This window comes from Ursus arctos, unplaced genomic scaffold, assembly GCF_023065955.2.
Source record: "Ursus arctos isolate Adak ecotype North America unplaced genomic scaffold, UrsArc2.0 scaffold_5, whole genome shotgun sequence".
In the NCBI taxonomy this organism is placed as follows: Eukaryota; Metazoa; Chordata; class Mammalia; order Carnivora; family Ursidae; genus Ursus; species Ursus arctos.
In genome coordinates this window covers 5,962,449-6,106,485 of record NW_026623067.1, presented here as the reverse complement: position 1 = coordinate 6,106,485, position 144,037 = coordinate 5,962,449, and the positions used below count along the sequence as shown (strand labels likewise).

General features: G+C 36.3%; 1 protein-coding gene across 1 annotated transcript; it reads left to right on the top strand.

Annotated features, from left to right (window-relative positions):
* Window positions 1-35,296: 35,296 nt before the first annotated feature.
* Window positions 35,297-97,858, top strand: LOC113261861 (butyrophilin subfamily 1 member A1-like). Its single transcript, XM_057307357.1, has 12 exons — window positions 35,297-35,508; window positions 56,138-56,485; window positions 62,688-62,969; window positions 65,308-65,421; window positions 75,318-75,338; window positions 82,987-83,007; window positions 84,154-84,174; window positions 86,805-86,825; window positions 95,136-95,156; window positions 95,234-95,260; window positions 95,392-95,418; window positions 97,125-97,858. The coding sequence occupies exons 1-12, from the start codon at window positions 35,394-35,396 to the stop codon at window positions 97,697-97,699; spliced, it is 1,593 nt and encodes a 530-aa protein (XP_057163340.1). The 5' UTR covers window positions 35,297-35,393; the 3' UTR covers window positions 97,700-97,858.
* Window positions 97,859-144,037: the final 46,179 nt, after the last annotated feature.

Sequence of the window (144,037 nt, the reverse complement as noted above, 5' to 3'; positions counted from 1 at the left end):
AACAGAAGAGATGTAGAAGTTATCAGACTAGGAATCAAAAACAAAGTTGATAGTATAAAGTTTCTAATTGAAAATAAATGTAAAACATACAAAAAGAAATGGGAAATGTAAGCAGAGAGATGGAAAATGCTAAGAAAGAACAGAAGAGATGCTAGAAACAAAAAGCACTGTAACACAAATGAAAAATCCCCCCACTAGGATCATCGGTAAATGTGGCATGGCAGAGGAAACACCAGTGAGTTTGACAAAAGGTCAATAGAAACTGTGAAAACTGAAAATTAATTATAAAACATATGAGTATTTAAGACCTGTGAGACAAATACAAAAGGTGTTCCATACATGTGATAGAATACAAAAAGGAAAAGAAAGACGTCTGAAGGTATATAAGAAAGATTTGAAGAAATAATGGCTGAGAATTTACCCAAATTTATGGCAGACACCAAACCGCAGATAAAAGAATCCCAGAGAATAATAAATAAGAGAAATAACTTAGAAATTACAGCTAGGTATATGATATTCAAACTGATGAAATCAAAGACAAATTAAGGAAGGAAGGAAGGAAGGAAGGAAGGAAGGAAGGAAGGAGAAAGAAAGAAAGAAAGAAAGAAAGAAAGAAAGAAAGAAAGAAAGAAAGAAAGAAAGAAAGAAAGAAAGAAAGAAAGAAAAGAAAGAAAGAAAAAGAGAACTTAAAGAAGCCAGCAGGGGGGAAAATGAGTTTATTTTTTATTTACTTTTTTTTTTCTTTTAGAGGATAAAGGTAAGAATTATATTGGACATCTGTTCATGAATCATTCAAGCAAGAAAGATTGCATTAAAAGATTTAAATTGTTGGAAAATAAAAATACCTAGTATTCCCTATCAGTGGAATAATCTTTCAAAATGAAAGGTAATTAATGACTCCCATGGACAAAAACTGATTCTCATGCAAGAAATGGAAAAAAAAATCCAGAAAGAATAAAAATTCCATTGGTCAAAATACGGAAATGAATAATTACTTAAATATTTATACTGCAAACTCTAATTAAACCAGTAGAAAAAAATGAAAATAAACTATTATCCTAATTCAAAAGAGAAAACGGAATCTTGTAAGACACCCAATTAAAATCGAACCAAGTAGGAAAAAACCTGAAAGACAAAGAATGAACATGAACAATGAGTAGAAAACAGTAACAAATGTGGGAGTATTAATCTAACTGTATAAAAAATTATGTTATATATCTCAGAGTTCTAAATACATTAATTAAAATGTAGAGACTGTTGGAGTATATAAAAAGGCAAGATCAGATTCTATATTGTCTTCAATAAACCCACTTTAACTATAAATTCATGAAAGTAAAAAGATGAAGAGCAATAAGTCATATTAACTTCCATCCAAAGAGTGTTGGAGTAGCTATATTAATTTCAGATAAAACAGACATAAAAGCAAGGAAAATCACTAGTGTTAAAGAAAAAAGTATTACATAATGATAAAGAGTTATTCTCTAGGAAGATATAGCCATATTTTGTGTGTATGTGTCTAACAAGAGTGACAAAATATGTAAGGTGAAAATGAATAGTACAGCAAAAAGCAATGGATTAATCTACCATTATCATTGTAAACTTCAATACTCCTCTATCAGTATTTGTTAGATCCAACAGACAGAAAATCAGTAAGCACATAGTTGAATAGAAGTGCACCATCAGTCAACTCCATCTAACTGATATTTGCACAATCCAACGAAAACAGGAAACACATTCTTCTCAAGCTCATATAGAACATTCACCAAATACATCACATTCTCTACTATAAAACCCACCATAACAAACTTAGAGGAATATAAATCACATAAAGTATGTTTTCCAACTGCAGTGAAATTAACAGGGAAATAAAGAGAATGATAACTTGAAAACCTTAAAATACTTGGAAACCAAACAACAGGCTTGTACATAACACATATACCATGGAAGAAGTCTCCAAATATCTCAAAACAATTTTGAAGTAAATAAAAAGAAAATACAATCTATCAAAATTTGTGGAATACAGCAATAACAGTGATTAGAAGGAATTTTATAACACTGAAAAAACATATTAGAAAAGAGGAAAAACTAAGATTGATAATCTACCCACCCTCTAGAAAAAGAGAAGCATATTAAGTTTAAATAAGGAGAATAAAGTAAATCATAAAAATTACAGTAGAAATCAATATAATTGAAATCAGGATATAAACTGAGAAAACTAACAAAAACAAGAGTTGGATAATTGAAATAATCAATAAAAATGACAAAAACTCTAGCGTGAAAAAAAAGTTACAGATCATTAATATTAGAAATTAATATAAGAAAAAAGGATGTTTGATGAAGTCCCACAAGTTCATTTTTTTCTTTTCTTTCTCTTGCCTTTGGAGATGTGTCATGAAAAAAGTTGCTGTGGCCAATGTCAAAGAGATTACAGCCTGTGTTCTCCTCTAGGATTTTGATGGATTCCTGTCTCACATCGAGGTCTTCCATCCATTTGGACTTTATCTTTGTGTATGGTGTGAGAGGGTGGTCAAGTTTCATTCTTTTGCATGTAGCTGTCCAATTTTCCCAGCACCATTTATTGAAGAGACTGTCTTCTTTTCCACTGGATGTTTTTTCCTGCTTTGTCAAAGATTAGTTGCCCAAAGAGCCGGGGGTCCATTTCTGGGTTCTCTATTCTGTTCCATTGGTAAAAGCTTCTGCGCAGGCAAGGAAACAGTAAAAAAAACTAAGATGCAGCCCATGGAATGGGAGAAGATATTTGCAAATGACACTACAGATAAAAGACTGGTATCCAAGATCTACAAAGAACTTCTCAAACTCAGCACACAAGAAACAAATAAACAAATCAAAAAATGGGCAGAAGATATGAACAGATATTTTTCCAATGAAGACATACAAATGGCTAACAGACACATGAAAAAATGTTCAAAATCATTAGTCATCAGGGAAATTCAAGTCAAAACCATATTGAGATACCACCTTACCCCAGTTAGAATGGCAAAAATGGACAAGGCAAGAAACAACAAAAGTTGGAGAGGATGTGGAGAAAGGGGATCCCTCCTACATTGTTGGTGGGAATGCAATTTGGTACAGCCACTTTGGAAAACAGTGTGGAGGTCCCTTAAAAAGTTAAAAATTGAGGTACCCTATGTTCCAGCAATTGCACTACTGGGTATTTACCCCAAAGATACAGATGTAGTGAAGAGTAGGGCCATATGAACCCAATGTTCATAGCAGCATTGTCCACAATAGCTAAATCATGGTAGGAGCTGAGATGCCCTTCAACAGATGACTGGATTAAGAAGCTGTGGTCCATATATACAATGGAATATTACTCAGCCATCAAAAAGCATGATTTCTCAACATTTGCAGCAACATGGATGGGACTGGAAGAGATAATGCTAAGTGAAATAAGTCAAGCAGAGAAAGACAATTATCATATGGTTTCACTCATTTATGGAACATAAGAACTAGGAAGATCAGTTGGGGAAGAAAGAGATAAAGAAAGGGGGGTAATCAGAAGGGGGAGTGAAGCATGAGAGACTATGGACTCTGAGAAACAAACTGAGGGCTTCAGAGGGGAGGGGGTGGTGAAATGGGGTAGGTTGGTGATGGGTATTAAGGAGGGTGTGTATTGCATGGTGCACTGGGTGTTATACGCAAGTAATAAATCATGGAACTTTGCATCAAAAACTAGGGATGGACTGTATGGTGACTAACATAATATAATTAAAAATAAAAAAAAGAAAAAAGTAAAAAGGATGCTATCACTCAATCCAAACAGTTAAATGATATTAAGATGTTAGTAAAGGAATATAATTTTTCCTCCAAGTTTTTTAATAAAATTTGTTAACATAGAGTGTGATATTAGTTTCAGGTGTAGAATTTAGTGATTCATCACTTATATACAACACTGCAGTGCTCATCACAATAAGTGTGATCCTTAATCCATTTAACCCATCCCCCCTGTTTTCTTCCCCTCCAGTTACCCTGTTTGCTCTCTATAGTTAACAGTGTATTTCCTGGTTTGCATGCTATTGTCCCCCTATGTTCATCAGTTTTATTTCTTAAATGCTACATATCAGTGATATCATACTGTATTTGTCTTTTCTGACTCATGTAATTCACAGAGTATATTACTTCCTAGCTAAATTCACATCCTTGCAAATGGCAAGATCTCATTCCTCTTGATGGCTAAGTTATATATCTAGATCTAGATGTATCTATCTATCATCTATCTATCTATCTATCATCTATATCTATCTATATCTACCATAATCTATCTCTCTACTATCATCTATTTATCTATTTATTATCTATCTATAGTTTCTTCTTTATTCATCCATCAATTGATGGACATTTGGGCTATTTCCATAAATTGGTTATTGTTGATAATGTGAGTATATAGTGTAAACGTTGGGGTACATGAGCCACTTTAAATCAGTATTTTTGTATCCTTTTGGTAAATACCTAGCAGTACAATTGCTGGATGGTAGTTGGTAGTTCTATTTTTAACTTTTATAGCAACCTACTTACTGTTTTCCACAGTGGCTTCTACAGTTTTCACTCCCACCAACAGTGCAACAGGGTTCCCCTTTCTCCACATCCTTGCTAGCATCTATTGTTTCCTGTGTTGTTAATTTTAGCTATTCTGAATGTTGTGAGGTGATAATCTCATTGTACTTTTTACTTCCCTTAGACATCCATATGTCCTCTTCAGAAAAAGGTATATGTCCATTTTTTATTATGTTCAGTTAGCTAACATATATCATTAGTTTCAGATGTAGTGTTCAATGATTCTTTAGTTGCTTATAACACCAGTGTTCATCACAACACATGCCTTCCTTAATACCCATCACCTGGTTACCCCATTGCCCCAACCCCTCCCATCTGTGATCCTCAGTTTGTTTCTGAGTCCAGAATCTCTCATAATTTGTCTCTGGCTTTGATTTCTTCCCATTCAAGTTTCCCTATCTTCCCCTATGGTTCTCTGTGCTATTCCTTATATTCCACATATGAGTGAAACCTTATGATAATTACATTTCTCTGCTTGACTTATTTCACTTAGCACAATCCCCTCCAATTCCATCCATGTCAGTGCAAATGGTGGGTGTTCTCCTTTCTGATGGCTGAAAAATATTTCATTGCATGTATGAAACAGATTTCTTTATCCATTCATGTGTTGAGGGCATCTCAGCTCGTTCCACATTTTGGCTATTGTGAACATTGCTGCTACAAACATTGGGGTGCATGTATCGCTTCTTTTCACTAGATCTGTATCTTTGTGGTATATACGCAGTAGTGCAATTGCTGGGTCATAGGAAAGCTCTATTTTTAAAAAAATATATATATTTTATTTATTTATTTGAGAGAGAATGAGAGAGAGAGAACATGAGTGGGGAGGGTCAAAGGGAGAAACAGACTCCCCACTGAGCAGGGAGCTCAGTGCAGGACTCAATCCCAGAACTTCAGGGTATGACCTGAGCCAAAGGCAGTTGCCCAACTGACTGAGCCACCAAGATGCCCAGGGTTGTTCTATTTTTTTAACATCCTGAGGAACCTCCATACTGTTTCCAGAGTGGATGTACCAGCTTGCATTCCCAGCAACAGTGTAAGAGGGTCCCCCTTCTCCATATCCTTGCCAACATTTGTTGTTTCTTGTCTTGATAATTTTTGTCATTCTAACTGGCACAAGGTGGTATCTCAATGTTGTTTTGATTTGTATTTCCCTCATGGCCAGTGATGATGAACATTTTTTCATGTCTGTTAGACATTTTTGTGTCTTCTTTGGAGAAGTGTATGTTCATGTCTTCTGGCCATTTCTTGACTGCAATATTTGTTTTTTGGGTGTTGAGTTTGATAAGCTCTTTATAGACCATGGATACCAGCCCTTTATCTATCACATCATTTGAAAATATTTTCTCCCATTCCATGGCTTGCCTCTTAGTTTTACTGACTATTTCCTTTGCTGTGCAGAAACTTTTTATCTTGATGAAGTCTCAATAGTCCAGTTTTGCATTTATTTCCCTTGCCTTTGGAGATGTGTCTCAAAAGAAGTTGCTGTGGCCAATGGCAAAGAAGTTACTGCCTATGTTCTTCCCTAGGATTTTGATGGATTCCTGTCACACATTGATGTCTTTCATCCATTTTGATTTGATCTTTGTGTATGGTGTAAGAGAATGGTCCAGCTTCATTTTTCTGCATGTGGCTGTCCAATTCTTCTGTATATAGCTGTCCAAATTTCCCAGCATCATTTATTGAAAAGATTTTTTTCCATTGGATATTCTTTCCTGTTTTGTCAAGATTAGTTGGACATAGTGTTGAGGGTCCATTTCTGGGTTTTCTATTCTGGTCCATTGATCTATGTGTCTGTTTTTGTGCCAGTACTATACTATCTTGATGATCAAAGCTTTATAATTTAACTTGAATTCAGGCATTGTGATGCTCCCATCTTTGTTTTCTAACTGGATTATTTGTTTTCTGGGTGTTGAATTTGATAAATTCTTTATAGATTTTGGATTAAACCCATCATTTAACTGGATTATTTGTTTCTTTGGGTGTTGAGTTTGATAAGCTCTTTTTTTTAATTTCTTTATTTATTTTAGAGATAAAGAGAGGTCAGGGAGAGGGGCAGAGGGAGAGGGAGAGAAAAACTTAAGCAGACTCTGTAGTGAACGCAAACCAGACATGGCACTGGATCTCATGACCCTGAGATCATGGCTTCAGCCAAAACCAGGATTTGGGTGCTTAACTGACTGCATCACCCAGGCACCCCGAGTTTTTCTAATTTCTTTGTGGATTTTAGATACTGACCTTTTATCAGATATGTCATTTTCACATATCTCCTTTCATTCTGAAGGTTGCCTTTCAGTTTTGTTGATCACTTCCTTCCTGTGCAGAAGCATTTTATCTTGATGAGGTCCCAATAGTTTATTTTTGTTTTGTTTTCCTTGTCTCAGAAGACATATTTAATAATAATTTTCTGTGGCCAATGTCAAGAAGGTTACTTCCTGTGTTCCTTTCTAGGATTTTGATGGTATCCTGTATCACATTTTGGTGTTTTACACATTTTAAATTTATTTTTCTGTATGGTGTAAGAAAGTGATCTATTTTCATTCTTTGGCATGTTGCTGTCCAGTTTCCCCAACACCATTTGTGAAAGACTTTGTTTTTTTGCACTGGCTATCCTTTCCTACTTTGTCGAAGATTAGTTGACCATGTGTTTGTGGGTTCATTTCTGGGTTTTCTATTCTGTTCCATTGAACTATGTGTCTAGTTTTTGTTGTTGTTGTTGTTGTTGTTGTTTTTATTGTTGTTTGTTTTTGTGCCAGTGCCATACTGTCTTGATCACTTCAGCTTTGTAATATAACTTGAACTCTGGAATTGTGATGTCTACTGCTTTGCTTTTCTTTTTCAGGATGCTTTGGATACTCAGGGTTTTCTGTGGTTCCATACAAATATTGGAATCGATTGTTCTAGCTCTGTGAAAAATGGTTGTGGTTTTTTCATAGGGATTACATTAAATGTGTAGATTACATTGGGCAGTATAGAGATTTAAAATTAAAAATATTTGTTCTTCCAGTCCATGAGCATGGATTTTTCCTTCCATTACTTCATGTCATCTTCAATTACTTTCATCAATGTTGTATAGTTTTTAGAATACAGACTTTTTTTAACCTCTTAAGTGAGGTTTATTCCTAAGTATCCTATGTTTTTTGGTGCAATTGTAAATGACTATGATGCCTTGATTTTTTCTTACTTCTCCTTCATTATTGGTTTATAGATTTTTGTGTATTGATTTTGTATCTCATGACTTCACTGAATTTGTCTGTCAGTTCTAGCAATTTTTCAGTGGAGTCCTTTAGGTTTTCCATGCAGAGTATCCTGTCATCTGCAAATAGAGAACGTCTGACTTATTTCTTGCCATTTTGGATTTCCTTTTCTTTTTTCTTTTCTTTTTCTTCTCTTCTCTTTTCTTTTCTTTTTTTCTTTCCTTTCCTTTCCTTTCCTTTCCTTTCCTTTCCTTTCCTTTCTTTTTTTTTTTTCTTTCGGCCTGACTGCCGAGGCTAGGACATGTACTATGTTAAACAGTACTATGTTAAATAATATTGGAGAAAGTAGACATCCTTGTCTTTTTCCTGAGCTTAGAGCAAAAGCTCTCAGTTTTTGCCTATTGGGTTGACATTAGCTGTGTGTTTTTCATATGTGGCTTTTATGATGTTCAGGTATGTTCCTACTAGCCCTACTTTGTTGAGGGCTTTTATCACGAGTGGAGGTTTTACTTTCTCAAATGCTTTTTCTGATCTATTTAAAGGATCACATGATTCTGACTTCTTTTCTTTTATTAATGTGTTATATCAGGTAGATTGCTTTGCAAATATTAAACCACACTTGTAGCCCAGGAGTAATCCCACTTGATCTTTGTGAATGATTCCTTTAATGTAGTGTTAGATTCAATTTGCACTGATCTTGTTGAAAATTGAGCTACTGTATGACCCAGCCATTGCACTACTGGGTATTTACCCCAAAGATACAGATGTAGTGAAGAGAAGGGCCACATGCACCCCAATGTTCATAGCAGCATTGTCCACAAGAGCTAAATCTTGGAAGGAGCCGAGATGCCCTTCAACAGATGACTGGATTAAGAAGCTGTGGTCCATATATACAATGGAATATTACTCAGCTATCAGAAAGAACAAGTTCTCAACATTTGCTGTAACATGGATGGCACCGGAGGAGATAATGCTAAGTGAAATAAGTCATGGAAGGAACCGAGATGCCCTTCAACACCTGCCCTCCTTAATACCCATCACCCAGTTTCCCCATTGTCAAACCCCACTCCCATCTGTGACCCTCAGTTTGTTTCTCTGAGTCCAGAGTCTCTCATGGTTGGTCTCCCTCTCTGATTCCCCCATTATATTTCACTCACTCCCCCTATGGTACTCCGTGCTATTCTTTATGTTCCACATATGAGTGAAACCATATGATAATTATCTTTCTCTGATTGACTTATTTCACACAACATAATCCCCTCCAGTTCCATCCATGTCAATGCAAATGGCAGGTAGTCATTCTTTCTGATGGCTGAGTAATATTCTATTGTATATAGGCACCACATCTTCCTTATCCATTCATCTGTTGAAGGGCATCTCAGCTCCTTCCACAGTTTGGCTATTGTGGACATTGCTGCTATGAACATTGGGGTGCATGTGTCCCTTCTTTTCACTACATCTGTATCTATGGGTAAATACCTACTAGTACAATTGCTGGGTTGTAGGATAGATAGATCTATTTCGAACTTTTTGAGGAACCTCCATACAGTTTTCCAGACTGGCTGTATCAGCCTGCATTGCCGCCAAGAGTCTAAGAAGGTTCTCCTTTCTCCACATGCTCACCAACATTTGTTGTTTCTTGTCTTGTTAATTTTTGCCATTATAACTGGTGCAAGGTGGTATCTCATTGTGGTTTTGATTTGAATTTTCCTGATGGTTATTCATGTTGTGCATTTTTTCATGTGTCTGTTAGCCATTTGTATGTCTTCTTTGGAGAAGTGTCTATTCATTTTTTCTGTCCATTTTTTGACTGGATTGTTTCTTTTTTGGGTGTTGAACTTGATAGGCTCTTTATAGATCTTGGATACCAGCCCATTATTTCTCACATCATTTGCAAATATTTTCTCCCATTCTGTGGGTTGCCTCTTAGTTTTGTTGACAGTTTGTTTTGTTGTGCAGAAGCTTTTTATGTTCATGAAGTCCCAATAGTCCAGTTTTGGTTTTGTTTCCCTTGCCTTTGGAGATGTGTCTTGAAAGAAGTTGCTGTCACCAATGTCAAAGAAGTTACTGCCTATGTTCTCCTACAGGATTTTGATGGATTCCTGTCTCACATTGAGGTCTTTCATCCATTTCGAGTTTATCTTTGTGTATGGTGTAATAGAATGGTCTGGCTTCATTCTTCTGCATGTGGTTGTCCAAATTTCCCAGCAGCTTTTATTGAAGGGACTGTCTTTTTTCCATTAGATATTTATTGCTGAGTAGTCAAAGTTTAGTAGACCATAGAGTTAAGCGTCCATTTCTGGGTTTTCTATTTTGTTTCTTTGACCTATGTGTCTGTTTTTGTGCCTATACCATGCTGTCTTGTTGGTCACAACTTTGTAATATAGTTTGAAGTCAAATAATATGATGCCCCTAGATTTATTTCTTTTTCAACTACTTCAATGGCAATCTGAGGTCTTTTCTGGTTCCATATGAATTTTAGAATTGTTTTATTCCAGCTCTGTGGAAAATGTTGATGTTATTTTGATAGGGATGGCATTGAAAGTATAAATTGCTCTGGGCAGCATAAACATTTTCACAACATTTATTCTTCCAATCCATGAGCATGGAATGCTTTTCCATTTCTTTGTGTCTTCCTCAATTTCTTTCATAAGTGGTCTGTAGTTTCTAGAGTATGGATTTTTTACTTCACTGGTTAGGTTGATTCTTACCTATCTAATGTTTTTTTTTTTTTTTTTTTGGTTCTATTGTGAATGGAATTGATTCCTTAATTTCTATTCCGACAGTTACATTGTTAGCGTATACAGAAACAACTGATTTCTCTGCATTTGTTTTGTATCCTGCCACATTATTGAATTGCTGTATGATTTCTAGTAATTTGGGGATGGAGTCTCTTGGATTTTCCACATAAAGTATCATGTCATTTGTGAAAAGAGAGTCTGACTTCTTCATTGACAATTTGAATGTGTTTTATTTCTTTTGCTTGTCTGATTGCTCAGGCTAGGACTTCTAGTACTATGTTGAACAATAGTGGTGACAGTGGGCATGCTGTATTTTTCCTGATCTTAAGGGGAAAGCTTTCATTTTTTCCCATTGAGAATGATATTCTCTACAGCCTTTCTGTAGATGGCTTTTATGATATTGAGGTATGTTCCCTCCTTTCCTACATTGTGGAGAGTTTTAATCAGGAAAGGATGCTGTATTTTGTCAAATGCTTTTTCTATATCTTTTCAGAGGATCATACGGTTCTTGTTCTTTCTTTCATTAATGTGATCTATCATGTTGTTTGATTTGCGAAATGTTGAACCACCCTTGCATCCCAGATATAAACCCCACCTGGTCGTGGTGAATAATCCTTTTAATGTACTGTGGATCCTATTGGCTAGGATTTGTTTAGTATGTTGGCATCCATGTTCTTCAGGGATAATGGTCTTTAATTCTCCTTTTGGAAGGGGTCTTTGCCTGGTTTCAGGATCAAGATAATCCTGGCCTCATAGAATGAATTTGGAAGTTTTCCTTCTGTTTATATATTTTTTTGAAACAGCTTCAGTAGGATAGGTATGATTTCTTTTTTTAATGTTTTGGATAATTCCCCTCAGAAACTATCTGGCCATGGACTCTTGTTTTTTGGGAGGTTTTTGATTACTGCTTAAACTTTGTTAGGGGTTATTGTTCTATTCAGATTATCTATTTCTTCCTGTGTATGTCTTGTTAGTTTATAAGTTTTCAGGAAGACATCCATTTCTTCCAGGTTGCTTAATTTTTTAGCATATACTGGCTGAATGCATTTTCTAATAATTGTTTCTATTTCCCTTGGCGTTTGTCATGATCTCTTCCCTCTCATTCATGACTTTATTGATTTGCAATACCTTTTCTTTTGGATAAGTCTGGACAGAGGTTTATCAATCTTATTAATTCTTTCAAAGAATCACCTATTTTTGTCGATCCATTCTAGTTTTTCTGGTTTCTACTTCATTGTTTTCTGCCATAATCTCTATTATTTGTCTTCTCCTGCTTGATTTATGTTTTACTTGCTGTTCTTTCTCCAACTCTTTCAGGTGTAAGGTTAGCTTGTGCATTTGGGATGCTTCTAATATTTTGAGAGAGGCTTGGATGACTATGTATTTCCCCCTTAGGACTGCCTTGGCACTATTGCATAGGTTTTGAACCAATGTTTTTCCATTCTTATTAATTTCCATGAATGGTTAAATTTTTTCTTTAATTTTCTGTTTCACCCAATCAGTCTTTAACAGGATGCTCTTAAACTTCCAAGTGTTTCAGTTCCTTCCAAATTTCTTCTTGTGATTGAGTTTCAGTTTATATCATTGTCATCTGAAAACATGAAGGGAATAATCTCAATATTTTAGTATTGGTAGAGAACTGATATGTGACCCAGTATTTTGTCTATTCTGGAGAAAGTTCTGTGTGCACTCAAGAAGAATGAATATTTCATTGTTTTAGGGAGGAATGTTATGGATATGGACCAAATTCCATCTGGTCTAATGTGTCATTCAAAGAACTTGTTTTTTTGTTGATCTTCTGCTTAGATGATCTGTACATTGCTGACAGTGGAGTGTTGAGGTCTCCTACTATTAATGTATTATTATCAATATTATTCTTTATTTTGGGTAACAGTTGCTTTATGTAGTTGGCTGCTCCCTTGTGGGGGGCATAGATATTTACAATTATTAGATTTTCTTGTTGATAGACCCTTTAAGTATGATATAGTGTCCCTCTACATCTCTTACTACAGTCTTTGGTTTAAAATCTAATTTGTCTGATATGAGAATTGCTACCCCAGCTTTCTGTTGAGGTCCATTAGCATGATAAATTCTTCTCCATCCCCTCAGTTTCAATCTGGAGGTGTCTTTAGGTTCAAAATGAGTCTCTTGTAGACAGCATATGGATGGGTCCTGTCTTTGTATCCAATCTGCAACCCTGCAGCATTTCACGGGAGCATTTAGGCTGTTCACATTGAGACTAACTATTGAAAGATATGAATTTACTGTTGTCATATTGCCTGCAAAGTCCCTTTTTCTATATATTTTCTTTGTAAAATTCTGGTCTATTTTACTCTAGGGGACTTTCTTTTTTTATAGAATCCCCCTTAATATTTCTTACAGGGCTGGCTTGGTGGTCACGTATTCTTTCAGTTTCTGCTGATCCTGGAAGCTCTTTTTCTCTCTATCCATTCTGAATGATAGCTTTGCCAATTAATGTATTCTTGGGTGCATGTACTTCTCCTTTAATACTCTAAATATGTCTTGCCAGCCCTTTCTGGTTTGCCACGTCTTTGTGCACAGGTCTGATATTCTGATGTTCCTCCCTCTGTATAAAAGAAATCTTTTCCCCCTAGCTGCTCTCAGGATAGTTTCCTTGCCTCTAAGATTTGCTCGTTTTACCATTATATGCTGGGGTGTTGGTCTATTTTTATTGATCTTGGGAGGGGTTCTCTCTGCCTCTTGAACATGGGTGCTTGTTTCCTTCTCCATATTAGGGGAAGTCTCAGGTATGACATGTTCCAATATACCTCTAGTCCTCTCTCTCTCCACCCACTCAGGGATCCCAATAATTCTGGCATTGGAATGTTTCATGCCATCATTGATCTCTCTAAATCTGTTCATGGGCTTCTAGCTTCCTATCCCTATCCTCCTCAGCTTCCTTCCTTTCTATCAGCTTATCTTCTAGAACACTATTTTGTTCTTCTGTCTCATTTAACCTGGCTGTAAGAATATCTAGTTTAGACTACATATCATTAATAGCATTTTTAAGTTTGGCCTGATTAGATCTTGTTTCACCCTTTAGAGATTCTATATTGTTGCTAATACTTTTTTCAAGCTTAGCTATTTACTTCATAAATGCTACCCTGAAGTCTATCTGTGACTTTTTGCTTATATCCATATCCATTATGTCTTCTGCAAAGGCCATTGTCTCTGGTTCTTTTCTTCATTAGGAATTCCTCGTCCTAGTGATTCTGTTGAGGGATGGTCGAGGGAATGTACAGAGTCCAAAATATATCAACAAGGACCCAAGCAAGATGCACCCTAAGTAAATCTGGAGAGGTCGGAAGCCACCACTGAAAGAAACAAGTCAAAATGAAGCAAAAGAATAGAATTTATAAAATCCATTTAAAATAAATAGTTTTTTTTAAAAGGTGCTGGGGTGAAGGGGTCTATAATCTCAGTGTGGACAAAGTAGTGAATTTCAGTTTTTCCTGGGTGTATTTTGTTCTGTTTGTTAGAGGAAACTACTTCCCAGAATTTAAAGGAAAGTAAATCTTGTATACATATAAAGGCCATATTGAATAGGTAAAAAAGAACCACAATGAAGCATATATCCAATAAAAAAAAAATAGGTGTGAAATAGTTCAAGCTATAAAGCTACTATGAAATATAGGTTGATATTATAACATCTAGTTGAAATGAAAAAAAGATAAAAAGAAAAAAAAGAAGAAGCATTAGAGAAAGAATAAAAAGGAAAAGAGAGTTGTATCTGAAAAAACAAACAAGCCATGACACAATGCCTGGAGCTCAATATACTAGTTTTCCCCTGGTGTTGTGATTTTACAGTCTTATGGGGACCATAGGGTTGCCATCCTCTTGTTCTTCCAACCTGTCTTCTGGGGTAGGGGCCTGCTGTGCTGTTTCCTAGGCAACCCTGGTTGGGCGGAGTTGCCCTGCCCCTGTCAGGCTGATGGGCTCCTTGGGAACCAGTTTTTTGAACTTTGTTCTCTGGAGGCTTTCTGCACCTCTTCTGAGGTTCAGAGCAAAAATGATTGCACCAAAACCTCTGGCCCAAAGCAGATAAATTGCAGTCTTCTCTTTTCACTAAACCCTCCAGGACAGTCTCCATTTCTGTTTGCACCACTGAAAACTGCAGGCTTCCTAGGTGCCCACCCACAGTGACTCTCTCACAGGTTGTACCAGGGGCCCGAGCATGTCCCAGCACTTTGCGCTTCAAAACTGGGAGTGGCCTTGGGCCATAAGTGCACCTGGAGCTCCTGGACCCTGTCTGGGTGCTTCTCCAAAGCCCTTTCCCAGGTGCTACTACTCTGTGAGTTTTTGCCCAGTCCCCAGTGCAGGATGCTTTTGCACACTGGTGTTATCTCACATCCCAGGAGCTGCGTTATGGGGGCTCCTGCTCCCTCCTGTTTATCTTCCAATATTCCCAGCAGATTCACTATTCTGCCCTTCCTACTTTGCAACAGGCAGCACTTTTCTGCTTGTAGAGATCCAGATATATATTCTTACATCTCAGGTTGATTTCGTGGGTGTTCAGAATGGTTTGATAGATATCCAACTAGATTCAGGGGACTGGTTGAAAGGGGGTCAGTCCTCTACTCCTCCACCATCTTGCCTCCTGTGAAATCTCAAGTCACCCATTGGCTGATATAAGAGTCAGAAATAAAATCAATTATTCTCCAAAATTTGTAGATTACAGCATTAGCTTTCTTCTCTCCTCATGGCATCCCTGACCACCTTCTGCATTTTTCCAGGATCCTGTCTTCAGTTTCCAGAGCAGGGGGATTTCATCCTGGTCATCCAGACACAATAGAAGAGCCCTTAAAAGAATTAATAAAATTGATAAAGCCCTATCCAGACTTTTCAAAAAGAAAAGAGAAAGACATCAAATAAATAAAATCATAAATGAAAGAGGAGAGCTCACAACCAACACTGAAGGAATACAAATAATAATAAGAGAATATTATGAGCAATTATGTGCCAACACATTAGGCAATATGGAAGAAATGGATAAATTACTAAAAACATATAAACTACCAAGACTGAAAGAGGAAGAAATAGAAAACCTAAGCAGATAAATAACCAGTAAAGAAATTGAAGCACTGATAAAAGTGTCCCAAAAAATAAGAGCCCAGGACCCAATGCCTTCTAAAGGGAATTTTATCAACCCTTTAAAAAACAGGGGCACTTGGGTGCTTCAGTCAGTTCAGTGTCTGTCTTTGGCTCAGGTCATGATCCCAGGCTCCTGGGATGGGGTCCCACATTGGGATCCCAGGGAGCCTGCTTTTCCCTCTTCCTCTGCCTTTCTCTCTCTCATGAATAAATAAAACAAAATCTTTAAAAAAAATAATTAATACCTATTCTTTTTTTGTTTGTTTGTTTTGTAAATTTCTTTTGACACAATCTTGTCATTCTTAAAAAACAGACCATTCTAGGATGGATGTGGAAGAGAGAGGAAGTGACCTGAGAACAGACATTTTAACTGAAAGGAAAAAAAAAAGCTTAAGAATGTAGAGAAAGTACTAAAGTCCTAGCCTTTGTGGAGGATGAGGAAAGAAAATTACATTCAGGTTTTCTTACTAGAATTAACTCTGCCTATAGGAGATTCAAAATCTCCATTTTATTCTAGCCCTTAAGTACGAAGTTTATTTGAAAATAACTAAATAATAATCAAAGCCCACTATTAATGTTGTAATGTTTATCTCATTTCTTAAGAACAGACTTGAGTCAGATGGCATTACTATTAAAAACATTTTTTTAACTTAGCCCTGGGTTTAAAAACAAAATAAAACAAACAAAACAAAACAAAACAAAACAAAACCATGTATAAGTAGTTGTTACTTCTGCAGAAGGACTATTCTATACCTGGGCTTCCCTGACAATAAGTAAGACCCTGCCTCCCATTATTCAGACCCAACCCAATCCCCACAGCAATCTCATCCCTCCCTTCTTGGGAGTCGAATCCAAATTCCTGGCTTCTGTTCAGCCATTGTCAAAGGCTCTGTGGCCTAGGGCAAGTGGCTTTCCTTTTCTGAGAGCAATGTTCTTCCTCTGTAAAATGAGATGACTGGGCAGGATGGGCCTAGGGTCCTTCCTCGAAGGATCCGGTATTGTCCGTGACATGTCTTGGTGGAACAAAATCACATCTAGAAACTTGCTGATGGTTCCAACAGAAAAACAAAATAAGGCCATGGGGTTCAAACGACTCACCAAAATATCAATGTTTCACCCACCTGGGAAGTACAGGTTATAAAAAGAATAAGAAAAGCCAGAATATTTCCAATTTCCTCATGGGCAACCTAAAACAAATGTAAGAAACACAAAAGGAATATTCAGATGAATGGAAACACTAGGACATGAAGCTCCTCACACCTCATTTGCTCTGGTACGGTTGATAACACAAAATCCCTGGCTGGGGGAGACAAAAGTCTCTGTTTATTTACCAGAACAAGGGTCAGCATGCAACTGTTTTCAACAGCCTGGACACCCCAAGTGCCCTCATGTCCCTGTGCATCTGTGCTAAGCCCCCAAGCTGGACTGCCCCCAAACACCACTACCACTCAAAATCCTATTCATCTGTCAGTACTCAGCTTTCCCTAACTCTGCCCACCCCCAGGAACCGCCTACCTCCTTAGTGATATCACCACACTCTACTTTACCATCTTGTTGGCCAGGAACCTTTTCTAGTGTGTACATATGTGTGGCCAGTATATGGGTGTGAATAATCATAAAAAATAAGAGTGGGAGCCACAGAACACGTTGGCTAAAGACAGGATGTGGTGACAGGTGGTCACTGCTACCACTCCACACAGGTCAACCTACATTAGTCCCCTGAGACTCAGCCTCAGCTGTGCTTTGGACTTGGGCTACCACAGTCATGGCTGTGAGCGTTATGGCTCTATTTTTAAAAGTAGTATCTCTCTGCTTATGCCCACAATGATTCTGTACTTTTTATAAGTGTTTTAAATACTTGAAAACAGCTTGCTTCTCAGAGTCCACAGTCTCTCATGCTTCATTCCCCCTTCTGATTATCCCCCCTTTCTTTATCCCTTTCTTCCCCTACCGATCTTCCTAGTTCTTATGTTCCATAGATGAGAGAAATCATATAATAATTGTCCTTCTCTGCTTGACTCATTTCACTCAGCTTTATCTCCTCCAGTGCCATCCATGTTGCAGCAAATGTTGAGAACTTGTTCTTTTTGATAGCTGAGTAATATTCCATCATACATACGGAAAACAACTTCTTAATCCAGTCATCTGTTCAAGGGCATCTCGGTTCCTTCCATGATTTAGCTATTGTGGACAATGCTGCTATGGACATTGGGGTGCATATGGCCCTTCTCTTCACTACGTCTAATACCTATTCTTCTGAAACTGCCCCTTCCCAGAAAAAGGAATAGAAAGAAAATTTCCAAATGCATTCTTTAAGCCCAGCATTACCTTAATCTCAAGCAAATAAAAAGGAAATTTAATAATTTAATAATTTCCCAATAAAAAAGGAAAATTACAGACCAAGCAAATATTTGTACCACCATATTAGCTAATAGGTTCCATCAGCACATTAAAAGGATTATTCACCCTGACCAAGTGGGATTTATTCCTGGACTGCAGGGGTGGTTCAACATCCATAAATCATTCAACAGCACATTAATAAAAGAATGGTTAAGAACCAGATAATCCTCTCAATTATCGGTAGGCGGTTTCTGGGGGTGGGCAGAGTTAGGGAAAGCTGAGTACTGACAGATGAATAGGATTTTGAGTGGTAGTGGTGTTTGGGGGCAGTCCAGCTTGGGGGCTTAGCACAGATGCACAGGGACATGAGGGCACTTGGGGTGTCCAGGCTGTTGAAAACAGTTGCATGCACACAAACACACAAAAAAAGAAAGACAAACTACAGCATCCTCTCTTGATAAAAACCCTCCCCAATGCAGGGGTAGAGGGAAAATACATCAACATTATGATAGCCATTTGTGAAAGACCCACAGTTGATATCCTCAATGGAGAAAACGTCAGAGCTTTTCCCCTAAGGTCAAGAACATGACAGGGATATCCCCATCTCCACTATTGTTCAACATAATATTGGAAGTCCTAGCTTCATCAATCAGACAAAAAAAAGAAATAAAACACATCCAAATTAGCAAAGATTTCAAACATTCATTATTTTCAGATGACATGATACTCTATGTAACAAACCCATAGACAAGGGGCGCCTGGGTGGCACAGCGGTTAAGCGTCTGCCTTCGGCTCAGGGCGTGATCCTGGTGTTATGGGATCGAGTCCCACATCAGGCTCCTCCGCTATGAGCCTGCTTCTTCCTCTCCCACTCCCCTTGCTTGTGTTCCTTCTCTCGCTGGCTGTCTCTCTCTCTGTCGAATAAATAAATAAAATCTTTAAAAAAAAAAAAAAAAACCCATAGACACAACCAAAAAATTACTGGAACTGATACCAGAATTCCTCAAATTTGAAGGATATAAAATTAATACACAGAAGTCTGTTGCATTTCTATACACTAGAAATGAAGCAACAGAAAGATAAATCAAATAATTGATTACATTTACAATTGAACCAAAAACCATAAGATATCTAGGAATAAGCCTAACCAAAGAGGTAAAGGATCTGTTCTCTAACAACTAGAGAACACCTATGAAAGAAATTGAGGAAAACACAAAAAATGGAAAAACATTCTATGCTCATGGATTCTAAGAAAAAAATGTTTTTAAAATGTCTATGCTACCCAAAGCAATTTACATATTTATTGCAAAGTCTATCAAAATACCATCAGCAGTTTTCATAGAGCTGGAACAAACTATCTTAAAATTCATATGGAAACAGAAAAGACCCTGAATCGCCAAAGGAATGTTGAAAATTAAAACCAAAGTGGGTGGCATCACAATTCCAACTTCAAGCTGTATTTCAAAGCTGTAATCATCAAGAAAGTATGATACTGGCAGAGAAACAGATGCATAGATTAATGAAACAGAATGAAAAACCCAGAAATTGACCGACAACTGTATGGTCAAGTAATCTTCCACAAAGAAGGAAAATATACCCAAAGGTAAAAAGGCTGTCTCTTCAACAAATGGTATTGGGAAAGCTAGACATATCATGAAGAAGAATGATACTGGACCACTCTCGTACACAATACACAAAAATAAATTCAAAATGGATGATGATACTAAAAGTAAGACAAAAACCATCACAGTCCTAGAGGAGAGAACAGGCAATAAACGTTTTGATCTCTGTCATAGAACCTATTCCTAGACACATCATTGGAAGCAAAGGAAACAAAAGCAATAATGAACTATTGGGACTTAATCAAGATAAAATCCTCTGCACAGCAAAGGAAACAGTCAACAGAACTAAAATGGAGCCTACAGAATGGGAGAAGATATTTGCAAATGATATATCTGATAAAGCTTGAGTATCAAAAATGTACAAAGAACTTAGCAAACTCAACATCCAAAAAACAAATAACCCAGTTAAGAAATGGGCAGAAGACATTAATAGACACTTTTACAAAGAAGACATCCAGATGGCTAACAGACACATGAAAAGATGATCAACATCACTCATCATCAGGGAAATACAAATCAAAACCACAATCATATAGCTTCTCACACCTGTCATGATGGCTAAAATTAACAATTGAAGAAACAATAAGTATTGTTTCTTCTCTCACAATAAGTGTGAGGATGCAGTGAGAGGAGAACCTTTTGCCCTGTTGTTGGGAATGCAAACTGGTGCAGCCTTTCTGGAGAACAATACGGAGGTTCATTGAAAATTTGAAAATAAAACTAACCTATGTCCCAGCAATTGCACTCTTAGGTATTTACCCAAAGTATACAATAATACAGATTCAAAGTGGCACATGCACCCTGATATCTCCTAACAAACAAGAGTCAAGGGCCCAATGCCTTCTAAGGGGAATTGTATCAACAATAGCCAAACTATGCATAGAGCTCAAGTGCAAGTGCCTATCAACTGATGAATGGATATAGAAGGAATGGTATATGATTATATATATATATATATATATATATATATATATATATATATATATATTAGCAAAATAAATCAGTCAGAGAAAGATATCACATGATTTCACTCATATTTGGAATTTAAGAAACAGAACAGATGAACATATGGGGAGGAAAAAAAATAAGTGAGAGATAGAGAGGGAATAAAACCATAAGTCTCTTAAGGACAGAAAGCAAACTGCATGTTCATCGATGGAGGTGGATAGGGGATGGGCTAAATGGGGGAATGCGTATTAAGGTGGGCACTTATTTTATGATGAGCACTGAGTCTTGCCTGTAAGTGATGAATGACTAAATTCTACTCCTGAAAACAATATTACCATATATGTTCACAATCTAGAATCTAAATAAATAGTTGAAAAATTTAAAAAAAGAGTTACAGATGTCAAATAATTATATGCAGATATTCAATGTTATTACATTCTTATATGCCATTAGACAATTCTAATGTTATTATATGTCATTAGACAATTCCCAATAAACGAACATGAGATCACACGAACACTTCCTAAAATGGTGGAAGTCTAAATAGGGAAAGCACGAAATACCTGCAGAGATGTGGAGCAACTGGAACTCTCGTGTTTCTGGAAGGAATATAAAATGACACAGCCACTTTGGAAGATAGTTTCACAGTTTATACAAAACTAAACCTACTCTTTTTTTGCAATACAGCATCACATTCTTTTGTATTTACCCATATGAGTTGAAAACCTTGTCTACAGAAAAAAAAAAAAAACTGCACACAGATATTAAAATAGCTTTATTCATGGGGCGCCTGGGTGGTGCAGTCGTTAAGCATCTGCCTTTGGCTCAGGGAGTGATCCCGGCGTTCCGCTGGGAGCCTGCTTCTTCCTCTCCCACTCCCCTGCGGTGTTCCCTCTCTCACTGGCTGTCTCTCTGTCACATAAATTTAAAAAATAGCTTTATTCGTAATTGCCCAAATTTGGAAATAGCTATGATGTTTTTCAGTAGGCAAATGGAAAATAAACTCTAGTACCTCGTACAATGAAAAATTATTTAGCACTATAAAGAAATGACTTATCAAGTCATGAAAAGATATGGAAAAAAACTAAATGAATATTAGTAAGTGAAAGAAGTCAATGTGAAAAAGCTATATTCTAAATGATTCACACTACAAGATATCCTGGAAAGAAGAAACAAATCTATAAAGAGGGCACAAAGATAAATTTTTGTGGTGGAATGGGGGGTTTCATAGTTGAATAGGAAGAACATAGTGGATGTTTAGGGCAGTGAGGCTATTCTGTATACTATAATGGTGGCTATACATCATGATGCATTTGCCAATCCCAAAAAGGAAACTATGAACTTTGGTGACCATAATGTGTCATGGTAGGTTTATGCATTATAACAAACGTACCACTCGAGGCAGGATGTGGACAGTGGAAAATTGTTATGTGTGTGTAGAGGCAGAGTTATATCAGAACTCCCTGTATCCTCTGTTTGATATTGTTAAACCCAAAACCTTCTGCAAAAAATAGTCTATTTTTTTTAAAGTGTTGGTTAAAAAACAGTCAGCCATGCTATATCTCTTTGAGGGATGGGGTTGTGATCAGGATAAGAAGGGAAATTTTGTTTCTAGTTTTTTAAGGGGGTCATACAAGGGTATTTAATTTTGATATTCATTGAACTCTGAATTCTGTGTGTATTACTTTAGCAAAATGTTATTTAATAAAATAGTCTAGTAGGGGCACCTGTGTGGCTCAGTCATTAAGCCTTTGGCTTGGGTCATGATCCCAGTGTCCTGCGATTGAGCCCCACATTGGGCTCCCTGTTCAGTGGGGAGTCTGCTTCTCCCTCTCCCTCTGTGCGCTCTCTCTCTCAAATAAATGCATAAAATCTTTAAAAAAACATTAAAACATGAAAAGCTCCAGTAAAGTAATAAATTGGTTGGAGTTGATTTACTCAAGTTTGTCATAAAGGGGAACATATCCAGGAAGTACAAATACAGCTGCTATGGACTTCTATGGAGAGTGTTTTTGAGAAGATATGTCCAGAGAACACCTCCAGAAATATGACAGCTCTGAGCTATGTATCTGAGCCTCTGGACCCCCTGAAGACCAGCCTATTTTTATCCCCAGACTGACTTCAATTTGATAGAAAGGATTGAATGGGGATCAACCACCCTGGTTGCCCTCCTGCTCCCTTCTCTTTCATCTTCCCTTAGTTTTATTCAGTTGAAAGGGCAGGATTCTTTCTGCGGGTACTAAGGTCATGAGTAATCTAATTCCCAGGGTGGAGCAGATTTAATGGTCAACAAAGAAATGTGTGTTGTCACTGCATAAAATAAAGAAAAATAAACTATCTGAATGTGAAATTAGTTTATCAGAGATAATTCAAAGCACAGAAACCTCTATTTTTAAACAAGGGGCAAATTGGAAATGACTTAATTCAGACTTACTCCTTTACTATAGATTTTGACCCCCTTGTGGTACCAGACTTCTCCTTCCCTGTATAGACCCACTGGAAAAGTTCACCTGAGAACATGGGGATTGTGAGGAGAGTGTGAAGGCAGACAGAACTTTCTTACCACAAGAGGAATCTGTTTCTCACATTCTCTGATGCTGCAGTTATATCACTTGACTGGAAGTTTCCATGAGATTGCCTGGGTCAGCCATTTTCTGCAGTTAATATCTACCATATAGAAACTGATGAATATTATCTAGGAAAAGATTTTGATATCCACTCTTTTCTATCTAGACTATAAAACAAACAAACAAAACAAAACAAACAAATAAAAAACAAAACAAAACAAAAACAACAATAAAAAAAAACTCTGTAAACTAAAGTTCATGTTTTTGTCACAGAATTGTTGAGGAAGAAAAGCCCGTCAATGGGAGAAATCCTATCAATTTTTTAGGGCCAGTAAAATTTATAGATCATAGAAGGCACTGGATTAATGTTTCACTGAATTACTTATCTGGACCAAATCCTTCACTTTACAGGTGAGGAATCCGAGACCTACTTGTATTTATAGAACAATGAGCATCATGCTGACAGAGCAGAGATGGAGACCCTGAACACCTGAGTCCCCGTCTTGCACTCTACTGTTCTGCTACTGTATCAGTCCCAGACAAGCTAGTCCTTATTTTAAAAAGCTTTGTTGATAGTATTTATGTTGAACAATGACCTATTAAGGAAAACTCCCTTCCATGATCTACATGAATATTTCCTCAAATGCTTTGATATTATCCTAATCTCCCATCCTTCTCATCCAAATGCACCTTCTGTGGACTCATATACTTCAAAGTCCTAATTAGGTTACTCAGGCTGACAGGTAGGAAACAGGTAAATTCCTACACAAAACTCAGCCTGGGGGGTATGGCTTATCCGTGTTGATCATTGCCAAACAAAAAAGATATCATTTATTTCAATTTACCAATATGGCTACACAATTCATTAGTAACCAAATTTTATTACATACTTTGGAATACGAACAGGAATAAGGAGTGATCTTTTTTCAATTTAAATTCAATTAGAAAACATAGTATATCATTGGTTTCAGATGCAGTATTCAACAATTCATCAATTCTGTATAACACCAAGTGCTCATCACATCACCTGCCTCCTGAATGCCCATCACCCAGTTACCCAATCCCCCACCCATTTCCCCTTAACTTTGTTTCCCATAGGTAAGAATCTCTCATAATTTGTCTCTCTCTCTGATTTCTTCCCATTGAGTTTTCCCTCCTTTCTGTTACAGTCCTCTGGAATGTTTCTCATATTCCACATATGAGTGAAACCATAAGATAACTGTCTTTCTCTGATTGACTTATTTCACTTAGCATAAATACACGCAGGTCCAGCCAGCCCAATATAAATGGTGGGTATTCATCCTTTCTGATGGATGAGTAATATGCCATTGTGTATATACAAAAATATAACACATCTTTATACATTCATTTGTCAAAGGACATCTCAGCTCCTTCAACAGTTTGGCTACTGTGGTCATTGTTGCTATGAACTCTGGGGTGCAGGTGTCCCTTCTTATCATCACATCTTTGTGGTTAAGTATCTTTGGGGTAAATACCCAGTAGTGCAATTTCTGGTTCATAGGGTAGCTCCATTTTTAATTTCCTGAGGAAAGTCCACACTGTTTTCCAGAGTGGCTGTACCAGCTTGCATCCCCACCAATAGTGTAAGAGTGTTCCCTTTTCTCCATGTCTTCCCCATATTTGTTGTTTCATTCCTTGTTAATTATAGCCATTCTGCTGCTGTAAGGTGGTATCTCATTGTGGTTTTGATTAGAATTTCCCTGATGGCTAATGATGTTGAACATTTGTTCATCTGTTTGTTGACCATTTGTATGTCTTCTTTGGGGAAATGATGGTTCATGTCTTCTAACCATTTCTTGACGGGATTATCTGCTTTTTTGGGTGCTGAGTTTGATAAGCTCATTATAGATTGTGGATACCAGCCCTTTATCTGTTATGTCATTTGCAAATATCTTCTCCCATTTCATAGGTTGCTTTTCACTTTCGTTGACTGTTCCCTTTGCTTTGCAAAAGTTTTTATCTTGATGAAATCCCAATAGTTCATTTTTGTTTTTATTTCCCTTGCCTTTAGAGATGTGACTTGAAAGAAGCTGCTGTGACCAAGATTAAAGTGGTTACTGCTGTGATCTCCTCTAGGATTTTGTTGGATTCTTGTCTCACATTTAAGTCTTTCTCCATTTGGGGTTTATCTTTTTGTATGGTATAAGAGAATGGTCCAGTTTCATTCTTCTGCATGTGGCTGTCCAATTATCCCAGCACTATTTATTGAAGAGATTGTCTTTTTTCCATTGGATATTCTTTTCTTCTTTGTCGAAGATTAGTTTAACATAGAGTTGAAGATCCATTTCTGGGCCCTCTATTCTGTTCCTTTGACCTATGTGTCTTTTTTTGTGCAAAACCATGCTGTCTTGATGATCACAACTTTGTAATACAGCTTGAATCAGGGATTGTGATGCTGCCAACTTTGGTTTCCTTTTTCGACATGCCCCTGGTGATTTGGGTTCTTTTCTGGTTCCACACAAAGTTTAGGATTGTTTGTTCCAGCTCTTTGAAAAATGTCAGTGATATTTTGATAGGGATTGCACTGAAAGTGTAGATTGCTCTGGGCAGCATAGATGTTTTAACAATTTTTATTCTTCCAATCTATGAGTGTGGAATGTTTTTCCATTTCTGTGTCTTCTTCAATTTCTTTCATAATTGTTCTGCAGTTTCTAGAGTGTAGATTTTTTACCTCTTTTGTTAAGTTTCTTCCTAGGTATCTTATGGTTTTTGGTGAAATTGTAAATGGGATCAATTCCTTAATTTCTCTTTCTTCAGTCAAATTGTTAGTGTAAAGAAATGCAACTGACTCTGTGCTTTGATTTTATATCCTGCCACATTGCCGAATTTCTGTATAAGTTCTAGTAATTTGGGGGTGAAGTATTTTCAGTTTTCTACATAAAGTATCATGTCTGTGAAGAGAGAGAGTTTTAACTTCTTTGACAATTTGAATGCCTTTTATTTCTTTTGGTTGTCTGATTGCTGAAGCTAGGACTTCTAGTACTATGTTGAACAATAGTGTGAGAGTGGGCATCTCTGTTGTATTCCTGATACTAGGGAAAAGTTCTCAGTCTGTCCCCATTGAGAATGATATTCACTGTGGGCTTATCCTAGATGGCTTTTATGATATTGAGGCATGTTCCCTCTATCCCTATACTTAGAAGAGTTATAATCAAGAAAGGATATTGCATTTTGTCAAATGCTTTTTCTGCATTAGTTGAGAGGATCATATGTTTCTTGTCCCTGATTTTATTACTGTGCTCTATCATGTTGATCTATTTGTGATTGTTGAACAACTTTTGTGTCCCAGGAATAAATCCCACCTGTTTTTGGTAAATAATCCTTTTAATGTAATGTTGGGTCCTATTGATTAGAATCTTGTTGATTATTTTGGCATCCATGTACATCAAGGTTTCAGTCTGTAATTTTCCTCTTTGTAGGGGTCTTTGATTTTGAGGTCAGGATAAAGCTGGCCTCATAGAATGAGTTAGGAAGTTTTCCTTCCATTTCTGTTTTTCTAATAGCTTCAGTAGAATAGATATCATTTCTTCTTTAAATGTTTGGTAAATTCCCCTGGGAAGCCATCTGGGCATGGACTCTTATTTTTTTAAAGATTTTATTTATTTATTCCAGAGAGAGAGAGCACAAGCAGGAAGAGCAGAAGGCAGAGGTAGAGGGAGAAGCAGACTCCCTGCTGAGCAAGGGGCCTGATGTGGGGCTCAATCCCAGGACCCTGGAATCATGACCCAAGGTAATAACAGATACTTAACTGACTGAGCAACCCAGGCACCCCCAAATTCTTATTTTGGGGGGAGGTTGTTGATTACTGCTTCAATACCCTTGTTGGTTTTTGGTGTGCTCAGATTGTCTATGTTTCCTGAGTCAGTCTTGGTACTATATAAGTTTCTAGGAATGCATCCATTTCTTCCAGATTGCTTAATTTTTTTGGCATATAGTTATTTATAATAAGTTCTAATAATTATCTCTATTTCCTTGGTATTACTCATGTTCGGTCCCCTTTCACTCATTATTTTATTAATTTGGGTCCTTTCTCTTTTGTTTTAGATATGTATGACCAGAGTTTGATTAATCCTATTAATTCTTACAAAGAAGCACCTTCTGGTTTCATTGATCTGTTCTACTCTTTTTCTGGTTTCTACTTCATTGGTTTGTGCTCTAATCTTTATTATTTCTCTTATCCTGCTTGGTTTATGCTTTACCTACTGTACTTTCTCCAGGTCCTTTAGATGTAAGGATAGTTTGTGGATTTGGGATTTTTATATTTTTTGACAGAGGATTTCATGGCTATGTACTTGCATCTAATGACCACCTTTGCAGTAGCCCATAGGTTTTGAACTGATGTGTTTTCATTTTCGTTGGCTTCAATGAATTGTTTAAGTTCTTTTTCAATTTCCTGATTGACCCATTCATTTTTAGGAGGATGCACTTTCATCTCCACATGTTTCAGTTCTTTCCAAATTTCTTCTTGTGATCGAGTTCCAGTTTCAAAGCTTTGTGGTCTGAAAATGTGCAGGGAATAATCTCAAACTTCTGGTATCAGTTAAGACCTGATTTGTGACCCAGTATGTGTTCTATTCTGGAGAACGTTTCAAGTGCACTCAAGAATGAGTATTCTGTTGTTTTAGGATGGAATATTCTGTATATATCCATGAGTCCATCTGGTCCAATATATCCTTCAAAGCTCTTCTTTCTTTGTTGATCTTCTGCCTAGATGATCCTTGCATTGCTGTGAGTGGAGTGTTGAAGTCTCCTACTATGAATGCATTATTAACAATATGTTTCTTTATTCTGGTTATTAATTGGTTTATGTAATTGGCAGCTCCCATGTTGGGGGCATAGATATATACAACTGTTAGATCTTCTTGTTGAATAGACCCTTTAAGTATGATATAGTGTATCTCTATATCTCTTACTACAGTGTTTGGTTTAAAATTTAATATCTCTGGCATGAAGACTGCTACCCCAGCTTTCTTTTGAGGTCTATTAGCATGAAAAATTGTTCTCTATCTCTCACTTTCACTCTGTAGGTTTATTTAGGTTTAAAATGAGTCTCTTATAGACAGCATATGTATGGGTTCTGTTTGTTGTTGTTGTTGTTTTTCTTTGTTTTTTTATTGTTTGTTTGTTTGTTTGTTTGTTTTATCCAATCTGATCCCCTGTGTCTTTTGACTGGAGCATTCACCCATTAACACTCAGAGTAACTACTGAAAGTTATGAATTTAGTGCCATCATATTGCCTGTAAAGTCCCTGTTTCTGTATACTGTCTCTGTTACTTCCTGGTCTATAGTACTTTTGCAGTCTATCTTCTCTTTCAGGTTCCCCCTTAATAGTTCTTCCAGAGCTTGCTTGGTGGTCACATATTCTTTTAGATTCTGCCTGTCTTGGAAGCTCTTTATCTCTCCAACCATTCTGAATGACAGCCTTGATGGATAAAGTATTTTTGGCTGCATGTTTTTCTTATTTAGTACCTCGAATATGTCTTGCCAGCCCTTTCTGGCTTTATAGGTTTCTGTAGATAGGTCTCATTTTATTCTGATATTCTTCTCTCCATACATAAGGAAATTCTTCTCCTTAGCTTCTCTCAGGATAGCTTCTTTGGCTCTAAGGTTTGCAATCTTCACTATTATATGTCAAGGTGTTGATCTTTTTTTTTTGATTTTGGGAGGGGTCCTCTCTGCCTTTTGGACATAACTTCCCAGATTAGGGAAATTTTCAGGAATGAAAATAGCCCTCTCTCTCTCTCTTTCTCTCTCTCTACCCCCTCAGGGATCCCAATAATTCTGACATTGGTACATTTCATGACATCATTATTCCTCCAAGCTTTTTTCCACTAACTATTTGTTGTCTTTCTCTCTTTTCCTCAACTTACTTCCTTTCTATAAGCTTATCTTCAAGATCACTTATTCTCTCTTCTGTCTCACTGACCCTAACTGTTAGAGTATCCAGTTCAATTTTTTGAAAGATTTTATTTATTTGAGAGAGAGACAGAGATAGCAAGAAAAAGCATGAGCAGGGAGGAGAGGGAGAAGCAGGCTCCCCATTGAGCAGGGAGCCCAATGTGGGGCTCGATCCCAGGACCCCAGGATTATGACCCAAGCTGAAGGCAGAGGCCTAACTTACTGAGCCACACAGGCACCCCTACAGTATCCAGTTTACACTGCATCTCATTCATAGCATTTTTATGTTCAGCCTGATTAGATCTCATTTCCTCCCTTAGAGATTCTACACTGTCATTTATCTTTTTTTTCAAGACTATTAACCTTATGATTGTTATCCTGAATCCTATCTCTGACAACTTACTTATGTCCATATCAATAGCTCTGTGGCAGAGAACACTGCCTCTGGTTCTTTCCCTGTGTGTGTGTGTGTGTGTGTGTGTGTGTGTGTGTGTGTGCAAGTTCCTCCTTATAGTCATTCTGCTCAAAGAACAATGGCTGGGCAAATAAACAGAGTCCAAAATATCAACCACAACCCAAGCAAGATGCATCCTAGAAAAATCTAGAGTTGTTGGAAGCCACCACAGAAAAACACGTGTGAAAATGGAACAAGAATAAAATATAATTAAAAGTGATTATGAAATATAGGTTGGTATAATAAGCATCTAGTTGAAATGGGACAGAGGTAAAAAAGAAAAGAGAGAGAGATAGAAAGAAAGCATAAGAGAAAGGGAAAAAAAAGAAAAGAAAAGGAGAATTTTGTCTGAAAAAATAAATGAGTTGTGAGGCAACACCTGGAGCTCAACACACTATTTTCCCCTGGTGCTGGAATTTTACCATCTTGTGAGATCCATAGGCTTGTCATCCACCTGTTTTTCTAGTCTGTCTTCTGAGGGAAGGGCCTGCAGTGCTGTTTCTCAGATAGCCCTGCCTGGACAGAGTTGTCCCACCCCTTCTCAGGGGAATAGGTTCAGTGCAAACTGGTCCTCTGCGTGGCTTTTGTTCCCTGGAAGATTTCCTTGCCTCTTAAGAGGATCAGAGCAAAAATGGCCATAGCCAAAACTCTGACCCAGAGCAGAAAGATTGCAGTCTGCCCTCTTTAATAAACCCTCTGGAACAACATTCTCCACTTCTGTATATGTCAAAAAGACAAAAACAAAAAAAAAATACAGCCTCCCACGTTGTGCCCACTGAAGCTCTCTCAGAGGTAGTCCCAGGGGTCCAGGAGTACTACTGTCCTTTGTGGTGCAAAAACCCCAAACAGCTGTGGGCTCTTGCGATCATCCGAAGCTCCTGGATCCTGTCTGAATGCTGCCCTAAAATCCTTTCTGGCCAGCCACCACCCTGTGAACTTTTTCCCAGTCTGGGCACAGTTGTTTCACCAAGATTCCAGTCCTTTACAGGCTCCTCAGGAAAAGAGTGATTGCTACCCTGCCTAGCTTGCAGTATATTGGTGAGCTGAGTTAGAGGATCCCCTCCTGGGCTCCCTGAACATAGCCTGCTTCCCTGTTCCACTGTTCATGCACTCTATCAGTTCAGGGACCCCTGTTTGCTCTGTGACTCAGATTCAAAGACCACATGCCCCACCTAGAATTCTGCCTTTTCATTTCCAGAGCCCCTTTCAAAGAGGGATGTCTCTCCTTAAAGCAGATTTCTAAGGGTTCTGATTTTGCTCTCTGGTATTATATCACTTTACAGGAGTCAGCTTATGGATGCTCCCTCCCCATTCTGTTTATCTTCTGATATCTCCCTGCAGATTCATGACTCCACACATCCTACCTTGCAAAAAGCAGTTGCTTTTCTGCTTGCAGAGATCCAGATATACATTCTTAAATCTCAGGCTGATTTTGTGGGTGTTTAAAATGGTTTGATAGATATCTAGCTAAATTCAAGGGACCGGATGAAACAGGGTCCCCTACTCTTCTGCCATCTTGCCTGCTCCTAGATGTTATTTTAAATCAATGTTATTTGTCAGATCAATTATGAAGTAAAAGAGAAGATTTTATTTAAATTTCATTCATACCTTTTCTAATATTCTTCCTATCTTTACTAATTTCCATGTTTTCACCTATGGAATTTTTCTTCTTTCTGGAAATTTTTTTTTTAATTTCTTGCAAGAAACTATCAATTTTTGCTTCATTGTGAAAGTCCTTTGAGGATAAGCCATTTAGGAAATTTATGTTCTGGAAGTATTTTAAGATGCCAACTTTTCTCCTCTTTCTGATGGTTGTTTGAAATTTTTCTCCAAACTTCACCATGACAATCTAGAAGAGCTCCTGGAGGTAAAGTTTTTGAAAGTGAATGTGTCCACCTAAGGAAGACTCACTTTTAAGTTTGTAACTCAAGATTATCCATCCCAACCACCCAGCACTCAGCTATTACAGATTAATTTTTTCTCCTTAGTTCTATGAGTGGTTCCTACTATGTGGTAAACTGTGATTCTCTGTATCTGCCTGATGGTCTCTCTAATTTGGGGGCAGCTGTTTTCCCTGTGATATCAACTTTCTGATAAACCTAAAGAGAGTTGTTTGTTTTTAGTTTCTTCATTTTTTTTTTCCTTTTCTTGTTGTGAGAATGGGAGTGAGGACATCCAAGCTCCTTACATATCATACCATATCGGTGTAACTTAAGGATTTAGAAATGAATTGCCATACTAAGTAAAATGTTCAGTTAATAAATCAAGAGTGTCTTCAAATTTCCAAATAACCTTTAAGAGCAAAGGGTTTTTGAAATTAGAAAACAATCTTTAAAAAAAAACGTGATTATACTAATGCTTTGTAGGTTTATACCTGCCCACATTAATACGTGTGATTTTCCTATGAAATCTGGTATCATGCCTTCCAGTTGTCTATCCTAAACAATCATGTGTTTAATTTCAGTGAACTTTTTGGTTTTTTTTATTCATTTAAATTCAAATAGCCAACATATAGTACATTAGTTTCAGAAGTAGTGTTCAGTAACTCATCAGTTGCATATAAAACCCAGTGCTCATCATATCATGTGCCCTCCTTAATTCCCATCACCCAGTTACCCCATGTCTCCACTCGCCTCCTGTTGTGCTACCCTGTTTATTTCCCAGAGTCAAGAGTCTCTCATGGTTTGTTTCTCTCTCTGATTTCTTCCCATTCAGTTTTCCCTCCCTTCCCCTATGATCCTTGTGCTATTTCCTTTACTCCACATATGAGTAAAACCATATGATAATTGACTTTCTTCACCTGACTTTTTCACTTAGCATTATACCCTACAGTTCCATCCATGTCAGTGCAAATGGTGGGTATTAATCCTTTTTGATGGCTGTGTAAATTTCCAATGCATGTATGAAACACATCTCTATCCATTCATCTGTTGAAGAACACTTCAGCTCCTTCCACAGTTAGGTTATTGTAGACACTGTTATTATGACCATTGGGGTGCAGATGCCCTTTCTTTTCACTACATCTGTATCTTTGGGGTAAATACTCAGTAGTGCAATTGCTGGGTCATAGGATAGCTCTATTTTCAACATCCTGAAGAACCTCCATACTGTTTTCCAGAGTGGCTGTACCAGCTTGCATTGCCAACAACAGTGGAAGAGGGTTTTCCTTTCTCCACATCCTTGCCTACATTTTTTGTTTCTTGTTAATTTTAGCCATTCTACATGGTGTAAGGTGATATCTTATTGTGGTTTTGATTTGTATTGCTCTGATGACAAATGATGTGGAACATTTTCTCATGTGTCTGTTGGCCATTTGCATGTTTTCTTATTTTAATGATAACTTCTATTTTGTTTTATTTTAAATAATTCAATTAAAATAATTCATTGTTTCACACCAGACATTATACTGTATCCAATCCTATAACAATCATTTTCTACATAAAAAGTCACCCTATTATCATTTAGTATCACTGATTTTTCTATGACCTTGACTTTCTTAATTTTACATTTTTTTTAAAGATTTGATTTATTTATTTGCGAGAGTGAGTGAGGGAGAGCATGAGCAGGGGGAGGGGGCAGAGAGAAAGGCAGAAGCAGACTCCCTGCTGAGCAAAGAGCATAACACAGGGCTCAATCCCAGGACCCCAAGATCAGCAGACACTTAACTGACTGAGTGAGCCTGGGGTCTCTATTTTACATTTTATTTATTTTTCTTTTTTAATTTGAAATGATTATAGACTTCTGAAAAGTAGCAAATTTGGTACAGAGAAGTCCCTTCCACAGTTTCTTTCAGTGGTAATATTTTGTATAACCCCAGCATAATGTCATAATCAGAAAATTGGATTGACTAGAATCCACAGAAATTGATCAGATGTTAGTACTTTTAAATGTGCTCATTGAATATGTGTTTGTGGGGGGGGAGGGTAGTTTATGTAATTTTATATCATGTGTAAATGTGGGTGACAACCTTAACCAAAAAACAGAAAATTAAAAGGAGCCAAGATGCCCTTCAACAGATGACTGGATTAAGAAGATGTGGTCCATATACACAATGGAATATTACTCAGCTATCAAAAAGAATGATTTCTCAACATTTGCTGCATGATGGATGGCACTGGAGGAGATAATGCTAAGTGAAATAAGTCAAGCAGAGAAAGACAATTATCATATAGTTTCACTCATTTATGGAACATAAGAAATAGGAGGATCGGTAGGAGAAGGAAGGGAAGAATGAAGGGGGGGGTAAACAGAAGGGGGAATGAACCATGAGAGACTGTGGCCACTGGGAAACAAACTGAGGGCTTCAGAGGGGAGGGGGGTGGGGGATTGGGATAGGCCGGTGATGGGTATTAAAGAGGGCACATATTGCACGGTGCACTGGGTGTTATATGCAAGTAATGAATCATGGAACATTGCATCATGAACTGGGGATGTACTCTATGGTGACTAATATAACAAAATAAATAATATTTAAAAAAAGAAAATTTAAATGACCAGAAACATCTCTTGTGTTACCCCATTATAGTCACTTTTTCTTCCATCCCTCACCTTGACCCCATCCCCAGTCCCTAACCTTTGTGAACCACTTATCTATTGTAATTCTGTACTTTAAAGTACATTTTATGAACAGACTCATGCAGTATGTAATCTTTGTCATTGCTTTCTTCCACAGTGTAATTCCAGTTTTTTCACGTGTAATCCCACACGTTGATTTTTGCACCAACAGTTTTTTTGTTTTGTTTTTTTTAAATTGATGAGCAGTATACCATATTACAGATGTGCCATGGTTTAACTACTCACCCAGTGGAGGACATTTGGATTACTTCAAAATTCTGTGTTGGTATAGTGAAAAGCATAGATGCCTTTCAAAATTTTGACTATTACAACTTAAGGTATTATGAACACTTGTGTATATTATTAATATACACTGTGAATATTGCCAAAAATTGCAGTTTTAGTGTCATGTGGCATTTGGATATTTACGTTCATTTGAAAGTACAATCTTTTTCAGGGTGTCTGTACCATTTTACATTCTAATTAGCAATGGCTGATTGATCCAGTTTACCTATGCATTTCCCAGAATTTGCATTGCCATTTAGAAAAAGTTTTGTTTTTTACAATGTTTAGGATATTTCATCAGGTTTTTATTTCATATTTTCTTTATAGTTAAGGATGTTCTACATATTTTCATGTAAGTATTTATATACCTATGCATGCTTTATGGATAACATGGAGTAACCATAAACCATGCCTGTTTATGTTGTTTGGCACATTTTTATAATTAGGTTTTTTTTCCATTTTTACTCTTGATTTGTGATGTTTGATTATATATTATAGCTAAAATATGCAGCACAGCTTCTCCCATGCTTGCTCCAAAAATGTAGGATCAAAGAAGGAGAAGACTCACTCTACTAAAACACATTGCTGAAACACCCTCTCCTGGGATTGGAGGTCTAGGCAATCTTTCCAACCTCTGTACTTCTGCACAGGAGCTTCCACCTGCACTATGTGACACTGTTCATTTGCTTTGTTCCAAATAAGAAAATTTGATTGTCTCTAATTTCATTTGCCTTGCAATAGTAAAAGAGTGTTTTTTAATTCTAATTCAGAAAACCTATCTTGATACTACACTGAAGATAGGGTCAAAGTTTTCTTCATTCTGTAAGGTGTTTGTTTCATCCTGTGATTGATAACCATGCTTTAACATTCTTCCTTATTGGGCCCTTTAATGTAAAAAAAAAAAAAAAAAAAAAAAAAAAGATGAGTCAGTTAGTTCAGAGTTTACTTCCTGCTTTCACTTTCCCATATATGAGTGGGCTAAGAAGCCAGTTTTCTGCTTGGGAGTCATGTTCACAGTGTTTTAGAAACAGTATGAATATAAGCGAACCAGACCTCAGGACTGGGATCCACAATAGCTCATGGGAGGGCAGCAGTCTGACCTTCAAGCCCTAGGACCACCAGCTGGGACGAAGCCTTTATGTGTGAGCATCAGGACCCTTCTTCTCTTCGTTCTGCTTCCCTGGCCAGGTGCAGGTGAGTAAGATGGAGGAACAGGTGGGTTTTTCTTTACCATGGAACTTAGCTCAGAGGTCATTTTGTTCCATAACACTTTGCCAGGGCTCTACTCTTTTCCTATTACCTAGACCTGAAGATCTCAGATTGGCTCCTCTTTCAGTCATTCCCCTCCCCCCCGTCTTCCCATGCACCTCTCTTTTTCTATGTTTTTTTTAGGATAAAATATAATTATGCAAAGGTGATTTGTAGACTGCAAATAATATAAGAGAAAGATCTCAAAACACTCTGGTATTTGTTTTGCCTAGTTGATGGAAACACGTTTTCTAAGCGAGATTAAAAAAAGAAAAGTCAATTTGCTTCCCTGGGGAATCTTCTCTGCCCACTGCTGTCAACCTAGAGTCAGAAACTTTGAGATCACATGGTCAGGTTGCACCCATCTAGCTGCATGGCAGTTGGCAGGGTATTGAATATTTTTGGCTCTAATAAATGCCCTTATGTTCACAAGACTGCATTTGAACCAAGACTGAATACCACTCGCAGTATGGAAATGTTATATTTTCATAGGCATGTAAGGAAATTGGTCCAACTGAGAAGACCTGTCCTTACCACACAACAGGTTAGTTGAAAGAAATACAAAATATTCTATTTCATTGCAAAAGTAAACACTGAAATATCAACTCATTTTGATAAAGAATATTCATGTTGATTTTAATGAACAACATGCTGTTGAACAGTCAGATATAGATAAGTTTCCAACAGATAAAGGAGATAACTTTAAATTCTAAAACTGTATCTCATTCCAGTTCCTCAGAAACATCATCTATTAAAATACAAAAAAGCAATTAGTACATTATAAAATAAGTTGTAATAAATAATGAACAAATAAATTTGTAACAAAACTCAAAAAAAAAACCAAAGTATATCTTGGAAGTTTTCTTTTTAAAATTGGCTTTATTAATGGATAGTTGATATACAAGTATGTGCGTATTTAATATATACAGTTTTGTTTTTGGACATTTGGTAATCTGTTTTCTTTTATATGTTATCAATCAGATTCAGACACAACAATGGGGATGCAAGGGACATTCAGGAAAACAAACTTTATTTTTCTCACATGTTCTAGAGAAATCATCATATTCCTTACAGGGGGTTACATCGATAAAGACAAGGAAGTGCCAGATGAGGGGGTCAGCTAAGCAGTTTGGGAAGGGGGTCAGCTAAAGATTGGGAAGGCTCATGGGCAAGTATCTTCACTGGGGTGAAGGTGGGACATAAAAATAAAAAGCAAAAATAAATTTCTGCATTTCAATATTGCTAGGTCCTCATCTGAGGAGGGTAAGAAGGGAAACTTGAGGCAACGTCCAGCCTTATCACAGTGGTGCATGTGGTCACCTGGGCAAAGGGCTCCCAACCCTGTTTATGGACATACTGAGTTAGCAGGAAAAAGTGCAGTATAAAAATTTACAATGCAAATGAAAATGCCTATTTAACAATCACCGCAATCGAGTTATTCAAAATATGTATATACTCCAATAAGTTTACTCCTGTGATGCTGTTTTAATTTTTAAAATCATTTTAAAATTCTTTATTTGAATTCAATTTAGCTAACATATAGTGTGTTATTAGTTTTAGGAGTAGAATTTATTGATTCATACATTGCATATAACACCCAGTACTCATTATATCAAGTGCCCTCCTTAATACCCATCACCCAGTTACCACATCCCCCACCCACTTACACTCCAGAAACCCTCTGTTTCTTCCCCACAGTTAAGAGTTTCTTGTTTTGCCTCCCTCTCTGTTTTTATCCTATTTTATTTTTCCCTCCCTTCACCTATGTTCGTCTACTTTGTTTCTTAAATTACACATATGAGATAAGTCATATATTATTCGGCTTTTTTTGACTGAGTTATTTTGTTTAGGATACTACCCTCTAGTTCCATCCACTTTGTGGCAAACGACAAGATTTCATTCGTTTTGATGGCTTTATTTATTTACTTACTTACTTATTATTTCCTGAGTTGTTAATTTTAGCCATTCTGATTGGTGTGAGGTAGTATCTCATTTGGGATTTGATTTGTATTTCCCTGATGTGAGCGTTTTTCCATGTCTGTTAACCATTTGTATGTCTTCTTTGGAGAAATGTCTGTTCATGTCTTCTTCCATTTCTTGACTGGATTTTGTTTGTTTGTTTTGAGTTTGATAAGTTATTTAGGGATTTGGATACTAGCCCTTTATCTGATATGTCATTTGCGAATATCCTCAATTCCATAGGTTGCTTTTTAGTTTGTTGACTGTTTCATTTGTTATGCAAAAGCTTTTTATCTTGATGAAGTCCCAATAGTTCATTTTTGCTTTTGTTTCCCTTGTCTTTGTGTCTAACAAAGTTGCTGCAGCTGTCATCAAAACCATTGCTGCCACTGTTCTCTAGAATTGTATGGGTTCCTGTCTCACATTTAGGTGTTTCATCCATCTTGAATTTATTTGTGTGTATGATGTAAGAAAGTGATCCAGTTTCATTCTTCTGCATGTGGCTGTCCAATTTTCCCAAAAATACTTTTTAAAGAGACTTTTTTTCCCTTTTGATATTCTTTCCTGTTTTGCCAAAGATTAGTTGACCACAGACTTGAGGGTCCATTTATGGGTTCTGTATCCTGTTCCACTGATTTATTTGTCTGTTTTTGTGCCAGTACTATACTGTCTTCAGGATTACAACTTTGTAATAGAGTTTGAAGTCTGGAATCGTGTTGCCTCCAATTTTGGTTTTCTTTTTCAACATTACTTTGGCTATTCAGGGTCTTTTCTGGTCCCATCCAAATTTTAGGATTCTTTGTTCCAACTCTATGAAAAATGCTGATGGTATTTTGATACATATTGTTCTGGATGTTTAGATTGTTTTGGGTAGCATAGATATTTTAACAATATTTGTCCTTCTAGTCCATGTGCATGGAATGCTTTGTTTTGTTTTTCCATTTTTTGTGTCTTCCTCAATTTCTTTCAAAAGTGTTCTATAGTTTTCATGGTACAGATCCTTTCAGCAAGATATTAGCTAATAGGATCCAACAGTACATTAATAGGTTTATTAACTTTACTTTTTTTTTAATGTGTGTGTGTTTTAAGAATATTGAAGGTTAGTTATACCTTCTTAATTTTTGTCAAGTGCACAATAAAATATTGTTAAGTATATGTCCAATGTTGTATCAGATCTCTGTAACTTATTAATCTTGCCACCTATGAAGTCCTCTTTACTTTAAAATAAAGGTGAAGTGGGATGCAGTTTTTGTTAATGGATTTGGTAAAAAAAAAAAAACTTTCATGTTAAGAATGCTTCATGAACTTCAATGCTCTGGCTGCCTATGCACCATGACTATTGTGCGGTAAGGGAAAGGAAAATGGAAGCATAATATGGAGAAATCTGGAAGATGTCATCAATCATCAAAAGCTTATGGTTAGGAGGGAGTTAAGATGGGGAGGAGTAAGGGACCCCTTTTTCAGCCAGTCCCCTGAATCGAGTTGGATAGGTACCAGACCAGCCTGAATATCAATGGAATCAGCCTGAGATGGACAAAGATACAACTGGATCTCTACAAATGAACGTCTCCAGTGCTGAGTATTGAGGTACAAAGCGGGGAACCGTGAAACCGCGCACAGACATAGGAAGATAAACAGAAGGGTGACGGAGCCACCATGTTAGGATGCTGGGAAGCAGTAGCCACCTGCATGGGGGAGCGGGCAGACTCACGGACCGGCACCCGTGAGAGAGTAGACTGAGACCATGAGCTGGGGAATGTGCACCACCAGACTGAAACAGAACTCCGGTGTGCTCACTGGAACCAGACTGACACCGGGAGCTCCGGGACCACACGGGGGCAGCTGGCGGTGTTAGAAACACAAAGGACAGAGATGTGCCGGCCCTGGAAGTGAGGGCTGGGACACCGGGTGTGGGGCGCACATCCCAGGATGCTGCAGGGTTGAGCAGCACCAACAGAAACAGAGTTAAAGTGCCCAGAACATCAGTGGAGAAGTGTCCGTGACCCCTCTGTTCTGAGACAGAGGCTGAGATTTGGCCACTGTTGCTTTGACTCTCAGAAGAGGCACAGCAAACCACCAGGGAAAGCCACCAGAGAACAAAAGCCTGAAAATATCGGCTCACAGTGTGCCCATCCCCATCTCCCCTTGCGGGGGACACAGAGACTCTACCCAAACACGGTTCCCTGAGTATCGGCGTGGCAGGCCCCTCCCCCAGAAGGCAGGTTGAAAAATCAAGAAGCCCCCATCCCTAAGATCCCTATAAAACAAGGGCGCACAGCCTAAGTCCCAGTCAATAATTTGGGCTCTGGACAACCCTGCAACCTCTCCTCATTAGAATGACAAGAGGGAGAAATCCCCCCCCAACAAAGAAAAGACAATGAGTCTGTGGCCTCTGCCACAGAACTAATGGATATGGATATAAACAAATTATCAGAAATGGAATTCAGAGTAACAATGGTCAAGATGATGTGTAGACTTGAAAAAAGTATTAATGAAAATGTTAATGAGAATATAGAATCTCTAAGGGTGGAAATGAGAGAGAATCTGGCAGTAATTAAAAATTCTATGAGCCAAATGCAGCCAAAACTAGAGGCTCTGATGACCAGGGTGAATGAGGCAGAAGTACGTATCAGTGAATTGGAGGATGGGTTAGTAGAAGAAAAATCTAAAATGGAATCTGGACTCAAAAACATCCATGCTGAGTAATGTAGGTTACAGGAGATTACTGACTCAATGAAACATTCCAATGTCAGAATCATTGACATCCCCGAGGGGGTGGAGAAAAACAGAGGTCTAGAAGAGATATTTGAACAAACTGTAGCTGAAAACTTCCCTAATCTAGCAAGGGAAACAAACATTCATGTCCAAGAGGCAGAGAGGACCCCTCCCAAGCTCAACCACGACAAACCTGCTCCACTTCACGTCATAGTGCATTTCGCAAATATTAGATCCAAGGATACAGTATTGAAAGCGGCCAGGGCAAAGAAATTTCTCACGTACCAAGGCAAAGGTATCAGAATTACGTCAGACCTGTCTACACAGACCTGGAATGAGAGAAAGGGTTGGGGGGCCATTTTTAAACCTCTTTCAGTGAAAAACATGCAGCCAAGGATCCTTTACCCAGCAAGGCTGTCATTCAGAATTATTGGAGAAATAAAGACTTTCCAGAATCACCAGTCATTGACCTATTTCGTAACCACAAAATCAGCCCTACAGGAGATTTTAAGGGTGGATCTATAAAAGTGGAAAGGCCCCAAGAGTGATACAGAACAGAAAGTCACAATCTGTAGAAACAAAAACTTTACTGGCAACATTGTATCATTAAAATCATATCTCTCAATAATCAGTCTCAATGTAAATGGCCTAAATGCACCCATAAATGACACAGGGTTGCAGATTAGATAAAAAGACATGACCCATCCATTTGCTGTCTACAAGAGACTAATTTTGAAACTAAAGCTACATTCAGACTGAAAGTAAAGGGATGGAATTCCATCTTTCACACCAGTGGACCTCAAAAGAAAGCTGGGGTAGCAATTCTCATATCAGACAGATTGGATTTTAAACTAAAGAATATAGTTAGAGACACAGAGGGCACTATATTATTCTTAAAGGATGTATCCAACAGGTGCATATGACAATTATAAATATATATGCCCCCAACAGTGGAGCAGCAAGATACACAAAACAACTTGTAACCAAAATAAAGGGACATATAGATAAAAATACACTAATAGTAGGAGACCACAACACTCCACTATCAGCAATAGACAGATCACCTAAGCAAGAAATCAGCAAAGAAACAAAAGCTTTGAATGCCATATTCAACGAGTTGGACCTCATATATATATATATATAGAACACTACACCCCAGAACCAGAGAATACTCATTCTATTCTAATGCCTATGGAACATTCTCAAGAATGGACCATGTTCTGGGTCACAAAACAGGTCTCAACTGATACCAAAAGACTGAAGTTATTCCCTGCATATTCTCAGACCACAACACTTTGAAATTGGAACTCAAACAAAAGGAAAAATTTGGAAGAAACTCAAACACTTGGAGACTAAGAACCATTCTGCTCAGGAATGATTCGATAATCCAGGAAATCAAAAATCAAATTAAACAATTTATGGAGACAAATGAGAATGAAAACACAATGGCCCAAAACCTATGGAATACTGCAAATGCAGTCCTAAGGGGGAAATACATAGCCATCCAAGCCAAACTCAAAAGAATAGAAAAATCTAAAATGCAGTTTTTATATTCTCACCTCAAGAAGCTGAAACAGCAACAGAGGAACAGGCCTAATCCACACACGAGGAAGCAATTGACCAAGATTAGAGCAGAAATCAATGAATTAGAAACCAGGAATACAGTAGAGCAGATCAACAGAACTAGAAGCTGGTTCTTTGATAGAATCAATAAAATTGACAGACCACTGGCAAGACTTATCCAAAAGAATAGAGAAAGGACCCAAATTAATAAAATTAAGAATGAAAAAGGAGAGGTCACAACCAACACCAGTGAAATCGGAAGGATTATTAGAAGTGTTTATCAACAGCTTTATGCCAATAAATTAAGCAATCTGGAAGAGATGGAGGCCTTTCTGGAAACCTATAAACTACAAAGACTGAAACAGGAAGAGATTGATTTTTTTAAACAGGCCAATTAATTATGAAGAGATTGAGTCAGTGATAAACAACCTTCCAAAAAACAAAACTCCAGACCCGGATGGTTTTCTTGGGGAATTCTACCAAACGTTCAAAGAAGAAATAATATCTATTCTCCTAAAGCTATTTCAAAAAATAAAAACAGAAGGAAATCTACCAAACTCATTCTATAAGGCCAAATAACCTTGATCCCCAAACCAGGCAAAGACCCATCAAAAAGGAGAATTACAGAACAATTTCCCTAAGGAATATGGACGCCAAAATCCTCAAAAGATCGTGGCTAATAGAATCCAACAGTACATTAAAAGGATTATCCATCATGACCAAGTGGGATTCATCCCTGGGATGCAAAGGTGATTCAACATTCACAAATCGATCAGCGTGATACATCATATCAACAAGAAAATACTCAGGAACCATATGGTCCTCTCAACTGATGCAGAAAAATCCCTTGCCAAAATACAGCATCCTTTTCTGATTAAAACCCTTCAGAGTTAGTGATTGAGGGTATATTCCTCAATCTAATAAAAACCATCTATGAAAAGCCTACAGCAAATATCATTATCAATGGGGAAAAGCTGGAAGCCTTTTCCTTAAGATCAGGAACACGACAAGGATGCCCACTCTCACCACTATTATTCAACATAGTACTAGAATGCCTTGCAGCAGCAATCAGTAAACAAAAAGTGATAAAAGGTATCCAAATCGGCAGAGAAGAAGTCAAAATGTCTCTCTTCACAGATGACATGATACTCTATGTGGAAAATCCAAAAGAATCCACTCCCAAACTATTAGAAGTTATAGAACAATTCAGTAATGTGGCGGGATACAAAATCAATGCTCAGAATTCAGTTGCATATCTATACATGAATAATGAGACTGAATAAAGAAAATTAGGGAATCCATCCCATTTACAATAGCACCAAAAACCATACGTTATCGTGGAATTAACTTAACCAGAGACGTAAAGGACCTATATTCTAGAAACCATAAATCACTCTTGAAAGACATTGAGGAAGACAAAAAAGAAGGAAAAATATTCCATGCTCATGGATCAGAAGAATTAACATAGTTAAAATATCCATGCTACCCAGAGCAATCTACACTTTCAATGCTATCCCGATCAAAATACCGATGACATTTTTCAAAGAACTGGAACAAATAGTTCTTAAATTTGTATGGAACCAGAAAAGGCCTCGAATCCCCAAGGAACTTTTGAAAAGGAAATACAAAGCTGGGGGCATCACAATGCCAGATTTCGAGCTTGTAAGATTTCTCTTGCCGCAAATAAAATGGAGACTGCACATGCAAATGTGGTCCAGAGGGTGAGCTTTATTGCAAGCTCCCTTGGGCGAGGTTCCATGACTCAGGAAAGAGCGTTTAGTTGGGGATGTCGCGTCCAGGGCAGGGCAGCGAGGGTGTCCTTTAGGAGGAACTTTACTGTGTGCACCCTCAGGCGAGGTTCCGCGACTCTGGAGGGGGGAGTGTGGGAAGTCGTGCCCAGGACAGGGCAGAGAGGGTTTTTATTGGGCACCACTGGGGGGAAGGTGAGGAGGTAGGAGAACTGATAGAATTTTCCTTTTTTGGTAACTATGCCTGGTTGTGAGTAGCCCATTGGTCAGCTAGAGTCCTGGGCAGAGAGTTTCGGTTTCCCGCTTAGGTTTCGGTTTACTGGGGTTGACGTGGCTGCTGCGGGAGTTCTGGCAGGAGATTCGGCCATCTTGGGTGTCCGCCATTTTGAGTGGCCCTCTTTCTCATCCAGCCCAACAGAGCTGTACTACAAAGCTGTGATCACAAAGACAGCATGGAACTGGCACAAAAACAGACACATAGACCAATGGAACAGAATAGAGAAGCCATAAATGGACCCTTGGATCTTTGGGCAACTAATCTTTGATAAAGCAGGAAAAAACATCTGGTGGAAAAAAGACAGTCTCTTCAATAAATGGTGCTGGGAAAATTGGACAGCTACATGCAAAACAATGAAACATGACCACTCTCTCACACCATACACAAAGATAAACTCCAAATGGACGAAAGACCTCGATGTGAGACAGGAATCCATCAAAATCCTAGAGAAGAACATAGGCATCACCCTCTACAGCATCAGCCAAAGCAACCTTTTTCATGACACATCTCCAAAGGCAAGAGAAACAAAAGATAAAATGAACTTGTGGGACTTCATCAAGATAAAAAGTTTCTGCACAACCAAGGAAACAGTCAAAACAACTAAGAGGCAGCCCATGGAATGGGAGAATATATTTGCAAATGATGCTACAGATAAAAGACTGGTATCCAAGATCTACAAAGAACTTCTCAAACGCAATACGTGAGAAACAAATAAACAAATCATAAAATGGGCAGAAGATATGAACTGACACTTTTCCAATGAAGACATACAAATGGCTAACAGATACATGAAAAAATGTTCAAAATCATCAGCCATCAGGGAAATTCAAATCAAAACCACACTGAGATACCACCTTACACTAGTTAGAATGGCAAAAATAGACAAGGCAAGAAACAACAATTGTTGGAGAGGATGTGGAGAAAGGGGATCCCTCCTACATTGTTGGTGGGAATGCAAGTTGGTACAGCCACTCTGGAAAACAGTGTGGAGGTCCCTTAAAAATTAAAAATGGAGCTACCCTCTGAGCCAGACATTGCACTCCAGGGTATTTACCCCAAAGATATGGATGTAGTGAAGAGAAGGGCCATATGCACCCCAATGTTCATAGCAGCATTGTCCACAATAGCTAAATCGTGGAAGGAACCGAGAGGCCCTTCAACAGATGACTGGATTAAGAAGTTGTTTTCCATATGTACAATGGAATATTACTCAGCTATCAGAAAGAACGAGTTCTCAACATTTGCAGCAACATGGACGGCACTGGAGGAGATAATGCTAAGTGAAATAAGTGAAGCAGAGTAAGACAATTATCATATGGTTTCTCTCATCTATGGAACATAAGAACTAGGAAGATTGGTAGGAGATGAAAGGGATAAAGAAAGGGGGGTAATCAGAAAGGGGAATGAAGCATGAGAGACTATGGACTCTGAGAAACAAACTGAGGGCTTCAGAGGGGAGGGGGGTTGGGGAATGGGATAGGCTGGTGATGGGTAGTAGGGAGGGCATGTATTGCACGGTGCACTGGGTGTTATACGCAACTAATGAATCATGGAACTTTACATCAGAAACCAGGGATGTACTGTATGGTGACTAATATAATATTATAAAAAAATATTATTATAAGAAAAAAAGTTTAGATAATGTCATCTTAGAAAAGATCTGTTTAAAACTTATTATAAAAACTAGATAAACAATTTGGTACATTGAATGAAAATACCATAAAAGGGAACTTTTAAGTTTTACCTAACATTACAGCAGCTACTACAATGAAATGTGGGTAACAGAAACCAATCTTTCCTCTTGGAACTGCTCTTGCTGCATCCTCTATGTTTTGGTATCATGTATTTTCACTTTCATTTTCCTCAGTTTTTTTTTTAATTTCTTTTTTGATTTCCTCTTTGAACCACTGGTTTTTCAATAACATGTTGCTTAATCTACACATATTTGTAAATTTTCTTTCTTTCTTCTTTTAATTGATTATGATTTTCATGCCATCTTAATTTGAAAAGATGCTTGATAAGATTAAAATTTTCTTTTTTTATAATAATATTTTTATTATATTATGTTAGTCACCATACAGTACATCCCTGGTTGTAAAGTTGCTGTAAAGTTCCATGATTCATTAGTTGCGTATAATACCCAGTGCAACATGCAATATGTGCCCTCTTTAAATTTATTAAGAACTGTTTTGTGGCCTAATATATGACCCATTTTAGAGAATTTCCCATGTCCACCTGAGAAGACTGTGTATTCTTTTGCTTTTGCAGGGAATGTTATGTACGTCTGTTAAGTGCATCTTGTCTAAAGTGTCATTTAAGGCTAATGATTCCTTATTGATTTTCTGTTTGGATGATCTACCCATTGATGGATTTGGGGTATTGATGTCCCCTACTATTAGTGTATTGCTGTATATTTCTTCCATTAGGTCTGTTTATATACCATGATATATTAGGTAGCCCTATATTAGGTGCATAAATATTTACAAGTATTATATTGTCTTGTTACATTAACTCATTAATCATTATATAATGACCTATTTGTCTCTTATTATAGTATTGTCTTAAAGTATTTGTTTGCTTTGTTTTTGTCTGTATACCATTTTAACATGACTCTCAATATTCTTTTTATTTCCATTTTTACAGAATATATATTCCTCTTCAGTCTTGACTGTGGGGTAGGTGAGTCCTTGTGAACAATTTAAGAACTATTTCTCACTTTGCTATAGGCTATGGGTCTTGTGGATGCAAACCACATTGACTTCCAAAGCTAGATGTTTTAAGGGCTTATCTCTCAGGTATTGGTCTTAATAGTTGGGTCACCAGATGTGGAGATCAAATTATTTGCTCATTAGACAAAAGCTCATCATTGTGAGTCCCCTCCTAATTATAGGTTACTGTGCTGGGGGTAGGTTTATGGTGAGATTATGTCTCAGCCTCCCCTCTTTACTTCAGTATGGGATTTTTCCCCACTCACTTGATGTGTAGGTGTTGCTCAGTTATTTTTCCCCCAGAGAATATTCTTCCTTATGTAGCTGGAGACTTATTGTTTCTATGAGAGGAGTGACTTTATCTTCCTCCTACATCACTATCTTAAACTAAAACCCATTAAATTAGTATTCTTTTCATTAATTCTGTTTAGTTTAACATGACCCTTCTTCTAAAACTGAGCCTAGAGGATAAAACAAACAAACAAACAAACAACAAACAAACAAAGTTCTGTGGCCCTATGAAGCAAGTTCTGCTCACTGCTGTCAGGACATGATTTAGAACTCTGGGATCCCTGGGCCCTGCTATACCTAGCCCTCTGCAGGATCTTTGGCAATGTGTTTAAATTATTTTGGCTTTAACAGAAGTCCTTATGTTAAAATAAGTGTGTTTATAGTGTTCAAATGCAATGTCACTTCCAATATGAAAATTTTGGATATGTATCAACATTGATCGAATTGAGGATTCATTTAGTTGTCAGCCAATGGTTTAATAGAAATGAGCACAAAATACGCTATTCAAATGAAAAATGTTAGTGCAGAAAAGAGGTATTAATGCATCTTAACAGAGATGATAAACATTTATATTTATTTTAATGAAAGACATGTTATTGAGCAGTGAGATAAATATACCTCCCCCCCCTAAAAAAAGAGAGAAACAAAGAAAGAGAGGTAAGTTTAAACTCTGAAAGTATGGCTCAGTCCTCTACTTCAGAACATATTGTTTACAAAAACATGAGAAATAAATTGAGTAAAAATCTGTAAATTAGAAAAGGAACTTGTAGAAAATTGAAAAACATAACCTGTGAAGTCAAGCTTTTAATACAAATTCAATTAAAATATTGTCAAAGAACTAGACATAATTTTCCACAAAAATAAAGCATTCAAATAACGTCAGAAAGTAGATGAAAATATTCCATCTTCAGTCAAAAGTATGAATTCAAATTAGATGCCTGTTGTTTTCAAAGGACTTGATAAAACTTCCTAGTGTTAAAAAGAAGCAAGCAAACAGCTAAATGTGTCCAGATACATTGGCCTAGTAATTCTTTTTGATGAAGTTTTCCCAAGAAAATATTCAGAAAGACACAGATAAAATTAATTTTTGAAGTTACCAAATATAAACTAAAAAAATAAAAAAGTAAAATCAATCTGTAAAGGAAACAAAAATTATCAATAGTTTTTCTACAGTAATAGATAGCCAAGTATGGTGAATTAATTTGCTGTTATTATAAAAACTGAATCACCAATTATAAATTCTGGGTGCAGTATTTATTATGATTTTATAAATTAATTTTCAAAAAATGATAATTCTCCTATACTATGCCTATAATTAAGGTTTACCCACATCTGCTATATGGTGGTTCCAGGATCCATAATCATCTCTGAAATCCTAACAATATGGAAAGTATTTTAATTTCCTTTAATTTCCTTTTTCTTTATTATTTTAATATCTTTTTACATTTATTTGTTTTATTTTTTTTTGAGAAAGAGAGAGCACAAGCAGAGGGGAAGGGACAGAAGGAGAAGGAGAGAAAGAGTTTTAAGCAGGCTCCATGCTCACCTTGGAGCCCCATTCAGGGCTCGATCTCAGGACCCTGAAACATGACCTGAGCCAAAATCAAGAGTTGGACACTTAATTGACTGAGCCACCCAGGTGCCCCTAGTTCTCTTACCTTTAAAGCAACATTTTTAAAAAGTAAAACAATACTAAAAAATACTTCCAAATCAGGAATTTTGCCTAAATTTTGGAACTAATCACTGTTGACTTTTCTGGCTTGTTGCCTCTGATGTTTCTGTATTCTTAAATATGGTATTTCTTGTTTCATTATTTATAATTTTCCAATATGATCTTTCAAGCATGAAAGATAATTACTTAATTACCCCACACTGTGTTCTTCTCCACCTCCTTTCTTCATAAGGTTAATAGAGTCATGTTGAATATTTAGATCAAACCCACCTTAAGTTATTGTGTCAACTTGACAATGCAAATGTCCTTTCCTACTAATTCAGTAGCGCATCCTGTCATGTACTTTCATTTTTCCTGAAGTTGACAATAACCTCCATTCTCTCACTTGCATATGTTTAATCATCTCTACTTCTAGAAGTCTCATCTATGTTCCTTTTTTATGTAATATGTTTTCCATATATTTAAAATCAATATTTTCATTGTATTCAATGAGGTCTGTTTCTGTTATATCTTCATCTCAGGCATAAACTTGGAAGTTCCAGTTTCTGGTATTTCTGTTGAATTCCCTATATGCTGTGTTTTTTTTTCTTGGTTTGTTATTGTGTTTTACTCAATCACATCTCCTTATAATTTTCAAAATTGCATATAGCTGAGTAATATTCCATTGTATATATGAAATGAGATGTCCCTCAACAGATGAATGGATAAAGAATATGTTTCTTATATACAATGGAATATTACTCAGCTATCATAAATGATGAATACCCACCATTTGCATTGACATGGATGGAACTGGAGGGGATTATGCTAAGTGAAATAAGTGAAGCAGAGAAAGGCAATTATCATATGGTTTCACTCATTTATGGAACATAAGAAGTAGGAAGATTGGTAGGAGAAGAAAGGGAAGAAGAAAGGGGGGGTAAACAGAAGGGGGAATGAACCATGAGAGACTACGGACTCTGGGAAACAAACTGAGGGCTTCAGAGGGGAGGGGGGTGAGGGATTGGGATAGGCCGGTGATGGGTATTAAAAAAGGGCAGGTATTGCATGGTGTACCGAGTGTTATACGCAAGTAATGAATCATGGAACTTTACATCAAAAACTAGGGGTGTACTATATGGTGACTAACATAATATAATAAAAAATATTAATTAAAAATTAATGATGTGTTATATGTTGACTAATTGATCTTAATAAAAATAATAAATATATAAAAATGATTATAGCAAAGGTAAATATTTTTCTAATTTTTTGAGTGAGGTTTGGATTGCTATGGACTTCCCTCTTAGGACTGCCTTTACAGTATCCCATAGATTTTCAACCGATGTGTTTTCATTCTCATTAGTTTGCATGAATTGTTTAAGTTCTTAAATTTCCTAGTTGACCCATTCATTCTTTAGCAGGATGTTCTTTAACCTCCAAGTGCTTGGTGTCCTTCCAAATTTCTTCTTGTGATTGAGTTCCTGTTTCAAAGCACTGTGGTCTGAAATATGCAGGGAATAATTTCAAACTTCTGGTATTGGTTGAGGCGTGATTTGTGACCTGGTATGTGATCTATTCTGGAGAAAGTTCCATGCACACTCGAGAAGAATGAGTATTCTGTTGTTTGAGGATGGAATGTTCTGTATGTATCTTTGAAGTCCATCTGGTCCAGTGAGTTATTCAAAGCCTTTCTTTCTTTGTTGATCTTCTGCTTAGATGATCTGTCCATTGCTTTGAGTAAGGTGTTGAAATCCCATACTGTTGATGTATTACAATCAATGTATTTCTTTAATTAGGGTATTAATTGGTTTATAGAATTGGCTGCTCCCACATTGAAGGCATAAATATTTACAGTTGTTAGCTCTTCTTGCTGGATAGAACCTTAAAATGTGATATAATATCCCTCTACATCTCTTACAACAGTCTTTGGTTTAAAGTCTAATTTTTCTGATATGAGGATTGCTACCCCAGCTTTCTTTTGATGCCCATTAGTGTGTAAATTCCACTCCCTCATTTTCAATCTGGAGGTGTCTTTAGGTCTAAAATGAGTCTTCTGTAGACAGCATATGAACGGTTCTTGCTTTTTTATCCAATCTGATACCCTGTGTCTTTTGGTTGGAGCATTCAACACATTTACATTCAGAGTAGCTATTGAAAGATAAAAAATTAGTACCATTGTATTGCCTGTAAACTCCTGTTTCTGTAGATTATCTCTGTTACTTTCTATGTTACTCTTGGGTTCTCTCTTCATTTACAGTATCCCCTTTAATATTTCTTGCAAGGCTGGCTTGGTTGTTACATATTCTTTCAGTTTCTGCCTGTCCTGGAAATTCTTTCTCTCTCCTTCCATTCTGAATGATAGCCTTGCTGGATAAAGTATTTTTGGCTGCATGGTTTTCTCATTTAGTACCCTGAATATGTCATGCCAGCACTTTCTGGCTTGTGAGGTTTCTGTGTATAGGTCTGATGTTATTCTGATGATCCCCCCCTCCATATGTAAGGAACCTTATCTCCCTAGCTGCTTCTTTCACTCTAAGATTTGGAAACTTCACTATTATATGTCAGTGTGTTGATTTATTTTTATTGATTTTATTTTATTGATTTCATTGATTTTTATTGATTTTAACCATGCCTTCTTGGGCATGGATGCCTTCTTCCCTCCCTAGATTAGGGAAGTTCTCAGCTATGATTCACTCAAATATATCTTCTGGCCCTCTCTCTCTCTCCACCCCCTTGGGCACTCCAATAAATCTGACATTGGTTCCTTTCATAGCATCATCAATTGATCTAAGACTTTCTTCATGGGTTATTGGTTGTCTTTCTTTTCCTCCACTTCCTTCCTTTCCATCAGCCTGTCCTCTAGATCACTTATTGTCTCTTCTGCCTCACTGACCCTAGCTGTTAGACCAATTTAGCTTACAACTCATTCATAGCATTTTTAATTTCAGCCTGATTAGATTTCATTTCCAACCTTAGAGATTTGGTATTGTCATTTATGGTTTTTTTTTCAACCCTATCCATTAACTTTATTATTGTTATCCTGAATTCCATCTCTGACAACTTACTTATAACCATATTGATTAGCTCTGTGGCTGAGAACATTGCCTCTGCTTTTTTGTTGTGACTTCCTCCTTCCAGTTATTCTGCTCATGGAAGGATAGGTAAGCTTATGAACCTAGTCCAAAATATCAATCATGATCCAAGAAAATACACACTAGTAAAATCCAAAGTGGTCAGAAGCCACAACATAAAAGCACACAAAGCACAAATGCAACAAAACTATATATTAAAAAACTGTGTGTGGGGGGGGAGACTATAATCTCAAAGGTAGACAAAGCAGTGTGGTCCTCTTATTCTTGATTTAATTTTGGTCTCTGTGTTAGAAGACACTACATCACAAAATTGCAAGAAAGCAACATTTATATTTATATAAAATAAAATTGAATATAGAGAAAAAAGAACTAGACTGAAGCATATATCTTTAAAATGTAGATGTGAAAAAATAAAAGTTAAAAGGCAACTTAAATGCATAAGCTGGTAAAATAAGAATCTAATTGAAATAAAAAAGGGTAAAGAAAAAAATGGAAAATTTTAAATTGAAGGATAAACAAATCATGAGGAAATGCGTGGAGCTCAATATACTATTTTCCCTGGTGCTGGATTGTTAGTCTTGTGGGATCCATAAGCTTATCATTCACCTCTTCTTCCAGTCTGTCTGGGGGGGGGTGGTTTTTTCACTGCTTTTCTGATATCTTTGCCTGGGTGGAGTCTGCCACCCCTTTTCAGGGGGGATGAGCCTAATGTAAGCTGGCCCTTCATGTGGCTTTTGTTCCTTGGCAGCTTTCTGCCCCTCTTCAAAGGGTTAGAGCAAAAATGGCCATGACCGGCTCACCAGAACAGAATCACAAGATCAGGATCCCCCTTCTTCAATAAACTCTATGGGTCAAACCGTCTCCACTTCTGTGTGCACCATGCCCCACAGAAACCCATAGGTCAAGTCCACTGCAATTCTCCTGGGGGGATTTCCAGGGACCCATGAGCATCTCTGCCTTTTGTGTCTTTGGGACTGGGAGTATTTGTGGACTCACACACACACACCTTGCTCTGCTCCTTCAAGTCCATGGCTGGGTGTCACCCTAACTGTCCTTTCTGGGGCTGCTACCACCCTGAGAACTTTTGCCCAGTGATCAGCACACCTGCTTTATCCCCACCAGGGGATGGTAAACAGCCCACACATTCTAGTCTTTTACCTGGTGTTCAGGCAAAGAGCAGTCTCCTTACCATCCTGGCTGTGGTTTACAGAGACCAGAGCTAAGAGTACCTCCTGGGATTGCCGACTATAACCAGTTTTCTTGCCTAGCTCTTTGGGCACTCTATCAGTTCAGGCAACTTGGTTCTTTCTGTGTCTCCTGGGATCCTGAGACCACAGTGACCTACCTAGAATTTTGCCTTTTCCATCCCCTGAGCCCTTTCCAGAAAGGGATGTCTCTACCTGGAGCAGATTTCTAAGGCTTCCAATTTTGCTATCCAGTATAATATCACTTTCCAGTAGACAGCTTATGGAGGCTTCCTCACCTCTCCATTATCTTCTGATATTTTCCTGCAGATTCATGACTCCACACCTCCTACCTTGCAAAGCGCAGTCATTTTTCTACTTGTAGATATCCACATATATTTTCTTCCCTCTCAGGCTGAATTTGTGGGTGTTTAGAATGATTTGATAGATATCCAACTAAATTCCAGGGACAAAATGAAGTGAGGTCCCCTACTCTTACACCATCTTGTCTGCCTCCCTCTTGATATCATTCTTAATGATATTTTTTAAAATTTTTATTTATTTATTTGACAGAGAGAGGCACAGCCAGTGTGAGAGAGAACACAAGCAGGGGGAATGGAGAAGAAGCAGGCTCCCAGTGGAGCAGGGAGCCCCATGCGGAGCTCAATCCCAGAAGCCTGGGATCACTCCTTGGGCCGAAGGCAGACGCTTAACAACTGAGCCACCCAGGCACCCTGACGTTTTTTTTAATACATCTACTCAACCTAGGATAACAAAACAAAAATAAATAAATAAATAAATAAATGTAATTATTAATAATTGAGTGTAATAAGCAACTAGTGAATAATAAATAAGTAATAATTGTAATTATTAATAATTGAGTGTAATATGCAACTAATGAATCATTGAACACTACATCAATAACTAATGATGTAGCATATGTTGGCTAACTGAACATAAAGAAAGAAAGAAAGAAAGAAAGAAAGAAAGAAAGAAAGAAGACCACAGTATATTAAAAAGGTGTTTCACAGAAAAGGAAACACAAAACAAAAGTAAAAAACAACAAAACAAGAATAACAACAAAATTGAACAAAGAGACAAACCACTGAATTGGAGAAGATATTCTTAAATGATATATCCAATAACGAATCCAAATACATCCAAATATATGAAAACTCATGTTAGCCAAACACATGGGAAAAATAGGAATCAGAAATGTGCAGAGAACCTAGATAGATATTTTCCAAAGAAGATGTACGGATGGACTACAGGCACATGAAAAGATGCTACGTTTTACTAAGTATCAGGGAAATACAAGTCAAAACCATAACGACACACCACTTCATACCTGTCAGAATAGCTAGTATCAAAAAGACAAGGAATAACTAGTGTGATGAGGAGGGAGTAAAGGGAATCCATATGCACTGTAGGTGGGAATGCAAATTGCTGCATATTCTATGGAAATTAGTATGGATGTTTCTAAAAAAAATAGACAACCATACAATTCGGTAGTCTACTTCTAAGTATTTGGAAAACAAAAACATTAATTTGAAAAGACACATGCATTCCAAAATATTTGCAGCATTTTTTTACAATTGCCGGGACATGGAAACAACCTAATCTGTGAATCAGTAAATAGATAAAGAAGGAAATTACACACACACATGCACACACAAACACACACACACATACACACTGGACTCATATTCAGCCTTAAGAAAGAATAAAATCTTGCCATTCATGAAAACATGAATTGTGATAAAACATATAAGTGATACAAATAAACACAAATACCATATAATTTCACTTACATGTGGAATCTAAAAACAAAACAAATGAACAACCCAGAAACAAAATCATAGAAACAGAGAACAAACTGATGGTTGCCAGAGGTCAGGGAATGATGGATGGATGGATGGAAGAGAAATGAAGGGGATTAAGAGGTACCATCTTCCAGTTATAAAATAAGACATTGGGATGTCTTATAGGGAATATAGTCAATAATATTTTAACAGCATTGTATGAGATGGTGAACGTTTTTTATTGTATCACTATAGTGTACATCTGGAATGAATACAATATGGAATGTCAATTATTCTTCAATAAAAGTGAAATGAATTGTTTCATGAATAATAAGGACCAAACCAGATTGTAATGCCCACTGTAAGCAATTTGCTAATGAAATTGATCATGTAACAATCAGTGAGACTGCAAGAGAGAAAGAAATCTCACCCACTTTTCCAGTCAAGTTAGTTCAATCTAGTACATGCATTTCTCAGAATATACAATAAAAATTGTCCTTAACTGAAATAGTTTAGCACACTTTTTGCTACACATCATTTTAAGTTCATCTAGTAGTTGGGGGGGGTGCTGTGTTAGTTCATTGCTTCTATCCAAAAGAAAAATAGAACTTTCCTGACATATATGAGAAGCAAGCAGTTATAACTTGGAACCATGTGTGTCTAGGTTAAATATGCACAGTGACAGAGAGATGGGAATGCTATCATTTTTGATGTTTACATTTCAAAACGATACCCCTAGATCCTTAAGAAAGAGATATTTAAATGTTAATATTGGAACAAAAGATTATGTAGCTGTTTAAAAGATTTAAACCAGGCAAAATTTATTTTTTTTTAAGATTTGCATTTAACCTATGGTTTCTAATTATGCCTATACTATTGTAATACTATAGAAAATTTATGTTGTATAAAGGATCTTACACTTATTTTCTAAAATGAAAAAATATAAATAGTGTTGTATTTTTTCTTAACACAAAAATTTCATTTTAAATGTTTCACATTATATTTCATTTAAGTTTTATAATATTAGGTAATATATGTTTTAAAACAAGGAAATAATTGGTTGTTGCTATTAGAATTCTCAATTTGTGCCTTCATGATTAAGTATTTAGAGGACAGTACATTAAAAACTAAGGATGTACTGTATGGTGACTATCAATATAATAAAAAATTTAAAAAAATGTATTTGGAGGAAATTTACCATTCACTCAATTCATTAATCACTGACTCAACCATTAATTTTTGAGTGACTCAATATTCTCATCTGTTCATTGATAATATTTTATAACACTGGAATGCATATAAGGCATAAACAATGAGATTTACATATTTGAATTCCAATCATAGGCAAAGGGAAAACCCAATTAATTTTTTGTTAAGATCATATGACTGTTGCACATTGGCTTCATATTCTCTACTATTTCTAACACCAACAGTGTATTGTGTTTCCTTATTTTAGATCTGTTCATTAATTGTCTACAACTCACTATGTCAGTTAGCCTGGTCTTTGTTTACTGATCAGATGGTCTCAATCATGCCTTCATAGTCTCAGTGATGATTCCTTTGTTTTCAAAATTACTTCCAGGGCAATTCCATGTGATAGGACCTAGAGCACCAGTCATTGCCTTGGTTGGGGAAGAGGCTGTGTTGTCCTGCCAGCTCAGCCCATCAATGGATGCTCAGAATATGGAAGTGCGATGGTATCGGATTGATCCTTTTGGCCTGGTGCATCGTTATAGTACTTCCCAGAATAACATGGAGGAGCAGAGGCCAGAGTACCAAGGGAGGACAGAGTTCCTGAAGGAGAATATTAGCAAAGGGCACGTTGCCCTAAGGATCCGTCCAATCCAACCTGCAGATGGAGGAGAATACAGTTGTTTCTTTGAGAGCTCCTTATACTACAATAAAGCACAAATCAAGGTGTTGGTCACAGGTGAGTCGCTGCAATGAAAACTCCTGCACAAATTGTGTTGGTTTCTCTATCAGCAGTCTAAAGTATCTGTGGATATGCATTGAGGTGGCTGAATTTATATAACACTATCATGGAATGATAAGTTTAAATATTTAATCTAATCAGTCTGTCCCAAAATTCGTTGCCTGTAGTATAAATATATGTGCATCTTTTCTATGCCAACATCATTACTTTGAAGGAAAGAAAGAACAAGTATTATAGTAGGTACTATCTATCTCAGAAGAGTTCCAGAAATGTATCTTAGTCTCTATTCTGAAACACAGAAGGAATTAAACAGAGGTGAGAGAGAATCTCACCAGCCTGCTGTGAGGCTGGGTTTTCTGCACCTTGCTGCTGCCCACTCTGGCAATAGTCCAGTCAGATGTGGTATTGCTGACTCTCAGTATGACATTCTTTTTTAGTCAGATCCCTGCATAATTTGTCTCTACTGTATGCAAATGAGTGTCACTCACAGGGAGGCATTTAACCAGGCACTAACAGGGATGATGAGAAATTATGTCCATCCATTCACCTTTTACCTTTGGAGCAGGTATCTTTCACTCTATTGTGGTAACTTCTGAAGCAATCCATATGTTAGACATCCAGTTCTAGAAGTCCTACAGACATTTCCTAAACCTTAGATAAACCGTTCCTAGGAGCCTTGAATTTGAGAGCCAGTTGCTGCTGTTGCTTCTTCAATGAACAACATGTCATTTCTTAGGATCATCTCAATTTTCTTTATCTCTGACTTACTTGTTCTTTGTATAGAGTTATTCTATCACTAAATAGAAAACAATTTCCCATTATTCTTCCATTTTACCCTAGATTATTTAGAATACTGTATTTCTTATCCTGAAGCTATTACCACTAAACTGTGATAATGTGTTTGTGCTTGAGTTTGTTTTGAGTTTCCACAGAGGTTAATTGACACATTTTCTAGAATCTACTTTACAATCTCCTATGTCTTTTAGATGACATCATCTGATACATCACTTCATTGATTTTTCCAAATGATATATGCAAGAGAAGTTGTATTTTCTACTTAAGAACATTTTTTTAATTAAAACTAGAGTAAATCCTATGGCAACATTTTAAATTTGCACTGTGGACAAATATTACAAACAATAGCCATGAATTCCATCCAACTTTATATTAATCCCAGAAGTCTCCACAATAACCAAAGGAATTTGTTGCACATTCTCATGTTCCCTATATGCAATAGAAATGTCTGGATTTTATATTTGAAATAAGTAAATTATTTGCAAATGTAATCTTTTACAGTGCACCCATAGAATGCATTCCAAATTAATGAAAAGTTACTTACTTCTAAATTCTTAGGAAATTTTATCTCCCTCTGGCCATTGTAATATAAACTTGTATATAAATATTGACTTAATAATGATCACAAATATCTTCTAAGGAATCCAAATGTTTTTCCAAATAAAGACCTCTCTACTCCCTAAATGTAGGGGGTTGTACTTAGAACGCATTTCGAGTGGGCTGCTTTTTACCACATTTTGCTGATTATGCGGAGCCATCTCATTTTGTACCTGGTGTTCTTAGTAATTATAAATCAGGAACATAAAGTCTTATGCTGATTCAATGCTCTCACCTCCTCCAGGTGAATTATTTATGACCTTGTATTGTCCTTCCCAGGTTGGATCCACTTGTGTCCAAGACCCATACGCAATGCAAAGTACTGTCTGGTGCTGCATGGCATTAGGAGTTTTCATGTGGTTCAGATCTTTAGACTGATTCCTTGATGTTCTCTAGCTGGAGATCTCATGATTTCTTTTGATTCCCTTAGTTACTGCAATTTCTGGCATGAATTTCTTTAATCCATTTCTCCTTTCTGGAGGAGTTATATTTGCCCCAAGATGAATAACCAGTTCCTGATAGAGATGCAATCTGTGCAGGCAGCTTCACAGTCCTACACTATCTCCTACAGAAAAGATTCTTCTCTAACTTGGGTCACAACAGAATCAATACATTCCCTGTTCTGTTTAAATATACAGGGGGTTGTGGGTAATAAAATTTTTGCAGAACACAGATTCAGTGAACACCAACATTAAAGTCTACTTAAAATCAATAACCATCCCTGTCCTCTACTATCTAACTAGTTTAACACTTGCAGGGTACAGGTAAACAAATTCATCAATCAATAACTATTAGGGCAACCACAAGTATAGGCTGCAAGTGCAACCAAAATACTTCCTAAGAGACAAGAAATAAAATTGAAGATGCTGATACTGGGTGGCATGTTAGGATAGCCTCATAATACTGAATACTATAAGTTTTCTCTCCCTGCCTTGGCCATAAGACAATGAAAATCCCAGGCTTTTAAAATAGATAAAGAATGTATTTTACTCAGCCTGTACTGCCAGAAACCATCCAGGTCTCAAGCATGCTAGTTAGAAACCCTCAATAAAGAAAGGGGAACCCTCCTATACTGTTGGTGGGAATGCAAGCTGGTGCAGTCACTCTGGGAAACAGTATGGAGGTTCCTCAAAATGTTGAAAATAGAGTTACCTTACAACCCAGCAATTGCACTACTGGGTATTTACCCCAATGTTATAAATATAGTGATCCAAAGGGGCACCTGCACCCCAATGTTTATAACAGCAATGTCCACAGTAGCCAAACTATGGAAAGAACCCAGATGTCCATCAACAGATGACTGGGTAAAGAAGATGTGGTATGTACACTCACACATACATACGTATATACACAATAGAATATTATGCAGCCATCAAAAAATGAAATCTCGCAATTTGGAATGACATAGATGGAATTAGAGGGTATTATATTACACAAAATAAGTCAATCAGAGAAAGGCAATTATCATATAATCTCACTGACATATCGAATTTAAGAAACAAGGCAGAGGATCATAAGGGAAGAGAGGAAAAAAATGAAACAAAACAAAATCAGAGAGGACAACAAATCATAAGGGACTCAATCATAGGAAACAAACTGAGGGTTGCTGGAGGGGAGAGGGGATGGGGTAACTGGGTGATGGACACTGGGGAGGGTATGTTTTGTAATGAGCACCGGGTATTATATAAGACTGATAATCACAGACCTGTACCCCTGAAACAAATAATACATTATATGTTAATTAATTGAATTTAAATTAGTAAAATGGAAAAAAAGAAAAAAGAAAAGAAAAGAAGAGAAAAGAAACCCACAATAATAGGACAAGCAAGTTGACCTGGTTTCCTCTCCTGGTGAGAAGATTTTCTCCACTTTGACCCTTTAGTCTTGACGTCATAATTCAAATTTAGTCATTAATGCTAAGGCAACCCTTGGAATACATGTTTTAAACCTCTGAAATTATCCATACACCCCACCCATAATTCCCACTCTTATTTTTAATTGATGCTATATTCAGAGGTTGTGTTTTACCCTTAGCTCACACATTTAATAAGATAAACAGAATGGCATAATTTGAAATACATTATTTTTCTTTCCCAGAAATTCTGACACTAATGAAACACTTATTGTGTTTCTATAAAACCCTGATAAATATAATATTGTCTTTAGAACATACCCACCCATAATTTCATTTTCCTTCAACTCTTAGGAGGTAACCTGAATACATGAAGTACAATGGGATGACCTTTCAAATGGAAAGAACCCAGCAGATGAAAACCATCTTTTCTTTGTATAATTAATTGATGAACTATCTAAGATGAGTAGGGGCTCCTGGGTGGCTCAGTCAGTTAAGTAACTGCCTTCTGCTTAGGTCATGATCCCAGGGTCTTGGGATTCAGCCCCACATTAGGCTCCCTGCCCAGTGGGGAGCCTGGTTCTCCCTCTCCCTCTGCCTGCCACTCACCATTCTTATGCGCTCTCTCTTTCTCTGTCAAGTAAAATCTTAAAAAAAAAAAAAGATGAGTAATATTTATTTATTATAACCCAGTAAACACTTTATATGAAGCAATCTTTACACCCATCATCTGACTTGAGACAATTTTCATCCTCATTTTACAAAAAGGGAATAGAAGTATAGAGAGACTGGGTCATTAGTTACACTGGGTCACTGGTGCCAGAACAAATGTAACCATTGACTCTAGAGCTTATCCTCATAACCATGATGCTCTACTGATTCTCAAAGCTATTGTATTCTGAGAGTAACATTTGTCAGTACCTGCACTGGAGGGCACGGCTGTGCCAGTGAGGTCATCACTGGTGCAGCAAGCTATTGACTAGTCACCTCCTCCTGGTGTTTATCAGAGTCTGGTCATCAATGCAACATCAAATGACATTAGATAATTTTCCTTCATCAAGTTAATAGGGCTGCCATAACAAATTACTACAAACGGGATGGCCTGAAAACAACAGAAATGCATATTCTCACAGTCATGGATGCCAGAGTCCACAATCAAGTTGTCATCAGGATTATGGTCCCAATTATCCAAATTCTTTCTGTTTATACAGGCCACAGTTATTTTGAATTAGGACCCACCTTAATCCCATATAATTTCCTCTTTACTAATTACACGTACAAAATAGTTTCCAAATAAGGGCATAGATATTGAAGGTTAAGACTTGAACATACCTTTTCAGAAGACACAATTTAACCCACAACAAGAATAATTTTATGCCTGTAATTTGATTTTGTTGTTGTTGTTGTTGTTGTTATTGTTACAGACTGTATTAGTTACTGTGCATAATACTGTGTGGAATGCTACACTACTATTCATTGAACTTCAAAAGAGAGTAGCTTTAACCAGAACTCCTTTTCTCTGAGGTAAAGGGAGAAGGAAGCCCAGAGCTGGAAGAGTGGCTGGACACTGTGAGGTCTACACATTTCTTATTTTAATGTTTTGCCATAATCCACTTTTGAAGATGACTCATAGATGCTTGAGAAGGGAGAAACAGTGAAGGAAAAGATGTATCTCCTTCCATTGAGGGAAATATTCTAGAAGACACACACATCATTTTCACTTCAAACACTTCCACCAGCATATCAAAGCCACTCCTAAATGTAAGGGGGTTAGAATATGCATTCTTAACCTGGGTTGAGGTATTCACAGTTAAAACTTACATTGTTTCCCAAAGTGGTCTATCCAAAATGATGGCTACTAGTCACATGTTGCATTGAAATTTAAATTTAGTTTCACTCAGATGTAGAACATAAGCAATAGCACCAAGGACTTATAGGGGAAGGGAGAGAAATCTGAAGTGGGAGAAATCAGAGGAAGATAGTCCATGAAAGACTATGGACCCTGGGAAACAAACTGAGGGTCTCAGAAGGGAGGGGGTTCAGGGGAAGGGGTAAGAGGGTAATGGCTATTAAGGAGGGCACATCTTGTGATATGCACTGGGTGCTATATGTAACTAATGAATCGTTGAACACTACATCAAAAACTAATGATGTACTATACAGTGGTTAACTGAACATAATAAAAAATAAAGAAAAGATTTCAAAAAAATGAAATGTAGCTCCTAATAGTATTCAGTTGCTCAGTAAGCCACCCATACCTAGTTATTTGGACCACATTGATGTTAGTAGCATTCCCAAAATTATAAGAAACTCATTAAAAATAACATTTTGGGGCACCTCGGTGGCTTAGTAGGTTAAGTGTCTGACTTTGGCTTAAGTCATGATCTCAGGGTTCAAGGATGGAGGCCCACAATAGGCTCCCTGCACAGCAAGGAATCTTCTTGTCCCTTTCCCACTGCCCCTCCTCCTGTCTTTTCCTTCTCTCTCTCTCTCTCTCTCTCTCTCTCTCACTGTGTCCCAAATAAATGAATAAAATTAAAAAAAAACAAAACAAAAAAAACTTCTTTAGAATTAGGGATAAAAAAATATTTAGAGAATGACTAGCAATTTGTCACAGATAAACACCAACTGATGTGTGCTTCTGGCTTTAGAGGCTGCAAATAAATTAATGGAGTGTTCTTCTACCCAAATTTATGAATCGTCAGATAAAATAATCAGCAATGTTTCAAAGGGGAGAGAAAAGAAAGAAAACAATACAGACATACTTGGCATTTGGGTACTTTGTTAAATATTGATACAGCTGATTTGTTTTCTGCCAAATTCTTTGTGACTAGTTATTTTTCTAACCCCCTCTTTTATAAATAAGAAAGCTGAGTTTCATAGACACTAATTAAAATGTAAAATGGCAACAAAACTCTTGGAAGATTGTACTCTGTCTCTGTTTGGCTATTCTAGGCTCAGGATTGATTCCTCGTATTCACATTGAGCCTGGCAATAAAAGGGAAATTAAGTTGACCTGCACATCCACGGACTGGTATCCAGAGCCTGAGGTGCAATGGAGGGACCATCAAGGACTGCAATTGGCACCAGCCTCTGAGACAAAGGCGATAGGAGAAAATGGACTGTTTCATGTGGAATCATCTCTCACAGTGGACAAAAGTTCAAGAGCAGAAGTGTCCTGTGTTGTAAAGAACCTAATACTTAGTGTGGAGAAGGAAGTGCATGTTTCCATAGCAGGTCAGTTCCCTCCAAAATCTGTATCTTGAGATATCACCGTTGATCAAGAGGGTCTTACTGACAAAGACTAGAAGAATGTTCTAGTTTATCTATTAACTCTTAATGTGGAGAACATGTAAAAATTAGTATTTGGACTTGTTCTGTATTTCTTTTTGTGATAGAAATGCCATTGTCCTACTTTATAAAAATGAATATGTGAACGTACAAAACCATTCAAATGGTAATAAAGTATTTTGAGGAATCTTTCAAAGTTCCTCCTATACTTCTCCTGATCCCACTGCCTAGGGAAAGCCACTTTTCACAAGTTGGTGTTTTCTCCTATCTGCCAAATTGAAGTTGAACCCTGGTAGGGCCATTTACCAGCTTCATGATCTTGGGTAAGTACTGTGCTCCCTGTGCTCAGTTCCCATCTGTTACATATAGTTAATATTAGTGTCTACCTCATAAAACTGTGATGAGCATTAACTAATATAATTAGTATCATAGGCAGAGAAAAGCTCAGACATTACAATCTACTCTTTATGCCTACCCAAAGTAATCTTTCAAAGAAATAGTTAGCCCAAATGATGTCCTCCAACTTCCTGTCTATGCAAATATCCTTATTTGAAGTATTGCAGCCTGTCAACAATGCTTTTTCTCTTGCCCTTTTTTCTCTCTCCAGCTTCATCTTTCATTCCTCATTTCCCTTGTCTCCAACTCCTCCTACCCCACATTAATTCTGAACATATTCAATGATGTAATACCCCTTGTAGGCTGTTATTGACACATTTGTTTCATTTAACTGTCACTAAGGGTTTCTTACTGGTCCCTCATTACTAACCTAATCCTCCCAGAAAGCTGTCTTCAACCCATTCTGTGTTAAGTGCCCTCTTCACTCATGCATTATTGTGATTATATGTTACACTATTTCCCCAGATAGAATAATAAACTCCCCAAGACTGTGTATCTATTTCTTTTGTGTCCCCATTACTTAGAGAAATGCTGAGCCACAATATATTTTTCTACAATGAATAAACATTTGTATGACCTTTTAGCAACAAGAAAAATGTCATTTGTATACTACTTTAATTTGGAAAGTCACACTGGTTTAGATAATTAGTAAGAGAAATTGAGGTTTGGAAATGTGAATGAAACACACACACCAGAATAGAGGATGTTTGTTTGTTTGTTTTTCCACTAACTTTAGTAAAACAAAATTAGAAGAGGGGAAATTAACAGTGTCTTACTTAAACTTTTATAGAAAAAAAAAAGAGTTAAAACATAAGAGGAAATTATCAGTTGGGGCAATCTATATAAATCTCTTGAAAATCTGAATGTAAGAGATGGAATATATTAACTTTTTATATTTATGTACTTGAAATCATCAATTAAAAACTACACAGACATCTTGTTGAGATCTTAAGTGATAGTAGTCCTTGAGTGAGAGTGTCCTTTGTGCCTCTTTTGGAACAACATTATTAATAGAATAATATCAATGATAGTCAATTTTGCTGATTTCAGTTGCTAGCTTACAGATAACTCATAAGAAATTTTGAACTGAAATAAAACTCTGTCTCTAGAACCTAGACCATGAATCCCATTTGGTTTATTATCCAAAATGTCTCAATTTCTCTTTTAATCTTTAGAAAAGCTCCATATGCCTCTCATTCATTGGCATATTGTCAAGCTCACATATATGTTTATGTAGAAAATAATTGGATAGAAAAGACACGGTAAATTAAGTTTGGGGAACTATAGGAGAAAGAGGAGAGAAAAGGATAAAAATAAATATGTTATTGCATTTGTAGATTTTTTAAAAAAGATTTTATTTATGTTGAGAGAGAGAGACAGAACGAATGGGGGGAGGGGCAGAGGGAGAAGCTGACTCTCCATGGAGCAGGGAGCCTGACTCTGGACTGGATCTCAGGTCTCCTGGATCATGACCTGAGCCAAAGGCAGACGCTTAACTGACTGATCCACCCAGGAGCCCACATTTGTAGAATTTTTATTATAAGAGAATTATTTGTCAAAAATATGGCAATATTAATGTTTGTTAAATCTTAATTGTGGGCTCATGGATGTTTGATGCATTATTTGTATCTTTCCTGCACATTAAAACATTGTGATAATTTATGAAATAACCATCTGAATCTCCATACATTAGGAACAAGAAAGGAAAAAGAAACCTCTTAGGCATTCCTGAATTCTGTAGAATTGCAGGGAGAGAGAGATGAGGCTTAGAATCTGTGTAATTCCTTGCAATGTCTCCTAAAATAAAACCTCTTGGGATTTGTTCCCAGCAGCCAAGTCACTGATGCTAAGGTGGATACTACTAAGTGAGACAATCTCTATTTTTCAGATGCCTTGTTCCCCGAGGACTGTCCTTGGATAGTGGGGTTGGCCATTATCCTGTCTCTCCTGGCCATTGGTACAATGATCTTTGCTCTACTTGTGTGTGCTAGAAAAGCCAAAGGTAAAAAGGAAAGAAAAAAGTGGGGGATCGGGTTCATTGTGTAAGAATTAGAGGATAATAGTAACACAAAATTTGTAAATGGTCTGTAGGGGGTCTTTAGCATTTAAAATTGGGAGCAGGAAAATCAGAACAACAACAAAAAATTCCATCTGCACAGTTATGGCTCTGCATGTTTGTCAGATAACTGAAGTTGTCTGGTCAAGGTCAATTATTTCATTAAGAAGAAAATAAAAAACATGCACTTGGTTTGTTTGTGACCTGACACTTAAATTTGATGGTTTAGGAACTAGATTATTTATTTGTTTGCTTTCTTCATGTTCTTGTTTATGTACCCAGAGGTAATAAATGCTCTGTGACATAATTTATTAACTGTAGTCTTAGTTGAGCATTAGGATGGCATTTTCTGGTATCAGAATGGAGGTATTCTCTAATTTGGGGGTGGGTATACAGCCTAGGACAGTATTCAGAACATTTCTTCATGAACATAAGCAAGAAGATATTAACAAATTAGAGTTTTTATCCAGACCTCAACTACCTTGTCTGCCCTTCTCCAGTCTCTAGAAGAAAAAAAAAAGTGTCATAAAAGAGCCTGTTTCTCTGTGCTCTAACTTGGTAATTTGTCTCTAAGCAGGATTCATTACCTATAGTCTGTGCTACTTATTTGTCTCCCTTTTCAATGTGTCCAATGAGATCTTTAAATAAATTCTTTCTCCAGAAAAGAAATAAAGTTAAATAAATAAATACATAAAATCATTGAAAGAACAGCAACAACAAAAATAAATGCTTTCTTCGGAACGTATGTTAGTGCTGTAGACAGCCTTATGTAGCTATTCCTGTAGTACTGAAAAGTATTTCTATTGATTTTGTTCTCCATTGACTGAACTTACAGTATCTTGAGGGCTACTTTCCTGCCAATATGATTTACCTCAACTAGTGTTGAAAAGAATCAGGACAGTAATCAAAGGCAAAACTAAAGAAACAAACAACAATACAAAACCCATAGTGTGAAGAACTGTGTTGAAGTTCTACTCTCAACACCTGCCAATTCATGCAATCGATATACTTCATACCCCTAAATTTATGTACAACATAGAACTCTCAAAATGTCCAATAGCATCTACTTGGTCAATATGAAAAAGATCATTTTTAATTTTCTTAAGATTTAATCTATCTATCTATCATCTATCTATCATCTATCATCTATCTATCTATCATCTATCTATCTATCTATCTATCTATCTATCTATCTAATCTATCACCTATCTATCATCTATCTATCATCTATCAATCATCTATATCTATCATCATCTATCTATATTATCTATCAATCATCTATTTAGAGTTCTTGTGAATGGTGGGAGGGCGAAGGGAGGGAGAGTAAGAGAGAGAATTTCCAGCAGCTGAGCATGGTGCCCAACCCAGGGCTCTATCTCACCACCCTGAGATCATGACCTGAGCCAAAATGAAGAGTGGGGCACTTAACCAACTAAACTACCCAGGGCTATCCATTTGCATGATATCTCTATCCCCTCACTTTAAATCAGCAGTTGTCTTTAGGTCTAAAATGTGTTTTGTAGGCAGCAAAAAATGTTTTTGTTCCTGTGTCTTTTGACAGGAACTTTTAGTCCATTTAAATTCAAAGTAATTTTTGTAGCTTTGTATTTATTGACATTGTATTACTCATTTTTTTTTCATTGTTTCCAGAGATTTTCTCTGATCCTTTTTGTGTTTGTCACTTTTGGTCTTTCCTTTCCACTAAAAGAGCCCTCTGTAGCATTTTTTTCAGTGCTGGTTTAGAGCTCATTAACTCCTTTAGTTTTTCTTTGTATGGGAAACTCTTTATCTCTTTCTCTTCTAAATGATAGCCTTGTTGGATACGGTATTCTGGGCTTCAGATTTTTCCCACTCATCACTTTGAACATATCAATGACACCACTCTGGCTTGCCAAGTTTCTGTGGAGAGATCTGCAGCTAGCACTATGGGTCTTCCCTTGTATGTTAAGGAATATTTTTGTCACTATATATTATAAATTTAATTGAAATATGTCTTGATGTTGGTCTGATTTTGTTGATTTGCTGGGAGTTCTTTGTGCCTCCTGGCTCTGGATGTCTGTTTCCTTCCCCAGAATAGGGAATTTTTTAACTATTATTTCTTCAAATAAACGTCCCCCCCCCATCTCTCTTTCTTCTTCCCTTGGATTCCTATAATACAAATGTTATTACATTTGATATAGTCACAGAGTCTCCTAAGTCTATTCTTATGTTCCATAATTCTTCTTTCTCTCTTTTTTACAACTTCATTATTTTCCATATTTTTTTGTCTTCTAGGTCACTAATTCATTCCTCTGCTTCTTGCAGCCTTCTCTTCATTTCATCAAGCCTGTTTCCAATCTCATTTATTGCATTCTTCATTTCCAGTTGATTCTTTTTTAACTCTTCATCTCTGTGGTAAGGGTCTCTCTGATGTCTTCTATTCTTTTCGCAAGCTAAGTGAGTATCCTTATGAATGTGGCTTTAAATTCTCAATTGGCCATATTATTTTTAGATCTCTGACTGTGCCTTTGTTCTTGGTATGCATTTCTCCATCTTGCATTTTGTCTAATTACTGTCTACTTCTCCGTGTTAGAGGAGCCAGTTATGTTTCCTGCTACTGGAAGTAATGGTTTTATGAAGAATTGGTCATGTAGTGTCCAGGGCCCAGTGCTTCAATGAATGTCTCTGATGTGTACTGTGTGTGCTCTGCTATTGAGTGTTAGCTGCTTTATCTGTCAAATCAGTCATCTTAAGAGGCTCTCCTTGCCTGAAGTGGCCAGTGTTAGGTCCCTGGACTGCATATGATGACTTCTAACTAGATGTGCTCTGGTCTCCTTGTGAAAGGAGACCTGAAACCATTTCCATGAGAACTGAGGCTCTGCAGAACTTTCTGGTTGGGAGAGTTGGTGTGGGCAGGGGTTTGTGCTGCTTTTGGGAGGGTGGAGCTTGCTGCACTGGGAATGAGACGAGATTGACTGAGAAGCTTAGTCCTACCAGAATGCAGGGGTGTGGGGCGCTGTGTAAGCAAGAACCCGATTTTGATGCTGGGCTGCTTCCTACAGGTGGTTCTGTGTTTATGCTGAGGTGTAGGTGAGGGAGTGTTAGCTAGCTACTTAGGTCCTGGAGAGGGTTTTCTGTGACTGCTGCTTCAGGGACACACTCCAAGAAGAGCAAATAATCTTCCTACTGTGTGCCCCAGATGTTCTTTAAGTCATTATTCCATACCATCTACTTCTGGGTTGTTTGCCTGACTTCTTTCCTGGAACAAGATAGTGACCTTAGGCTTCTATCCCAGCCAAGCCTGCTAAACTGTAAACCATAGGCTTTATGGCCCACTTGTTGCAAGAATTCACTAAATTCGACCTCTCTCATTTTCCAAGCAATAGCTGTGGGGAAATGTTTTCCTTGTGCATTCCCCTGTGTGGTCCTTTCTCTCTTGTGCTTCTCATGACCATGGCTCACTCCCTCTGAAGGACCTGTCATCTTCCTCCCCTAAACCATCTCTCTGCAATTCCTACCTTTTCCCATGTGTTCTCTTCTCTCCCTTTAGTTGTGGAGTATTTTTTTTTCTGTCAGATTTCAGGTTGTTTTCTAGGGGTACTTGAGATGATTTGAGAGTTATCTAGTTGTGTTTGAGGGATGAGAGAAGCCTAGGGTCTTAGCCTTCTACCACTATCTTCCTCCTCTCCATTGCTAATGGCTCTTTTCAACAAGTAGTTTTTTTTTTCTTTTGTTCCCGAGCATTTAGTGTACCTGTATGCTAAAGCAGAGAGGGAGCAGACAGTCTATGGAACTCAGACCTTGCTCCCATCTGTGCTATCAGGGTGTAGGATAACATAAATCATAATATTTGCCAGCCCCTCTGACCTAGAGAGAGTAAGAGAAGCTCCTGTGTAATTTTGTGGAGATCTATGGCTGGATCTTCTTTATTCTAGTTGGTCTTTTAGGCTGTAGCTTTTTTATGTACCCCAGAATGTCCAGAATTGGAATGGGCTATGGGGTCTGGGGACCACCGGGGCAGACCACCTATGTTTCCTAGCCCATATTCCTGGATCCAGTATTAAGATGGAGGGTGGGAGATAAACAGTGCTGCTCACCAGCCCCTCCAAACTAGAGAGAGTTCCAGAGAGTAACCCCCCCCCATTATTTGGCAGGAGTCTAGGGCTCTTTCCATTATATTCTAGTTACCGTTTTAAACTAGAACAATATTTTGTTCCCCAGGGCAGACAAATCTGCTCATAGCCCCTCAGTACTATCCCTTCCCACTGTAACTTACCATATTGTGTTAAAAATTTTCTTTATATCTGTGTCTCCATCTATCTTGCCATTCTCTATGTGTTCTCTGTTTTTTTTTATGCGTAGAAGCTGTTCAGATAGCCATAGATCTTTTTTTTTTTTTTAAGATTTTATTTATTTATTAGAGAGAGACAGCCAGCGAGAGAGGGAACACAAGCAGGGGGAGTGAGAGAGGAAGAAGCAGGCTCCCAGCAGAGGAACCTGATGTGGGGCTCGATCCCAGAACGCCGGGATCATGCCCTGAGCCGAAGGCAGACGCTTAACGACTGCGCCACCCAGGCGCCCCAGCCATAGATCTTTTTCAAAGTGAATTGTTCTATAAATTTGGTGTGTAGATTTTGTGCGTCCATGGCAAAGGTGAGTTCAGAGTCCTCTTACATCACCATTTTCATCCACTCACAATAAAAAACATTTTGTTGTTTTCATTTTATATTATTTTATTTTTATTTAATACAGATATTAGCCTGAGCTAACTCCAGGGGAAAAATCAGTCAAATGGTTATATAGTTTATTGTTAGTCATGTATATTTAAAGTGTGTTCAATTAATCTTTTTTTCTTAAAACAGATTACTTTGGGTCTATTTATATATTTCTCAAAACTAAAACCAAATTAAACCTGTAACTGTGTAAATAGGTTATAAGACTGGTTTACCAATGAACCTCTACACTCATATTAAAAGTTACATATTTATTCATTTATTTTTGATGCATTTATTGGAAAAATACCATGCATTAGGAAATCTATGTGCTAAGAACATGGCGAATGCAATACAGGTGTGACTTTAGTACCCCTCAGGAAAGAAAATGTGTTTTGTTCATTAAAAAAAAAACCAACAACTAACCCTTAGGTGCTTAGTGCATATATATCACTCAATCAAGGTACTGACATTTAAAGATAATATGAGCCTTGGGGCGCCTGGGTGGCTCAGTCACTAAGCGTCTGCCTTCAGCTCAGGGCATGATCCCGGAGTTCTGGGATTGAGCCCCACATCAGGCTCCTCCACTGGGAACCTGCTTCTTCCTCTCCCACTCCCCCTGCTTGTGTTCCTTCTCTCGCTGGCTGTCTCTCTCTCTCTCTCAAATAAATAGATAAAATCTTTAAAAATATATAATATGAGCCAACAGTATTAGAATTACTATGTATTTGCTGAATATTAATATTTCTCTCACATTGCATCCTACCCTCCAAAAAATTAACATCAATGCTTGTAAAAGCAAAATTGCATTTAAAAGCTATTTTCCAGGGTAACTACACAAAATGACAAAATCTACTGCTCTAAGTTCTCATTTCCATACAAAACCATCAAAACAAAAAAGTAGAAGTGATCATATCCACTGAACTCTGAACAAGAATAAAAAGTTTACAGTAAGCAGACACTGAATCAACAAAAGACCCTTCCTATGGTAGGAAGATTTTGTACCAATTTTAGTTGCCTTGACTTACCCTGTCTCTGCCTTTGTAAGTGTCTTGATTTTGAAGCAACATCAGTCTGTATTAGAAGTGTGGAGCCCATTTCCCTGAACTTGGGGGGAGCAGAACAAACATGATTAATAAATTATTCTGTATATCTATTCTAACCTGTGTGGCAGCTTTCCAACAGACTGATCTAAGGTGTTTACCTTGGTTTTTCCTAGCTCAGAAGGGAGAGTAAAAGAGCAGTTATCATTGCTCAAAAGCATTACAAACTGAACTAATACTCTTAGAGGATTGGGAAAAACTTGATAGTCAAAGCAAACAATAGATGTCCTAATGTAAAATCTGGAGACCGTTCTTTTGGGAAACTAGGACATTCCAAAACAGCCATATGCATGTCCAAAGCAAGACTCATTCAGAAAAGATGTAAGAAAATCCTAATGTTTCATCTTGAGGTATTTTCTAGGCTCAGCGAAAACCTGTCTAAGTGTTAATATAGAGCCATCGCACAAAACCAATCAGCAAACATTAGGAGAGATGTTTGTCTTTCTTTTTTGTTTGTTTCTTTGCTTGTTTTTTTTTAATTTTTATCATTTTTAATAATAATTTTTTATTATATTACGTTAGTCACCATACAGTACATCCCTAGTTTCCTTGTAAAGTCCCATGATTCATTACTTGCGTATAACACCCAGTGCACCATGCAATACCTGCCCTCCTTAATATCCATCACCAGCCTACCCCATTCCCCCACCCCCTCTCCTTTGAAGCCCTCAGTTTGTTTCCCAGAGTTCATAGTCTCTCATGGTTCATTTCCCCTTCCGTTTACCCCCCTTTCTTCTCCTACCAATCTTCCTACTTCTTATGTTTTTATTTCCTGGCATTGAAGTAAATCTCTGCCTAAACAAGTAGCTGAACACAAGTTAAGTAACAGGGACTTCATTGAACATACATGACAAAGGACAATCTTTGTAAAAATAATTTTGGAAAGTAACAAAACAAATAGACTACTACAGCCTTCCATAGTAATGAGAAAAACAATAACAGCAAACAGCAAAAAAACAACATCTGGGGAAATGAAAGAAGCAGATTTCCAGAATTACCACATTATATAATTTAAATGTTCAATTGTTAACCATGACCAAAACAATTACAAAGCCCATAAAGAAACAAAAATATATGGCCCACTCAGGGAAACAAAATAAGTTAAAAAATGTTTCTGAAGAAGAGCTGTCCTTTGATTTACTGAACACACACTTTACAACAAGGTTTTAAATATGATCAAAGAGCTAAAGGAAACTATCAAAAAAAAAAAAAACCCTAAGGGAAACCAGGAAAATTGTATGAGCAGAGATTTTTAAAAAGATTTATTTATTTATTTATTTATTTATTTATTTATTTATTTATTTTAGAAAGAGTTAGTGAGAATGTTATTGGGGAAGGGGCAGAGGGAGAAAGAGCGACAGAGTCTTAAGTAGAGTCCCCACTAGCACAGAGCCTGATCATGGGCTTAATCTCACAACCCTGAGATACAGACTTGAGCTGAATCCAAGAGTCAGATGCCCCACAAACTGAGCCACCCAGGTGCCCCAACAAAATGAGAATTTTAACAAAAGTACAAAAATTGTAATAAATTAGATAAGTAAACATAAACCTTCCAAAAATGCAAAGTTCAGGGCCATATACCTTTAGTGGTGAATTCTACCAATGTTTAAAGAAGAATTAGCAAACATATTTCACAAACTCTTCTAAAAATAGAAGAGGCCCCAGCACTTCATAAGTAATTTAATGAGGCAATCATTACCCTAATACCAAAGCCCGATAGGAAAAAAAAGAAAAACAGACTAATATCCTTAAGAATATTAAGGCAAAACACTTTTCAACAAAATCCAAGCAAATTGAATCCAACAGCATATTAAACAGCATATTAAAAAAAAAAAGTGTGCCATGACCAAGTGGAATTTTTCCAGGAAGACGAAAGTGCTTCAGCATTAGAAATTCAACCAATGTAATAGAATACATTAGTGGAATAAAGGTAGAAACCTATATGATCATCTCAAGTGACACAGAAAACACATTTCAAAAAAATTCAATCACTTTTTCATGTTAAAACATTAATAAAAATAACAATATAAGGAAATTGCCCCAACATTAAAAAAAAATAAAACTAATGAAAACTCCAAAGCTTATATCAGACTTAATGGGGAAAACTAAAATCTTTGTCCCTAAAGTCAGGAACAAGACAAGAATGTCAATTTTACCACTGCAATTCAATATTGTACTGGAAGTTCTCTCCAAAATGATTAGATAAGAAAAAGAAATAAAAGATATACAAATTGGAAAATAAAAAGTAAAACAAACTCTATTCACAGATGACATGATCCCTTATGTAGAAATAAAAATCCACAAGAAAATTAATAGAAATAATGAATCAATTCATCAAAATCATAAGCTTGAAGATCAACACACAAAAATTAGTAATATATCTAAACACCTGCAAAAAAGAATCAGAAGAATATATTAGGAAAGTAATTCTGTTTACAATAGTGTCTAGAAAACTTAACCAAGAATTCTAAGTCCATTCCATGCTGTAAAGAATAGTCTATTCAACAGATTTTTCTGAAACAACTGAATTTCTGCATGCAAAAGAATGAATTTGGACCCCTGCCTCATACCATATAGAAAAATTAGCAATAAGGACAAAATTCACATAAATTGATCCACATTGACTTTTAAAACTTCTTTGCACCAAAGGTCATTATCAAGAGAGTCAAAAGAGAAAGTACAGAATGGGAGAAAATATTTGCAAAACATATACCAAATAAGGGTTTTATATCAAGAACACATATATAATACTTTAAAAAGACAATTAAAAAAAAAACAACTCAATTTGAAAGTGGGTAAAATATTTGAATAGATAATTTTCTAAATGAAAACCAAAGCCACAATGAGATACCACCTCACAACTTTTAGGAGGGCTATAACTTAAAAAAAAAAAAGTAATGCTGATCAGAATATGGAGAAATTGGAATCCTTGGACATTGCTGGTGAGAATTTTAAATGGTGCAGCCATTGTGGAAACGGTTTGGCTGTTCCTCAAAAATGACACATATAATTACCATATGATCAAGCAATTCCATTCCTAGGTATGTAACCTAAATAATTTAAAATAGGGACTTGAAGAGTTACTTTATGCCAATGTTCATTGCAGCATTATTCACAGTAGCCAAAAGGTGGAAACAACACAAATGTTCATCATCACATGAATGGGTAAATGAATTATGGTACAGTGGAATATTATTAATTCATAAACAGGAAAGGAATTTTGTTATATGATCCAATATGAATGAAACTTGAAAACATTATGCCAAGTAAAATAAGCTTGACACTAAAAGGGAAAATATTTTATGATTAAGTGATATTCAATAGCTAGACTAATTAAATTTTATGAAAACAGGAAATAGATTAAAGTCAAGGGGAATTGGAGAGTGGGGACAGTGTGAAGTTACTTTTTAATAGTTATAGATTTTCTATTATGAGTGAAAAAAATGTTTTGGAAATAGTGGTGATGTTGCACAATGGTGAATATAATTAATGCCACAGATTACACACATAAAAATGATCAAAAGGGAAAATTGTATGTTTTAATTATATTTTATATAATATATTTTATATATTTATATAATTTATATAATATATATTACATATATATTACACATATATAATACACATATATAATACACATATATATATTACACACATATATATTACAATATATATTTATATAATTTATATAATATATATTACACATATATATTACACATATATATATTACACACACACACACACACACACATATATATATATATATATATATATATATATACAACAAAAAGTTATTTTTCTCTATGATGATTGCATGAAGGTAGAAATACTTAACTCCAGGCAATTGATTTAAAACTTTTAAATTTTACCTTTCTTTCCCCTATATTCTGTTATCTTAATATATATCATATTTGATATATCAAATATCTATATGATATTTACCATATATATATATACATATATATAGAAAGAGAGAGAGAGAGCTCAACCACACCCTAGATGAGTTCTACTAATAAATTCATTTTTATCTGCCTTTTTTTTTTTTTAGGTTCAATCAAGAAGCAGCATGGTGAGTTGGTTTACTTGTAACTCAGAGAAACTCACACTTCCATTTAGAGGATAAGGTAACAGATTTAAGTTGTACCTGATGAACATGGATCCAAAAGAAAAGATTGCAGGAATTCTGAATGCTTGGAAATTCCCTCAGAACTAACCTTATCCATGTTAAAATAGATTAGGGTGAGAACTTAAGTAGAGACACTATTCTAACCACATCCTTGAGTAGTAGCTGTGAGCTGTGTTTGTCAGTTTCAGAGATCTAGGGCAGGAACATTGTACCATTCTGTTCATTAAGTTGTGAATCATTCTGTTCATTGAGTTATTTCTATTCTATTTCTAAGGATAGATAGAGCAAATGTTCACAAACCCAAGCATCCATCAGAATCACATGGAGGGCACATATTGCTGGCACACACCCCAGAATTTCTGATTCAATAGTTCTGAGTTGGGCTCAAGTATTGACATTTCTAACAAGGTCCCACATTAAATATGCTCATGCTGCTGTGCCAGGAGACACACCATGAAGAATGCTGCTCTATCAAATTTTACTTGGCGATTTAGAAAAATATTAAGAAGCATTAAACATTATAGTATAAATTTTACTTATAATTACATGATGGATTAAAATAATACAAAGTATTAATGCACAAGAAACAGATCATATCCAGGAAGAAGACATGCAGCTTCCCAGGCTGCTTAGAACTTGATGTCACTTAACCTTTATTATTACAAGTTGAGAATAAGAGATATTTAAAGAGTGGACCAAGAGTTCTTTCTAAGGTAAGTACCATTTTTCTTCTTTGATTAAAATTCACAATATCAATGTAAGAATTTTATTACGTATTGTAAAATGTTAAATCTTTAAGACAGACCAGGGCACTTTTGAAAACTAAAATTTCACTCTCTTGGTCACTTTGGACCAGTAAAAATGCACATACTTGCATTTAAGTACAGTCACTGTAAAATATAGATATTGACCTTTATCCCTAGTCCTATCCCAAGGACATTGTCTGGCTGAATGAGTCTGGGCCCTTCGGCAGACAGGGCGCTGGGACATGAAAAGATAATGCAATTCTGGGGAAGTCAGAGTGGACACAAGTAGTGTCCTATTATAGAGATTGTGCAGAGATGGTTCTGGGTTCCACCATAGACGCAGATGTCTTGGGCTAGTAGGAGATTCCAAACACAGCAGAAATTTAAGTTCCTTCTCTTGAGAAAGCTTTGCAGATAGAAATAAAATTCCTTTTTTAAAAGTTTGTTGTTAATTGAACTATGCTTAACATACACTGTTGAATTTGTTTCAAGTGTGCAGCGCATTTCTTTGACAATTCTATACATTACTCAAGGTTCACCACAATAAATGTAGTCACCATACATTATTAAAATATTATGGACTATTGTCTCTATGCTGAACTTTTTACCTTTGTGACTACTTTATTGTACAACTAGAAATTTTACCTCTTAATCCCCTTTTTCTGCCCATCCCCCCACCCATATTTGGGCTCCTTCCATATTTTGGCTATTGTAGATAATGCTGTTATGCTTTGGGTGTATGTATCCCTTCAAACTCAATATTTGTGTATCGTTTCTGTAAATATCTACTGGGGCAATTTCTGTATCATTTCTGTAAATACCTACTAGGGCAATTGCTATTTTTAAATTTTGAGGAGCCTCCACACTGTTTTCCAGAGTGGCTGCACTAGTTTGCATTCCCACCAACAGTGTAAGAGGGTTCCCCTTTCTCCGAATCTTCTCCAACATCTGTTGTTTCCTGTGTTGTTAATTTTAGCCATTCTGACCAGTGTGAAATGTTATCTCATTGTGGTTTTGATTTGTATTTCCCTGATAATCAGTGGTGTTGAGCATCTTTTCATATGTCTGTTAGTCACCTGTATGTCTTCTTGGGAAAAATGACTATTCATGTCTTCTGCCCATTTTTTTTTCACTGGATTATACATTTTGGGGGTTATTTATTTGAGATATTTCTTGTTCCCTGAGGTAAGTTTAAATTGCTATATACTTCCATCTTGTGTCTGCTTTTGCTGCATCCCAAAGATTTCATTTTTACTTGTCTCCATGTAATTTTTTTTCTCTTTTGATTTCCTGGATGATCTATTCACATATTCATAGCATGTTGTTGAAGTCCATGTGTTTGTGGTCTTTCCAAACTTTTTCTTGTGGTTGACTTTACGTTTCATAGCTTTGTGGTCAGAAAAGATGCATGTTATGATCTCAGTATTTTTATACTTCTTGAGGCCTGATTTGTGACTTAGTATGTGGTCTATTTCAGAAAATGTCCCTTGTACACTCAAAAAGAAAGTGTATTCTGCTGCTTCAGGATGAAATGTTTTGAATATATCGGTTAAGTCCGTCTGTTCCAGTGTGTCATTCAGAGGCATTGTGTCCTTGTTAATTTTCTGCTTAGATGATCTGTCCATTGATGTAAGTGAGGCATTCAAGTTCCCTACTATTATTGTATCATTATCAATGAGTTCATTTAAGTTTGTTTTTAATTGATTTATATATTTGGGTGCTCCCAAGTTGGTGGTATAAATATTTACAGTTGTTACACCTTCTTGTTGGACAGTCTCATTTAATATGATATAGCGCCCTTCTTCATCTCTTGTTAGTCTTTGGTTTAAAATCTACTGTGTAGTCTAACTATGGCTACTCCAGTTTTCTTTAGATGTCCGTTGCGGGATAAATTTTCCCTATCTCTCACTTTCAATTTTCATGTTTATTGAAGTCTAAAATGAGTCTCTTATAGGCAGCATATAGATGGGTCTTGTTTTCTTAATCTTTTCTGACAACTTCTGTCTTTTGAATGAAACATTTAGTCCATTTACATTCATAGTAATTATTGATAGGTATGTATTTAGTGTCATTTTATTACTTGTTTTGTCATTGTTTCCAGTGATTTTCTCTCCTTTTTTTGTCTTTGTCATTTTCGTTCTTTCTTTCCCACTCACAAAGTCCCCTTTAATATTTCTTGTGGGTCTGGTTTAGTGTTCATGAATTCACTTAGGTTTTGTTTGTCTGAGAAACTCTTTATCTCACTTCTGTTCTGTGTGATAGCCTTGCTGGATACAGTATTTTTGGCTGCAGTTTTTTCCCAGTCATCACATTGAATAACACATGTCACTCCCTTCTTTCTTGCCAAGAATCTGTGGAGAGATTTGTAGTTAGCCTTATGCGTCTTCCCCTGTAAATTAGGAATCTCTCTCTCTATCTCTCTCTCTTTGGTCTTCCTACTTATTGCATTTTTTGTTTATCACTATATTTTGCAAATTTAACTACACATTTTTGTGTTAGCTTGCTTTTGTTGATTTAGATTGGAGATCTCTGTGCCTCCTGGATTTGGATGTCTGTTTCCTACCCCAGATTAAGGAGGTTTTCTGCTATTATTTCCTCCAATAAACCTTCTGTCCCTTTTTTTCTCTCTTCTTCCTCTGGGGCTTCTATGATACAAATGTTATTACATTTTATGGAGTCACTGAGTTCCCTAAGTCTATTCTAATGATCCATAATTCTTCTTTCTCTCTCTCTCTCTCTCTCTCTTTTTCTCAGCTTCATAGTTTTCCATTATTCTATCATCTTTATCACGTATTCATTCCTTGGTTTCTTCCATCCTTGTGCTCATTATACTCAGTGTGCTTCAAATCTCAGTCATATAAAATTATTGTTCAAATCTCAGTCAATAAAATTATTGTTTCATTTCTGACTATTTTTTAACTCTTTATCTTAGCAATATGGGCCTCTCTGAAGTCTTCCATTCTTTTTTCACCCCAGCTAGAATCTTATGATGTTTGTTTTAAATTCTCCATCAGGCATATTACTTTTATCTGTTTAACTTAGATCTATGGCTATGACCATAACTTTTTGTTTCATTTCAGATATTTCTTCAATTCTGGTATTTTCTCTGTCTTTGTCTCCTTCTTATGTTAGGAAAGCCTGTAGTGTTTCCTGCACCTGAGAGTAATGACTTCATGAAGAAGCGGTCATATGGTGTCTAGGTACTGCTGCTTCATAGAGTGTGTCTAGTGTGTGCTGAGTGTAATCTGCAGCTGTGTTTTGGCTGTTCTGTCCTTCAGGCCAGTCCTCTGCAGAGGCTCTCCTTGCCTGCTGTGGGCAGTGTTTGGACTTGAGCCAGAGGGTAGTGAATTTTAACTCGGACCTAGATGTTCTCTGGTCTGCTTATTAAATGAGACCTGATGCTTCTTCCAGTAGAACTGAAGCCTTGAAGAACTGTCTGCTTAGAAGACATGGTGTGAGCAAGATTTGTGCTGGTCCTCTGAGGAAGGAGACAGCCATGCTGGGACTGAGGCACCTTTGACAGAGAAGGGTAATAATGGCAGAGCACAAGGGTGTGATACTTGGTGTAAGTAGGTTAGGCAGCCAGTGTCAGCACTGCAGTTGTTTACTAAAGGTAACTTTTGTGTTTACACCAAGGTGTGAGAGAGCAAAATTCACCAGCCAACTCCTTTTACTCCAGAAAGGTGTCTCCATGCCTGTTGCTTTCAAGGAAACACTCCCAGTAGAACAAGTAGTATCCCCTTTGTGTGTCCCAGGCATTTTTCAGATAATCATGTTCATGCAGTCAGTCTCTGGGTTGTTTGCCTGTCTTTTCTAAAGGAGCATTGCAGTGCTCTCTGGGGTCTATCCCAGCCAAGCCTACTGACTTTTAAAACTCCAGGATTTAGGGACATGATGTGGGGAGGGGCCTGCACTGGTCTTCTGGGGAAGGGTCTCACCTCACTGGGACTGATGCAGGTTTCGCTGAGAAGGGCAATCACATCAGAGTGCAAGGGTGTGGGGCTTGGAGCAAGCAGGCTAGGCTAGCAGTTTTGGGGTCAAGCTGCCCTTGACAGAGGACTTTATGCCTATACTGAAGGGTGGAAAAGGGAAATGTGGCCCAGTGGTTCTTTTATCACTGTAGAGGGTTCTCTGTGAATGCAACACTCACTGGAGTGCTCCAAGAAGAACACACATCTCCCCAACCCACTCTGCACCCCAGGTGTTCCTGGAATTAAACCATCTGCCTCAGGGTGTTTGTTTGCCTTCTCTCCTTTAGTAGGGCAGCACCTCAGGGCTCTCTCCCAGCCAGGCCCACTTACCTTAAAAACTCCAGTCTTTAAGCCCTGCTGGTTGCAGAAAAAACAAACAAATAAACCAAACTGAACCAAAACAACACACACACACACACATAAACAAAAAAAACAAAAACAAAAAACCCAACAACAACTCACAAAAAACTGTCCCTCTTTTTTTTTTCCCTCGCCAATGCTTTGGGGGAGTGCTCTCCCTGTTCATTTCCCTGTGTATTCCTCTCACTCAAATCTTTCTCTGCAACCAGGGCTCCCTCCCCTTTGCATCACCCAGGATCTATTTGTCCACCAAACCATGTCTCCGCACTTCTACCTTCCCCATTGTGACCTCTTCTCTCCCTATAGTTGTGGAATGCACTGTCTTCCTCAAGTTGATTTCTTGGATATTCAGAATGATTTGATAGTTATCTAGTTGTGTTTGAGGAATGAGAGGAACCTAGGTCTTCCTAATCTGCCACCATCTTAGTTCTGAAGTAGGAATATTGATAAGGAAGGAAAAACTTGAGGTAACATACTTCTGGATTTCATAGTATACTACATCACTGTAGTAATCATAACAGTTCTTTACTGGAACAAAAGTAGATGTACAGAGAGATGAGTACAACCAAATAGAAAGCCCCAAAACAATGCCACACTGATATTATCAATTATTTTATGACAAAAGAGGCAAGAATATACAATAGGGGAATTGTCCCTTCATTAAATGTTGTTGAGATAACAAAACATACTTGGAAAAGAATGAAATTTGAACACTTTTACACCATACACATAAGTAAACTCGTAATTGGTGCACGACTTAAATGTAAGATCTAAACCATAAAACTTTTAGAAGAAAACATAAGCAGTAAGCTCTTTGATGTAAGTTTAAGCAATATTTACTTGAATTTGTTTCCTCAGGCAAGGACAACAAACACAAAAATAAACTGTTAGGACTACTTCAAAATAAATATTTTTGCATACAAAGGAAACCATAAACAGAGTGAAAATGAACCTACTGAATGGGAATAGATATTTGCAAATGATATATCTGATAAAAGATTAACATCCAAAGTATATAACAAACTCACAGAGTTCAATATCAAAAATTCAAATAACCTAACCAATAAATGGACAAAAGACCTGACTAGACTTTTCTAAAAAAAAAGATTTGCAGATGGCCAACAGTCACAGAAAAGATGCTAAACATCACTAATCAGTAGGGAAATATATATCAAAACAATAAGATGTCACCTCATACCTGTCACAATGTTTACTATCAGAAAGACAGGAAATGTTGGCAAAGATGTGGAAAGGGAACACTGTGAACTCTTGGTGGGAATATAAACTGGTGCAGCCATTATTGAAAAAAGTTTGAAGTTCCTCAAAAAAATAAAAATGGAATTACCGTATTATGCAGTAAGTGAAGTACTAGGTATTTATCAGAAAAAATGAAAACACAAATTCAAAAAGGCATATGCTCTCCTATGTTTAACAGAGCATTATTTACATAGCCAACATACAGAAGTGACATAAAGTCATAAATGTCCAAAGATAAATAATGAATAAAGATTATATATATATCCATTTGAGACATGTGGGTGTACCTAGATGGTACTACACTAAGTGAAATAAATCAGATGATGAAAACCAAATACCATGTGATTTCACTTACATGTAGAATCTAAAAATCCTAACAAACAAACAAAACAAAACAGAAACTCTTGATAGATTTAGAGAACAAAATGGTGGTTGTTATAGAGGATGTGGCTGGGGGAATAGATGAAATAGGTAAAGGGGATTAAAAAGTACAATCTTCCAGTTACAAAACAAATAAGACGTGGGTATGTCATGTACAGCATTACATGTACAGGGAATATAATCAATAGTATTCTATCAACTTTGTATGGTGATACATAATAATTGGAATCATTTCACTGATCATTTCATAAAATATATAAATATTGAATCACTGTTTTGTAACCCTGAAACTAATAAAATATATCATGTTAATTATTCTTCAGTGAAAAAAATAAAATTCTTGCTGGATAAATGAGGGTTTAAGATATTAACAATTTGTACTCTCCTGAGGATAGACATATGATTTTGGAGATATATACTTCACTCTCATTCTCTTTGAATGATCGCCTCCAATTATCGTATTTGTAATTAATATTGTCAGAGATATTATTATTCAGATGCTTGAATTAATTTAAAAGAATATGGCTGACATTTGTTATAATGTTGTCCTTTGGGAATATTTTAATGTAGGGCAGCTCAGAACTACTGAGTACCCACACCTCAAGTCACACTGTGCTCCAGCGAATCAATATCTCCCTGAGCAATGTTGGAGGGTCGCGGCTTAGCACTCTGTGAATCATGGTGTGGGTTTTTGAAAGTACTTCCATATGAGTGAAATGTCTATTTATTTGTTATCCAGGGGCACAACACTCAGCTCACACACAAAAAAATATATAATTTCCAACTCATATGTATTATAAGCTCCCTTCACAGAGCAATGAACTGTCAGAATTTTTGGTTTCTCTCTCTAACTTAATTGTATATTTCTTTTTAAAGGTAAACTTCAGGAAGAATATGGTAAGTCATCCATTATTTCCCTGTGTTTAATGGATTTATTACAATATAAGACATTTTTTGTTTGAAGGAAAGATTTAAGAGAAAAAAGCCCTTAGAAATATAAGGAAATAAATACCAACTTGGAATTTGGGATTGTGCATTTCCTTCCCTTTTATCTTAATTAGGTTGTTCAAGTGTCCATGAGATCTGTTGGATCATTATGTCTATAATTCCTAGAAGTTTGCAAATATTGCTTCAATTCTACAGAGAGTAGAAGCTGGTTAATACCTGGGCAAAGTACTAATGAAGGACTGCAGCGAATTCACCGATAATTCGGGAAAGGCACATGGTGCTACTTTTCAGTGCAGAGCACAGCCTTGTCCATCATCAAATTTCTACTAATGTTAGCTATTTTCACTTTTTGTTTATTAGTTTGCATGTATGTTTTACTTGCTAAACCATTTCTTTCAGAATTTAGAAAAGGAAGGTTGTGTAAAATGCACTTGGAGAACCTTTTCTTCTGCATTTTTGAGACATTTATATATGGAGGAACCTTTCTCACCTACTCTGACCCCCTCAATTTTTAAAATCCTTTATCACATGCTGCATAACAGTTTTCAAGGTATGAATCAGTATTTGTATTATCAGATTATGCCCCTTATAAAATGTTCAGGGAAAAAAATATGTCTTTTGATGCCCAAAATTTCTTCTTGGGATGAGCAATGAAGCCTGACAGGCTGTTTTAGGTTGTTCCTGATCTGGATGCTTCCACCTACCAAAGGCACACTGATCCTGTCCCAGTCTCTTGCATCTCAGACCCCATGTGTAACATGGATGGACTTTTTTGGGGGACTATCCTATGATGAGCTCCCCACAATCATCAGATGGATCTGCAGGGTCTGACTTAGTTTTTGAAGAAAGGAAACTGTAGATGATGGAGTTATGGGCATACTTCATGATAGTCTAGAATCTATTAGAAATCACACATTTGAGATGATGTACACCAGGCCTGTGTCCTTGTCTCTCTTCTGTATGGCTTCTTTTCACCTGCTTGGCTAATATTTTACCAAGTCAGACCTTGAAAGATTTGAGCAAAGTCTGTTTCTCTAGGAATTCTTCCATACATATTTTGTTAAATACTTTATTATATCTTTTTCTTTTACACAGAACTCTTAATTAAACATAATGGTGAGTAGTTTTGTTTTTATTTTAAAAGGAAAATTATCGTAAAAATTATATTTGATTTACTAAAGTTATATTAGCAATTGATTTCCATTTCATAAGCTATCAATTCTCTTAAATGAACTCCCTGTGTATGACTAGCCATCAGTTGAAATGAAGTTGTACTTTTGTACCATTATAATTATAGATTGTATAACCAATTTGCATTTTAAAAGTCACACCATGAAATTCTTTAAAAAATGGTTCATTTGTTTATTAGATGTTTTAATGTTTAAAGCCAAATAAAGTAATCATATATCCCTTTATGATTTTATCTGCTATTACTTCTAATATACAGATCAATGTGTGAATTTTGATCTTCACCTAGGTTTTCTTTCTAATTCTTAATTCTTTATTATTAAATAATAATTAATGCTAATTTATATTTTATATGTCAACCAAATATACCAACACCAATATTTGGCTCTTTTAAGCCTTTACATTTTTCTATATATGCTAAATTATTAAAATATAATTTGCATATGCTTGATATACTGTATTCATATATTTTTGTTTTGTTTTGTTTTTGTTTTTATCTCTTGACTTTGTTATTTAGGAGAATGTTTTTATAGTAATTGATCTCTATGCATTTAAACTGGATTTTCCCTGTTTCTGAAATATTTTATTTCTATGGTCATTTCCTGATTAACGCTGCTTTCCCTGTGGGAAACTGATGAACCCTCACTAGTTCAGAGAGGGATCTCAGTACTCTATGGGACCCCAAAGTCATGCATTCCCTCATTATTGCTTTGTGTGGTGCTCCGCACATGGGAGTGGTCAGGGCAATGTGTTCTTTATTGATTGTCCAGTAGCCTGATCAGTGTAGAGCTAAGTGTTGCCAGTCCAAAAATACCTGTTGGATGGAAAAATTGATTTTATTTATGATTTTTTCTTTGCCTGTTTGTTTTGCTCCTTATTTTTCTAAATTATGTAGGAAAAGAGAAACTGAGCTCTGTTTTCTTTCCTGTTCTAACTTTTAACGATCACAGAACACTTATTTTCACAGAAACACTTAATGTCAAAATTAGACTCTTATATTGACTATCTTATATTATTTTGAATCTCATGTCTTTGGACATAATCCTCTGAGCCATGAATAAGGCTTGGTGAATAATCTTGGTCTGGAGCTGCCTAGAAATGGACTTGCCTGAGACTTCACACTAGGCTCTATGAGACCTCAGGGGAATCATAGAGAGGGAGGAGTTCCTAAAAGAGTTATCAAGTACTCATACCCCGAGAAAGGATATAAATAGTTTGGGAATTGGGAGGGAGGACCTTGAGGAATCTACCAAAATACTCCCCAGAAAAAAAGTGAGCATTATACCATCTATACATACAGATGACCCTGATGTGAGAAAAGTTTTTCTCCTTCCTTTCCACAAACCCACACTCTACTCCACTTCCAGCTCTTTTCCCTTGAGGAACTGGAAACTTCATGGGAGGTGAGAGAAGGAGAAGCAAGGGGCATTGCATGGACTGGACAATTTAATACTCCAAACCTATATGGAAAAAATAATTCTGGGAAGTTTATTTGAAAGGCTAATAGTGAGATTGAATGAGATTGCTTCTTGCATAATCTTAATGATTTCCAAGTTATTCTATAAACCAGTCATATAGGCACATACAACTGTGTGTCCTATAGTCACATTTGGTCAAATGTTTAATAAATAGGTATTTTGAAAGCGTACTTATTTAAATTAATTTAGTACTGTCCATGAAACATACTATATTATCTACTTAAGAGACTTCTCAAGAAAGACCTTGTGTCGACATTGCTGACTCTAATCTGAAACACTCAAAACAATGAGTTATTATGATGTGGTTGAGGGTAAAAGCCATGGAAAATCTAATTGCCTCTAAGTCTGCAGCCATATCAAGTTTGCTCTGGAAGACAAATCTGCAATAGGTTCAGATGGCGTGGGAGGTTTCCAAGACTGCAGGACTAAACAACCTAAGGTGTGGAGCATTTTAAAGTGTAGATCAGGAAACTACATCTCTATTTCTAAAACTCCAAGAGACATGTCTTAAGTTTTTATGGTTGTTCAAATTAGGGAACTATTGCCTGAGGTGAATATGTTAAAGACACCATCTCATTAACAAAAGGTAAGCTAAAGCAAACACCCCTCTGAGGAAATCCTTAGAAATTCTTAGGAAGTATCTTTTTTGTTTGTTTATTTTCAGTTTCTTCTTAAAATCTCCTGGGTATTGTGAATGATCTTGTAGTAAAATAAGGATCTGAAGGCCAGTTTCAGACAACCTCCAATTCTGGGAAGAATGGGTAGAATTTGTAGGTCCTTGGCATCTATTTTCTTAACTTTCAGACCTCATCTTTTTTAAATATCCTGTTTTATTTCCAAATAAACACATTTACAAGCCTAATAGCATTTTTTAGATTGAGTTATGTATTATTATTATTATTATTATTATTCAGAAAACAAGTTTCTTTCTCTGTGTCAGAGATATATACTGGATCATCAAATCTATGGTCTCAGGATCTCTGTTGTCAAATAAGACCAAGTTATAGGACAGAATTTCCAAGAATAGGGATAAGAAGACATATTCTAACATACTGTTGTTTTGTTTATTTCTTTATATAGAGACTATGGAAAAAGAAAATGGTAAGTGATATTTATTTTTGATGGAAGCAGTGTTTGAACATTCCACACTTGATATTCTTTCATTATTATAAAAATGCCCAAATCCAACACCCCACTTATGACTTAAAAATGTTTAGAAACAATGAAAATATTTTTCTGCTACTCTTTAAAAAGCAAAGTGTTCATAACACAGGAAAAGTTTTAGCCATAAATAAAGAAGAACCAGATTCATCAGCTACTGCTGGTGAGGGCTGGAACTCAGATCTTACATCTGCTCCATGCAATTACGTCAGTCATTCCTTGTGCCTATGGTAATTAACTGCCTATTCTATAGTCAGTGCTGTATGAGGGGGGAAAAAGATTCTTTCACTTTGGGAATTGCTATTTCAGGACAGATACACATTCCACATTTACATGATAAATGTAAACAAATGTTCTCATAAGTGTTATGGAGGAGGGTTCATGATGCCATGAACACATACAATAGTGAGATTGGGTTTAGTCATGGGTTGTAGATTTGCTGAAGAAGCAGCAACAGAAATGAGACTAGTGGTAGTGAAGAGAATAGGTAGACCAAAGAGAGGGCTAGCATGTGAAAAGCAGGAACTGAACTTGAGGGAGGTGAGCCCATGATTCTATTAGAGGAGACATATTACCCAGTTGACTCTGGTTCAGAAAACCTACCCAGGGTTATAGGGTAGGCAAAGGCTGGGAAATGCAACATCTCATTACCATTCTAAGAATTTTGAATGTAATCCTGGAAACAGACTTTTGAATATTATCCAAGGAATTCAGGGAATCACAAAAATACTAAACAAAAAAAAAAGGGTACAAGGATATCATTTTCATTTCAACAACATTATTTTCTTGAACATAGAGAACAGATTATATGGTTAGTGGTAAAAAAGGGAAATCTAATAGAGGAAATCTACTCTGAGCTATACACTTAGTTATGTAAACTAAGCTTATATGTAAACTTAGCTATACTTAGTTATGTAAACTCATCCAAGAAATGTATACCTGCTTACTTAAGAGACTTCTCAAGAAAGTCTCATGGTTAGTCTTCAATGCCACTAATTGTATATATTATTTAGTTATTATGTAACTACTGATCTCTTTAATGTGTAAGAAAAATCCTGCATAAAGCCAGTAGTTTAATGAAAGAGAGAAATCCTGTGTAAAATCTGTGGTTTCTTTCTGACTCCGTGATTCTTGGCTTGGAGACCCACAGGATAGTGCTTGCAATACTGTCCTTGCTTTATCTGACTTTGGAATCATATTCGGATTTAAATTTTCTGTGTGACAAATATTCTCATTTAATGAAAACTGTTGATCAAAAGTAAAAGTATTCGGAGTAGATCTGTATAACATAAACCCATTCTGATGAAATCAGATTAACTTCACATTAATCCAATTCTGAAAACCATTGCACATCAATTTATTACATTTCCAATAATTCTTCTCAACTCATTTTCCCAGAATTAAATTAATATTCCTTTGGAGTAAAGAAATAACTTGAATTCATTTGACAGAGAATGCCAACAAACAACTCTTCTCTTATTAAAAATAAATAAATAAAGCTAGTTATCCTTAAAAGAAGGAAAGCATTTATTTATAGTTTAAGAGAGGTAGGTTAGTCATGTGGGATACATTCTGACAGGAAAATATATTATTTATCATCATTATGATCATCATCAACAACCTACATTTATTTATCAAAGTCTGTTATATCAAACAAATTGTGTTTTAAAATGACAATACATAGGTAAAAACAAAGCACATATTCTTTACCTCGTGCACCTAACATTAAAACAAGAATAACAAAAATTAAAAACAAACAAACAAACAAAAAAACAGGATAAAGAACTAGGAGAGGGGCACCTGGGTAGCTCAGTCAGTCAAGCATCTGCCTTTGGTCAGGTCATGATCCCAGAGTCCTGGGATGAAGCCCTGCACTCGGCTCCCTCCTCAGCTGGGAGTCTGCTTCTCCCTCTCCTCCTGCTTGTGCTTGTCTCTCTCTTTCTTGCTTACTCTCTCTCTGTCAAACAAATAAATAAAATCTTTTAAAAAAAGAACTAGGAGAAAATATGACTGAGGATGTAGACAGAAGGCTGATCATAAACAACTTGTCACTTTTAGAATTTAACATCATTCCTATGAGTGGTTAAAGGAACCGAAGAATTTTGAGTGAGGATGGATTTAACCTAATAAGATTATAAGATTAGTGTTTTAAAAAGACTGCATTAGAGAATCCAATGATGTGTGCAAGAATGGGCATTAGGAAACCAGTAAAGGGACTTCCACAGTAGTTGAGAAAGACTCAGGAGGGGATGACCATGATGGAAACCTATGATGGAGCTAGAATCAAGAAGTCCCAATGAGGAACTCAAGGTGGAGGGTGAAGTAGGAGGTGATGGGAGAAGGAAATACAAACAACCATCCCTCTCTTCTAGCCTGGGCGCCTGGATACATTGATTTTGTTCACTGAGATGGCAATAAAATTCAATATCCTAGTGCCAGTAATTTATCAACTCTGTTACCGTTAGTTATCTCTTCAATTGCCTAAAATTCTAATAAATAGTACCAAACCCTCATTGACATTTGGGGAAAAAAAAGTTTAAACTTTATTCTGTTTTTAATTTATTGCTTTGTCTTTGGTCTTTAAGTAACAAACTGTATTTTCACTTAATATGTTTTTGATTCAGTCATTTTTCTGTGTGTCTTTTCTCTTTTTTTCTGTTTCTCTCAGATTAGCTCAGAGATGAGATTTATAAATGATCAATAGTTTTGTTTTTTACTTTTATGAGAATAAGGGAAAAATCAGTAATTCAGTGCACAAAAAAGGACTATTTTATGAAATGTTGTTTACAAAAAAGGAAACCATCCAATCACTAGATTATGTTATAGAAGAGTGTTTATTTTCATGGACTATGTTAAAATTAATTTTGAAAAAAATAGTGCACATTATGAAAACCATGTATTGGATTATTCCTTTTGTTATTGTGGGGTAAAATATTCTGGATATTTACATAGAGCATATGGCACAATATTTTATTTTTATTTATTTTATTTTTTTAATTTCAATTCAACTAACCAACATAAAGTACATCATTAGCTTTTGATGTAGTGTTCAACGATTCATTGGTTGCATATAAAATCCAGAGTTGGCAAAGTATTTTAATGTGGTTGTAACTGGTTAATGGAAACCTCGTGGGATATTTTTTCCCTCTTTTATTTTTTAAAATACATTAACACATATTATTTTTTATAACAAATGATGTTTTTAATTGAACAAAAAGAAAATTATCCTTGTTAAAGTCAGAATCTGTGCCTCTGCTGACACTTTTTTTTAAAAGATTTTATTTATTCGTTTGAGATTGAGAGTGAGAGAGAGCCAGAAAAGCAGGCTCCCTGCTGAGCTGGGAGCCAGGATTCCAAATTCCCAGACTGGATCCCTGGACCCTGAGATCATGACCTGAGCTGAAGGCAAATGTTAAACTGAATGTTTAACTGAATGAGTCACCCAGGTGCCCCTCTGCTGATGCTTCTTGTTCTCTTAAAGCACCTTGATTTTAGAATCATGTTTCAATGGCAGGCACCTTGTCTTTGTTTCTGTGAGTTGAGAGACTTTGTCATACTCATCACAATGAAAATAGATCTTGGTCTGACAAAGACCCTCAATAAAAATGTACTGGATAAGTAGGAAATTTTGGCAATTAAATTAATTAAGGAATGTCATGATAAAAAGTAGTAAATCTTGCTTGTGGGACATGTCAGATAAGTTAAATACCAGTTGCTGAATGCAATTTTTTAAAATTTTTCACATTAGCTCATTTATCCATCACATTATAGAATACAGTATCATCCTAATTTAAGGTACTTTCTTGATATCACACAGATCATACCTGGTGGAGATATGATTTGGTTATAGATTGAGAAAGTTCTGTTCATATTTTGAACCATCCTTAGCTGATTGCCAGGAGACGCTAGTTTAAAATAGTATTATCTATTGACATAATTGGTATTTCTTTTCTTTTTTTAATAATTTTTATATTGTTATATTAGTCACCATACAGTACATCCCCAGTTTTTTGATGCAATGTTCCATGATTCATTATTTGCATATAACACCTAGTGCACCATGCAATGTGTGCCCTCCTTAATACCCATCACCGGCCTATCCCAATCCCCCACCCCCCTCCCCTCTGAAGCCTTCACTTTGTTTCCCAGAGTCCACAGTCTCTCATGGTTCATTCCCCCTTCTGTTTACCCCCCCTTTCTTCTTCCCTTCCTTCTCCTACCGATCTTCCTATTTCTTATGTTCCATAAATAAGTGAAACCATATGATAATTGTCTTTCTCTGCTTGACTTATTTCACTTAGCATTATATCCTCCAGTCTCGTCCATGTTGCTGCAAATGTTGTGTAATCATTCTTTCTGATGGCTGAGTAATATTCCATTGTATATATAGATCACATCTTTTTAATCCAGTCATCTGTTGAAGGGCATCTCAGCTCCTTCCAGAATTTCGCTATTATGGACAATGCTGCTATGAACATTGGGGTGCATATGGCCCTTCTCTACACTACGTTTGTATCTTTGGGGTAAATACCCAGTAGTGCAATGGCTGGATCATAGGGTAGCTCAATTTTTAACTTTTCAAATTCAATACACGTGAAACAAATAATCAAATCAAAGAATGGGCAGAAGATGTGAACAGACACTTTTCCAATGAAGATGTACAAATGGCTAATAGACACATGAAAAAATCATTAGCCATAAGGGAAATTCAAATCAAAACCACCTTGAGATACCACCTTACACCAGTTAGAATGGCAAAAATTGACAAGGCAGGAAACAACAAATGTTGGAGAGGATGTGAAGAAAGGGAATCCCTCTTACACTGTTGATGGGAATGCAAGTTGGTACAGCCACTTTGGAAAACATGTGGAGGTACCTTAAAAAGTTAATAATTGCTATGTCTTTAACTGCATGACATTTTCTGTGTCATAAATATTTATATTACTTAAACCTCTATGCCATATCTTTGAATACAAATTTCTTCCTCATTTTGCATGACTGTGATTTCTGTTGTGGTATCTATATTCTTGTGCTAACACACCTAGAAAAATTAAATGATAATTATGAGTACATTATACAATTTAATGTGTTAAAATGATACCCAATTATTGTTATAATTTTCTTAGAGTATTATTTTATTATCTGCATTATAAAATAAAATCACCATTTTGATGAAGGTGAATGTGTGATATACATGCATATTGATAGTAGACTATTTAAAATAAATTAACTTTATTTTCTAGTAAATGTAAAACTTTTGCAAAAGAAAGAAGAGTTCTGTTGATAACTGGATGCTAAATATACTTAACTTACATATCAATCACAAGTAAATATTAAACACGATATTGAACACATAATAAGCATTTTATATTCAGTAAGGTATCTGGCAAAGCTCATCTCCATAAGAATTCTAATTTATTTTTATTTTTTATTTAATTCATTTCTGTATTGCAATATGATGACCAAACTAACATTAGCTAATACCTCTTACATCAACATCATATCACATAATTATCATTTCTTTTTTGTGGTGAGGACATTTAAAACCTAGTCCCTTAACAACTTGAAGGTGGTTCTGTATAACATTAATAAAATAAGATAATTGTTTATATATTTTATTGAAATGTTATTGTCATATTACATTGTGTAAGTTTAAGGTATACAACATGTTGATTTGGTACATTTATGTATTGCCGTGCAATTACTATCATAGTATCAGCTAACACCTCCATAATGTTGCATAATTATAATTCATTTGTTGAATAAGAAAAAATAAGATCTATCATCTTAGCAACTTTGAAGTTTATAATACTGAAATGTTGACTACAATCCCTGGCTGTGCAAAAGACCTTCAGAACTTACTCATCTTCCAGTTGTAAGTTTTTACACTTTGACCAACATCTCTCCGAAACTCCCCACCCTCAACCTCGGTAATCACATTCTAGTCTCTGTTTCTATGACTTCAGTGTTTTGTTTTGTTTTTTTAATTCCACATACAAGTGATACCATACAGTATTTTTATTTCTCTTTCTGACTTACTTCACATAGCATAATGCCTTCAAACTTCATTTCCATTCATGTGATCACAAGTGTCTTTTCCTTCTTTTTCATTGTTAAGTAATAATAAATGCTATATATAATATATATAATATATAACATGTAATGGTGTTTCAGTTGGCTGGCTGCTTGTCAATGTCTCTGTGGGTTAAGACTGTGTTATACTCATCACAATGAAAATAGATCTTTGTCTGAAGAAGGCCCTCAATAAAAATGTGTTAGATAAGTAGAACATTTTTGCAATTAAATTAGGACTGTCATGAATAAAATGTAACAAATGTTCCTTGTGAATATATATGTATGTAATAATGTTGGTCATCTTTTCATGTGCCTGTTGTTCTTTTGGGCATTTGTATGCCTTCTATGGAAAATGTCTGCTCATTTCCTCTGCCCATTCTTTAATCAGATTGTTTGATTTTTGATATTGAGTTGATATTTTATTTATATATTCTGGGTATTAATTCTTTTATCATGATTTACAAATACTTTCTCCCATTCTTTATGCTGTCATTTCATTTTATTGATTTTTCTCACAGTTCTAGAAGTTGGGAAATCCAAGGTCAAGTCACCAGCATATCTGGTGTCTGAGAGTTCTCTTCCTGGTTTGCAGATGGCCATCTGTGTTCTCAGATAGCAGAAAGCTGAGAACAAGAACAATGCTTATGTCTCTACTAATAAGAGCACTAATATTACTCATGAGGGCTTCACTATCATGACCTAATTATAATCACATTGGGGGTTAAGATTTTAACATAAGAATTTTTTAGAAAGAAATTCAGTCTATAACAGGACATTATAGGCATGGTAGTAAAAAATTTTGTTGGTGAACTGTTTATAAAACAAAAACTATCAAAATGATTTCAGAATCTTTTTTTAATGTTTTTTTTTATTATATTATGTTAGTCACCATACAGTACATCCCTGGTTTCTGATGTAAAGTTCGATGATTCATTAGTTGCGTATAACACCCAGCGCACCATGCTATATGTGCCCTCCTTACTACCCATCACCAGTCTATCCCATTCCCCCACCCCCTGCCCTCTGAAGCCCTCAGTTTGTTTCTCATAGTCCATATAGTCTCTCATGCTTCATTCCCCCCCCCCGATTACCCCGCCTTTCTTTATCCCTTTCTTCCCCTACCGATCTTCCTAATTCTTATGTTCCATTGATGAGAGAAATCATATGAGAATTGTCTTTCTCTGCTTGACTTATTTCACATAGATTTCAGAATCTTATACTTGTTAAATTGTTAGGAAATATCTATACACTACAATAATATGGCACTTTATCTTGAAAGAGACCCCGAAGTTTACATGTGGGTCCATGTACCTCCCCTACCTCCACCTCCATGTCCAAAAACTTGTGCAAAAGAAGAGAATAAAATAAACAGACAATAATGAGATAAATTAGAAAAAAGGGAGAAAAAGAACAGCAAAGAAATATGGATAAAAACCAAAGAAATAGGGCATGGAGCTGTGCACCAATGGTGAGGGTGGTGGCTTGTAGTCTCTGTGAAGTGGCAGTGAGGAAAATTGCAATACCAGTTGTGGATGGGTGTATGTCATTGTCCTTCTGAGATGTGTGCCTATTTGTGTGTATTTGTGTATGTGTTGATATATTGTATGTATTTCTATGCCTCTAGATTCAATGGGATAGAGATTTCCATACCACAAAATCACATATAAAAAATTCAAAATTCACAATGTACTCAAATTCTTCCTTAATATGTTAATTATTTTGGGACAAATTTGCATTTTCAAAACAATCAGTTATAACAATCATTATAACTAAGTGCATTTAGTTTTTAATTCTTCAGGTGCAAAGGAACAGAAATTATATCCAAACCTCACTGGTGCTTTCAGTGCTGGGTTCTTCGACTCATGCTTTTTGGTGAGGGCAGTCTGCAGTCTGCATGGTAAATGTGCTTAATGCAAGAACCTGGGAGAGTATTTCTCTTTCAAATTTCTCTCTCAAATTTTCATCAAAATTTGCATTATGATCCTTGGAATTATGTTAAAACAAAGCCAACCAAAAGGCTTTAAACCATTATTTTCCAAATATGTAACTTAAATCCAACCATTGTCTTTTCTTTTTTTTTTTACACAAATTATTTACATGTGTAAACCTTAGAAAGTTTAGTTAACAAGTCCTAACCAACTTCTCACAAGGATTTGTCACTGTTTTGCTTTTCAGGAAAGCTTCATGGAGAACTTGGTAAGTAATATTTCTCTGTGAGGATAGAAATGGAAATATATTTCAAAGCAAACTCTCACTACATTTCATTCTTTCAGAAAGGCTAAAGCTCCTGGGAAAAGAAGGTGAGTAATGAAAATGGCCACCTCTAGCCCTGACTCATGCACCTACCTGCCTTTTGACCACACATCACGTTCCTGTTTTACTCACTGTTAAATCTTGGTTTCAAATTTTTTTAATTTTTTTTTAATTTTAGGGTTGGAATTTGCTCGAAGATATGCAGGTAACTAAAGACTGAAGTACTTGGATATGGATTCTTATTTTTAGCCAGCACACTGGGCCACCAGAGAAGGGAGACTGTAAACACTCACAAACTCACACAGAACACACACACACAATTTTTTCCCCTCAAAAACTTCCATTTTGTCATGCTTTTTTTTGAGTAGTTTATAGCTATAGCTCCTTACATATCACAAATGGTGCTGCTCTCTGAGATTCAGTGGTGGAGGGAAGCAGAATATTATAACCCAAAATGATATCATCAACATGCTTTTCAGAACCAGAAATGAGTTGAGGGATGGTAATAAGGAGTAGCTGACAGGGAAGGGGGTAAATGTAGGTTGCCACGGAGCTGTGTTAGGATGGAGGCTAGTGACACAATGACACTAATTGCCTATGATTCACAAAAAATTGATTTGTCAAATTGAAAACGACTTTCTCCTTCAGGATCTTTTGAATTCTAACAATTGTCAAATTTATGACCTTTGTTTAATATTAGGAACAATAGCAATTTGTGTTACATTTCACAGTTTTGTATAAATTATTTCAAATGAAGTATCTTCATTTGATTCCCACAAAAACACTATTGAGGAAGAAAAGTCAGGTATTAGTACAATGCTTTATAAAGAAAATATGATGAGTATACATAAGAGATTTCTCCAGATTATATAACTAATTGACATAGTATTCACATTCACTAGACAATTTTACAAGCGCATTTACCAGTTGAAACTAAATAGAGTGTATTTATCAGATATTGCCTTGGAAAAAAATGCCTATGAGCAAAATAGTTGCAGCAGCTTTAAGGGAACATAATCCTATATTTACAGTGCTAACGTATAAAATTCCTTAGTTATTTTTATATTACTTTAATACTAGTTGAATTTTCTCTGTGGTTGGTTGTACTAACAAAGTAAAATTTAGTTTTACCTGCAACTATTAATTCATTGGAAAAATAGTTATAGACCATATTAACAGAATCTTGTGTAATTAGGTAAATATCTAGATCATTTTTATCTCAGGCTTCTGTGTTTATATGCTTTCAACACTTTAAAAATTATTTTTGAATTCATGTATCTGTGAAATTTTGTACCCATATAATGGCACTTTTAGAAAAAAAATAATTCAGTAAATTGAGTTAAATTTCATTAGATAATAAGGAGTTCATTAGAGCAGTGTTTAAATTGCCAGAACATTCAGATTTAAAGTAAATATATAAAAATATTCTTCATTAATTCATACTAACTTAGATAGATATGAACTTGAATCCAAACATTTATGGATAATAGTAATCATATTTGAATAAATTTCTCTAAACCTTTGCTGTCTCAGCTACATAATAAAAACATTTCTCCATTTTATTGCTTTGTTATGAAAATTAAATATTTATAAATGTGCTTCAAATAGCACTAGGCACATAATAAGTATTCAATGTAATATTGATATTTGCAAAAAATATTTTGACTAGAAAAAATCTGTATGTTTAGATATTCATTTTATTTCCATTCTGGACAGATGTTCATTATCAAGTGCTCAAGTCTGTGAGTTGATAAATAGAGGTGATATAAAAAGCATGACCTGAGGGAAAGGAGAGCTTCATTTGAGGAAAGCTAGAGGAAGTTCCTAGACAGAAGAAGGGCTTGTACATTGTGTTAATTATTGTGGATTATTATTGATCATAGCCAAGACTGACAACATATTCTTCCATAGAAAATGTTACCCTGGATCCAGAGACAGCTCACCCATATCTCCAAGTTGCTGAAGACAACAAAAGTGTGAAAGCAATTGCTACCATGCAGGAACTACCCAAAAGTAGGAAACGATTTGATAACCTAATCTCTGTATTAGGTCAGCAAAAATTTTCCACAGGTAGACACTACTGGGAAGTGAATGTGAAAGATAAAATGAAATGGACTCTAGGCATTTGTAAAGATTCTGTCTGCAGACAAGGAGAAATCTTGGTCTCCCCAGAGTCTGGGATATGGACATTGTGCTTAAAAAAAGGTAATGACTACCAAGCTCTTGCAAATCCACGGGTAACACTCCACCTTGAGGAACCTCCTGAGATTGTTGGAATCTTCCTGGACTATGAGGCTGGGAAGGTCTCCTTTTATAATGTGACCCACCTGTCTCACATCTACACCTACAAACAGCACTTCACAGAAGCCTTGAGACCATACTTTTACCCTGGCCCCCTCTACAATGGACAAAATAAACAACCTTTGACCATCCAGCCATTAGGTAATATAGAGAAGCCACAGGAAGAAGATGTTCCATGTTACTGAGGGAAAAAATGCCTTGTTTTGAATCTGCTGAATCTTTGGATACGTACATATATATAAAATGTATTGCATGGTGCACTGGGTGTTATATGCAAGTAATGAATCATGGGACTTTACATAAAAAACTAGGGATGTACTGTATAGTGACTAACATAATATAATAAAAATTATTATTAAATAAAAATAATTATTCAACATAAAAAAAATCTGCTGGATTTTTTTCCTTTAAATAAATCTAAGCATCAGTGTCATAAATTATACCTTTTTATCTTTTCAGTCTCAAGTATGTACTTTTATTAATGGACAAGAATGATTTGAATTGCATGCTGTTCAATTTACTTGATGACAATTCAAGGCCACATAACATAAATAAAATACCCAAAAGATGTATCTACTTCTGCAAATGATGAAGGAATGTTAATTCAATTCAAGATGACATGAAGTGCAGTAAGAGCGGGCCTAGGTGAGAAAGTAGAAGACCTATGGGACACAGATAAAGTTGAAACAGAATGGTTTTAAATTAGGTTGCAGATGGAAGTAGCTGAAGCAACATGACAGTTGAGCTGAAATGGATTTTCTTTGTGCCACTAACAGAACATTTGGCTGTATTACAATAAAATAATATATAACTAAATAAATATTAAAATGAAACCCTTGATCAAAATAACAATAATATTAATAATAATAATAATAATAATAATAATAATAATAATAAATGAACTATTCCAAATGAATACCAAACCCATCATCATAGGCCATTTTAAAAGATGTTGCCTAAGTCTGCTTACATGAATCTACGTGTTCATGGGCATGCAGTATGTAATAAAGTCAAGAGAGAACATGGAGGTTTTAGGAAAGATCTGTAGGTGTGTTCTGAGTTACTGTCCCAGAAAATTGGGAGATGGTATGCTTGCCTACCCATCACTTAAAACATATGGGAAAACAATTAAGAGGTTTGTTAGTCTGTCCATAAAATCTGAAGAACAGAGTGGACCTATGTTTGCCTTCTCCCTGGAATGTTGGGAGTGAGGAAAGGGCCAGTAGCTACTCTGTAGTGTGATGGAGGAGTGCTGCATTGCATGACCCATGCACATAGAACTTTTCTGGGTGAAGATCTCATGTTTCTGAAGGCTAGAATATGGTTCATGAAAAGGAATTCCTCTAGGATGCTGCCTGTATAAGAGAATACAAATTACTGGAAATTAGGTTATGTACCATAGGATGCCTGGTGGCTGACAAAGGAATCTTGACAAGCCAAAACACAGATATATTTCACCTTCCTCAAGTTAACAGCAGGGAAAAAGTCCTCAGCTATTTCAGACCCTTTGAAAAACTAATGAAGGAAAAGTGAGCTTGAAGTGCCTTCCAAACCCAAATCATTACAATGATCAGTAAAAATTCTCACTCCATTACAAAAAAATAATAATAAAATAAATAGTAATAATGATAAGTAAATGTAGCTCATTACAACAATAATTAAGTAAAAATGTTCTCATTCATGTTACCTCTAATATCCCTTTACTCAGACACTCCACAGTTCCCTACAATGTGTGTTTTCCCTTATTGCAGTGAGAACTATACCAACTCATTCAATTACAGGTGTTTTACTGGTACCAATTAACTAGAGGGCATAGATAAATGCTAAGGAGAAGAGGCTTCTAGCATATCGAAATGTCTTTCTTCTAACAGTAAACTGTCTTGTAGAATACGATATAGAAAATGTGGAAAATTAGGGCAAGGGGAAATTCATGGCAAAAATAATTTGCCAACATTAATTATTCCAGTTACATAAGACACAATACAACCTCATTTGCTGAAATGCCTGAAACTCTGCTTTAACTAAAACTAAGAAAATCAGGAGCAGTTAAGATGGCAGAGGAGTAGTGGGACTCTGAACATGCCTCATCCCTCAAACACAGATCGATCAAATCATCCTAAACACCCATAAAATTGATCTGAGACCTGTGAGAACAAACTGCATATCTGGAGGGAGAAACATGGGCACCTCATGGAATGTAGGAGCTGTGGAGAGTTGATATGAGGGAGACAAGAATTGTGGTTGCTACAGAAGGGATCTCCTTGATCACAGAGAGAAGAATGAGAGAGAAATAGAGAAAGTGAAAGCAGCAAGCAAGGGATGGCACAAGAAAAACTCTTGCCCAAAACCATTGACTGGGAAAAGGAGAGGTGCTGACTACTGCAAGTTATTATAAGCAGTGGAGTGCAAAGTCTGAAGTTTTAAAGGTCTGTACCATCATCAGGGTCATGCTGGCAGGCTTAGAAGTGCTCCTGTGGGGAAGGAGGGTGGAGACCCAGGAGTGTCCAGCTTGGTCTGAGGATCTCCTGCATCACACAGGGAGAAACATTTCCCCTTCTTGGAGTGCATTTGAGAGTGATGGTATGGCTTCTGCAGGGACAAAATAACTGGTGGGGCCAACATGATGCCCTTTTCATTAGCATAGGATCAGATAGGGCAGGAAATCTTGGTGCCAGCATTTTGCTGTGCTGCACAATAAACTCTGAACCACTGTGTAGTCATGTGATAACATTTGTGGAACAAATCAGCAAATGACAAAAATACAGTGAGACCCTACCCCAGAGGATCAGCATGGGTCCACCCCACGGATCTGTAAATTTAGAGTTTTGAAACCCAGCCACATATCTGAGATAAAGCACAGGAGTAATGTGTTGCCTGGCAGGTAGACAGCTCAGACACAGACAGAGTGAGGGTGGGGATTTGATGGAAGTTGGTAACAAAAGATGGATAATTGTTTGCTCTTCTGTGAGGGCTTCCTGAAGAGTGATGCAAACTTCCTCCTCCAGAGATGAAAGAGCAGAGTGACACCATTTTCTCCTACCTAACAGAACGAACCACTTCAATGAGCAACACAGTACCCCCCAATGGAGACTGGAACCACATGCACCAAGGCTGGCCCCCTGTGCCCTGAAGGTACATCCCTACTAGGGCATGTCTGCCTGAGAATCAGTGCAGCAGGCCCCTCCCCCAGAAGACCAGCACAAACACCTTGTGTGTACACACTAAGTCTACTGATCATAGAATGCTGCATAGTCTCCATACTATGGGAAATAGGATCTAGCTGCTTCTTCTTCCCCTTCTTCTTCCCTTTCCCTTTCCCTTTCCTCTTCTTCTTCTTCTTCTTCTTTTCTTTTTTTTTTATCTAGCTTCTTTCAACAAGCAGATCAAAACGTACCTAGTTAAAATTGGACAGAGCAGAAGATGAGGTCCAAACACCCCCAACTGCACAGGATGAGAAATCACAAACGACTCACCTGATGATAGGAACAGATAAAACACAACACCAGAGTGCATATAGGACCACCCCCTCTTGTTTACCTCTTTTTAATATAGCCATTATTCTGAGGAGCAGGAATATAACAGGCTTTCATAACAATCACACAAAAAAACAGGGACCTAGATAAAAATGACAAGATGGAAGAATTCACCCCAAAAGAAAGAACAGGAGGAAATAATGGTCAGGGATTTTATCAATATAGATATAAGTAAGATATCTGAAACAGAATTTTAGACAAGAATTATAAGGATATGAGCTGAGCTTGAAAAAAGCTTAGAACTCAATAGAGAATCCCCTATTACATAGAAAAAAGAAATAAAAATCAGCCAGGCCAAAAATAAAAATGCTATAACTGAGATGTAAACCCAAATGGTTGCTATGAAAATAAGGATGGATGAAACAGAGGAATAAATCAGTGATATAGAAGATAAAATATGGAAAATAATGAAGCTGAAAAGCAAAGGGAAAGTTAGGCATTAGATCATGAGTGTAGACTAAGCAAAGTCAGTGACTCCTTGAGAATAATAACATTCATATTATAGGACTCCCAGAAGAAGAAGAGAAAAAGGGGAAGCAGGTTTATTTGAGCAAATCATAGCTGAAAATTTTCCTGATCTGGGGAAGGAAATAAACATGAAAATACAAGACGCACAGAATACATCCATTAAATTTAACAAATGTCTGCCATTACCAAGACATATCACAGTCAAATTCACAAAATACACAGACAAGAAAAGAATCCTGAAAGCAGCAAGGGAAAAAAAAAAAAAAAGTCCTTAACATCCAAAGGAAGACAGATCAGGTTCACAACAGATGTGTCCACAGAAACTTAACAGGCCAGAAGAAAGTGGCATGATATATTCAACATGCCGCATGGGGAAAATATGCAGCCATGAATACCTTATCCAGCAAGGCTTTCATTCAGAATAAGAGAAGCAGAGTTTCCTTAGACAAAAACAAAATAAACACAAACAAACAAAACAAACAAAAAACCAACCAAAGCAGCCTGTGATGACTAATGTGCCCTGCAAGAAATAATAAGGGGACTCTGAGTGGGGAAAAAAGATCAAAAACAACGAAAAGTAGAAAGCAACAGAGAATATCTCAAGAGACACCAACATTACAGGTCATGCAATAGCATTAAATGCATATCTTTCAATAATACCTCTAGATGTAAATGGACTAAATGCTCCAATCATATACATAGGTATCACAGTGGGTAAAAAAACAAGACCCATCTATATGCTGTCTACAAAAAGAAGTAAACAAACAAACAAAAAACAACCAAAGAACAACAACAACAACAGCTCATTTTTTACCTAAAGACACCTGAAGATTGAAAGCAAGTGGCTGGTGAACTATCTATCATGACAGTGGACATCAAAAAGAAGCTGGAGTAGCCATCCTTCTAACAGACAAACTAGATTTTAAACCAAAGACTGTAATAAGAGACTAAGAAGACCATATATCATAATTAACAATTAAACTGATCTAACAATTGCAAATATTTATGTCCCCAAATTGGGAGCACCCAAATATATGTCAATTAATAGCCAAAAAGAAACTCATTGATAATAATGCAATAAGAAAAGGGACTTTGGAGGAGGGAGGATGGCAGAGGAGTAAGGGACCCTATTTTAGCCAGTCCCCTGAATTTAGCTGGAAATCTACCAAACCATTCTGAGAACCCATGAAATCAGCCTAAGATGTAAGAATACACATCTGGATCTCTACAAACATACCTCTGACAGTCCTGAGATATGAAGGGCAGAGCCGTGATTCTGCACACACAGATATCAAAAGATAACCAGAAGGCAGAAGGAGCCACCATAAGCTGGAACCGGGAAGGTGATATACACTGACGCACAAAAGTGTCCTGCACTCGGAGATAAGGCATAGACTTGTAGAATGGTAGCCACGGAGAAAGGGATTTAGAGGAGCACCCAGACAGGATCCAGAAGCTGTGGCTGCCCAAGCACAAATCTTAGGTGGCTCACAGTTTTACAAACACAAAGGGTAGAGACACACACTGGCCCTGGGATCAACCTCTGGGTGCACACCACTGCAGGAACCTGCGGTTCTTAGCAGTGCAGAGAGAAATGGAGACTATGTGTCCTGGAGGGCTCAGTGAAGAGCAGATTATGATTTCTCTGCCCTGGGTCAGATGTTTGGGTATGGTCATTTCTTTTTCTTTTAATTTATTTTATTTTATTTCATTTATTTTATTTTTTAATAATAATATTTTTATTATGTTAGTCACCATAGAGTACATCCCTGGTTTTTTATGTAAAGTTCAATGGTTCATTAGTTGCGTATAACACCCAGTGCACCATGCAATACATGCCCTAATTACTACCCATCACCAGTCTGTCCCATTCCCCCACCCCCTCCCCTCTGAAGCCCTCAGTTTGTTTCTCAGAGTCCATAGTCTCTCATGCTTTACTCCCCCTTCTGATTACCCCCCTCTCTTTATCCCTTTCTTCTCCTACTGATCTTCCTAGTTCTTATGTTACATAGATGAGTGAAACCATATGATAATTGTCTTTCTCTGCTTGACTTATTTCACTTAGCATTATCTCCTCCAGTGCCATCCATGTTGCAGCAAATGTTGAGATCGTTCTTTTTGATAGCTGAGTAATATTCCATTGTATATATGGATGACATCTTCTTAATCCAATCATCTGTTGAAGGGCATCTCGGCTCCTTCCACTATTTAGCTATTGTGGACAATGCTGCTATGAACATTGGGGTGCATATGGCCCTTCTCTTCACTATGTCTGTATCTTTGGGGTAAATTGGGTATGGTCATTTTTGCTCTGACTCTCAGAAGAGACACAAGAGATATAAAAAGCCACCAGAGAACAAAAACTCAAAAAAACAGTTTTCACTGAGCAAATCCCCCGACAAGGGGTAGGGCAACTCCGTCCAAGCAGGTATGCCTGAATAATAGCATGGCAGACCCCTCCCCCAGAAAAGAGGTTAGTGGAATAGGAGGATGACAACCCAGGCTCCCCATAAACTGGTGCAACTTCCTTGGGCCATGGTTAATACTTTGGATTCTGCACATTCCCTCAACCACCCCTCAACAGAATGAATAAAGGGAGAAACCCCCCAACAAAGAAAAGCACCAGAGACTATGGCCTTTGCCGCAGACCTCTATCATTATTACATATAGAGACACTATATCATTATTAAAGGATATATCCAACAAGAAGGTCTAACAATTGTAAATATCTGTGCCCCCAACATGGGAGCAGCCCACTATGTAAGCCAACTGTTAACCCAAATAAGGAATCATATTGATAATAATATTTTGATAGTAGAAGAACTCAATACTCCACTCTCAGCAATTGACAGATCATCTAAGCAGAAGTTCAACAAAGAAACAAGAACATTGAATGACACTTTGGACCAGATGGACTTCATAGATATATACAGAGCATTCTATCCTAAAACAACAGAATACTCATTCTTCTTGAATGCATAGGAAACTTTCTCCAATATAGACCACATACTGGGTCACAGATCAGATCTCAACAGATATCAAAACATTGAGATTATTCTCTGCATATTTTCAGACCACAATGCTTTGAAACTGGAACTCAATCACACACATACAAAAAAAAAAAAAAAAGGATTTCAAACACTTAGAAGAAAAAGACCATCCAGCTAAATAATGTTTGGTCAAACCAGAAAATTTAAAAAAGGACTTAAGCAATTCATGGAAACCAATAAGAATGAAAACACATCTATCCAAACCTATGGGATACTGCAAAGGCAGTCAGTCCTAAGGGGTAAATTCATAGCCATCCAAGCCTCACTCAAAAAAAGTAGAAAAATCTCAAATGCACAATGCTTACACCTAAGGGAACTGGTGAAAGAACAGCAAATAAAATCTAAAGCAAGCAGGAGAGAGAAGCAATAAAGATTAGACCAAACATCAATGAACTAGAAATGAGAAACCCATGGAATTGGAGAAGATATTTGCAAATGACATTACAGAAAATGGGTTGGTATCCAAGATCTATAAAGAACTTCTCCAACTCAACACGCACAAAGCAAATAATGCACTCAAAAAATCAGCAGAAGGCATGAATAGCCACTTCTTCAAAGAAGACATACAAATGCCTAACAGACACATGAAAAAAATGTTTAACATCATTAGTCATCAGTGAAATTCAAATCAAAACCACACTGAGATACCACCATATACCACTTAGAATGTCAAAAATTAAGAAGGCAGGAAGAACAAATGTTGGTGAGGATATGGATAAAGGGGAACCCTCTTACACTGTTAGTGGGAATGCAAGCTGGTACAACCACTTTGGAAAACAGTGGAGTTTCCTCAAAAATTTAACAATAGAGTCACCCTATGACCAAGCAATTGCACTACTGTGTATTTACCTCAAAGATACAGATGTGGTGAAAAGAAGGGGCACATACACCCCAATGTTCATTGCAGCAATGTCCACAATAGCTAAACTGTGGAAGGAACCAAGATGCCCTACAACAGATAAATATATAAAGAAGATGTGGTTCATATATGCAATGGAATATTACTCAGCCTTCAGAAAGGATGAACCCACCATTTGTACTGACATGGATGGAACTGGAGGGGATTATGCTAAGTGAAATAAGTCAATCAGAGAAAGACAATTATCCTATGGTTTCATTCATTGGTGGAACATAAGGAATATGGAGGACATTAGAGGAAGGAAGGGAAATGGAAGGGGGGTGAACTCAGAGGAGAAGATGAACCATGGGAGACTATGGACTCAGGGAAACAATCTAAGGGTTCCAGAGGGGAGGGGAAGGATGCCTTAGCCTGGTGATGGGTATTAAGAGCGCACATGTTTTAATGAGCACTGGGTGCTATATACAAATAATGAATCATGGAACAGTGCATTAAAAAAGAAAAGGTAGGGACTTTAACACATCCCCATACAGCCTTAGACAGATCGTTAGGCAGGAAATCAATCATGAAATAAAGGCTTTGAATGACACACTGAATCAGATGGACTTAACAGATATATTCAGTACATTTCATTTTAAAGCAATGGAATACACATTCTTTTCAAGGGCAAATGGAACATTCTACAGAATAATCCACATACTGGGTCACAAATCAGCTTTCAACAAGTGCAAAGAGACTGAGATCATACCATGCATATTTTCATACCACCATACTATGAAGCTTGAAGTCAATGACAAGAAAAAAATTAGAAAGACCATAAGTATATGGAGGTTAATTGCATCCTACAAAAGAATGAATGGATTAACCAGGAAATTAAGTAAGAAATTTAAAAAAAGTACATGGTAGCAAATGAAAATAAAAACATGACAGCTCAAAATATTTGAGATCCTGTAAAGGCAGTCCTAAGAGGTAAGCATATTGCATTACAGGTCTATCTCAAGAAGCAAGAAGAGTCCCAAATACACAACCTAAATTTACATTTAATGGAGGTAGGAAAGGGACAACAAATAAAACCTATAGCCAGAAAAGAAGGGAAATAATAAAGGTTGGGGCAGAAATAAATGATATAGAAACAAACAAAAACATTAGAAACAGATCAATGAAACTAAGAGCTGTTTCTTTGATAGAATTGATAAAATTTAGGTAGGTCCAAGGCAGACCTTTCAGAAAGTAAAGAGAAATGGCCAAAATGAATGAAATCAAAATGAAAAGGGAGTGCATGAAAGAATCTGTTGCATTGTATGCATCACAACCAACACCACAAAAATACAAACAAGTATAAGAAAATATTATGACAATTTATATGCCAAAACACCAGGCGATCTGGAAGAAACGGACACATTCCAAGAAAGATAGAAACTACCAAAACTGAAACAGGAAGAAACAGAAAATTTGAATAGACCCATAACCAGCAAAGAAATTGAATCAGTAATAATAATAAAAAAAATCTCCCAACAAACAAAAGCCCAGGGCAAGATAACTTCCCAGGGGAATTCTGCCAGACATTTAGAGTTAATACCTATTCTTCTCAAATTTTTCAAAAAGGAAAACTTCAAAGCTCCTTCTACATGGCCAACATTATCTTGATTCCAAAACCAGACAAAGACCCCCCTAAAAAAGAGAATTCTAGTCCCATATGCCTGATGAACATTAATGCAAAAACTCTTAACAACATACAAATTAAGTCCAACAGAACTTTAAAAGAATTATTCACCACAATTAAGTGAGATTTACTCCTGTGCTGCAGGGGTGTTTCAATACTCACAAGTCAACCAACATGATACACAACATTGATAAAAGAAAGGAGAAAAAACATATGATCCTCTTGATAGATGCAGAACAGGCATTTGAAAAGATACAGCATCATTCTTAATAAAAACCCTCAACGATGTAGTTCTAGATGGAATATACTCAACACCATAAAGGCCATATACAAAAGACCCAGAGGTAATAACATCCTCACTGGGGAAAAGCTGAGAGCTTTTCCTCTAAGGTCAGGAATAAGACAGGGATATCCATGTAGACCATAACTATTTAGCACAGTACTAGAAGCCTTAGCCTCGGCAATGAGATAACACAAAGAAATAAAAGGCATCACAATTGGCAAGGAAGAAGTCAAACTTTCACTATTTGCAGACATGATACTCTATGTAGAGACCTAAAAGACTCCAAATATTGTTAAATCTAATATATGAATTAAGCAAAGTCACAAGATATAAAATCAATGTACAGAGATCTGTTGCATTTGTAAACACCAAAAATGAAGCATCAGAAAAAGAAATCGATGGGGCGCCTGGGTGGCACAGCGGTTAGGCGTCTGCCTTCGGCTTAGGGCGTGATCCCGTCGTTATGGGATCGAGCCCCACATCAGGCTCTTCCGCTATGAGCCTGCTTCTTCCTCTCCCACTCCCCCTGCTTGTGTTCCCTCTCTCACTGGCTGTCTCTATCTCTGTCTAATAAATAAATAAAATCTTTAAAAAAAGAAAAAAGAAAAAGAAATCGATGAATAAATGTCATTTACAATTGCACCAAAGCCCATAAGATATTTAGGAATAAACCTAACCAAAGAAGGAAAAGATTTATACTCTGAAAACTATAGTACACATAAGAAAGAAATTGAAGAGGATACAAAGAAATGGAGAAACATGGCATGCTCATGGATTGGAAGAACAAATATCAGTAAAATGTCTAAACCACTTAAAGCAATCTACACACTTAATGAACTCTCTATAAAAATACCACCAGCAGTTTTCACAGAGCTAGAACAAACATTACTAAAATTGTATGGAACCAGAAAGGCCCCCAAACCCAAAACAATCTTGAAAAATCTCCTGGGTGGCTCAGTAGGTTAAGCATCTCCCTTCAGCTTAGGTCATGATGCTGGGGTCAGAGGATTGAGCCCTGCTTTAGGGTCCCTGCTAAATGAGGAGCCTGCTTTTCCCTCTCCTGTCTCCCTGCTAGTGCTCTCTCTCTATATCAAATAAATAAATAAAATCTTAAAAAAAGAAAAGAAAAGATAAAAGAAAAGCTGGAGGGATTATGATTCCAGACTTTAAGGTTTATTCCAAAGCTTTAGTCATTAAGACAGAATGCCACTGGAAAAAAACAAAACAAAACAAAACAAAACAAAACAAAACAACAACAACAACAAAAAAAAAAAAAACGAAAAAACACCAGACACCTTGATCAATGGAACAGAATGAAAAACCTAAAAATGGGCCCACCATTATACAGTCAACTAATCTTTGACAAAGCAGGAAAAAATATTCAATGGGGGTGGTTCTTCTAAAAATGATGTTGGGAAAACTGGACAGCAATATGCAGAAGAATGAAATTGGACCACTTTTTATACCATAAATAAGAATAAGTTCAAAATGCCTAAAAGACTTGAATGTGAGAGAGGAAAATATCAAACCCTAGAGGATAACGCAGACAGCAACCTATTTGACCTCAGGCATAGCATCTTCTCACTAGACACATCTCCAGAGGCAAGGGACACACACACACACACACACACACACACACACACACACACACACAAAACTATTGGGAATTCTTCAGGATAAACACTTCTACACAGGGAAGCAAACAATTAATAAAACTGAAGGCATCCATCGGAATGGGAGAAGATATTTGAAAATGCTATATCTGATAAAAGAATAGTACCTAAAATCTATAAAGAACTTATCAGCTCAAACCCCAAAAACAAATAATGCAGTTACGAAATGCTCAGCAAACATGAGTAGACATTTTTCCAAAAAGACATGCGTATGATTAACAGGTCTATGAACAGATGCTCAGCATCACTCATCATCAGGGAAATACAAATCAAAAGATGAGATACCAACTCACATCAGTCAGAATGGTTAAAATTAACAAATGAAGAAACAGATTTTGGTGAGGCTGTGGAGAAAGGGGAACCCTCTTACACTGTGAGTGGGAATTCAAACTGCTGCAGTCACTCTGGAAAACAGCATGGAGTTTCCTTCAAAAAAGTAAAAACAGATCTATCCACCAATCCAGCAATTGCTCCACAAGGTATTTACCAAAGGACACAAAAATACAGATTCAAAGGGATGTGTTCACCCCAATGTTTACAGCACCATTATCAACAATAGCCAAACTATGGAAAGAGCCCAAATGTCCATTGACTGATGAATGAATAAAGAAGATGTGACATTGTATATACAATGGGATATTATTTAGCTATCAAAAAGAATGAAATCTTGCCATTTCAAGTACATGGATAGAGCTACAGTGTATTATGCTAAGTGAAATATGTCAGTCAGAGTAAGACAAATACCATATGATTTCACTCATATGCAGAATGTAAGAAACAAAACAGATGAATGTATGGGAATGAGGAAAAAAGAGAGATGGAAAGAAACCATAAGAGACTCTTATCTTTACTAGGTTATGGGAGATTACTGACTCAATGAAATGTTCCAGTGTCAGAATCATTGGCATCCCCGAGGGGGTGGAGAAAAACAGAGGTCTAGAAGAGATATTTGAACAAATTGTAGCTGAAAACTTCCCTAATCTAGCAAAGGAAACAAGCATTTGTGTCTAAGAGGGAGAGAGGACCCCTCCCAAGCTCAACCACGACAAACCTACGCCACGTCACGTCATAGTGCAATTCACAAATATTAGATCCAAGGATACAGTATTGAAAGCAGCCAGGGCAAAGAAATTTCTCCCGTACCAAAGCAAAGGTATCAGAATTACATCAGACCTGTCTACACAGACCTGGAATGAGAGAAAGGATTTGGGGGGCATTTTTAAAGCTCTTTCAGAGAAAAACATGCAGCCAAGGATCCTTTATCCAGCAAAGCTGTCATTCAGAATTAATGGAGAGATAAAGACCTCCCAGAATAGCCAGTCATTGACAAATTTCGTAACCATGAAATAAGCCCTACAGGAGATATTAAGGCAACATGGCATCATTAAAATCATCTCTCTCAATAATCACTCAATGTAAATTGCCTAAATGCTCCCATAAAATGACACAGGGTTGCAGATTAGACAAAAAGTCAAGACCCATCCATTTGCTGTCTACAAGAGACTCATTTTGAACCTAAAGATACATTTAGACTGAAAGTAAAGGGATGGAATGCCATCTTTCATGCCAATGGACCTCAAAAGAAAGCTGGGGTAGCAATTCTCATATCAGACAGATTGGATTTTCAACAAAAGACTATAATTAGAGATACAGAAGGGCACTATATTAATCTTAAAGAATGTTTCCAACAAGTGGATATGACAATTATAAATATATATATGCACCCAACAGGGGAGCAGCAAGATACACAAGCCAACTTGTAACCAGAATAAAGAAACATATAGATAAAAAATACATTAATAGTAGGGGACATCAACACTCCACTCTCAGCAATAGACAGATCATCCAAGCAGAAAATCAACAAAGAAAAAGAGCTTTGAATGCCATACTAGACGAGTTGGACCTCATAGATATATATAGATATAGATAGATAGATATAGATATAGATATAGATATAGATATAGATATAGATATATCTATCTATCTATCTATCTATCTATCTATCTATATATATATATAGAGAGAGAGAGAGAGAGAGAGAGAGAACACTACAACCCCAGAACCAAAGAATACTCACTCTATTCTAATGCCCATGGAACATTCTCAAGAATAGACCATGTTCTGGGTCACAAAACAGGTCTTAACTGATACCAAAAGACTGAGATTATTGCCTGAATATTCTCAGACCACAGTACGGAAATTGGAACTAAACCACAAGGAAAAATTTAGAAGAAACTCAAACACTTGGAAACTAAGAACCATCCTGCTCAAGAATGATTTGATAAACCAGGAAATCAAAAATCAATTCAAACAATTTATGGAGACCAACGAGAATGAAAACACAATGGTCCAAACCTATGGGACACTGGAAAGGCAGTCCTAATGGGAAAATACATAGCCATCCAAACCTCACTCAAAAGAATAGAAAAATCTAAAATGCAGTTTTTATATTCTCACCTCAAGAAGCTGGAACAGCAACAGAGGAACAGGCCTAATCCACACATGGGAAAGCAGGTGATCAAGATTAGAGCAGAGATCAATGAATTAGAAACCAGGAGCACAGTAGAGCAGATCAGCAGAAGTAGAAGCTGGTTGTAAAAGAATAAATAAAATTGACAAACCACTGGCAAGACTTATCCAAAAGAATAGAGAAAGGGCCCAAATTAATAAAATTGTGAATGAAAAGGGAGAGGTTACAACCAACACCAATGAAATAGGATGGATTATTAGGAACTTTTATCAACAGCTTTATGCCAATAAATTAAGCAATCTGGAAGAGATGGAGGCCTGCCTGGAAACCTATAAACTACCAAGACTGAAACAGAAAGAAATTGATTTTTTTAAACAGACCAATTAATTATGAAGAGATTGAAACAGTGATTAAAAACCTTCCAAAAAACAAAATGCCAGGGCCTGATGGTTTTCCCAGGGAATTCTACCAAACATTCAAAGGAGAAATAATACCTATTCTCGTAAAGCTATTTCAAAAAATAGAAACAGAAGGAAAGCTACCATACTGATTCTATGAGGCCAATATGACCTTGGTCCCCAAACCAGACAAAGACCGCATAAAAAAGGAGAATTACAGACCAATTTTCCTAATGAAGATGGACACCAAAATCCTCACAAGATCCTTGCTAATAGAATCCAAGAGTACATTAAAAGGATTATCCATCATGATCAAGTGGGATTCATCCCTTGGAAGCAAGGGTGGTTCAACATTCACAAATCTCTCAGTGTGATAGATTTTATCAGCAAGAAAAAAACCAAAAATCATATGATACTCTCAATAGATGCAGAAAAACCATTTGACAAAATACAGCATCCTTTCCTGATTAAAACCCTTCAGAGTGTGGGGATTGAGGGTACATTCCTGAATCTCATAAAAACCATCTATGAAAAGCCTACAGCAAATATCATTCTCAATGGGGAAAAGCTGGAAGCCTTTCCCTTAAGATCAGGAACACGACAAGGATGCCCACTCTCACCACTATTATTCAACATAGTACTAGAAGTCCTTGCAACAGCAATCAGACAACAATAAGGGACAAAAGGTATCCATATTGGCAAAGAAGAAGTCAAACTGTCTCTCTTCGCAGATGACATGATACTCTATATGGAAAACCCAGAAGAATCCACTCCGAAACTACTAGAAGTTATAGGGCAATTCAGTAATGTGGCAGGATACAAAATCAATGCTCAGAAATCAGTTGCATTTCTATACACGAATAATGAGACTGAAGAAAGAGAAATTAGGGAATCCATCCCACTTACAATAGCACCAAAAATCATATGTTACCTTGGAATTAACTTAACCAGAGACGTAAAGGATCTATATTCTAGAAACTACAAATCACTCTTGAAAAACATCGAAGACGACACAAAAAGAGGGAAAAATATTCCATGCTCATGAATTGGAAGAATTAACATAGTTAAAATGTCCATGCCACCCAGAGCAATCTACACATCCATTGCTATCCCTATCAAAATAACAATTGCATTTTTGAAAGAACTGGAACAAACAGCCCTTAAATTTGTGGGGAACCAGAAAAGGCCCAGAAAAGGCCTGAATCGCCAAGGAATTGTTGAAAAGGAAAAACAAATCTGGGGGCATCACAATGCCGGATTTCAAGCTGTACTACAAAACTGTGATCAAAAAGACAGCTTGGTACTGGAACAAAAACAGACACATAGAACAATGGAACAGAATAGCCATCATGGAAATTCAAATCAAACCACACTAAGATACCACCTTATTCCAGTTAGAATGGCAAAAATTTACAAGGCAAGAAACAACAATTGTTGGAGAGGATGTGGAGAAAGGGGATATGTCCTACATTGTTGGTGGGAATGCAAGTTGGTACAGCCACTTTGGGAAACAGTGTGGAGGTCCCTTAAAAAGTTAAAAATTGAGCTACCCTATGATCCAGCCATTGCACTACTGGGTATTTACCTCAAAGATACAGATGTAGTGAAGAGAAGGGCCATATGCACCCTAATGTTCTCAGCAGCATTGTCCACAGTAGCTAAATTGTGGAAGGAACCGAGCTGCCCTTCATCAGATGACTGGATTAAAAATATGTGGTCCATATATACAATGGAATATTACTCAGCTCTCAAAAAAGAGCAATTTCTCAACATTTGCTGCCACATGGACGGCACTGGAGGAGATAATGCTATGTGAAATAAGTCAAGCAGAGAAAGACAATTATATGGTTTCTCTCATCTATGGAACATAAGAACTAGGAAGATCGGTAGGAGAAGAAAGGGATAAAGAAGGGGGGTAATTAGAAGGGGGAATGAAGCATGAGAGACTATGGACTCTGAGAAACAAACTGAGGGCTTCAGAGGAGAGGGTGGTGGGGGAATGGGATAGGCTGTTGATGAGTAGTAAGGAGGGCACGTATTGCATGGTGCACTGGGTGTTATATGCAACTAATGAATCATCGAAGTTTACATAAAAAAAATAATAAAAATAAAAATTAAATTAAAAAAAAGAGTCTCTTAACTTTAAAAAACAAACTTTAAAAACCACTTGTGGCCACTAACACCAGGAACACTGAGTGTTATATGAATATGATGAGTCACTAAATACTACTCCTGGAACCAATTAATATTGGTTAATAATATTGGTTAATCAATATTCACTATAGTTAACACTATATGTTAACTAACTAGAATTTAAATAAATATTTGAAAAAAGAAAAAGAAATTCATAGAGACTCCTAGTTAGTCAGAAGTTAAATCTGCAGAATTTCAGACTCAGTGGAAATGTGATAAAGACATTTCTAGTGAACACTGTTGAGATTCAGAAGACATTGAAAAGGGAAATGAATAAATATTTCAGATCCTAAGTATGACTATGTCTACTTTTCTGTTGTTACAATGGCTAGAGGAAATGAGGTGGAGTGAAGCTCTGCTTCCTAAGAGCGGTTTTAGCAGGCACCATGCAGAAACTTATTTTGGCCATATTATTCTAGATTGTCAAAATGGAACAATAATTCCTGAAAAACAGATATTGCCCTAAAAAATTTTGATCTGTGTTTTCCTTGTGTGGGGGTAAAGTGAAAATTGGAGAAGCAAGTTTAAAATAAGGGTCAAGAATAAAGATGTGGATTTTGTTGAGTAGATGGCATCAATGTTAAATCCTGTGACTGGCCAATGGCTTGGCTTTTATAGCACAATGAGAACTCTGGAAAACAGTTCGAGTAACTTGCTGTGGGTTCCTGAACTATGAGCCAGCTGAAGGTCCTTGGCAATACTGGTAAAGGAAGGGTTATCAGAGCAATTTACAAGGTGTAGGCTCTCAGATAAATTCCTTGGATTTTTTTTTTTCAGAAATATGCTGGAGGCCATTTTTCATGCTCTTCATATAGCCAAATAGCACAGAAACAGTCTTTGGAGCCGAGAGCCCCAAAGAAAGTCAGTGGTTGAGCATCAGTCATTAAGGCTGGCACCTGACACTGGACTCTGGAGGTCATTTCCCCAGGAATGTGCCAGCATCTATTTGTCTTGGGAAGTTAAGAACTTTCCAGATATTGAGGGCAGCTGAAGCTGCAGGTAAGATGGATGGATGACAAAAGCTGATGGACTGGAGCATATATACTTGTTGGGTTTCAGAATCCAGTGTGAGAAAAATGCTACAGTATGAAGAAAGGGGGGGATAGTGGGAGGAAAGCTTAAACAGCTGTCAAGAACTTACAGCGATCAACAGGAGGAATGAGGAAGAAGATAAGTGTCAGGCAGTTGTCATATGGAAGACCTGGGAGAAAAGGCTGCCACCCCTTTGAAAGGTCTGAGTGGCTCATCCTTTCAGTCTGACCAACAAGTCTGCTAAAGGAAAGTAAATCTGTCATTTCCCAATTGAAAGGAGCTATATGCAGTTCTGTTAATCTCTAACTGAAGAATCCTTCTGCCTTTCTTTGGTCCCATTCCACCTCCTTTCCCAGAAAGGAAACTACACTGATAAGGTGGGGAACATAAACATCTTGAGACTTCAGGGGATTGGAACATCAGCAGCTCAATATCTGGTTTACCTGACTGAACAGAAAATGAAGTTCTTTGGAGTATAACACAAAATGCAGCCCACACTAAGAGGGCTTGCTCAGTATGACTCCTGCTAATGATTTTCTTGAGAACATATAATGATCACTACAGGACGGATGCTTTCTGGAGCTCAGTGTGGATGAAGTGCTGGCTCTCATCCCTTCTGCCATAGAAAGACCTACAAATATGCGGGGATCAAGGAAAAAAAAAACAAAAACAAAGCAGCAGGTGAACTAGAACACATTTTAATAAATGATGATCAGGGAAGTAGATATTCATATGGAAAATTATGAATGCATTCTTACTTCATTTCACACATAAATGTCAACTTTAAGTGGATTTCAGTCCCACATATAAGCAAAGAATATACAGCTTTTAGAAAGTATGGTCACTGTCTTTATACTCTAAGGGAAATATTTCACAAAAAACACGAAATCTACTGACACTAACACAAGTAGATGATTTTGAGTGTACTAAAATAAGCAATTTCTATTAATGAAAAGAAATCAAATGTGGATCAAAATAAGCCCCCAAATGAAAGAGTTTTTCAATATTTCTGATGAAAAAATAGAAAAAATATGCAAAGCCAAAAAACACCGCAAGAAAGGGTTAATCCAGTTATCTAATAAACAAATGAACAAATGTTCAACCTACTGTCAATTGGGAAAATGCATACTAAAACCACAGTGATATGTCTCCCTATAACTAACCTATGTCCACACAATAAATATTCACAGGATACAAAATAGGTGAGGAAATAAAACAAAGGAAAATTTAATAAATTACTGATGTGAGTATAACTTCCTATAGTAATTTTAGAAAATGTTTTGGCATTATTCAATTTAAGAAGCACTCTAAGGCCCAAAAATTGTAATCTTAAGTATAGAAGGTAAATAATTCCCCCCTAAGGCAATGAGAAACATTTATACAAACTCCATAAAATATTGTTTATAAGAATCCCAAACTGAAAATAATGTGGTTTTGGAATATAGGTTTGTTTGAGGGAGGAGAATGTGATAGAGAAGGAGCATTAACTGAACTGGAAAAGTTCTGTTTTTTACCTGATGACTATTTATAGTAATTTGTACTTTTTTCATAGATTTTACATGGATGTTTTCCAACACTTTGCTCTGTTCATTGTATAATTCACAAAAAACACACACTAATTCTCATTTTTAAAATAAAATTACATATTTTGATATTCTCAATCTGTCCTTTTTTAAATATTATAGATCGTGTTCTAATCCTTAGAATAGCCCCACACAGCCAGGCCACAATACAGTTCCTCAGAATCTTTGACCACTTTTATCTCCTCTGCCTCCTTCTCCTTTTCCACCTGCCACCAAAGGACTCACAAATGGAGTTTCACCGCTTCTTGGATGCAGATATTTTAAACAAGCTGTTAATGGTAAAACATTGCTTAAAATCTACTAAAGATACTGCAATTGTAAATCCGACATTTAATTGTACCCTTTCATATATGAAAGTAAAATATTCCTGGGTCTAAGAACTGGCATTATTTTGAAAGCAAGTGTCCACCTCGTCTCCAAGGAAAGATGCAACTTGAGCATTATACATGTCTAACATGTTCTGAATCCTGCTTCAAGTTACCATCAAGTACTGTAGATCTAGGACTTCAAGAGCTTTGGGGGTGGTGTGCCTGGGTAGCTAAGTTGGTTAAGCATCTACCTTTGGCTCAGGTCATGATCCCAGGTCCTGGGATCAAAGCTGTCAAATCAGGCTGTCTGTTCTGTGGAGAGTCTGCTTCTCCCTCTCTCTCTCTGCCCCTCTACCCCCTCATTCTCTCTCTCTCTCTCTCCCCCCTCTCTCTTTCAAATAAATTCAGTCTTTTTTTAAAATTAGTCAAAAGAAACACAAAGTAAGAGGATGTAAATTATGACATCATATACACTAAATGTGGGGAGAGTAAAAATGTAGTGCTTTTAGAATGGTTTCGATTTTTTAAAAATGTTTTATTTATTTATTTGAGAAAGAGATAGAGAGCACACAAGCAAGGGTAGGGATAGAGGGAGAGGGAAAAGCAGACTCCCCACTGAGGAGGGAGCTTGATGCCAGGCTTGATCCCAGGACCTCAGGATCATGACCTGAGCTGATGGCAGACACTTAAAAAAATGAGCCACCTGGGTGCCTCAGAATGATTTCAAATTTAAGTGACCATCAACTTAATATAAGCTACTGTATACAAAGGAGTCATATATGAGCTAAATGGCAATCACAAATCAAAATCCTGTATCCATGCATATACCAAAGCAAAAGGAATCCAAGCATATTACTAAAGAAGCCATCAAACTGTAAGGGAAGAGAGCAAGAGAAGAAGAAAGGAACATAGAAGAACCACAAAAACAATGATAAAACAACTGACAAAATGGCAATAAGTACATACCCATCAATAATTAGTTTAAATGGAAATGGATTAAGTGCTGCAATTAAGAGACATAGGGTGGCAAAAATGATAAAAATAAGACCCATGTATGTGCTGTCTAAAAATGGCTCATTTCAGGCCTATAGACACCTGGACTTGTACATGAATGGATGGAAAAACAGGTACCATGCAAATGGAAGAAAATAAAGCTAGGTGACAATACAGATGTCATCACACCTATTAACAGACATAAAGAAATTGACAGTAGTGCAATAATACTAAGTGACTTTAGCACCCACTTACATCAATGGATAGATTATCAAAAAAGAAAAGCAACAAGTAAACAGTGTCTTTAACAAAACATTGATGACACATGTGAACATTTAGGGTTCAGATGGCTCTAAAAGCTGTATTCAGAATACTCCATCCAAAACAGCAGAATACACATTCTTTTCAAAGGCACATGAAACATTCTTGAAAACAAATCGTATTTGAAGCCACAAAACAAGTCTTATCCAATTATACACTTCTGAAATCCCATCATGCATCTTTTCTAACCACAATAAGATGAAACGAGATCAATTAAAGGAAAAAAAACCAAAAACAAAACTCAGAAAGGAACACAAATGCCTGCAGACTAAGTAACATGCTCCCAAATAATGACTGGGTCAACCAAGAATTCAAAGAGGAAATAAAAAATACAGGAGAAAAATTAAAATGAAAATACAATTGCCCAAAATCTTTGAAAGCAATAGCTGTTACAAGAGGGAAGATAATGGCAATACAGTCTTATCTCAAGAATCAAGAAAAACCTCAAATAAGCAATAATCTTACAAATAAAAGAGCTAGGAAGGGAAGGAAAATCTAAGTTCCAAAGCAGCAAATAGGGGAAATAATAAAGATTAGAGCAGAAAAAATGAAATAGAGAATAAAATAAATAAAATAAAATAAAATAAAATAAAATAAAATAAAATAAAACAGATCAATGAAACCAGGAACTCACTCTCTGAAAAAATAAACAAGATTGATACACCTTTAGTCAAATTCACTGAGAGAGGAAGAAGAGAGAGAAAGGATGCGAATAAACAAAAACAGAAATAAAGGAGGAGAAATAACAACCAACAGCACAGAAATACAAAATATTATATGAGAATACTAAGAAAAAGTATACGCCCCCCAAATTGGACAACCTAGAAGAAATGGAAAATACCTAGAAGCATACAGCCTTCCAAAATTGAATTAGAATGAAATAGAACATTTTTTTTAGCAGATGTTTCTATTTATTACAACTATTAAAATATTTAACAATAATTTGTAGACAATAAGATCACAAACTATTTTTAGCCTTTTTTGGTCAGAGTTCCTTATTTGCTAAATCTATTATATTGAGTGTATGTTAATTATTTAATGATAAATATTTTCCATTTGTATTTCTTCTATATATGAGTCCTTATAATACTCAAGAATGATTCTAATCCAGTGAAATAGAACATTTAAATACACTGATTAGTATCAATGACTCAATTGAATCAACTCAATTGACTCAATTGATATTGAATCAACCATCAAAAGCCCAGGACCAAATTGTTTCACAGGTGCATTCTACCAAAACTTTAAAGAAGAGATGATAGCATTCTTCTCAATTTTTCCCCCCCAAAAAAGGGGGGGGGCTTCGAAACTCATTCTACAGAAAAAGAAAATTATGGGCCAATATCTCTGATGAACATAGATCTAAAAGATATCAACCAGGTATTAGCAAACGAAATCTATCAATACATTTTAAAAAGTGTTCATTATGCACTGGGTGTTATATGCAACTAAGGAATCACTGAACACTACATCAAAAACCAATAATATATTATATGTTGGCTAACTGAACAAAATAAAAATAAATAAAAATAAATAAAAAACTACATTCTAATGGGATACAATAATTTTTTTATCCCCATATCTAAAAAAACTGTTCACTATGATCAAGTGAGGTTTATTCCACATATGAAAGGGTTTTTCAATATTTGCAAATCAATCAATGTGATACATCACAGTAACAAAGAAAGAAGGGGTTGAAAATATATGATTATCTCAACAGAGAGAACTGTTTTTGTTTTGTTTTGTTTTGATTTTTAAGTAGGCTCCACACCCCTTGAGGAGCCTAACATGGGTTCCAACTCATGACCCTGAGATCAAAACTTGAGATGAGACCAAGAGTTGGGTACTTAATTGACTGAGCCACCCAAGTGACCCTGAAAAAGCTTTTAAAAATGTTCATCATCAATTCATGATAAAAATCTCAAGTTGGTATAGAAGAAACATACCTCAAATTAATAAAGGATACGTATATGTGAAAAACCCAGAGCTAACATCAACACAGTGGTGAAAAATTTAGAGCTTTTCCTCTAAGATAAGGAACAAAACAAAGATTTCCACTTTTTTTATTATGTTATGTTAGTCACCATACAGTAAATCATTATTTTTTGATGTAGTGTTCCATGATTCATTCTTTGCTTATTACACCCAGTGTTCCATGCAATCCATGCCCTCCCTAATATCCATCACCATGTATTAACTGATCTGCCCACCCTCCTCCCCTCTAAAACCCTCAGTTTGTTTCCTATAGTCCATAGTCTCTCATAGTTCATCTCCCCCTATGATTCCCCCCCTCACTCTTCCCTTCCATCTCCTAACGTCCTCCATGCTATTCCTTATATACCACAAATAATGAAACCATATGATAATTGTCTTTCCCTGCTTGACTTATTTCACTTAGCATAATCTCCTCAAGTTCCATCCATGTTAATGCAAGTGTTGGGTAATCATCCTTTCTGAAAGATACAGATGTAGTGAAAAGAAGGGGCACATGCACCCCAGTGTTCATAACAGCAATGTCCACAATAACCAAGCTGTGGAAGGAGCCAAGAGGCCCTTCAACAGATGAATGGATAAAGAAGATGTGGTCCATATATACAATGGAATATTACTCAGCCTTCAGAAAGGATGTCCATTCTTAACACTTTTATTCAATATAATATGGGAACTCCTAGTCACAGCAATCAAATGAGATAGAGAATTAAAAGGCATCAAAATTCAGAAGAAAGAAGAATAATTGTCACTATTGGAAGATGCTATGATGCTACTTATAGAAAACCCTCAAGAATTCACAAAAAAAAAAAAACACTTCTGGCACTGATAAATAAATGTAGTAGAATCACTGGATATCAAATTAATACACAGAAATCTGCTGAATTTCAATGCAGTAGTAATTAATTAGCAGACAGAGAAATTAAGAAAATTGTATTTGCCCGTGCATCAACATGAATTAACTACCTAGAAATAAACTTAACCAGGGAGATGAAAATGTACTCTGAAAACAATTAAACTTTGACTAAGAAAAAAACAAAAACAAAAACCAAAGATGACATAAACAAATGGAAAGATAGTCTATGCTCATGGATTGGGAGAATCAAAATTCTTAAAATGTTCATACTACATAAAGCAATCTACAGATTTATTTCAATCCCTTTAAAAATACTGACAGTTTTCACAAAACTAGAGCAGATAATACTAAATTTTTTTATGAAACCATTAAAGATCTTGAATAGCCAAAGCCATCTTGAGAAAGAAGAACAAAGCCGAAGGTATCACAATTAAAGATTTCAAAATATACTAAAATGCTATAATAATGAAAACAGTATGGTGCTGGTACAAATATAGAGTCATAGATCAACAGAGAGCCCAGAAATGAACATGTCTTGATATAGTCAATTAATATAAGATAAAGGAGGCAACAATATATAATGGGGAACAGTCTCTTCAATGAATGGTGATGGGGAAACTCGAGAATATCACCCAAAAAAGCTGGACATTTCTTACACCATAGAGAAAAATATACTCAAAATAGATTAAAGAACTTTGTGTGACACTGGAAATCATAAAACTTGTAGAAAAACCATTCACATTCATTTCTTTGGTATTGGCTGTAGAAACATTTTTTCTAGATATGTGTCCTCAAGCAAGATAAACAAAAACAAAGCCAGTCCTAAGGGGAAAATACATAGCCATTCAAGCCTCTCTCAAAAGAGTAGAAAAATCTAGAATGCAGTTTTTATATTCTCACCTCAAAAGCTGGAGCTGGAACAGAAGAACAGGCCTAACCCATGCACAAGAAGGCAGGTGATTAAGATTAGAGCAGAGATCAATGAATTAGAAACCAGGAGCACAGTACAGCAGATCAACAAAACTAGAAGCTGGTTCTTTGAAAGAATAAATAAGATTGATAAGCCACTGGCAAGAATTATTCAAAAGAATAGAGAAAGGACCCAAATTAATACAATTATGAATGAAAGGGGAGATGTCACAACCAACACCAATGAAATAGGAAGGATCATTAGAAACTTTTATCACAGATTTATGCCAATAAATTAAACAACCTGGAAGAAATGGATGCCCTCCTGGAAACCTATAAACTACCAAGACTGAAACAGGAAGAAACCGATTATTTAAACAGACCGATTAATTATGAAGAGACTGATGCAGTGATCGAAAACCTCCCAAAAAGCAAGACTCCAGGACCTGACGGATTCCCCGGTGAATTCTACCAACCATTCAAAGAAGAAATAATACCTATTCCCCTGAAGCTGTTTCAAAAAATAGAAACAGAAGGAAAACTACCAAACTCATTCTATGAGGCCAGTAGTCCCTTGATCCCCAAACCAGGCAAAGACCCAATCCAAAAGGAGAATTGTAGACCGATATCCCTGATGAATATGGACGTGAAAATTCTCAACAAGATCCTAGCTAATAGGATCCAACAGTACACTAAAAGGATTATCCATCAAGACCAAGTGGGATTCATCCCTGGGATGCAAAGGTGGTTCAACATTCACAAATCGATCAGTGTGATAGATCATATCACAAGAAAGAGTCAAGAACCATATGATCCTCTCAATAGATGCAGAAAAAGCATGAGACAAAATACAGCATCCTTTCCTGATTAAAACCCTTCAGAGTGTAGGGATAGAGGGTACATTCATCAATTCATAAAAACCATCTATGAAAAGATTATTTTTATATTACACATTCATTATGAATCATGTGAGGGCTTTGTTCCCACTGGAATTTCTTTCCGGTAGAATAGCACCTATCTGAATCTTCCTGGTTGCTGTGGAAGAGAGCAGAGAATTTTGTCAAATAAACAAAATGATTATTTTTCCATCATTGACAGTCACTTCCATTTGTTGCCCGAAGCAAACCTCATGGCTAAACCTTTCATCACATTCTGTTAATAAGTTCTAATAATCTCCCAGGGAAGGAAATGAATATGGTAAACAGTCCAGCAGTCTCTCTCAAGTTCCATGGAATGATTCCTCACTATAATTTTCCAGTATTCCACTTTGAAAACAGAAATGTTCAAATTCAACTTCTTCCAGTTCAATGAACGATAACACTTTTTTTGTGTTTTCCTTACAAGTAGCAAACTCAGATGGAAGACAGTGACCCAAACAGTACCAGTCATAGGCCAATAGTTTGTTGAATAGATTGTTTTATTTCAGTGGTTTCCTAATTTTTCAATTAAAGTGCGTTATTGTAGCAATATTTCCCTCAAAGCATTGGTGTAAATAGTGAAAATGCCTGCCATACAATATTTAATTAACATTAAGCTAAAGACAATAGACCAATTGCCTCCACGTCTTTATACTATGGATATAAAGAATTAAATAAAAATAATGAACATCTGGGGCGCCTGGGTGGCACAGCGGTTAAGCGCCTGCCTTCAGCTCAGGGAGTGATCCTGGCGTTCTGGGATCGAGCCCCACATCAGGGTCCTCCACTATGCGCCTGCTTCTTCCTCTCCCACTCCCCCTGCTTGTGTTCCCTCTCTCGCTGGCTATCTCTGTTAAATAAATAAATAAAATCTTTAAAAAAAATAATGAACATCTATTGTATATATATTTTATAGTTTTTTTATTATTTTTTAATTCCAGTATAGTTAACATACTGTGGTATTGGTTTCAGGTGTACAATATAGTGATTATTTTGTCATTTTTCAAGTTTATATTTATTTTTGTCTTTACTTCGATGTGTTTTGAAAACTCTTGTTGTAAGTGTGCTTTCTCAATATCTGTATCTATGTGTGTCTAAGAGAGAAACCAGAGCCTATTTTTCCCAGTTTCTCTTCCAGTTATATTGCTGGCATATTAATCATATTCTCCGATCATATGCATTCATGCTAGAATTCACTGGTAAAGTTAGTGACAGGGAACTCTCCATTAAATTTACCTTGGAAAAGGTGTGTTTTGTTTTGTTTTGGTAGGAAGCAGTTATCTTTCTAAAGTGTTGCAAGATGAGGACATGCAAAGGGAACTCTGGGAGTCTGGTACGGTCTGTTTCTTTTTATGGCTGTTGGTTCTAAGATTGTTTTTCCTTTTTGAAAAACTCATTGAGCTTTATTTATGATTCATGTATTTGTAAGCTGCTCCTCCATAAACAACAAACAAACAAGCAAACAAACTCTCACTTAGAAAGATAAAACAAAATAAAACAAAACTGGTGATGTGAAGATGAAGACCTGCATGGAATTCTCCCTGGAGAGGGTGGTCGGAGGAAGTAACATGCACATATCACTGTGACAGAGAGTGTAGCTCCAGCTTCTGCGCCAGCATGAGCAGTACCAGCTTCAGTGCTGCAACCAGCTGGAGCAGCCATGTCCACTGGGAGAGCTTGGGTTAAAATTCTATGTTGGCCTCCAGGTGTGGTATTTCCTAAGGATCTATAATAAATTTAATATGTCATCAACTTTCATTTCCTCTCAAACTAGTGCTATCTTTCTCTAACTCATATAATATTTCCTATTTATAATTGGGGAGTGAGAAGATTATCATGTATGGGTAACATACGTATAAATACAGGGACTATGGAAAGTTACAAGATGGTAATAAAATATTTCACAAATTCTGAGATACCTTATGTTAGTGTAGGATAGAATTACTTCCAAAATGGTAACAAATAAAAACACTACAAATGAAGAAAACCACAGGCCATTATCTCTAATGAATATAGATGCAAAAATTCTCAACAAAATATCAGTAAACTGAATCCAACAATACATTAAAAAATATATTCAACATGATCATGTGGGATTTATTCCTGGGATCAAGTGTGATTCAATATTTGCAGATCAGTTAATGTAATACATAACATCAATAAGAGAAAATACAAAACCCCTATAATTATCTCAATAGATGCAGAAAAAGCATGTGCTAATGTACAACATCTTCTCATGATAAGAACTCTCAACAATCATCCTTCAAAATAATAAAGGCCATGTATGAAAAACCTACCATTGGCATTGTACTCAGTGGTGAGAAAGAATGCTTTTCTCTTAGTTCAGGAACAAGAGGAGGAGGTACACTTTTACCACATTTTTAAAAGGTTTTATTTATTTATTAGAGTGTGTGTGTGTGTCTGTGAGAGAGAGAGAGAGAGAGAGAGAGAGAGAGAGCATAGGCTGGGGACAGATGGAGAAGAAGGCTCCCCACTGATTAGGGAGCCTGGCATGGGGCTTGATCCCAGGACTCTGGGATCATGACCTGAACCAAAGGCAGATGCTTAAACCCAACTGAGCCACCCAGGCGCCCCTCACTCTCACCACTTTTATTCAGCATAGTACTTGAAGTCCCAGCCACAGTAATCAGATAGGAAAAAAAGAGTAAAATGTGTCCAAATTGGTAAAGAAGTAAAAATTTCACTATTGCAGATGACATGAAACTATGTATAGAAAATCCTAAAGTCTACACCAAAAAACTAGTAGAACTGACAAATGTATTCAGTACAGTCACAGGATATAAAATCCAGGTACAGAAATATGTGGCCTTTCTATATGCTAATAATGAGGCAGCAGAAATAGAAATTAAAGAAACAATCCCATTTACAATTGCACCAAAAATAATAAAATACCTAGGAATGAACTTAACCAAAGAGGTGAAGGACCTGTACAATGGAAACAATGAAACATTGGGAAAATAAATTTAAAAATGCACAAATGGAAAGACATTCCACATGCATGGATTGAAATAACAGATATTATTCAAATGTCTACACTACCCAAAGCAATCTACAGATTCAATGGAATTCCCATCAATATACCAACAGCATTTCACAGAACTAGAACAAACAATCCTAATATTTGTATGGAACCACAAAATACTGTGAATAGCTAAAGCAATCTTGAATTAGATAATGTTTGAGGCATCACAATTGGAGATGTCAAGTTATATTACAAAGCTATAGTAATCAACACATTATGATACTGGCACAAAAAAATAGACACAGAGATCAATAGAACAGTACAGAAACCCCATAAACCAATCCATGATTATATATGGTTGATCAATCTTTATGAAGGAGGGAAAATATGCATGGGGAAAAAGAGTTCCTTCAACAAATGGTCTTGGGAAAACTGGGCAGGTACATGCAAAGGAATGAAACTGGATATTTTTTAAAAACCATACACAAAAATAAATTTAAAATGTACTAAGGACCTAAATATTATAACTGAAACCATAAAAGTCCTGAATGGGACCACAGGAGGTAATTTCTTTATAATTGGCTGTAACAACACCTTTCTAGGTTTGTCTCCTGAGGCAAGGGAAACAAAAGTGAAAATAAACTTTTGGAAATACATCAAAACAAAAAGTTTCTGTACAGGAAATGAAACAACCAACAACACTAAAAGGGAACTTACTGACTAGGAGGAGATAATTTGCAAATGCAATTTCTGATAAAGGGTAATTATCTAAAACATATAAAGAACTTATGCAACTCAACAACATAAAAAATGTCCAATTTAAGAAACAGGCAGAAGACATGAGAAGACATTTCTCCAAAGAAGACATCCAGATGTCCAACAGACACATGAAAAGATGCTCAACATCACTCATCATCAGGGAAATACAAATCAAAACAATGAGATATTACCTCTCATCTGTCAGAATGACTAAAATGGAAAACAAAAAAACAAAAAGTGTTGGTGAGGATGTGGAGAAAATGGAGCCCTTGTGCTAGTGCTGGCGGGGATGCAAACAGGTGAAGCCACTGTGGAAGACAGTATGGATGTTCTTCAAAAAATGAAAATCAATCCAGGAATTGCACTACTGGGTATTTACTCAAAGAGTACCAAATGACTAATTAAGAAGGCTATATGCCCCCCTATGTTTATTTCAGAATTAATTATGATAGCTGAATTATGGAATCCACCCAAAATCCATCAACAGGTTAATAGATAATGAAGAAATGGTGTGTATATTCAATGGAATATTATTCAGTCATAAAAATAATAAAAGCTTTCCTCTTATAACTTGGTTGGATCTAGAGAGAAAATGCTAGGTGAAATAAGTCAGTGAGAGAAAGACAAATAAAATATGATTTTCCTCATGTTGAATTTCAGAAACAAAACAAACAAATACAGGGGAAAACAACGGACATATCATAAAATGGACACTTAGCCAAAGAGAAGAAAATGGTGGTTGCCAGAGGGGAAGCTGGTGGGGGAAAGGATGAAATAGGTGAAGGGGATTAAGAATACACTTACCTTGATGAGCACTGGCTAATATCTTGGATTGTTGAATCACTATATCCTACACCTGAAAGTAATACAACATTGTATATTGATTGCACTGCAACTAACCTAAGATGAAATAAAAAAATATATTTAAAAATTGGGGGAAAATACTATCAGCTAAAAGTACCACTTCATGTATCTCTTATTTTCAATAATTATATGGTATGGTACTATGTTTTGATATCAGGAATTTACCTGAGAACAATATTAAATACATTAAAAGCCTGGAAAGTGGTAATATTGTGTTGCACTGGATTTTAGCGGGAAAGCTGTATTTACCCATTACATGTTGCAATCACCTGCTTACTGAGTACTTCTTACACAGTTGCTTATTCTTAAAACCACTGCATTAGATATACATTATCAATCTTATTTAAGGCCTGAGGAAATTGAAAACAACTAAATTCTCCTTTGTCATATGGATTCCAAATATCTGACAGATTTTGACTCATGTTCTGACTCTATTATTCTATGTTAATTTACTGCAGAGTACTATAGGCTAGGCTTTTTTTATTTTCCTGCAGAATAAAGAACCATTCTTGGTGATGTCCACACACATTGTTTTCATTCACCTTTTTTTCTTGGTTATTATTCTATTTGGGTTAAAATTACTTTTTTAATAGACTTATACTCATAAATAGTGATTCTTAGTGCCAAGCTCAATATAACTTTAGGTTAGAACCTGCTGATCAACTTTTCTGTGTATGAGTGCGGACAATTACAGGTGGATATTGACCCCATTCTTGTCTATTAATCATTATGAAGAACCTCTACAGCCTTATCTGCAATACTGATTGCATGGGGTAAATTCCACCGGATATCTTGATAAGGTCAATTTAATTTCATTTGCATGTAATTTCCTTCATTTCCTTTATCAGGTCCCACAGAGAAATTTTGCAGAAATAGATATACTCCAGTGATATTCAATCCCTGTCCAATAAGAATTAACAAGACACCACACAAATATTACAGCCACCTTCTGGTTTTCTTTTTTGATATTAGTAGTGATTGATTTATTCAAAATAACCTTCATTTTTTTATCATTATATTGTGTTAGTCACCATACACTACATCCCTAGTTTTTGATGTAAAGTTCCATAATAATCATTTTTAAGTTATTTTTATTATGTTCAGTTAGCCAACATATAGTACATCATAAGATTTTGTTGTAGTGTTCAAGGATTCATTAGTTGTGTATAATACCCAGTGCTCATCCCAACATGTGCCCTCCTTAATACTCTTCACCCAGTCACCCCATCCTCCTACCACCCTCCCTTCTATAACCCTCATTTGTTTCCCCAAGTCCAGAGTCTCTCATGGTTTCTCTCCCTCTCTTATTTCTTCCCATTCAGTTTCCCTGCCTTCTCCTATGGTCCTCTGCTCTATTCTTAATGTTCCACACATGAGTTAAACCATATGATAATTGTCTTTCTCTGCTTGACTTATTTCACTTAGCATAAACCCCTCCAGTTCCATCCATGTCAATGCAAATGGTGGGTATTCATCTTTTCTGATGACTGAGTAATATTCCATTGTATATATGGACCACGTCTTCTTTATCTATTTGTCTGTTGAAGGGCATCTTGGTTCCTTCCACAGTTTGGCTATTGTGGACATAGCTGCCATGAACATCGGGGTGCATGTGCCCCTTCTTTTTACTACTTCTCTATCTTTGTGGTAAATACCTAGTAGTGCATTTGCTGGTTCATAATGTAGTTCTATTTTTAATGTCTTGAGGAACCTCCATACTCTTTTCCAGACTGGTTGTATCAGCTTGAATTCCCACCAAGAGTGCAAGAGGGCTCCCCCTTCTCTACAACCTTGCCAACACTTGTTATTTCCTGCAATTTGTATTTTCCTGATGGCTAGAGATATTGAACATTTTTTCATGTGTCTGTTAGTCATTTGTATGTCTTCTTTGGAGAAGTGTCTGTTCATGTCTTATGCCCAGTTACTGACTGGATTATTTGTTTTTGGGGGTGTTGAGTTTGATAAGTTCTTTATGGATTTTGGATATCAGCCCTGTTTCCAAAATGTCATTTGCAAATATCTTCTCCCATTCTGTAGGCTGCATCTTAGTTTTGTTGACTGTTTCCTTTGCTGTGCAAAAGCTTTTTGTCTTGATAAAGTCCCAATAGTTCATTTTTTGCTTTTGTTTCTCTTGCCATTAGAGATGTGTCTTGAATTCTGCACAGCCAAGTAAACAGTCAAAAAAACTAAGAGGCAGCACACGGAATGGAAGAAGATATTTGCAAGTGATGCTACAGATAAAAGACTGGTATCCAAGATCTACAAAGAACTTCTCAAACTCAATACGTGAGAAACAAATAAACAAATCATAAAATGGGCAGAAGATATGAACAGACACTTTTCCAATGATGACCAAAAAATGGCTAACAGACACATGAAAAAAATGTTTAAATCATTAGCCATCAGGGAAATTCAAATCAAAACCACATTAAGATACCACCTTACACCAGTTAGAATGGCAAAAAATGACAAGGCAAGAAACAACAATTGGTGGGAATGCAAGTTGGTACAGCCACTCTGGAAAACAGTATGTAGGTCCCTTAAAAAGTTAAAAATTGAGCTACCCTATGATCCAGCCATTGCACTACTGGGTATTTACCCCAAAGATACAGACGTAGTGAAGAGAAGGGCCATATGCACCCCAATGTTCATAGCAGCATTGTCCACAATAGCTAAATTGTGGAAGGAGCCGAGATGCCCTTCAACAGATGACTGGATTAAGAAGATAGGGTCCATATATACAATGGAATATTACTCAGCTATCAGAAAGAACGAGTTCTCAACATTTGCTGCAACATGGATGGCACTGGAGGAGATAATGCTAAGTGAAATAAGTCAAGCAGAGAAAGACAATTATCATATGATTTCTCTCATCTATGGAACATAAGAACTAGGAAGATTGGTAGGGGAAGAAAGGGATAAAGAAAGGGGGTAATCAGAAGGGGGAATGAAGCATGAGAGACTATGGACTCTGAGAAACAAACTGAGGGCTTCAGAGGGGAGGGGGTGGGGGAATGGGATAGACTGCTGATGGGTAGTAAGGAGGGCACGTATTGCATGGTGCACTGGGTGTTATACACACCTAATGAATCATTGAACTTTACATCAGAAACCAGGGATATACTGTATGGTGACTAACATAATAAAAAAGAATTAAAAAATAAAATAAAAATAAAATAAAATACATTTTCCTTCAAAAAAAAAAAAAAGAGACGTGTCTTGAAAGAAGTCACTCTGTCCAATGTAAAAGAGGTTAACTGTCTTTGTTTTCTCAAGGATTTTGATGGATTCCTGCCGCACATTGAGGTCTTTCATCCATTTTCAGTTTATCTTTATGTACAGTGTAGGAGAATGGTCCAGCTTCATTCTTCTGCATGTGGCTGTCCAATTTTCCTAGCACCATTTTTTGAAGATACTGTCTTTTTTCCATTGGATATTCTTTACTGCTTTGTCTAAGATTGGATGGCCATACAGCTGAGGGTCCATTTTTGGGGTCTCCATTGTGTTCCATTGATCTATGTGTCTTTCTTTTGCCAATACTGTACTGTCTTGATGATCACAGCTTTGTAACATAAATTGAAATCAGTCAATATGATGCCCTCAGCTTTGTTTTTCTTTTTCAACAATACCCTGGTGATTTTGGGTCTTTCTGGTTCCCTTCAAATTTTAGGATTTTCTGTTCCAGCTCTGTCAAAAATGACCATGGTATTTTGATAGGGATTGCATTGCAAGTGTAAATTGCTCCAGGCAGCATAGACATCTTAACGATGTTGATTCTTCCAATCAATAAGCATGGGGTATTTTTCCATCTCTTTGTGCCTTCCTCAATTTCTTTCATAAGTGTTTTGTAATTTCTAAGGTACAGACCCTTTACATCTTTGGTTAGGTTTATTCCTAGATATCTTATGGTTGTTAGAGCTGTTGTAAATGGAATTGATTCCTTAATTTCTCTTTCTTCAGTTACATTGTTAGTTATAGAAATGCAACTGATTTCTGTGCATTGATATTTTATCCTAGCACATTGCTGAAATGCTGTATGAGTTCCAGTAGCTTGGTGGTGCAGTCTTTTGGGTTTTCCATGTAAAGTATTATGTCATCTGTGAAGAGAGAGAGTTTGACTTATTCTTTGCCAATTTGCATGCCCTTCATTACTTTTTGTTGTCTGATTGCTGAGGCTAGGACTACTACTATGTTGAACAATAATGGTGAGAATGGGCATCGTTATTGTGTTTCTGACCTTAAGGAAAAACTCTGTTAGTCCCCATTGAGAATGATATTCGCTGTGAGCTTTTCATAGATGGCTTTTATAATATTGAGGTATGTTCCTTCTATCCCTATACTTTGAACAGTTTTAATATAGAAAGGATGTTGTATTTTGTCAAATGCTTTTTCTGCATCAGTTGTGAGGATCATATAGTTCTTATCTATTCTCTCATTAATGTACACTATCATGTTGATTGATTTGTGAATGATGAACCTCCCTCCTAACCCCCACACATGCCAGGAATAAATGCCACCTGGTTGTGGGGAATAATTCTTTTAATGGAATGTTGGATCCCAGTAGCTAGGAACTTGTTGAGTATTTTGGCACCCATCTTCATCAGTGATATTGGTTTGTAATTCTTCTTTTTGGTGTGGTCTTTGTTTTGGGGATCATAAAACAAGTTTGAAAGTTTTCTTTCCATTTCTATTTTTTGAAACAGTTTCAGTAGACTGGGTATTATTTCTTCCTTAAATGTTTGGTAGAATTCCCCTTTGAAGCCATTAGCCCTGATTCCTGTTTTTTGGGAGGTTTTTGATTACTGCTTCAATTTCCTTGCTGGTTATTGGTGTGTTTAGATAGTCTATTTCTTCCTGTTTCAGTCATGGAGAATGAGCACCAAATAAAACCTAAACCTAAATCAGGAGAAGAGAAATAATAAATATTACAGCAGAAATCAATGAAATGGAAACCAGAAAAACAGTAGAACAGATCAAAGAAACTGGAAGCTGGTTCTTTAAAAGAATTAATAAGATCAATAAACCACTGCTCAGACTTCTTCAAAAGAGAAGGTAATGGACCCAAATCAATAAAATCATGAATGAAAGGGGAGAGATCATGACTAACACCAAGGAAATAGAAACAATTATTAGAAATTATTACCGGAAACTATATGCCAACAAATTAAGCAATCTAGAAAAAATGGATGCATTCCTGGAGAGTTATAAACTACCAAGGCTGATACAGGAAGATATTCCAGAATTTAATTATTAACACATATTTTTGAATACAGAAACCTTATCATTATAATAATAGAAATTATTTAAGATATTTCTATGGCAATGACAACTACATTACTTAAGACCATTTTGATTTCAGAAATGTTAAAATACTAAAAATAAATAACTGTGTACCTATCACATTTTTCACAAAATAGAACAATTCCCAATACTGTATATATAGTCTCCTGTATAGCCCTGTGAAGTCCTTAATTACATCTCCCTCCTTCTCAAGTGGAAGAGAGCTGCTTCTGTCAATTTAGATAAACTACCAAATATGTGTACTAAAAATAAAAAAAAAATAGTGTCATATCTTTTTGATTTATTTCTCTTTTTTAGTCAAGTGTAGTTGGGATGTGTTCCTGCTAATATATATAGTTGCCAATGTTGCCAGTTTTGTAGCATCCCACAACATACATACATCATTCTTCATCTATGAACCTGACGATCTCTCTGCTCAGGGAACTTTGGGGGAAGAAGAGAAGAGAGATGATGGGGTGCACTCAATGTGACTGTCATCCAGAGACTGGGGAACCAAAGGCAGACAGTGATTAAGACAAAGAGAAGCACTCTTGTTCACACAATTAATTGAAATTATGAGGTGGGACTGTGCAAGGCAGGACTCTGGGGTCTGAGGCTACAGCTTAGTTGATTTCAGTCAGAATCTACTGTTTATACTTAAGAATTTAAGTACACAGATTATAGGATGTCTTTAATAAGCTACAGAAAATCTCATAATATACAATATTCTCTTGGTTGTTATGTACAAGTCCTTTCCATGGTGCTATAGTATGAACCTTCTTTATGATCTACTCACTGAGGGATGTTGATAAATGTGGACTTACCTGCACCCTTTATCTGTCAGAGCAATATTCAATGCGATGTCCAAGGAAGCATCTGAATTCTGTTGCTCCTCAGGAAGGTTGGCAGGGGGATGGTCTAAATTGTTGTGATGAGCACTGGGTGTTGTATTTAACTGATGAATCACTAAATTCTACCCCTGAAACTAATATCACACTGTATGTTAACTAACTGGAATTTTAATAAAACTTGAAAGTAAAACACATATTCCTTTCGTAAAATGTAAATGTCCTTAACTTTTTGCATTAGGTGATAGCATCTTTCTTTGTAATGTTAATTTCCAATATTTATTATCTATAATTTGTTTTTCTTTCAGGCAAGAGGTTTTTTTAAATCAATTCTTTTATTTCAATTATCTAACTCTTGCTTTTGTTGATTTTCTATGTTTATATCCTGATTTCAATTATATTGATTTCTAATCTAATTTTTATTATTTATTTATTCTCCTTACTTTAAAGTTAATTTGCATTTCCTTTTTTGAGCTTTTAAGGGGAGGTTAGATTATTAATTTGTCTTTTCTAATGTATTTATTCAGTCTTATAAATTTCCTTCTAATCACTTTTTGTGCTGCATCCCACAAATTTTGATAAATTGTATTTTCATTTTTACTTACTTCAAAATTATTTTGAGATATTTGGAGACTTCTTCCATGGCATATGTGTTATGTACAAGTCTGTTGTTTGTTTTCCAAGTAATTTCAGGTTTTCAAGTTATTCCCTTTATTTCCCTGTTAATTTCATTGTAGTCTGAAAATATACTTTATGTGACTTACACTCTTTTAAGTTTATTATGGTGGGTTTTATAGTGGAGAATGTGATTTACCTGGTGAATGTTCTGCATGAGCTTGAGAAGAATGTGTTTTCTCTTGTTGGATTATGCAAATATGCATTAGATCATGTTGGTTGATGTGTTCTGTTCAACTGTGTGCTTACTGATTTTCTGTCTGTTGGATGTAACAAATACTGATAGAGAAATATTGGAGTTTACAACTATAATGGTAGATTCATCCATTTCTTTTTGCAGTAGTATTCACTTTCACCTACATATTTTGTCACTTTTGTTAGAAACATACAGAAAATTATGGTTATAACTTTTTAGACAATAACCCTTTGTCATTATGTAATACTTTTCTTTATCACTAGTGATTTTCTTGTTTTTCATGATGCTTTTTCTGAAATTAATATAGCCATTCCGACCCTCTCTGGATGGAGTTAATAAGGAATATCTTTCTTCATGACTTTATATTTAGAGTGGATTTATTGAAGACAGTATAGACTCAGATATTGCCCTTTTATATACTCTAACAGTCTATACCTTTTTTTAATGTTAGTCACCATACAGTACATCCCCAGTTTTTGATGTAAAGTTCCAGACTCATTACTTGTGAATAACACCCAGTGCACCATGCAATATGTGCCCTCCATAACAGCCATCACCAGGCTATCCCCCCCAAGCCCTCAGTTTGTTTCTCAGAGTCCATAGTCTCTCATAGTTCATTCCCCCTTCTGTTTACCCCCCTTTCTTCTTCCCTTTCTTCTTCTACCAATCTTCCTACTTCTTATGTTCCATAAATGAGTGAAACCATATAATAATTGTCCTTCTCTGCTTGACTTATTTCACTTAGCATTATCTCCTCCAGTCCTGTCCATGTTGCAGCAAATGTTGAGAAATCGTTCTTTTTGATGGCTGAGTAATATTCCATTGTATATATGGACACATCTTCTTAATCCAGTCATCTGTTGAAGGGCATCTCAGCTCCTTCCACAATTTAGCTATTGTGGACAATGCTGCTATGAACATTGGGGTGCATATGGCCCTTGAAAAAGAGAAGATTTTTTTCATCTTCATTCATACCTTTTCTAATGTTATTCCTATTCTTATTAATTTAAACGTTTTGACCTATGGAATTGTTCTTCTTCCTGGAATTTATGTATGTATGTATGTATTTATTTATTTATTTATTCATTCATTCATTCATTCATTCATTCATTCATTATTTTTTTACCATTTCATGCAAGAAACTCTCAATTTTTGTCTGTGAAATAATTTTGAGAACAAGCCATTAAATAACAGGATGTTCTTTTTTTGTTGTTGTTATTTATTTGAGAGAGAGTTTGAGAGAGAGAGATTGCAAGCAAGGGGGAGGGATAGAGGGAGAAGCAGACTCCCTGCTGCTAAGCAGGGACCGCAATGTGGGATTCGATCCCAGAACCCTGGGATCATGACCTGAACTGAAGGCAGACGCTTAAGCAACTTAGCCACCCAGGTGCCCAGAACACGATGTTCTGGAAGTATTTTAAAATGACTACTTTTCTTCTCTTTGTGCTGTTTGTTGGAGATTTTACTCCAACCTTCACTATGGGAAACTAGAAGAGCCCCTGGAGGTAAAGTTCATGAAAGTGGATGTGTCCCCCCAAGAAAGACTTACTTTTAAGCTTTTAACTCTCGAGATTATGCATCCCAAGCATCCAGCAAATTTGTCTCCTTAGTTCCATGGGTGTTTCCTAATATGTGGTAAACTGTGATTCTCTGTATCTTCTTGTTGATCTCTAATTTGGGGGCAGCTGTCTCTATGATATCAACTTTCTGATGGACCTAGGAAGATTTGTTCATGTTCAGTTTCTTCATTGCTTTTTCTGTTTTCTTTCTTTCCTGTTGTGAGAACGGGAGTGAGTACCTTCCAAGCTCCTTACATGCCAGACTGGAAACCAGACTCTCTGTAGGTTTATTTAATTTAAATATCAGTGTGGCTTCAGGGTTTAGAAATGAATGAACATACAAACTAAAATGTTGACTTAATAAGTCGAGAGTGTCTTCTAGTTTCCAAAAAGTCTTCAACAGCAAGGGATTTTAGAAATGTGAAAACACTTTTTTTTAAAAAATGGATATATTAATGCTTACTATATTCATACCTATCCATATTAATATACGTGATTTTTCTTTGAAATTTGCTCTTAAGCTTTCCAATTCTCTACACTAAACATTCATGTGCTTTATTTTCACTGAACCTTTCTTATTTTATTGATAACTTCTATTTTGTACTTACCATTTTAAATAATTCAAATTTTATAAAAAAAAATTAATTCATTGTTTCACACCATACATTACACTGTATCTAAAACTTTAACAATTCTTTTCTACATATAAAATCAACCTATTATCATTTACTACCACTGATTTTGCTATGATTTTGACTTTCTTAAAATTGTATTTATTTAATTGTTTAATTTATTTATTGAGCAAGAGAGAGGGGGAGAGAGCATGAGGAGGGGGTGAGGGGCAGACGGAGGCAGAAGAAGCAGACTCCCCACTGAGCAGGGAGCCCGACACAGGGCTCAATACCAGGACCCCAAGATCATGAACTGAGCTGAAGGCAGACACTTAACTGACTGAGCTATCCAGACACCCGTATTTTATGTTTTTGACTTTTGTTTTAGTATGAAATGATTATGGACTTGTGAAAAGTAGGAAATTTGTTACAGAAAAGTCCCTTTCCCAGTTTCTTTCAGTGGCAATATTTTGTATAACCCCTACATAATGTCACAACCAGGAAAATGAATTGGCTACAATCCACAGAAATTGTTCAGATGTTACTACTTTGAAATGTGCTCATTGAGTGTGTGTTTGTGTGTGCGGGGGGGGGAGTAGTTTATATAATTTAAACCCATGTCTACATGTGGTTAACAACCTCAACCAAGAAATAGAAAGGTAAAATCAGCACAAAGATCTCTTGTGTTACCTATTTTAGTCACATTTCTACCACTTCTCTCCTCCACCCCATTCCCAGGCCCTAACCTCTATGAACCACTAATCTATTGTAATTTTGAACTTTAAAGATTATTTTATGAATAGAGTCATGCAGTATCAGTCTTTGTCATTGTTTTTTTCACAGCGTAATTCCACTGAGATCCATACAAGTTGCTTTGTGTACCAACAGTTAATTTTTTACTGGTGAGTAATATACCATATTATGGGTTTGCCATGGTTTAACTACTCACCCACTGGAGGACACTTGGATTACTTCAAAATTTTGACTATTACAACTTAAAGTTTTATGGACACTTGTGTACACATTTAATGTGGACATAGTTTTATTTCTCTGTGACTATTGCCAACAATTGCAATTTGAGTGTTATGTGGCATTTGGAAATTTATTTTTATTAGAAAATACAAAACTTTTTTTTCCAGTCTAAGCCATTTTACATTTTCATTAGCAATATATGATTGACCCAGTTTACCTGTGTCTTTCACAATATTGGCATTGTCACTTAGAAAAAAATAATGTTTTTTTAATAATTTTTATTTTGTTATATTAGTACAAGTTTTATTTTTTACAGCAGATGTTTAGTGATATTTCATCACTTTTTTATTTCATATTTTTATGGCTAAGGATGTAGTACATATTTTCATATCAGTATTTGTATACCTATGTATACTCTATGGCTAACATAGAGTAATCACAAACCATGCCTGTTTATGTTGTTTGGCACATTTTTATAATTAGTTTATTTTTTTCATTTTTACTCTTGATTTGTGATGTTTGTTTATATATTATAGCTAAAATATTCAGCCCAGGTGCTCCCATGCTTGCTCCCAAAATGTAAGATCAAAGGAGAAGACTCCCTCTACTAAAACAATTCATTGTTTCACACCATACATGAATTATTTGATGTTTCACACCAAACAATGAATTATTTTAACTTGAATTTTTAATATTGTGAGAAGAAAATAGAAGTTATCAATAAAATAACATACAAATGGCCAAAAGACACATGAAAAAATCCTCTACATCACTTGTCATCAGAGAAATACAAATCAAAACCTCTATTAAATTATTGTGATTGTAATAAAGACCGCCACTAAAATTGGAGGTCTAGGCAATCTTTCCAATCTCTGTACTTCCGCATGGGAGCTTCTGTCTGCATTATGTGACGCTGCTCATTTCTTTGTGCCAAATAAGAAAATTTGATTGTCACTAATTTCATTTGCCTTGAAAGAGTAAAAGAGTGGTTTTCAATTCTAGTTCAGAAAACCAATCTTGATTCTAAACTGAAGATAGAGTCAAAGTTTTCTTCATTCTGTAGGGTCTTTGTTTCATCCTGTGACTGATAACCGTGTTTTAACATTCTTCCTTATTTGGTCTTTTAATGTATAAAAGCATGAGTCAATTTGTTCAGAGTCCACTTCCTGCTTTCATTTTCCCATGTATGAGTGGGCTAAGAAGCCAGTTTTCTGCTTGGGAATCGGTGTTTTAGAAACAGTGTGAATATAAGTGAACCAGACCTCAGGACAGGGATCCATGATAGATCATGGGAGGGCAGCGATCTGACCTTCCAGCCCTGGGACCACCGGCTGGGATGCAGCCTTTATGTGTGAACATCAGGACCCTTCTTTTCTTGGTTCTGCTTCCCCGGCCAGGTGCAGGTGAGTAAAATGGAGGGATAGCTGGGTTTTTCTTTACCCTGGAACTTAGCTCAGAAGTCATTTTGTTCCATAGCACATTCCAGGGCTCTGCTCTTTTCCTATTACCTGGACCTGAAGATCTCAGATTTGTTCTCCTTCAGTCTTTTTTTTTTTTCTTTTTCTTTTCCTTTGTGTTCCTGTGTCCCTTTCCTTTTCTATGCTTTTTAGGATAAAATCATATAATTATGCAAAGGTGATTTGTAATATAAGAGGAATATCTCAAAACACTCTGTTATTTATTCAGTCCAGTTGATGTAACACATTTTCTAAGCTGAGCCTGGAAAAGAAAAGTCAATTTGCTTCCCTGGGGCATGCTCTCTGCCCACTGCTGTCAGAACTGAGAGTCAGAAAATTTGGCATGCTATGGTCTTGTGGCACCCATCCAGCTGCATGACCCTTGGCAGGGTATTGAATACTTTGGGGTTTAATAAATGCCCTTATGTTCACATGACTGCATTTGAACCGAGATTTAATATAACTTCCAGTATGGAAATGTTACATTTCTGTAGGGTTGTGAGAAAATTGGTCCGACTGAGACGGCGTGCTCTTGCCAAACAAAAGGTTAGTTGAAATAAGTACGAAGTATTCTATTTCATGGCAAAAGTAAACACTGAAATATCAACACATTTTGATATGGAATATTCATGTTGATTTTAATGAAAGAAATGCTGTTGAATTGTGAGATATAGATATGTTTCCAACAAATAAAGGAGATAACTTTAAATTCTAAAACTGTATCTCAGTTCACTTCCTCAGAAACATCATCTATTAAAATACAGGAAAGCAATTAGGATATTAGAAAAAAAATTGCAATAAGTAAGTAAATAAACAAATAAATAAATTTGTGACAAAACTAAAAAAATAATGTATTATATCTTGGAAGTTTTCTTTTTAAAATTAGGTTTATTGAGGGATAGTTGATATATAAAAATGCACACACTTAATATATACAGTTTTGATTTTGGACATTTGGTGGGTTTTTTTCCCATTTCTTTCATAAGATCATCAATCAGGTGAAGCCACAAAAATGGGGACACAAGGGATACAAGGGAATGAAGAAAACTTTGACTCTATCTTCAGTTTAGTATCAAGATTGGTTTTCTGAACTAGAATTGACAAGTTCTAGAGAAACTGTCATATTCCATAAAGGTGGTACCTGGATACAGGCAGAGGAAATGCCAAGAGAGGGGGTCAGCTAAGCAGTTTGGGAGACTAAAGAGGGGGAAGGCTCATGGGCAAGTATCTTTACTGGGTGAAGTTGAGACACATAAATCAAAGGCACAAATAAATTTCTGCATTTAAATATCACTAGGTCCTCATCTTAGGAGGGTAAGAAGGGAAACTTGTGGCAAAATCCAGCTTTATCACAGTGGTGCATGTGGTCACCTGGGCCAAGGGCTCCCAAACCTTTTGTGGAGGAAAAAAGTGAAATGTAGAAATTCACAAACAATTGCAAATCACCAAGATTAAATTAATCAGCATATCTATGTCTTTAATAAGTTTCCTCCTGTGGTGCTGTTGCAAAATTTATTTTATCATGTTTTTAATTCTTTATTTAAATTTAATTTAGTTAACATATACTATATTATTAGTTTTAGGGGTAGAAATCAGTGATTCATTAGTTGCATATAACACCCAGTACTCATTCCATCAAGTGCCTCCTTAATGTCCATCACCCAGTTATCCCATCCCACACTCACCTTCCTTCCAGCAGCCCTCAGTGTGTTCCTCACAGTTAAGAGTCTCTTAACTTTAGGTCCTTCTCTGTTTTTATCTAATTTTATTTTTCCTTCCCTTCCCATACGTTCATCTGTCTTCTTTCTTAAATTCCACATATAAGTGAAATCATATGGGTATTTGTCTTTCTCTGACGGACTTATTTTGCTTCGTATAATACACTCTAGCTTCATCCGTGTCATGGCAAATGGCAAGATTGCATTATTTTTGATGAGTAAGTAATATTCCATTGTGTATATCTACCACATCTTTTTTTTTTTAAGATTTTATTTATTTGACAGAGAGACACACAGTAAGACAGGGAACACAAGCAGGGGGAGTGGGAGAGAGAGATGCAGGCTTCCCACGGAAGAGTTAGCTGCTTAATCAACCAAGAGTTAGCTGCTTAATCAACTGAGCCACCAAAGTGCCCCTGCTTGTCATGCTTCTTATTTTTATTATAATATTAATCCTAATATGTTGTTCACCCAGGTGCCTTAGGGATTCTTTCCTGACTGTCATGCTCAATGATTTTGAAACATCTATGACATAAGAGTGTTTTATCAAGTCCATTAACAAAAACTGCATCCCATTTCACCTGTATTTTCAAGTAAAGAGAAATTCATAGTTGGCAAGATTAATAAGTTCTAGACAATATTGTAATAAGTTCTAACAACATGTATGGCTCACTTAAAAAATTTAGAGTGTATAACTCACTTTCAATATTTTTACAACATACACACAGTTTTTTTTAAGAAAATAGTAAATTAAAAATCAGTAAAAACAGTAAACTTTCCTATTAGAAACCATCTTGCTAAAAGGATCTGTACTCTAAAAACTATAGAAAACCTATGAATGAAATTGAGGAGGACACAAAAATGGGGAAAAATTTCCATGCACATGGATTGGAAGAATGAATATTGTTAAAATGTCTGTGCTATGCAAACCAATCTAAACATCCAATGTAATCTCTATCAACATTTTTAATAAAGCCGGAACAAACAATCCTAAAATTTGTATGGAACCAGAGAAGACCCAGAATATTCAAAGTAATGTTGTATAAGAAAACCAAAGCTGGAGGCATCACAATTACAGAATTCAAGCTGCATTACAAATTTGTAATCATCAAGACTGTATGGTACTAGTACAAAAACAGACACATAAATCAATGGAACAGAATACAGAACCCAGAAATGGGCCCTCAACATTATGGTCGACTAATCTTTGACAAAGCAGGTAAGAATAACCGATGGAAAAAGGACAATCTCTTCAATAAATGTTGTTAGGCAAATTGGACAGCCACTTGCAGAAGAAGGAAACTGGACTACTTTCTGACACCATACAAACATATAAACTCAAAAATTGATGAAACATCTAAATGTGAGACAGGAATCCATATAATCCTAGGGGAGAACAGAGGCAGCAACCCCTTCAACCTCAAATGCAATAACTTTTTGCTAGACATGCCTCCAAAGGCAAGAAAAACAAAAGCTAAAAAGAATTATTGGGTCTTCATTAAGAAAAAAATGCTTTTGGATAGCAAAAGAAACAGTCAACAAACTAAACGGTAACATTTGGAATGGGAGAAGATATTTGCAAATGACATATCAGATAAAGGGCTAGTATCCAAGATCTATAAAGAACTTCTCAGACTTAAAATCAAAGATTTTATATATAAAGAACTTCTATAAATTTATAGAAAAATCTATAAAGAACTTCTCAGACCCAAAAATCAAAGATTCCAGTCAAGAAATGGGCAGAAGACATGAACAGACATCTCTCCAAGAAGACATTCAAATACTCAGCAGACATGGAAAAATGCTTACATCAGGGAAATACAAATCAAACCCAAAATGAGATATTGCCTCACACTGGTCAGAATGGTTAAAATTAAGAACTCAGGAAACAACAGAAAAGATGAGTATGTGGAGAAAGGGGACCCTCTTACCCTATTGCTGGGAATGCAAACTGGTACAGCCACTCTGGAAAAGAGGATGGAAGTTTCTCAAAAAGTTAAAAATAGAGTGACCCTACAACACAGCAGTTGCACTATTAGGTATTTATACATACACAGTGTTTATAGCAGCAATGTCCACAATAGCCCAACTATGGAAAGAGCCCAGATATCCATTGAGAGATGATTGGGATAAAGAAGATGTGGAAGGGCACCTGGGTGGCTCAGTCATTAAGTGTCTGCTTTAGGCTCAGGTCATGATTCCAGGGTCCTGAGATCCAGCCCTGTGTCAGGCTCTGTACTCAGCAGGGAGTCTGCTTGAGGATTCACTCTCTCCCTCTCCCTCTCTCTTCCTCCCATTTGTGCTAACTCTCTCTGTCTCTCTAAATAAATGTGTAATTGGGGACTTTTTAGTGTAGACCATAGTCTACCTCTTGACCAAGAACTTAACCAATAATTGACAATGTAGGGTCTTTAAGAGCAGTGATTTGGTTATTTACATTAGTAAGTAATCCTGATATCCTTTTTTATAATCTGGAATATAGATGCAACATTCTGCTTTAATAATGGCACATGTTCCTCCTTGTGCTGCCATTAAGGCATCTAATGCCATTCTATTTTGGAGAATTCATTTATACATTTGAATTACATTATTATTTAATAATGCTTGCTTTGAGAGTCATTTAACACTTAACTTGTGTATTTACCAAGGGCCTCCATGTGCCATATAGCATCTTCTAAATCTATTGATGCAAAAAAAAAAAGGTGTCAGATGGTCATAATAATGAAACATAGATCTTTCCAACATTGTTTTAGATATGGAAGATTATACAGACATGTGATAGTCTTAGTGTTACAACCTTGCATCCAAGCATAACCTATAGTGCATATTCTAGTCCAGACTGGTGGAAGCCAAGGCTACAAATATGCCCCACATAATCATTGTGTCCCATTGGAGGCTAGCCGTCTGATGCATGATGATCTTGTCCAGTCAGCAGCAAGCCAATCAGTTGCCTGCAAATTAATGGTATGATCACAGGTTTCTGGGATGAGCCATCCCATTTGGTGGGTACTTTCGGGTCATGAATCAAGTATATGTTTTTTCTGTTTCCTGCAGAAAAGGGCCTTTAACTTAATTTTCCTATTGTTGGAGTAAGCCACATTTA

What these genes read in the sequence shown, in the direction of transcription:
- LOC113261861 (XM_057307357.1), top strand. Translation starts at nt 35,394, where the DNA reads ATGGGAGGGCAGCAGTCTGACCTTCAAGCCCTAGGACCACCAGCTGGG. An exon ending in GCTTCCCTGGCCAGGTGCAG is followed by an intron (nt 35,509 to 56,137) that starts GTGAGTAAGATG and finishes AATTACTTCCAG; the next exon opens with GGCAATTCCATGTGATAGGA. An exon ending in GACTATGGAAAAAGAAAATG is followed by an intron (nt 86,826 to 95,135) that starts GTAAGTGATATT and finishes TTTGCTTTTCAG; the next exon opens with GAAAGCTTCATGGAGAACTT.